The 101,234-nt window shown below is 56.1% G+C and overlaps 6 protein-coding genes across 14 annotated transcripts; 2 read left to right on the top strand and 4 right to left on the bottom strand.

The window, feature by feature from the left end:
- The first annotated feature begins 6,733 nt into the window (after positions 1-6,733).
- PGAP3 (post-GPI attachment to proteins phospholipase 3) lies at positions 6,734-20,966 on the top strand. 4 transcript variants are annotated; one of them, XM_045986298.1, is made up of 8 exons: positions 6,734-6,955; positions 8,200-8,297; positions 9,297-9,449; positions 17,316-17,378; positions 18,007-18,068; positions 18,429-18,565; positions 18,868-19,072; positions 19,240-20,966. In XM_045986298.1, exons 1-8 carry the CDS (start codon positions 6,775-6,777, stop codon positions 19,301-19,303), a joined length of 963 nt encoding a protein of 320 aa, XP_045842254.1. In that variant the 5' UTR covers positions 6,734-6,774; the 3' UTR covers positions 19,304-20,966. The 4 variants fall into 4 exon arrangements, with proteins under 4 accessions (XP_045842254.1, XP_045842253.1, XP_045842256.1 ...); XM_045986297.1 differs by having other exon boundaries at positions 18,411-18,565; XM_045986300.1 differs by lacking the exon at positions 9,297-9,449.
- Positions 20,967-21,501: 535 nt separating this feature from the next.
- Positions 21,502-23,404, bottom strand: PNMT (phenylethanolamine N-methyltransferase). The gene is made up of 3 exons (XM_045985889.1): positions 22,848-23,404; positions 22,080-22,287; positions 21,502-21,991 (listed from the first exon to the last, which is right to left on the bottom strand). Exons 1-3 carry the CDS (start codon positions 23,047-23,049, stop codon positions 21,550-21,552), a joined length of 852 nt encoding a protein of 283 aa, XP_045841845.1. The 5' UTR covers positions 23,050-23,404; the 3' UTR covers positions 21,502-21,549.
- Positions 23,405-24,894: 1,490 nt separating this feature from the next.
- On the bottom strand, positions 24,895-26,778 carry LOC123929590 (titin-cap). The gene is made up of 2 exons (XM_045985453.1): positions 25,987-26,778; positions 24,895-25,747 (listed from the first exon to the last, which is right to left on the bottom strand). Exons 1-2 carry the CDS (start codon positions 26,094-26,096, stop codon positions 25,354-25,356), a joined length of 504 nt encoding a protein of 167 aa, XP_045841409.1. The 5' UTR covers positions 26,097-26,778; the 3' UTR covers positions 24,895-25,353.
- Positions 26,779-27,995: 1,217 nt separating this feature from the next.
- STARD3 (StAR related lipid transfer domain containing 3) lies at positions 27,996-50,213 on the bottom strand. Of its 3 annotated transcripts, none has more exons than XM_045985451.1 (15): positions 40,152-40,310; positions 37,065-37,337; positions 34,033-34,110; positions 33,584-33,661; positions 33,409-33,462; positions 32,894-33,011; positions 32,589-32,687; positions 32,328-32,380; positions 31,889-31,981; positions 31,140-31,202; positions 30,875-30,970; positions 30,472-30,551; positions 30,276-30,380; positions 29,141-29,234; positions 27,996-28,723 (listed from the first exon to the last, which is right to left on the bottom strand). In XM_045985451.1, the coding sequence occupies exons 2-15, from the start codon at positions 37,284-37,286 to the stop codon at positions 28,619-28,621; spliced, it is 1,338 nt and encodes a 445-aa protein (XP_045841407.1). In that variant the 5' UTR covers positions 37,287-37,337; positions 40,152-40,310; the 3' UTR covers positions 27,996-28,618. The 3 variants fall into 3 exon arrangements, with proteins under 3 accessions (XP_045841407.1, XP_045841405.1, XP_045841406.1); XM_045985449.1 differs by lacking the exon at positions 40,152-40,310 and adding an exon at positions 37,612-37,724; XM_045985450.1 differs by lacking the exon at positions 40,152-40,310 and adding an exon at positions 50,074-50,213 and having other exon boundaries at positions 27,998-28,723.
- A 475-nt stretch (positions 50,214-50,688) lies between these two features.
- Positions 50,689-59,648, bottom strand: PPP1R1B (protein phosphatase 1 regulatory inhibitor subunit 1B). 4 transcript variants are annotated; one of them, XM_045986075.1, is made up of 8 exons: positions 59,513-59,648; positions 58,987-59,167; positions 57,279-57,339; positions 56,949-56,971; positions 56,485-56,563; positions 53,043-53,249; positions 51,597-51,716; positions 50,689-51,508 (listed from the first exon to the last, which is right to left on the bottom strand). In XM_045986075.1, the coding sequence occupies exons 2-8, from the start codon at positions 59,065-59,067 to the stop codon at positions 51,459-51,461; spliced, it is 621 nt and encodes a 206-aa protein (XP_045842031.1). In that variant the 5' UTR covers positions 59,068-59,167; positions 59,513-59,648; the 3' UTR covers positions 50,689-51,458. The 4 variants fall into 4 exon arrangements, with proteins under 4 accessions (XP_045842031.1, XP_045842032.1, XP_045842033.1 ...); XM_045986076.1 differs by having other exon boundaries at positions 56,485-56,560; XM_045986077.1 differs by lacking the exons at positions 58,987-59,167; positions 59,513-59,648 and adding an exon at positions 58,630-58,941.
- Positions 59,649-78,524: 18,876 nt separating this feature from the next.
- On the top strand, positions 78,525-82,844 carry NEUROD2 (neuronal differentiation 2). Its single transcript, XM_045985517.1, has 2 exons — positions 78,525-78,794; positions 79,946-82,844. The coding sequence occupies exon 2, from the start codon at positions 79,951-79,953 to the stop codon at positions 81,103-81,105; it is 1,155 nt and encodes a 384-aa protein (XP_045841473.1). The 5' UTR covers positions 78,525-78,794; positions 79,946-79,950; the 3' UTR covers positions 81,106-82,844.
- Positions 82,845-101,234: the final 18,390 nt, after the last annotated feature.

Here is a 101,234-nt window from a genome sequence, read left to right as displayed (position 1 = left end):
ATGAGGGAAAAGGGGAACAGATAGCTCACACCACTCTGTCACCCTCAGCTATCACAAACCCAAACCCAGGGTCCTGGTCAAGGTGTCTCTCAGCCCTGAGGGAGAGGAGACACTGGACCTAGCTCCATGAGTCACTTGCTGATCACGCTCCCACTCTTCATGGGGTGGTGTTAGGGTCAGTGTTAGAGATGTCCCATCTCCCCCAGGTCCTACACTCCCCTGCCCTGGTGTTAGGAGGGTCTGTCCAGCCAGGAATGCTGCTGTGGAACGTCATTTACTGGACCCATCCTCCAGGCCCCCAGCTGTCCTGGGAGCCACACTCCTCTCAGCACGCTGAGTCCTGGGATGTCAAATGAGGCGCATGGTATCTTTCCCCATTTTGCATGAAAGGAGCCTTGAAATGCCAAGGGAACTAAGGGAGACTGAACCAGAAGGCTTTAGCTTCATGCGTTCTGCTCCAGAGTCCCCAATCGTTCTGCTCCAGAGTCCCCAATCGAGGGTACCATGAACCCACCCTCCCCCAATACCCCTCCCATAGCGGAGCTTGAGAAGGGCTCTCCAAGGTATCCTGGTAACTACCAGTCCTTCCTCCACAAAGATCCTATGTCCTCCTGCCTAACCCCCAGCCAGACAACAAGCACATCCTCTCCGCATCCCAGATCCCAGGAACCGCGCCCCCCACCCCCACCACCCCGGACTGGAGACAATGCTCAGTCCCAGTGGGCTGCCCAGAGAAGGCGGAACCAGCAGGAGCCGCCGGAGTGGGGATGGGGGAGGAGCGGGGTCAGAACTCACGCCCGGGAGGAGGCTCGAGAGGGGCCAGTCTTCCAGAGAGAATGAGCCCATTCAGAGCCGGGAAGGAAGGGGAAAACCTTGTCTGGTGTTTGACAAGAGGAGAGGAAGGGGGGGCAGGGGTGGGCGCTGCTGATTCTTTTCTCCCCTCCACTGCCTCTCCAGCAGGGCCTGGCAGGAGAGCCAAGGAAAGAGGATGTCTAAGGGACAGTGGTTGAGGGGGCCTCACGGGGGGAGGGAGGAGGGGCCTGAGAGTTTGCCAGAAGGGTCCGGTGAGGGGCCTTTGGAGAGGGAGGCAGGAGGAGGGGGCAACTGCAGGGGAGAGGAGAGCCAAGGAGGGGTAGAGGGCAGATGCCTGAGATCCCCCTGAGGAGGTACTGGGCCTGTGGGTGGTGGAGGTGTAGGGCCAGACCAGGGGTAGGGAAGAGGCAGGATAGGGCTCTGGCTTAAGGAGGTGACCTCTGAGGGTCAACAGGCTGGAGTCTGAAACCAGCAGCCTATGAAATGCCAGTCAATCATTGACCAGCCTCTCCAACTGGGGAACACAGGAGACTGTGTGTGTGTGTGTGTGTGTGTGTGTGTGTGTGTGTGTGTGTGTGTCTCCTCCCTTCTGCCTACCTCATCAGCCAACCTGGGGTCAGAGGACTGAAAACAAACATAAAGGGAGGAGACGGTCCACAGTCCGATGTCCGGGCCACAGACTGGGGCCTACTCCACAGTGCCTTGAGTCTGGGGCAGGTGTTGCTGGGGAAGCATCTGTGTGAATTAGTTACATGGAAGGAGTCCCCCAAGAGTAGGCACAAGGACTCTCTGGAACCATAGGAGAGTGGAATTTGGAAGCTTCTGATCAGAAAATCCGCCTTTCTAGGAGCGCCTGGGTGGCTCAGTTGGTTAAGCGTCTGCCTTCTGCTCAGGTCATGATCTCGGGGTTCTGAGAATGAGGCCCGCATCAGGCTCTCTGCTTGGTGGAGAACCTGCTTCTCCCTCTCCCTCTGCCGCTCCCCCTGCTTGTGCATTCTTTCTTTCTGTCAAACAAATAAATAAAATTTGAAAAACAAAGAAAGAAAGAAAAAAGAAAAAGAAAATCTGCCCTTCTGAAGGTGGCCTTTTAAGGACACTGGCTACCTAGCCACCAGGAGGCTGCTCCCTGGGCTGGGGGTTAGCTTAGTCCCTGGGTAGCAAAGAGGAGAGCCCAAGCCAACATACCAGACATGCTGACCCCAGGCCTGCTGATCACCTCCCTCAGCCCTTCTCACTCCATCTCAGGAATGCAGGCCCAAGGCCTAAAGAGTTTTGTCTTTCTCTCTCCCTCTCTAGGCTGCTTTGCCAAGACAAAAAGCATTCCCAGACTTATCTGGCTTTAACGCATGAGGTACACTGGGCTTCCCTCCTGGCCCGTACATGCAGGACTGTCGTGGTCTGTATTCCTGTGTCCTGTGCTGAGTGTTTGGGCTAGCCATTTAACATGCACCCTCAGTTTATCTAGGGATCTCTCCTCAGACAGTAGCTGGGTTCTGTGACCTTGAACAAGGCTTCATTTTGCTGACTGAAATATGAGAGAACTGAATAGTTCCTGGTCGCTGTTTTAGACTTAAGTATGGGAGCAGCGACTCCTTCAAACCCAGGCTTATCCCTTGAAAGCCCCCCTGAGCCATCCCTCTGCCAGATTCCAGATTCTCTGTTTTACAAACACTGAGTTTTCCTGCTCTACTCAGCCCTCAGGACTCCAGACTCCCCTGGCTTGCTGCTGAAGATGCAGACTCCTGGGATGAGAAAGAGGACACTCTTGCCTCTGGCTTTTAATCTGGGGAAGAGAAGGCTGGGAGGTTTCCAGAAGCATAAAACTGTGGCAATCACAAAGTCCTGATTTGGGGAGACAATTCCAGTTTCAGATGATTTCATTCACGGGACCCATGTTAATGATTCTTCTTCTGGCCTTTTACATCCAGTCGTTCTCAGATCTACCAATTCCTCTTCTGATACGTCTGTGCTTTTCTTCCCTCTACCACCAGCCCATCAAAGCCTCTATCAGGTCTTCTCTGGGTGAAAGCATGACCCTCTGATCTCCTACGTGTCGCTCTTGCCTTCTTTCAGTCCTACACCCCTTCCTTTCCTAAAACAGCCAAAGTAAATGTTTTGTTGTTACTGTTTTTAAGGATTTTATTTATTTATTTGAGAGACAGACAGAGAAAGAACATGGAGGCAGAGAGAGGAGAAGCAGACTCCTCACTGAGCAGGGACCCCCCCCGCCCCGCCCCGCCATGTAGGGCTCGATCCCAGGACCCTGAGATCATGACCTGAGCCGAAGGCAGACACTTAAATGTTTGAAACATAAGTTTTATTTGTTTGAGTGCTAAAATATCTCACAATGACTTCCCATTGCCTAAACTCTTTTTTTTTCCCCAAGATTTTATTTATTTGACAGACAGGGATCACAAGTAGGCAGAGAGGCAGGCAGAGAGAGGTGAAGGAAGCAGGCCCCCTGCTGAGCAGAAAGTCCAATGTGGGCCTTGATCCCAGGACCCTGAGATCATGACCTGAGCTGAAGGCAGAGGCTTAACCCACTGAGCCACCCAGGCACCCTAAACTCTTAACTGTGACCCGAGACCTGACAGAATCTAGTCTCTGGCTGTCACTTCAAGCTCATAGCCTTCCAAACACACAAGTTTCTTTTCTGTTTTCCAAAGATGCCAGATTTGTTCCTGCCTTAGGGCCTTTGCAAAGACTGTTCCTTCAGCCTAGAACAATCTGTCCCCAGGTGTTCACAGGACTGGTTCCTTTTGGTCACATAGGTTTCAGCTCAAATGTCACATTCTCAAAAAGTCCTTCTCAGACCACCCAACCCAAAGTAGGCTTCTCCTCCCTCCCCATTTCCTTACCCCCTCTCCCTATTTACATTATCCAATTATATAACTCCACATGTGTGACTACCTGAAATTGTTCTTTTTACATTTCCCGTTCCTTTTTATTTTTTTAAGATTTTATTTATTTATTTGACAGAGAGAGAGAGACAGTGAGAGAGGGAACACAACCGAGGGGAGTGGGAGAGGGAGAAGCAGGCTCCCTGCTGAGCAAGGAGCTGGATTCCGGGCTTAATCCCAGGCCCCTGGGATCACGAGCTGGAGCTGAGTCTCTAGGGCAGACTAAGCTACCCAGGGGCCCCTTCCCTTCCTTTTTAATGTTTGATGTAATATGTAATATAGAATGAAGCCTCCGAAATCAGAAATTTAAAAGTTTTAGAAGAGCCCTATCTCTACTCCAGAGTTCTCTCAAAGGCAGAATCTGCTTTGTTAGGATTTTATCCTCTTCTATTCTAAATTTCTTCATTTTTTAGAAAGATTTTATTTTGGGGTTGCCTGTGTGGCTCAGTCAGCTAAGCCTCTGCCTTCTGCTCAGGTCATGATCCCACGGGCCTGGGATTGAGCCTCACTTGTGGCTCCCTGCTCAGCGGGGAGTCTGCTTCTCCCTCTGCCACTCCCCTTGCTTGCTTGCTCTCTCTCTGAAATAAACAAATAAAATCTTTTAAAAAATTATTTTTAAGTAATCGCTATATCCAAACTGGAGCTCAAACTTACAACCCAGAGATCAAGCCTGTAACTTCTGATCTCAGAGTTGTGAGTTCAAGACCAATGTTGGGTGTAGAGATTACTTAAAAATAAAATCTTAGAGGCACCTGGATGACTCAGTTGGTTAAGTGGCTGCCTTTGGTTCAGGTCATGACCCCAGGGTCCTGGGATCCAGCCCTGCATCTGGCTCCCTGCTCAGTGGGGAACCTGCTTCTCCCTCTCCAGCTCCCCTGTGCTTGTGTTCCCTCTCCCTATCTCTCTTTGTCAAATAGATAAATAATAAAATATTTTAAAAATAATAAAATGAGATCTTTAACAAAGAGAGAGAGAGAGTTGCGAACTCTACCGACTGAGCCAGCCAGGCACCCTTAAATTTCCTCATCTTTAAATGAAAATTCTCAGTGGGGTTTCTGGATGGCTCAGTCCATTGAACATCTGTCTTCAGCTCCCTTCATGAGCAAGGGCTCCCTGCTCAGTGGGGAGTCTGCTTCTCCCCCTGCCTCCCCCCACTCCCTGGCTTGTGCTCATGCTCTTTCTCTCTCTCTCTCTCAAATTAATCAATTAATTAATTAAATATTATTTTAAAATGAGGATACTCATTAAAAATTTGATCCCAGGGGCACCTTGGTGGCTCAGTGGGTTAAAGCCTCTCCCTTCAGCTCAGGTCATGATCCCAGAGTCCTGGGATGGAGCCCCACATTGGGCTCCCTGCTCAGCAGAGAGCCTGCTTCTCCCTCTTGCTCTCCCTTCTTGTGCTCTCTCTACCTCTCTGTCAAATAAATAAATAAATAAAAATCTTTTTAAAAAATGTGAACCCAGCATTATAGTAAGGACAAAATGAAATAATGTAGTAGAAAAGGACTGATATATCAGATGCAAATTAGTATTAGCACTAGATTGCTTCTGGTCAGCCCCTGGAGGGCTGAGTGGTTGTTTTGTTCCTTTCAGCTTCCCAGTCATTATCAACTGGGTGTTCAACTCCAGGGGATACTATTCAAGTTATACTTAACTTGAAAAGGAACCGTTCACAAAAAATACAGTGTGGATGGTGCACCCCTGAGCGCTATTCTCAGAAAATACAATATGAATGGTGCCTCCTGGAGTTGTGTCTTGCCTAGCATGGTGCTAGAGCTAAGTACTCGGGAAATGGTTGCTAAATGAGTAAGTAAATGGAATCCAATTTTACTTCTGGTTCATTCCACTTCTCAATATAAAAAGGAAAAGTTGACCCGGTTGGAGAGTGGGAGAGGAGGAAAGGCTGTCTGTCATTAATCTACACACACTAATTAGGCATCTAGCTACAAGGCTTCAATGCTTCAATGAGATGGGTATGTCTGTGTGTCCTGGTGGTGATGTCGGGAGGAAGGAATGGATATTAGAGCAAGTATCCTATCCCCAAAGTCCTCTTCTTGATTTTTTTTTTTTTTTTTTTGGAAATAATTACATCTCAGTGTGGTCTGTATCACGTTGGTGATTTGAGAGCCCTGGGTTTAGCACCCAAATTCTTATACTGAATTAACGTTGTTCATTCATTAAAAAAAAAAAAAAAAGAAGAAGAAGAAAAAGAAAGAAAGAAAAGAAATGAGTTCTCAGCGCCTACCAGAGCCAAATTCTGTCCTGGGGCTGGAAGTAGAGTGGTAAACAAGACAGCAGAGGTCCCCACCCCCCTTGGGGAAAACATCCCACTTGTATCTTATATCACCCTGCAGGTGTTACCACCCTCAGAAACGGTGTTTAAATTGAGACTAGAAGAATAAGTAGGCGTGAGAGTATGAATGATAGAGACGAAGCAAAACCGGGAAGGTTGACAAACATGGCCCCTTGGGTCTAGCGCAGGCGCCAGATCATGCAGGACTTGTGGAGTTATGATTTTTATCCTGAGGTAATTGGGAGCTAGAAAAGCATTTAAGAAGAAAAGTCACACGGTCAAATTTGAATTTGTAAACGGAACGCGGAGTCGATGGGGTCAAAAGGAGGGGGCAGGGAGACTCGTGAAGGGGCCACTGCGACTGTCTCGGCGACAGATGATGATGTCTTTAAACCAGGGTGGTGCCGATGGAGAACTGGACAGTTCCAGGTACATTAGGAAGCGAAATTCGACGGGGCTGGTGATGGAAAAATAACCGTACTTCATAAGAGAAAGCATAGAGAAGAAAAAGGACGCATGTTGATAAAAGACCAGTTTATTTTGCTCCTTAACCCACCTGGCGTCCCCCTTCCCTTAGCCCTGTCGCCTCGATAAATGGAGATGTCAGTAAGACGAGGGGCGGGGCAGGCGCCCACAGAAATCCGGGCACTTTTATTTAAAGCGGGTGGAAGTCACCCGAGAGCAGAATACAGAACACAAGGCACTTCCGGTTACTCCGGAAGTGAAGACTTCTAAGCTCCTCCGCCGGCGGAGGGCCAGGTTGAAGGGATGGCCGGGCGGACGGCGCGGCTGGTGCTGCTAGCTGGAGCAGCCGCACTGGCAAGCGGCTCCCAGGGCGACCGCGAGCCGGTGTACCGCGACTGCGTGCACCGGTGCGAAGAGCGGAACTGCTCGGGGGGCGCACTGAGGCACTTCCGCTCCCGCCAGCCAATCTACATGAGTTTAGCAGGTAAGCCCCACCCCGCGGAAAGCCCCGCCCCTCAGCCTTGGCTCCGCCCCCTTGCGCCCCTAAACCACCTCTGAACTTTCATTTACCCCTTCTCCGTTGTGAGTGTGAATGGAGCCCCAGGGTGATCAGAGCAGCATCAGCCAGTCTTAGTTACTTTTTTATTTATTCAGTTAGGTAGGTATTTATTTAATATTCCTGGGTACTGGCCCTAGAATGACACTGAAATTGGACCCAGGGTCCTGGCATTCGGGGTCATAGTCTTCACGGGAACATTAGCCTGCTCCAGCCCAAGGGAGAGGATGATTTGAGTCCTAAAAGACCCCTAAGTCAAGCAATAGCGGCATATGGAGGAGGAAGGAATCATTTCTGGCTTTGAGACTGTAGGGGCAGTGATCATCCTTGGAACTTTCTGCGAGGGAAGGGCTTCAGGATGGATACATTAAATTTGGGCCTGTGGCCATAGTGGTCAGCTGGTGTGTGACAGGAGTCACAGTAGGTCTGGTCATTTTCACAACACTTTAAGGTGGTTACCTTTCACCCAATTTTACAATGGGGAGACTTGGAGAGGTTAAGTGCCCTGCCCTAAATCACACAGGCAGAAAGTGGTAAAGCGGAGTTTCCAGTTCTGGCCCATCTGACTACAAGTTTGTGCTCTTTACTCTGCCTTTGCATTCCAGAGGGAACAGAGAGAATGCAGGCCCTGGGCAGATGTGAGCATCTCCGGTAGCTTGGTTTACTCAGGGAGCAGGGTGCAGGGTGCCTGAAAAGAAGTATGAGAAATAAAGTTGGATAAGCAGTTTGGGGCCTCAAAAGTCAGAGGGAAGAATTTGGGCTTCATTCTCATGTGAGCAGGGTAAGATGGCAAGCATTCCTCCCCAGTGAGTGAGAGCAAAGCCTAAGTTCAGCAAGAACAAACATAGCCCACCTATCCATTGATGAGTCTGTCCAATGCCAAAGTTCTCATCTTGGTGGAAGGAGAGAAGAAACATCTCTGCTCACAGCAGACCCCCATCCCCTAAAACACACACACACACACACACACACACACACACACACCCCTTTCCTTTATGTGTGTGGCCCACCATCTCTCATACAACCAAGTGGGAAGCTAGAATTTTGAGATTTCATCTGGTTCTCTCCAACCTGCAGGCCCTTTTAGCCTGGATTTGAATTTGGGTCCCACTTGACCTCTCTCTGTACCTCCCATGATGGGGAGATCACTGGGTCCCATTTCTGTGTTTCAGGCTGGACCTGTCAGGACGACTGTAAGTATGAGTGTATGTGGGTCACTGTTGGCCTCTACCTCAAGGAAGGTCACAAAGTGCCTCAGTTCCATGGCAAGGTGAGTTGGAGGGTCGGGGTAGGTATATGGTATATGGTGACAGTGCTATAGGAGAAAGATACCCCTGAGTCAGGCAGTCTGAGCTGTGGGGTGATATGGGTTGGTGTTTAGGGCCAGTGCTATTCTCAGAATCTCTGATTTTCATATTATCAGATGGAACCAGTGAGTCTTGGCTCTGGATTTGGACTTAGAAGGTCTGGGAAGCTGTGTGACCTCAGAGTGATGGTGGACATCTTAGGGTGAATGAATGTCCACCTTGCTACACGAATGAATTTCCTGACCCCCCTCCCCAGCATGTTTTCTTTTGCTTCTTCAGTAGTAGTCTGGGTTAAAATAGTAATACCCCCTCAGATTGCTAATGCTTTTTCTTTTCTTCTTCTTCTTCTTCTTTTTTTTTTTTTTTAATTTAAACTCAGCCAACATAGAATACATTTTTAGTTTCAGAGGTAGAAGTCAGTGATTCATCAGTCACATATAATACCCGTGCTCATCACATCACGGGCCCTACTTAACGCCCATCACCCCGTTGCCCCATCCCCTGAACCCTTCCCCTGCTAGTGCTTTGTCATCCAATATGACCTTGTTCTAGACTGTTGAGGTTGACAAGAATAATTCTCCCCAGTTTGTCAGAGTAAGCTAAGGCTCAAAGGCCTGTGGTCAGTGGTAGAAGAGGAACAGATTAGGACCTCCGGTTTCTGGATGGCAAGTCTATGCTCTTTCCACCAGGCCATACCGAGCCACCTACACTGGCCTGCCTGGTCTTCCCAGAGACCAGGCTGACCGTGCTGTGAATGCTGGCCAGCACAGAGGGAGGACCTTCAGCTGGGGACTGGAGGAGAGCACAATAACCCAAACAGGGACTGGACCTGAGGCTTTGGCCAAGGTCCAGAGCTAAGGAACCAGCTGAAGACCTGTTGATGTGGCATGTCAAGGAAAAGCAGGTCGGGCTGCCTGGGGGTTGCTTGCCCCTCAGGCCCCCTCCATGTGCTCCCTTTTCAGTGGCCCTTCTCCCGGTTCCTGTTCTTCCAAGAGCCAGCTTCTGCCATGGCCTCTTTCCTCAACGGTTTGGCCAGCCTGGTGATGCTGTGCCGCTACCACACCTCCGTGCCAGCCTCCTCCCCCATGTATCCCACCTGCGTGGCCTTCGCCTGGGTAGGTAACTTGCCGGGACTCCTGCCCTACACCCTCCCCTAGGAAGGAGGATCTCTTCAATCCCCGCTCTCACCCAACAGGGCTTGCCTTCCCCTGCCTTTCTCTGTCTTTTCCAGGTCAAAAACAGCAGCTGTGGGTCCTTAGGTCTAGGGAGAAAACAGGGAGGTGCTGGATCAGACCTTACCTTTCTAGCAGAGTCCTAGGCCAGGCTGTTCGTGGGGGAGGGAAGGAAGAAGGGAGGGAGGGAGGAGAGAATTTTGTCCTGAGGGCAGAAGCCACTAAGAAACCCAGTAGGGCAGTTTACAAACACAGAAGGGACATGCGTGGTAGGGAGCATGCTTCTAGGGACCCCTCTGGACGAGTCCAAGCAACCGTCAGTCCCAGCCCAGGCCTGGAGGTACGGCAGCCACAGGACTCCACGCAGAGCTCAGCCTGGTCTTAGACCCTTCTGGAGAAACTGAAATATGTCCCATGTGAGTTTCCAGAGCAGTCTTGGAACTTCACAGTGCAACTGGGCAGAGGAGCCAGCATCAAGGGCCTGGAATCATGTGAGAAGCACGGACTAGGGTACAGCTCTGCACCATGATGACCGTGGGGAGGGTGTGAGAGTACGAGGCTGCCCTCAGAACCCCCACTGTAAACTTCTGTGCTCACTCACCTGCCTGCCACCAAAGCAGCCATTCATTTGTGTATCGAGCACCTCCCATGCCGGCACTCGGCTGAGTGCTGGAGATCCAAAAGTATCTAAAAACAGGGGGCATCTGGCTGGCTCAGTTGGAGAGCGTGCAACTCTTGATCTCAGGGTCCTGAATTCAAGTCCCACGTTGGGTGTAGAGCTTACTTAGAAAGACAAAGCAAGAAAAGCAAAAACAGGTTCCTGCCCTCTAGTCATAACCACATAAGCACACAACTAAAGGTGAAAGTGTAGTCTGGAAAAGTGTGGTGGAGGAAATGTGTGCTGTAGGGGCGTGTGAGCGGTCACTGGACCAGACGAGTATGGGTCAGTCAGGGAGGGCTTCCCGGAGGACCGGGCCTTGGAAGTAAGATCAGGATGATGAATGACTGTGCTAGGTGAATTCAGGGAGAGTTGGAGGAGTCATCTACACAGAAGATGCAGGATGTGCACACATAGAAGAGAGTGAGAACCTCAAAGGCCGGGAGGCCTGCCATGCTGGAAGCCAGAGAGTGGGTGCGAGACAGGTGGCCGGTGGGCAGGGAAGGGGGCCAGCCCGTGGAGAGCCTGGGGCACATTAACACTTTCGATCTTGACTCTCTCGGAGCCTCAGGAAGCCCCGAGGGTTGAAGAGGAGAAGGTTTCAGGAGTAGATTTGCTTGGAAAGCTCATTTTCTGGCTATTGTGGTAGCAAATAGATTAGAGGGGTGGGAGTGGTTGCAGGGCCTAGGAAGTTTTAGTAGAGGGCACAGTAGCTAGATTGGGGTGGGGCATGGATCTTGGGAAGGGAGATTTTAAAGAAAACTGGTTTGAGCTATGTTTTGAGGTGGTTAACATTTTTTTTAAGATTTTATTTACTTGTGAGAGAGAGCGGCATACAGGACTTAGCGGGGAGGGGAGATGCAGAAGCAGCCTCTCCGCTGAGCATGACCCGGGCTGAAGGCAGACGCTTCATCAACTGAGCCACCCCACGTGCCCCAACATTTTTAAAAATTTCTTTCTGGGGCAACTGGGTGGCTTGGTTGTTAAGAATCTGCCTTCCGCTCAGGTCATGATCCCGGGCTCCTGGGATCGAGCCCACATTGCGTCTATCTCCCCCCTGCTCAGCGGTGAGCCTGCTTCTCCCCCTGCCTCTCCACCCCCCCACCCTTGTGTTTGTCTCTCACTGTCTCTCTGTCAAGTAAAGAAATAAAACCTTTTTTAAAAAATGACTTACCAAACACACACATAGCTCTTACTGTATGTCGGGGACCGTTCTAAGCAGTTTATAAATATTAATCTCCTTAACCCCGTAATAAGCTTGTGAATAGGTGGTACTATTACCCAGAGTTTACAGCTGGAAAACCAAGGACTGAAAAAGTAAAGTAACCTGCCCCAGGAGCTGGGCTTTGAACCCAGGCTGAGTTTGCACTCGTGTCATCTTGGCCAGGCTGACGCGCCTCAGCAGGAGGGAGGAGAAGGGGTCTAGGATAGAGCCCCGAGGGCCCCCAAGACATAAAGGTCAGACGAATCCGCGTGAGCCAGCAACAGAGACAGGAGTGGCTGGAGGGGTAGGTGGGGAAACTAGGATATTGTGTGGGAAGGCCTGGGATAGGAGCAGGTAGGAGCAGGTAAGCGGTTCTCTGGAATTCTGCTGGACAGTCAAGAGACCTGAAGGACACCCCTGCATCTGGCCACCCCAGGGTCTCTGAGGACCTTGGGAAAACTGGTAACACTGGGGTACTGAGAAGTCCAGGCTGAGCCTCAGACTTAGGAGACGGGGATTGGAAGGAGGGCGGGGGGAGGCTGTTAAGTTTCTGGGAAATGTCGACCCTCCCTAATATTTTCTATTTAACAAATATTCATAATAACTGTTATGAATTACATAATAGGCATTGTCCTAAGTACTTTACGTATATTTTCTCATTCAATTCTCACATGACCACTGTGCGCTCTGAGCAAGGTTCTGAGTAGGAAAACCTGGTCCAAAGTCAGCAGCTCACAAGTTAGTGACTGGGGGAGACAGGCTGGCATCCAGGACTGGCTCCAGGACCATAGAGGGCTTAGCTCCTCTTCTGGGCTCTTTCCATATACCAATAAATGTCTGCTGAGTATTTGCTATGGATAGAGACCAGGGTTAGCGCTGGTGGGAACTGAGGCCCCTGCCCCAAGAAGCTGAGCCCTGGGGAAGGTGTGGGTATGGCTGGGCCCGGAGGGCAGAATGTGGGCAGAGCCCTGGCAGCAGTAAGGTCAGGAGGGAGACCATGTCCTTTAAGTGGAGAAGTCTGTCAGAGAAGCCTAGAAAGGGGACAGGCTCCATCAGGGACTCAAAGGCCTGATCAGGCTTAGACACATACACATGAGGGGAGAGGAGGTTAGATTTCTGGATCTCAGGCTGGAGGCACGGCAGGAGCAGAGGGGCGGAAGGTGGGGGAGGTGGGACAGCCACAGGCAGCCTTGGAAAGGTCAGTGGGGCACAGTGTGGCTGGGTGGAGAGGAGTGGAGGGAGGTAAGGTGGCACAGAGAGGCCCCGAGTGCTGGGGGGCAGGGATGCTTGTGTAGGCCGGGGCCTGGCATCCGCTTACCCTGTCCTGGCCATGGGTGGCCTGGAACCACCACTTCCTGTTCAGGCCTCTCTCAGAGGAGGAAGTTTGGTCCTGGCCAAGAAAGCAGGAAGGGCAGAGAAATTGAGGAGGGTACACCTGTCTCCTTTCCCTGGGGGTTCTTCCAGGGTCACTGCTGTCTGGGCCCACAGCCTGCACCCCCCCGCCCCCACCCCTACTAAAGAGCGCTGGACAGCCCTGCCTGACCTGCCTGACCTCTCTGAACAAAACTGAGCGCTGCCTTGGATAGACCCATGGGTCTGGGGGGAACTCAGAGGATCCCAGCCTTTGCCAGAGGTCACGTCACGACTCTCATCTTGATCTCCCTGATTCTTGGGTCTTTGATCTCGCTGGTGTCTGCCACTCAGCTTCTTTCTCCGGGAGGGTCAGGCCTGCTGGTATCCCGCAGTCCAGTCTACTGAGGACCCTTAGGGACAGAGAAGGAGATGTCAGGTTGAGACAGGGCAGATTCCTAGGGATTGTGCCTGAGGACATCTTACAGGATATTGGGTTCTGGAACATGGAACCCCCACATGCTGGCACCCCTCAAGGGAACGAGTCTTGGTGCCCACACTCCCTTTGATTTTATGCTTGATCTTTACACTTGATCTTTAGCCCCCTGTGCCCATGTTTACGGGAGGGAGGGATCCTGACCTGAATGGAGGGTGTGCCGGTGGACTTTGTCTAGGGCTGGGTCTTCTGGAGTGAGTGAGGCTCCTGATTGCTGTTGGGGTAGGATTGGAAGGCCTTTTCCAGGTTAGGTCTTGGGAGAGTTGTCTCTGTCTTTTCCCCTGGGAAATAAGGACCTGCTCCCCCAGCAGGGCTGGCGAAGCTTTGGCACAAAGGAGTAATCTCTGCCTTGACATCTGGTCCTGGCTTGGGCTGGACATCAGCCAGGCTTTGGGAGAGCCTGCCAGAGCTCTTTGACTTCTGGAAACTGGGGGTGCCTGCTCTCTGCAAAGTCAGGAGGCCAAACCAGTTCCCCACCTTTCGTCTAGTAAGGAAAGATTCTCAGAAGTAGAGGGGAGGGAGAGAATGAGGGGCCCGGAGAGCCCAGACTGTCCCTGCAGGTTGATGGATGGAGGTGGGCACTGACTGCTCTGCCTCTGCTGCAGAAACCACGAGAAGAGACAGGTTGAGCCTACAGCAGGATGATGGTTAGACTTCAGGAAGGACTTCCCACTGGCCAAACAGGAGCCAGTGCAACAAAGGCAGGAAATCAAGGAATCCTTTTTGATGGTGGAAAAAGCTATCTTCCTCCCATCTCATCCACCTCTTCCCCTCTTCCCTCTAAAGAGGGAGGTGGGGCAGGGTTGCCCTGCCTGAGGCAGGGGTCGAGACCCTGTGGCCTGTTGGAGGGGGGGAGGCCAGGATGGCAGCAGGCATCATATTTAACATTCTGCCTCCTCCACTTCTGAGACACCAAGCTATTTAAAGAGCCACATGTCCCCACCGTCACGGTGTCAGTGACAAGCCCCGAGCACTGGGGCTTAGCACTGGGGTCAAATTCCTGACAGATCTGGCTCATTTGGCATCCAACCAGTTTCACGGCTGTGATATATTTGTCTCAATTTTCTTATTTTCCGACAGACTGAAACAGTCTCCTGCTCTCCCTCCTGGAGCCTTCCCTGTCCCCCTCCATTCCCACCCTTGTTGGCACCCTGCCCCTAGCCTCCCCCTTTCCTCAGTGTTTACACAAAGCTCCCAGTGCCTGCTGGGCAGCCCAGCGCCTTCCCGGCCTGGCTGGTTGGCCGATTACCATCGCCCCCCCCCCCCCCCAGCTTGGTGGAGGAGTCCGGGAGCAGCCACACACTTGTGTCTTTCCGAGCCTCTCCCTTCCTTCCATGTCTGTCTGTCCTTTTCACTTGAGTCTTGATTACAAACTCCACGTGGAAAGAACTAGTATCTCTTCCCATGAATCCTGGGGGAGACTGACATTTAGGGACCCACTGTGTGCCAGTGGCCACAGCAGCACCTGTCCAACGAGTGGCTTCTCTCTGCCAGGCATTCTGCAGACAGCATCTTCAGGACCCTCTCGTGCACTGGGTATCTTTATTAAGCCACTCTGGTAGATGAGACAGCTGAAACTCAAGAGATTTTATTGGTTCGAGACCACAGAGCTATTTTAGGGACTGAGGCAGAACTTGAACTCAGGGCCAATCTTATTATGGAGGCTGTGGACATTCTGCCCCCAGCATGAACAGTTTTGGGGGAGGGGTCACCACGGGGAGACCACCTCTTTTCTTTACCTGGACTTCTCTGGCCTTTGGGAAGAGCGGAAGGCAAATGGCCTCTTTGGCCTCAAGTCTGTGGAGAGATGTGAGGGTCCCATTCTGGTCAACAAATTGGGAAGAAACGCCCTGTCATGTTTGCCCTGTCCTGGGCTGTACACTGCACTTGTATCCCTCATTAAATCTTTGTGAACCTATGATCATTCCCATTTTACAGATGAGAAAACAGAGGCCCAGCAAGGCTAAATAACTTGCCCAAGGACACATGGGAAATGCAGGGCCAGGATTTGAACCCTGGCAGCCTAACCCTGGGGGATGCATTCTGTTGTTTTTTTTTTTGTTTGTTTTGTTTTTTTAAGATTTTATTTATTTATTTGACAGAGAGAGAGAAGGAAGCAGGCTCCCTGCTGAGCAGAGAGCCCTATTCAGGGGTCGATTCCAGGACCCTGAGATCATGACTTGAGTCGAAGACAGAGGCTTAACCCACTGAGCCACCCAGGCACCCCCGGGAGTTGCATTCTTAATGACACTTCTCTCCCAAGTCTGAGGAGAAGGTCAGAAGAGGAGTCCCTCATGATAGGACAGGGTCTAGGGGAGAGAGGACTTTTCAGGGGTGCAGAGTCCAGGCTTCAGGTGGGTGTCTGTAAGTGGAAGGCCCCCTGGAGAGGCAGTTGAACTGGGCACCAGGTGGCTCTCACTCTGTCAGTGGAGCTAAGCCCTGGTCCCATGCTGTCCCCCAGCCCAAGAGCCACCACTTAGCTCAGTCCTCTTGTCACCTCTCCCTTTCTGCTGTGGGTGACAGGGAGGCCTGGTTGGTTGCCAGTCCCTGCCACCTTCCCCTTCACCTCCCTCTCCTACTGGCTCCAAGGCCACTGCCCTCTCTGAGGGCGTCCCTATTTCTGGCCTGCCCTGGGGCCCTGCCTCCAGCCCCAAGTCTGCTCGTCACCCCACGCTGACCCTGAGCCTCACAGACCTTTTAGGAGCAGTATCTGAGAAGCCACTCCATGCTGTCCCTGCTTCCAGGCCATGCCTCTTATACCATCTCTGGGGAAGGGACAGCACCAGCAATGGGGACTGGATGGCCATCTCCAAAAGAGCACACAGCCTGGCATGGAATAGTCCCCCGATGTCGGGGCTGGAGAGGGAGGAAGGGTCACTTAGGTTAGGCCCTGATGAGTCACAGGAGGAAGCTCAGGCCGAGGGCAGGGCCTTTGTCCAGGTCATGGGGAGCATAAGCTGAGAGAGAGACTCAGCCTAGGACCCAGGCCAGACAGGCTCACATGGGGCTACCTGAGCCTCCAGAGACTTCTACTACTGCCTACCTTTGCAGAGAGCCTGGCCTGCCGCCACCCCTTTGCTTTTCCCGTGCTCTCATAAGCCCCTTTGGACCTGCAGTAAAGGACCCATCCTGCTGCCTGGCCTTCCTGCTGTGGGACTGGGCAGAGAGGCTTCCTCCTGCCAGTTTTCCTGCTGTCCTGGACCCAAATGAGCAGCTCCTGGCCTTCACCCATCTCAGGCAGGCTTGTTCCCCGCCTCAAGGGCACCCCTCCCTGTCTCCAGTGCATCCCAGGCCAGACCTCTCACTGCCTGTCTTTTCCCTTTGACGGGCCGTCCCTGGTTTCCCAGTGTAGGAGCCTCCCCGCCCACCCCCAAGCCCACCCTTCTCTCGGTGATCTGGGCGTCCACCATGGGTACCGCCCCAACTTCCACAAGACCCAGGACTTATTTGCAAGAGGTTTTGTGCTGCCTCCTTGCAGTTAATTTCCAGGGGAAAGGCCCCAGACGTGCTTCTGGGCCGTGCCCACCACAGCCCCTCCTGCCTTCTGCTCCTCCCAGAGCTTGGGAGCAGCAGACACTGGTCTGGCGGGTTGGGCCGGCCCACCCAGGAGGAAGCTGGGCTCCCCGGGCCAGCCTCCTCCGTAGAGACTTGGCCCCAGTGGGATCAGCTCGATCTCCCTGCCTTGCTTGCTTTGCTCCCGCCACGCCCCAAGCTGGCTCGAGCCCCTCCACCCCACCCACTTCATTCCCGCCCCCGGAGGCTGAGGTCACCAGCTCCCCTGGCCCGGGCGGGGCTGTCATCACCTGCCGGTCGGGGGAGGAGGCGAGGCCCCCCGGGGGCTGTTGTCTTAGTGATTGAGTAAGCAGGGAACTTGGCTCTGCCAGAACTGGTTCCTAGGCCAGGCCGGAACCTGTGGAGGCCCCAGCCCCCGTGGCCTGGGGGTCAGGGTGGCAGCCAGCTGAGGGCACTGTTTGGTTTTGGGGGGGGGGGGCTTTGGAGGCAGGGGGAAGCATGTTTCTGTGCTCCAGAGTGAGACCCATGTGGGTGCCCTAGGGCTTCTCCCCCGCTCAGGACACCGTGCTTACTAGCCCCTCCCTGCAGGTCTCCCTCAATGCTTGGTTCTGGTCCACAGTCTTCCACACCAAGGACACCGACCTCACAGAGGTGAGCGCCCCTCCTGCTCCCCCTCCTGTGTGGGGCAGTCCCAGAGGACCCCAGAAGGGGTTGAGGTCTCTTAGGTTTCCTAGGGACTCCATCACAGAGCCCTTGCTCCGCCCCAGGCCCTTTTAACCTCTTCGTGCACCTGAGCCTCCCTTGACCCTTGGGAGGCAGGTGTGAGCACTGGCTCTTAACAGATGAGGCAGCTGAACCTTGGAAAGGCCCAATCGCCTGCCCAAGGTCCCCCAGCCAATGAGGGAGCCACTGGGACCTGGGCCCACAGCTGTGGGACTCCCCTGCGCTCTGCTTTCTGTGGCATCCTGGAGCCCTGGTGGGCACCTCCCCAATGCCCCCAAAGCCTTGCTGCTGCGGACATTTTAACAAGTTCTATAATGTGACTACAGGGGTCTGACCATTAAATTCAGGAGTGAAACAACGACAGACAGAGGGAGCGCGAGACATTGACACCACCCCCCAGCACCCCCGCCCCATCACGTAGGCCTAGGACTTCCAGACAGTGCCTCCGCTGCCCCACCTGGCCCCCTGCACCCTATCCGTGCTGGGTCCTCTCGGGGCCCTGCCCACCTCCCCCTCCTTTCACGCTGGCGCCTCATCCAGCTCTCCCTGTCCTCAGAAAATGGATTACTTCTGTGCCTCCACCGTCATCCTACACTCCATCTATCTGTGCTGTGTCAGGTGAGCCCATCCTGGCCCCAGTAGGGGCAAAATCAGGCACTGGGGGCAGAACCGGGTGGCCTCACCCATCCCTAGGGGTGTTCCCCCCCACGCCCGGGGCCTTGCAGCGCAGCACACACAGGCATGCGCACACGCGCGTGCGCACACACACACCCTCCAGGCTGCTCTGGATGGGGACTCTGGGGTAGAGCGAGTGGCCCTGGCCCTTTCCAAGGAGCAGTTGCACTTGGTCCCAGGCCCCTGGGAGGAGGAGGAGGCCAGTGGCTTCCCCATACTGACGCCAGCGTGAAGGGCTGCTTAGGGAATGCTGCTCTGGGCACGGGCCACCCTCCACCTGAGCAGCTCTGGATGGCGGGGCAGGACCGTGGGGCTGCAGCGTCCAGCCGTGGTCAGCGCCTTCCGGGCCCTCCTGCTGCTGATGCTGACGGCGCATGTCTCCTACCTGAGCCTCGTCCGTTTCGACTATGGCTACAACCTGGCGGCCAATGTAGCTATTGGTGAGGCAGGAGGAGGGACTGAGGTCCCAAGGGGTTGTGGGGAAAGGGGGGCACCTGGACCACGTGTAAAACTGCCGGCCTGGGGTGCAGGTAGGGATTTGGTGGTGTTCCCAGAGAAGGTTCTAGAGAGGCTCTTAGGGTGGGGGAGGGGGAAGGAACTTGGGGTGGGAGAGGGGAGGCTGGGAGGAGAGTTGTAAGATGGCCCTGGGGTCAAAGAGCACGAGGATAGGGGAGGCTTTGTGGGGGGCGGGGCAGAAGGAGGTGCAGGCAGTGAGCCTCTCCCCACCCCCACCCGTGCGCAGGCCTGGTGAACGTGGTGTGGTGGCTGGCCTGGTGCCTGCGGAACCAGCATCGGCTGCCTCACGTCCGCAAGTGCATGGTGGTGGTCCTGCTGCTACAGGGCCTGTCCCTGCTCGAGCTGCTCGACTTCCCACCTTTCTTCTGGGTCCTGGATGCCCACGCCATCTGGCACATCAGCACCATCCCCGTCCATGTCCTCTTCTTCAGGTGGGTACTACTCGCCGCCCAATGGGCCCCTTCTTTGTGTCCATCCTCACTGGCTTCTTGGAGGAGACTGAAGCCTCTGTGCACGGTTCACCCCTGGCTTGCCCATGCTCTCCCCCATGGGGTGCTTTCAAAACCAGACCTCAGCGGGCTCCTCCCTCTGCCCACAGCTTTCTGAAAGATGACAGCCTGTATCTGCTGAAGGAATCGGAGGCCAAGTTCAAGCTGGACTGAAGGCCCTGGGAGTGGGTCTGCCCCGCTGGGGATCCTGCCCTCTCCCTGCTGGCTCCCCTTCTCCCCAGAATCCTTGAGACGATTTTTTTCCTTTTAGCATCTTGAACTTGGATGTGAAGGGTATGGGCCCAGAATCATGTAACTGCCCATCACATCGCTTGCCCCGACATGACCCTCACAGATCTCAGGGTCTGTTCAGGCTTGGCCTGTCAGCATCTGGGGTTGGAGCATGGGCAGCGCCTCTGGTTCCTGGAGAAATGGAGTGGAACTGTGTTCTTAGCTCCGCGGAGAGGGGAGCTGCCTCCCCATCAGCCTCTTCCTCACATCCCTCAACGCCTGGGTGCTTCCCACACCTGTCTGTCTAGCTGGGAGACAGGCCTTTGGGAACACAGTGGGGGGTCCTCCATCTCTTACCCCCGCCCTCCTTCAGGGCACCACTAGGTGGCAATAGACTCTTGCTCTTTGGCTGCCCAAGTTTCCTGGCAGGTCTCCTCCCCATGGGATCTCGAGGGACCAAGCTGCTGAGATTGGCAAATGGTCTCATCCCGACTGTTGCCTCAGCCAGACCCCCCAGAAGACCTCACTGCATTCCGCCTTCGGGGCCAGAACCCCAGAGAGCTCAGGACAGGAGTCCCTCTGGCTCCTTGGCTGGTCTCCTGGTCAGAAGCCTGCACATGAGTGTGTAAGGGAGTGTGAGCTAGACTGATGCATAGGTGACAGGGTGGGGGGCACGGGCCTGAGTGTGTGGGCTGCTGGGTGGGACAGCGGGTGTGAGCACGTGTGGAGGGTGGGGCGGGCTGTGAGTGGTTTGAAAGTGTGTGTTGCAGGACACATGGGTGAGTGTGGGGCAGGGCAGTTTGCAGAGACTGGGTGTGAGGTGAGTGTGAGTGCCGTGAGTGTGCCACGTGGCGGGGGACGGGGGAGGTTGGAGGAAAACAGGTGCTCCGGTCACCATCACCGTCTACTGCGTGCGGCTCCGCACGGGACAGCAGGCCAGACCGAGAGCCCGGACGTCCTCAGGGGCTGGCTCGGTGGGGTTTGGCTGTCCAGACTGCATGTGTGTCTTCCTGTCTGTTGCCCCCACTTTACAGCTGCCCTCCAGATCTCAGAGGACCCACACACAACTCAGATCACCCTCCAGAACCAGCCTCTCGGGAGGCCGAGGGAGGAAGGGCCTCTCCAGCCTTCCTGTCCGTCTCCTCTGCTAGGCTTGGTTGGCCTCCCCCTCTCCCCATGCCCTCCCCGCTAAGCCTCTCTGTCACAGCCTGGACCTTGGGGGGCAATCTGAGGGAGTAGCACAGGCGAAGGCCTGTGGCTGGGTCTGGTTTCTGGCCTTCCCAGAGGCAGGCAGGGGCCATGCTGTATCTGTACCCCAGTAAAGGTGACCCCTGCTAGCTGTCAGCAGCCTGAGTACATTCTTGCTCCGCAAGGATAGCATGTGGAGCTCCAGAAACTTTCCATCCAAAGGCAGTCTCTGTGATTGGAGCAGGGAATCTGGATTCTTGTTCTTTCCCTGCCCCCTTGTCCCTCCCTGGGGTGTAGAGGTGCTATGCTAGGACTCCAGCCGCAGACTTGGGTGGCTCGTGTTTCTTTTGATATTGAGAACTATTTTAAGATAGGAGGGTAGCAAGGGACATTCTTAATAAACCAATTCTCAGCCTCACCTATCCTTGTTTGTGTGAGCTCCTTTGTGTGAGTAGTGTGGGCCGGAGGGAAGGAGCAGACAGCTGGCTGGAGGCAGTAGGCAGGTGGGGTCTCTACCTAGGCACGTGGGGGTGGGGATGGCGTGGGGGTGGGGATGGCGGGGAGCAGATGCAGAGCTGGGGGGAGTGCTCTGGGGGAGGGAACTGGTGCCTGGATTGTCACTCCCTCCCCCTGTACTCTCTACTCAGTCTCCTGATTATCCCTCTCTCCTCCCCTTCTGGTCTAATAAACTAGGCTCTGCCGCTAACCTTTCTTAGCTTCACCTGCAAACAAGGCAACAGGACCTGCTGAGTGTGAGGACCGAGTGTGCCTCGTTCAGCAGATGCTGAACGAGCTCCCTCTGGCCTGGGCTTTCCTTAGTTTGGAAAGAATGAGTGGTAAAGAAACCTACTGTCATGGAAGCTTCTGGAAAAAAAGGCTAGGGTTGGTGGCTTCCACAGCCCCACAAGCCCAGAGACAGCCACAGACAAAGCTGACGCTCAGCAGGAGGAACTTCTTTATTTGCCACCTCACATCACAGGGGATCTGGGTGCACCGGGCCTTCACACCGCCACCTTCTTCTGGGCCCAGACGAAGAAGATGCCCTTGACATCGTCTACCCCTGTCTGAAGGCAGGCAGGCATGACGTAGGTGCGCAGGTCCCGCACCTCATAGCCGCTGCGGACCAAGGCCTCCGCGACCTCCTCCTTCCCCACGGGCACCACCGCCAGCCTGGCCTCCCCAGCCAGGTACCATGACTCCTCCAGGGCCCCAATGAGGAGGAGGTGCCCCCCAGGCCTCAGCAGGGTGGTGATGTGGTCCAGGGCCCTCTGGAAGCTGGCAAGGTCCGGGCTCACGGCCTCCAGGCAGAAGGTAGAGACCAGGGCATCGGCAGGCAGGGGCGCCGGGCTCCCAGCACCCAGCGGCTGGGGCTGGTGCACATCGATATGCAAGACCCGCTTCACCCTGGCTCGCAGCTGGAGCTCCTTCTCCTGCCAGGACTCCCTGTGCCAGGGCAGGACCAGGGCTCAGGGCCACCCCACGCTCAGTCCTCGGTTGCCCCCCACCCGCGCTGCACGGGCAGCCCCCTTACCCCTTGCCCTCGATGAGGCAGACGTGCTGACTATAGGTGCTCCAGTCGAAGGCGCCTGGCTCCTCCCGCAGCCAGAGCCCCAGCTCCTGGCGGTTCACCTCCAGAAAATCTGTCAGGGTGATGTCCTCAAAGTGGGCGCAGGCACTGAGCAGCTGGTATATGGTGGGGCCCGAACCAATGTCGATGAGGCTGTGTCCTGACACCTCACCTGGAGTGGGGGGCAGCGGAGGAGGGGTCCTGTGCCAGCCCTGTCCAGGCTCCCCCGCCTCAGACCCTCCCTCCCTCACTGGCCTCTCCCAGTTGTCCTCCCTTCCTCCAGAAGTGTGCCTCTCTCTGGAAAAAGCATTAGCTAACCTGGGTCTGGGTCCTGGCCCTGACACCGACTGGCCAACCTTGGGAAAGGGACTGGACCCCTCTGAGATTCGATTCCGCATCTGTACGACCGTCCCTACTGTGAGGCTTAGGTGGGGAAGTCCTGAGGTCCCTTGCAGTTCCTGCCAGGGGCTTCTCTTCCCTCGCCCATCTCCGCCTCCCTCTCTGTCTCGGGAGGTCTCTGGGGTCTCTTTCCTGCATCTGCTATCTCACTCCCAATGCCCTCTCCATGGGTCTCTCCTCTGCGCCCTAAGAGATACTGCTTCTCTTCCTCTTCTATTTTCGCCTCTTAAATACCTATCTCTGCTTCTTGGTTCCCATAGGGCTCGCTCACGTATCCCCGTTTAGCTCCCCGATGACTTCTTGTCCTCTGGGCCTCAGTTTCCCCGCGCTCACCCGTGGCGAAGGTCTGCGCTAAGCAGCGCAGCTTCCAAGGCCCGACGCCATCCGGGCGGCTCAGGTCCCCCCGAGGGGGCGCGTAGTTGTTGCGGAGGTAGGCGCGGGGCTCGAAGCGCTGGTAGGCCGAGGCGACGGCCGCCCGGCCCGGGTCGGAGTCCAGGGTCGTGCCCGCAGCGGGATTCGGGTCTGCCTTGCTCATGCCGCCGCCGTCGCCCGTGCTGTCCTCTCTCGCCTCGCCGCCCCTTTATCTGCTGCGCGACTCCCCGCCCGACCCTCCACTGCGGGGGCGGCGGCCGCGCCAGGAGCCGCCCGGGGCTCCGCGCTGCATCTCCCCCAACCCATCCATCTCCCTTAGTGTCCGAGCAGCAGACACTCGCGGCGCGTGGGGGGCGGTCTGGGCCTGCCTGCCACCGCCCCCACCCCCCACCCCCGGCCCCGGCTCCGCAGCTGCTCCCGCAGCACCCCTTTGCCTCATCGGACCTGGTCCAAGCCAGCTCCGTGCCCCCAGGACCCTTAGATCCCTGTCCCGCTGGTAGGCAGCTCCTCCCGTCGCTCTCCGCCGGCTCCCCAGCCATTCATTCACCCTCTTCCCCCACCACCCCATCCCTCCTCTCTGGCCAGGGTTCGAATCAGCCCCCTCCCCGCGCCCTCGTCCCCGACCCCGGGCCCAGACCCCGCCCCGGGCTCTCCTTCCTCAGGGACATCCCGTCCAAAATCCACACCTTTCCCTGGTTAGGTCACCTCAGCTGCCCCCCCCCCCCGCCCCTCCTCCAGCCCTTTTCCGTCCTTTCCTACCAACCCCTGTCCCCCAGGGCCCTCCACCCCCACCCCCACCCCGGAAAGGACAGTCCGTTCTGGCCTCTGCCGCGGTCGCCCGGGGGCCCCAGAGCGGAGCTCCAGCCCCGCCCGTCCGATGGCACCGGCGATAGGGGATGCGAGCGGAGCTAATGCACTTAACCAGCGGAACAACAGGGCCTCCCCGCGGCCCCTGCGGGCTCCGAGCCGCTTATCTGGGGGCTTCCCGTGAGCAGAAGTTTCGCGTGGTTCTGGCCACGGCCTTGTCCGGGTCGCGTGACCTGCGGGGAGGGCGGATAGTGCAGGCGTTCTCCCGGTGTCCCCGGGCCCCAGAGGGCATAGGCTGGGCTTTCTGCACCAAGGGATTTGGGGTTACATCAGTCTGGGGTCTCTGACCCCTCTCCTCCCCAGCCCACACTGCATTCCTCTCTTGGGGAGGGGGCCAGCCCAGGTCCTGCTTGGCACTCCAGGTCAAGATGCTGGGGCCTTCCCTCCTATTCTCCCAGATGGGAGGTGGATTCCATGGGGGCATCTCCGTGGTCTTCCTGGAGTTGGACCACTCCAGGCCAGTCCACTGTCGCTCTGCCCTAGGGAGGCTACCAGCGCCTGTCCAGATGGGCCCCTAGCCTCTTCTTTGCCCTCAGCTGTGTGCCTTCCCCGGCCCCCACCTTGTCCCAAGGGGAACGTGTCTCCTTGTTGAGCCTGCCAACCAGATTGGTACAGGAGTCACAGCAGCTGTGGGGGTCACAGACAATAACCTGAGCCTCCACTCCCCACAACCCGCCCTGGGCTCTCTGGGCAGGGAGGGTAGAGTGCCTGACCCCCGCCAAGGATTGATTCTATCTGGGTTCAGTTCTGAGACGTAGGTCAGCCTTGGGTCAGTGACCCCACTCATACCCTTAGGTACAGCCAAGGACAGTCCTGGTGCCAGCCCCCTCCATCTACTACTCCATGAAATCATTTAAGCAGGCCCTGGATGCCAGCTGGCCTGCTGGGCACTGTCCAGTGCCAGGGGACTGAACACAGAGGCCAGGCACTGACAGCAGACCCATGCTGGACAGACACCCTGTTTACAGCTCTGGCCCGTCTCCCCCACCCCCACCCAGCATGGAGTGTACCCACTGGCTCTGCCATATTTAGCTCAGATGCAAGGCTTATTCCCAGAAGTGAGCATTGGGGGGAGGGGGGGTGCGGACACCAATGGGCTGGCCCCCACAAGGAAAGAGACTGGAACAAAAAAAGTCTGGAACACAACTGAGCGTTTATTGCAGCGCTAACAGAGGATGCTGGGGGCTCCACTCTGCCTCTGCCTTCTTCACATCCCCCTCACTCCAGTCTCCTCCAAGCCTCCTTCCTAGAGCATTCCAGATCCCCTTTTCCTCATCCTTCTCTGAAGCTGGAGCCTGGACCAGGGTCACTCCCCTCGGGGACCTCTGTCCTCACCAGCATCTTTTGTCCTTTCTCCTGGGGCTGGGGATATTTGGCTGTGCCAGCCCCCAGCTCTCCAGCCTTTGTGCCCACTGTCTTTGCTCCCCTCCCTTTGGGAACTCAGGGGACCCAGGCATCCTGGCCTCTGGCTCCCTCCTCTCCTAGCCCCCAACTCTGGGCAAACTACAAAGCATCCATGGCCAGCAGCTCCCCTCCATGGTACTAGCCAGGAAGGGCCCAGCCCATGGCAGGCACGTTAGAGCCCGAGTCACCGTCCGTCTCAGCCTCTCTGTGCTTCCTGGGACATGGAGCGGGACAGGGAGCGACGCAGGGCGCCGGGCTTGCTGACAGGCACCACAGGGGGCAGCTGCTTGGTGATCTCGGCCATGTCCTGGCGCTCCACACACTGGCCACCCAGGGCTGTCTCCAGGGCCAGCAGCTCCTGCAGCTGGGTGGGGGTGTCCTCGCGCTCCTCCTTGGCGGCACCCATCTTGGCGGGGGTGAAGATGGGCAGTGGCAGCACGCGCTGGTAGGGCAGCAGATACTCCTGCAGCCCGTGGCCGAGGAGGCCCATCCGCATCACCAACCAGGGAGAGCGCTGCACCAGCGCCCGGCACTGGCCCTGCCGGTGGTAGGTCTCATGCCGCTCGGTGTCTTCCTCATGCAGAGAGCAACTGGGGAGGAGAGGGCAGGGTGGTACCGAGCTCCTGAGATGTGCTACCCTCCAGTCCTGAGTGGGGCAGGGGGCTCCCTGGGGCTTGCTGGGTCCTGGGGTGCAGAGTGACTCCACTCTCCCCACTGGAACCTCTCCTAGTCCCCACTCCCCGGAAACTTCTGTAGGGCTTTGTGCTCTGGTCTCCTGGGGCTCAGGGTGTTCTCAGGGAGACGGGACTCCCAGCTGCATGGCACTCACCCCTCCTCAGGCCGCGTGGACAGCGTCAGGTCCTTCCATTCAGCCCAGAAGGCTTCTCGCCGCTCACGGTCCTCCTCGGACACCTGGCAAATCAGCTCTGCAGTGGCCATGATCAGTGCTCACTGGCTCTCAGCTCTGCTCCTCCCAGGCCCTTTAAATAGCCCCCTCCTCCACCTCTAGGGGCTATTTTCAGCCCCTCTGGCGTCAGATGCTATAAGCAGAGCCAAGGCTCACCGATGGGGGACTCTGGGCCCAGGGTGGGGGTGGGGGTCCCTGGGCTCCAGCCACCGCCTGGGGTCAGCAGCTTCTAAAGAGATTAAGATGCTCCACTGGGGGCAGAGGTCCTCAGAGTGACACCTCCAGGTGTGTGACACTCCTTTGACACCATCTGAGACCAGGCACATGCCCAGCCTCGTGCCACCTTGGCATCTGCTCTCTGCCCCACCCCTTCCCTCTCGCCCAGGGAGGGCAGCGGCCTGTCTGTAAACAGAGTGGGCAGCGGCAGGAACTGAGGCCCTCTCTGGGCTCTGTACCAGGCCATCGGGTCCTGCTCCCACAGTTCTCCTCTGCCTGGGACCAAGGGCAGAGCCCCGGGATCTGCACCAAAACCTGGTCCTCAATGGCCACCACTGCACCGGCAGAAAATGACTTGGTTAGCTCCACACCTGGGACCCCGGGCATGAGCCTTTGCCGGATGCTTTCCTTTCCGGTGGCCAGCAGAAAAATGGCTTCCCAGTGGCCAGTCAGGGTGGAAAGAAATGTGGGAGGCGGCCTCCCGCTCTGTCCCCAGCGACACCCCAAGGCAGGTGCAATGCAAACCCAGGGGCTCTGATGAGTGGCAGAGTCGGATCTGGCTCTGCCCCCAAATCAGCCATGAATAAGCCTCCGTGGCCATGGGGCAACCTCTGCCCCCTCTGAGCCCCATTTTCTGGCCACAAAGTCCTGAGCAGCTCTACTGGGCCACCAGTACTGGGAGGGGCCTGGCTCTCCAGGGGAGCAGGACAGCTGCTGGGAAAGCCAGCACCCAAGGGGGACAGCTCATGGTGCAGGAAGCTGGCACACGGGGCGCTGGGCATGGGGGGAGGAGGGACGGGGCATCGCCGAGGAGACAGACACAGCAAAGGGTGCAGGAATAGGCCATACGGGAGCTGAGATGAGACCCTGCGGGAGGTGCAGAGCACCCAGCAGCTGGGAAGGCCTGCGGGTGCCCACCCGGGGCAGAACCACATCCTCTTGATTACTGAAGCACTAGCTCTGATTCTTGCTTTAATCTCAGGACAGCCCTCCGACATAACGAGTCTCATCTTGACAAAGTAGGAAACAGACCTAGAGAAGTCGATCTGCCCAGGATCACGCACCTGGCCAGACCAAGCTAGGATGCCCTGCCCACGTCCTGGCTCCAAGCTAGCTGAGCTGCCCCCTTGGAAGCCTGCAGGCAGGGAGGGAGGAGGGAGAGAGGGAGGAGGAAGGGAGGGCAGGGAGGGCTGGGATGGCCCTGCCCTGCTCTGGCCATTGCTGCGATCCCACTGTGCTGCCCCTGGCGAGTGTGCTGGGGCAGAGGCGGCAGGTGAGTAGAGCCAGAGAAACAGAGATCCCAGAGGTGCCTCAGCGACCCAGAAGCCCAGGCCCCACTCCCAGACTGGCTGTGGGACCCCAAGGACAGTCAAGCCCTGCCACGGATGCTGCCAGGCCTCTCCCACCTCCCCCAAGTTCCTGGGCAGGAGACCTTCCACTGACCTTACCTCCAGGAGGCCTGGCTGAAGGCTGGGGCATTTTCCTCTGAGCAGTCATCTGTTCAGTTGGACCAGTCAGGAAAGAAGGGGGCTCCCAGAACGGGGACCCCCCCCTTGCTCTGCCCTCCCACCGGCTCCGGAGGGGTGTGAGAGGGTGCGAGAGCGGTCTGGCTCTGTCACCCTCTCCACGGTGCTGCCCGCCTTCCCTCTAGAGGCCAGGAAGGAGGCTGCTTTTCTTTCCTTTTTTTTGAGTTCATTTTTAATAATTGGCTCAAATTACAAAGGTCCCCAAGGAACCCTGGGGGAAGGAGAGAAAGCGGGAGCGGCAGACATTCACTGCCGGCACCCGCCGACCCCACCTGCCACCCGTTCCCCGACAAGTGCATGGGGAAAAAAGGTCCCAGACCCTTTAAATAATCCTAAAAAAGCATGACGAAGAGAGCGGACAGATGAAGGGGCTCCTGCACCTGAACGTAGGTGACCAGGTCGCCCTGACCTTCGTCCTGCTCGGGGCCCTGGTGCTCTCCCAACAGGTCTGCCCCTCCCATTCCAGATCCTGCCCTGGGCCAGGCAGGGCATCTTGCATCTAGTCCTCCTGGAGGCAAGGCCAGTCACTGCGTAAACATCAGCACAGCAGAGCCCACTGGCCTCGGCAGCAGAGCCCTGGCACCCGGGTGCCCGACTGCACAACTTGCTCACGGCCATGACTCCCAGGCACAGCAAAGCATGGAGGACAGTGGCAGCCAGGGCCCGAGGGGCTGCACCAAGAGGAAATGTCTTCCTTCCTAGTGCTTGAGGCCAGGTCCTCTGTGGGTGCCGGGAAGCCCCGCTGGCCCCCTTTCTGGCTCTGAAGGCTGTGGTGACAGGACCCTGCCCTGCAGGGTGGTGAGGGGGCACAGTTACGCCCGGGCCCCCAGCTCTCCGACGCGCTGCCGCAGGTGAAAGGCAAATTCAAACATGGTGGCCGCGAGGCTCTGATGGATGAGGTACCGGGGCAGGCGGCCCTGCGGGAAGGTGGGAAGAAGTTACAGGAAGGCCTGCCTTCAGCCAGCAGGGGTCAGGGGAGGGGGTCCCCTGGGTCAGAGCTGCAGGTGCGGCTCTGGAAGGCAGCCTGACCACCGCCCCCCCGCCTCCCCCGGCAGGAAGAACACACTGTGCCGGCTCCTGGCTCCAGCCACACAAACAGACCCAGGAGGGGCCGGCCTGGCAGGGAGCCACCGCTCTGCGGGGCCCGGAGAAGCGAGGGCATGTACAGGCCCTCCAGCAACTTGGGAGAGCATCTTGACCCGGCTCCCAATTTGAGCATAAGAGAGGAGGCAGAGTAGGCGAGGTCCTGAGTGTGACAGGTGACCGCCCCCAAGATTCCCCAGCAGAGTCCCCTCTACCACACTGAGCCAGCCTTGCTGCCCCGGCACCCCCACCTTGAGATCTGTATTAAGGATCCAGATGAAGGTGCAGACTCGGGGGTTACTGGCTGACTTGAGCACGATGAAGCCCCCAGGACCGTTCTCTCCCCTACGAGAAAAGCACGATTAGGGGGGCACCTTGGAGCCAGGAAAGACCTCCGACCTGACCCCACACCCCATTCCTGGCCCATCCTGGCCTGGGGTGAAAAATGGAAGGGAGCTACTGGTCTAGCCACGGCCACTCTGCCTGAGTAGGGCCCAGAATAGGCATCCCGGAGGCCACAGGATACAGTCCTCCACCCGCACCTTGTGAGGCCCAGCTCCCCCTTCTAGAGCCTGCGGATGTCTATGCACCCCGGGTGGCAGCCGTCACCCTCTCTGTGCAGGGATTCTCTGTCCGCTAGGGCAGGGAGGGATGGGCCATGCATGCATTTCTCAAATTGGCTCGCAGTACAGCGCTGGGGAGATCCAGGAGGGGGCGCCTTCCCAAGAGGAGGGCAGGGCACGACCTGTCACCGGGCAGTTCCCCGACAGACCCACTGAGCACGCTCAGGCTCACTCCACAGAAAGAGGCCCTCCAGTCACCCATGGGTCTGGTGTGTCAAATCTCATATTCATCGCCCAGTGCTCTCTGTGGAACCCCAGGAAGGACGGGGAGAGCAGGGAATCGGGAAGGAGGTCGGCTGCAGCACTGGGGTCTAGGGTGACAGCCAGAGACCTGGAGGATGCCCCGAGACTGGGACAGGAAGACTGAAATGCTTCTTTCTCCGTGGGGACTTCTGAGCAGTCCGGTGGGGGGAAAGGCAAGGCAGCAGCAGGGAGGTAAAGCTCCAGGACACAGAACCTTCCACTCAGGTCGCCTGGATCAGCGCCACCTCGTGGCTCCCAGCCCCCTTTTCTGGACTGGTCCCTGGCCCTGGGCCTTGGGCTGTCCCTGGAGGCGCCCTGGAAAGCCGTGTGGTTCCTGCCCTTAATTCCCCAGTCTCCAGGAGGTAGAGCAGATTAGCGGGACTAGGGGCTGGGAGGGGCAGAGCCCAGCAGGACAGGGGGCTGGAAGGCGGCCTTGGTGGGACAAAGTGCCCAGAGGTCCACACTGTTCCCTACCCTGCCCTCACCGCCAACAGGGGACGGGCCAGCCGGAATGGCTCACCTGACGTATTTGTGTGTAGGGGGCCTGGTGCGGTGGCTGGTGGCGATGCCTGAGGACAGGTAGCAGTCTCTGCGCCGCTCAATGCGCCGCACGTTCACGAAGTCCCTGGGGGCGGGAGGGTTAGATGGGCGGGAAGCCAGGCCCAGGATGCAGGGGCAGGAGTCCTGCCTGAGAGGAGGGGCTTGGTGGGGCTCACCTGGGGGAGACCACCCCGCCCGCGGCCCCCGAAGAGACATCGTAGGAGATGAGAGTGTTGTCCTCTACTCGCTGCAGGATCTAAAGGCCATCAGGGGAGATGTGAGGTATAGCCCAGCCCAGGAACACCCCAAGCACAGGGTCCCAGCACCTCAGGGAACCCCCGGACCAGCCTCCTCTCTGCCCAGGTCCCTTTACTAACAGCCACTCCCAGGTCCTGGGCTGGGCTCTGTCTGCGTGCTCGCTCTCCAGGAGGCGCCATTACCATCATCCCATTTTACAGACAGGGAAGCTGAGGCACAGGACAGTTCGAGGACATGGTCATGCTGGGGGATGACTGTACCTGCCCTGCCGTGTCGCTCTGCCCTGAGGGGTGGCCAGGCTGGGCCCCTCGATTGGCTCACCTGGCAGGCGGTCACGGTCTTGTTCCACAGCACCATCCTCTCGGGCTGCAGGATCACCTCCTGGTACACCAGCTCAGCAGGGCAGGGCAGGAAGGTCTGGGACAGGGCGGGCAGACGGCTGCGTGGGGCCAGATGTGCTTGGGCACAGCAGCCCTTCCCTCTTGGTGGGGAGAAACCTGCCGGAAGGCCCCTCAGCCCCCTGCTGAAACCTCAGACAGACCAGGAGCCTCCAGGAGCCTCCAGGACCCCTGCTTCCCTCCCTCACCTTCAGGATGAAGGTCTTGCCGTGAAAGGGAATCTCGATGGTGTACACGGTGTCCCCGTATTCCTACGATAGAGACAGAAGGGGGACAGGGAGGTGGGCGGAGGGCAGGGGGAGGGCAGGCGGAGTGGGCTGGTGGTGAAGGGATGGGCGCCCCAACAGGGCAGCTTTGTAACAGCTCAGGGTGGAAAACTCCAGGAGTTCGGCGATATTCAGGCAGCCAGTAAAAAACAGTGGTTCTGACAAACATCCAGCAACAAGGAGAGAAAGGCTTTTGCTGTCACATTCAAGGACAGAAGCACAGCTGCAGTCACAACTGCGATGAGCCAGGTCTCCAGGCCGTCCTGGGCCGCCAGAGGGAATGGTCACACACAGGGACAGGGACGTGTCCCCTGTTCTCCAAGCTCACAGCCATCTCTTTTAGAGATTGTGGTTCTGCTCATGAAACAAGACACCAGACCACAGCCAAAGCCTGGCTTCCTCTTCGAAGCCAGAGCTGAGTGAGGAGAGCAGTAGGGGGCCACGGATGGGTGCGGGCAGTGTGGGCAGGACAGCAGTCGGGGGAGGGCGCAGTGGGAACATTCAGTCTGACCCCACCTCCTGCTAAGCAGCGACCCCGGGGGCCCAGCCCCCTCTCCTGGCACAGGAATAGGGTTCCAATCTGGGCGATCCCTGGGCTTCTCGGGCCTCAGAAAAGCAAGCAAAAACTCTCAACACACATGGGCAGGTCAGATGGGAGAGAGTTTCCTTACATTGTTCTTCTCAAACTTCCAGTTCTCCTCCTGAGCCAAAATCTGGTCCACCACCGCCATGGCCTCCTTCCCCTGATGGATGTACTCCCGTTCCTGGCCCAGGAGGAGAGGCAGGAAGGGATCACCCTGGGGCTCGCCCGCCAGTTCCTTCTCCACATACTCCATACCCACAGAGTCTGGGTTGGTCTCTCGGGCCCCATGGGGGCCCCAGGTGCTGTGGCTAAATCGCTCCCCTCTGGGCCCCCAGTGTGAGCCGGCCCAACGCGCCTGACTGACGGTGGGGTAGACACTCAGGGGCACGCTGATTGGCACTCGGGCTGCCTGAGGTCCACCCTCTTCGGGGAAGCCCCTTCCCACTTGGGCTTGAGCCCAGCACTGGCACCTTCGCCAGGGGGGGTTGCCCACTCCAAAGATTGGGTGGGGGCGGGGAGCCACATACCTGGGCAGAGAAGCTTCTCTTCCCAACGTCTTCATCGGATTCATTGTCAGACCCTTTGGAATACAAGCACAGGTGACAACGGGAAGGTGTGGGGACAGACTGTGAGGAGGTGGAGGGGTACAAGACTGCGGGGGGACAAACAGGGAGAGGGGTGCTCGCCTTCCCCAGGGACCTGAGAGAAGGAACAGAACGAACAGACCCAGCCAACCCGCTCCTGATGAAGACCCTCGCTGAAGGAGTTTCCCACCCACCGGCCCTCACCTGCAAAGGATTCTGGGGGTGAATAGAACTGGCCCTCAGACAGAGCGCCAGGGAAGAGCAGGGGTCCACGGGCGACAGCAGCCTGGGCAGCAAGGTACCCTGGGGGAGCAGACACGGGCAGCCATTGTCCCAGAACAAGGGCAGCCATGCCTTAGCAGCCTGGGGTTCCCCCACTCCAAGCTCACCCTCAGGCTCCGGGAGGCTGTTCAGAGTTGCCAAGATAGCTCCGAACTGGCTCTCATGCCCGAAACTCTCCTCTCTTAGGGCTGCGATGACCCTCCCTGCACCCCTTCCCCAGGACTCACATCGTTCCTCCTCGGCCTCCTGTGGCAGGACTTTGAAGTCAAGGAACCAGGTCTCCAGCCAGGCAAGGACAAAGGAGACGATAGGGAGCAGGTAGCCGAATGCCCCTTTGCTGAGCAGCTGTGGAGGGAGGGGGCTGAGCTCCACAGCAGGGGGTCACCCGAATGCAGAGTCCTCTCTTGGGGCTACCAACTGTGGCACACACCCCACTCCTGGGCCCAGCTACTTGGGGACCCCGCGTGGCACATGCCTCTGAGGTGGCTTAATGAATTCTGCAGCAGGATAAACTGAGGAGAGGCTGGCAGAGGAACTTTTTGTTCTTGGGGTTGCACAGGGACAGTTGGAGGGAGCCGGTGAAGATGCTCCCTTGGAAATAGCAAGGACAGGATTCCCCCTCACCCCAACCTGACAACGGGGACAGATGCCCCAAATCGGAGAACGGGTCCCCTCTTGGGAGAAGCCCATCCCTCCATCCGGTGAGAGGCCCACCAGACCAGCCTGACCGTGAGCCACTGACCTCGGAGAGGATGACCTTGACGATGAGGAACGCGCTGGACACCAGCGTCGTGACCTACCCAGGGGAGGGAAGGAAGGAGAGAGGGAAAACGGGCTGGGGAGTTAGTCCTCTGCCACGCTGCCCCTCACACCAGCCCCGCCAGGGCCCACACGCTGCCAGGAGAGGGCCATCTTACCGCAATCACCCACCAGTGCCGAAGCCGCAGCACCGCGTAGCCCAGGAGCAGTCCTGAGAAGCGGAAGAATGCCAAGACCTGGTGGGGAGGTGGGCAGGGAACACACAAGCCATCATGGGCTCGCCAATGCCCCCTGCTCCTACTGAAGGTTGACCTCCCTGTCCTGTCCCGCTCCCCCAGGTTCCCTCTATATGGGGTGTGATGCCTCAGGAGAGGAGGACAGAGTCAGTGTTTCTTGGGGGATGACTCGGATGTGACCTTCTTGGACAGGGGTCTACTCTTCTCCCTCACCCTTGGGGCTCTCTGAAGGGAGGGCCTTATTTAGGAAGAGCTCCCTGACGGTGGGAGCCAAGTGTCCCCGATCAGACTAGGATGTGTGCTGCAGGCAGCCAGAGGCACGTCCCTGCACCTCCGCTGCCCCCGATGGCCCCCTCCTGAAGTCTACTCACGAAGATGTCAAAGAAGGAGGTTTTAAAGTTGTAGTGGATGATCTCCTGCTCCAGGTTCTTCCGGATGCCTGTGTTGGTCTGGAAGAGGGAGATACGAGCAGCTCTGTAGGCAGAACCAAGTCCCCAGGGGTGCCTCACCTCTGGGAACGGCAAGCAGGCAGGGGGAGTGATAAGCCACAGCCCAAGGAGGGCCCTGAAGCACCAAGGGAGGACGTGAGACACCAGCACTAATCTCGTTCCTCCAAACACCCGGGCAACCCAGACGGGCAGGGCCTGGCTCCAGCATGGACACCTGTGGGCACACTGCCCAGGGAGGGGGAGGCGTGGAGGGCCTTGGGGCTGTGCAGGGGAGGCAACAGTCCCTGTGTGGGCAGGTAGGGCTGGCTGACTGGGTGCTGGGAGCCTGTCTTTCACATAATCTCATCTCCCCCTCTCCACTACGGTGTTCATCTTCCCAGCCAACTGTCCATCTGGGGTGGTGGGGACCGGGGGTGGGCAGTGGTGTCAGACGGAGCCCCAGGTGGCAAATCAATTGATTAGGTTTGTGCTTAATGGGCAAAATCCATCAGGCTGCTAGAAGGAACAGCTAGCAGCAGAGACAGAGCGAGCAGACTCGTCCCTGCCCCAGCCACCCATATATTTTCGATGGGACTCTGGACGCCTTGGCTGGGGAGGGAGAGGATCTAGACAGATACTGAGAGCCAGGCTGCGGCCTGATTTCTCAAGAGGGATGGGGTGGCAGGCCTCGGCTTCCGCCAGCCCCCTGCACAAGGGAGGAAACAAGAGGACTCTGGGGAATGGAGCCCAGGAGCCTGCAAAGTGAAGACCCTTCAAGACCACCTAGACGAGAGCTTCTAATCCCTAGCAGGTGACCCCAACGGAGGTGTGCAGGGGGTGCTTACTGACATCTAGATGTTCAGAACCCTGAGTCTGAATCCCAGAGCGAGCTGAGCATCTGGAATGTCTGTGAAGCTCACAGGTGACTGCAGTGCGTTGAGCAGAAGCCAGTAGCCCAGGCAGCCCCCTTGTTGACACATGAACACCGCTGAACATCCCCACTGTGCATCTTGACCTCAAGACCCCCCTGAGCCCCGTGGAGTCTCACATGCCACCGACATCCTCCCACCCCAGCTTGGCCCCCCTCTTGGGCTCCACAGCTCCTCGGATCCCAAAGAGCTGCGACCCCTCAGAGGTCTCCCCCTGCCTAGGCACATGCAGATGCTGATAGCGATGGTGTCCTGACACAGGGGAGCCAAGCCCTGGCCCCTGCCAGTCTCTGGCCGGAGGACCCTTCTGGGGGCCCTTGTAGCCATTGGGCAACGCCTGGCCTGTTCAAGAACTAAAAACATATATGCTCCAAAACATGAAAATAAAGCCACAAAACCAAAAATTAATCACATTTTAATTGAATGTCTATCAAGTGAAACATGATGGCTAACTCCACGAACGGCTAAGCCCAGCATTCTGAACTTTTCATTACATCTGAAAACAATCTGGAGATCAGACGTCTCGATTTGCAAGAATTCCCAAGTATGCACGAGGACTGCTGAGCAATTCTACCCAGTACATCCAGATAATTTCAGAAGTAAAACGATCAAAATTTTTTCAGCTGTCTGCTGGCAAGAAAATATATACTGAATGAGAGCTGTGGGTGACTTTCAGTGCTTGCTTTGATGCTGGCTGGGACCTTCAAAAGGAAGAATGCCTCCCAGGGCGCCGGGGAGGTGCAGTCGGTCGAGCATCTGACTCTTGGTTTCGGCTGGGGTCGTGCTCTCAGGGTTGTGGGATGGAGCCCCACACTGGGCTCTGCATGCAGGGCGGAGTCTGCTTGAGATTCTCTCTGCCCCTCCCCCAGGTCTCTGTGTGTCTCTCTCCAATCAATCAATCAATCAATCTTAAAAAAAATGTTAAAAAGGAAGAATGCCTAAGACATCAGAAGCTCTCCAAATGGCCCTGGACCTTATGGGGCCACAGCTTTCTCACTGGTAAAGAGAGTCCCCAGGGTCTCCCATGGCTCAATCTTGTTGAAGGTGCCAGTTCATCTATGTGCTCAAAGGACAGTCACCCCTAGAGCCTTCCACCTGAACACTTGTCACACCTCAAACTTGTCCTCTTCACCCTTAAACCAGCCCCTCCCCAAACTCCTCACTTCTGTCAACAAACTCATCGTTTTTCCTGTCATCAGAGCTTGAGACCTGGAGGAAGGGCACTCTGACCCACTCCGCAGAAGGAAAACAAGGGAAGGCTCAGAGAAGCTGAGTCCCTCACTGACATGCGGCAGTGAATACAGAGGAGATGCTGAGACCCACGGAGCCTGGAAGCTTTGTTCTCATGGCTCCTGCCTCTGTGGTCGGGTCCTGCTCGGGGCCGTCAGCGCCTGGAGGTCAGGTGCCATGGCCCGCTGGCCTGGCACCATGCGCTGGGGAGGAGGGTGCGGACCCAGCACTGAGAGGCGGCCCCACCTCCAGACTGCTGAGCCCAAACTGGGGGGCATGGAGTTGTGTCCAAAACGGGGAGGGGGAGCTAGGAACTGTGAGTTTTTACTGGCTGGCCCTGCACCGTGCCCTCTGCGTTTAGCACAGTGCCTTGGATGCAGCAGGGGTTTTGAAAACTGCTGAGTGAGTGGATGGATGAAGGAATGACTGATTGGAGCCAGAGAGCAACAGAGGCCAGAAAGAAGACAGAGGTTTCAACCATACAACCACCGTCCACTGGGCTCTCTCCGCCCTCCTCACGAGTGTCCACTAGAGGGCAGTTTGGTGCAGAGGTCAAGGGTGTGAACGCTGCAGCCTGAGGGTCTGGATTCAAACTCGGCCCTTCTTCACCTACTTGCTGAGGGACCTTCGACAATGACTCCAGCCCTCGGAGCTCCCTTTTCTTTGGAAGATGAGGACAGGTGTTCCTATCTTCCCACTCTTCATTTTACCGGGAAATCTAAGCCCCGCCAGAGACCATCTTCCCGTGCGGCAGCTACAGCTGCAGAAAGGCCCAGGTGACACCCCTGCCCCCGGCGCAGTCTGGGGTCCACTCACGTTCAGCTCGATGATCCAGAGCAGGGAGATGAAGAGCAGGTCGAAGGTGACAAAGAGACAGAAGGTTCGGCGGACATCAGAGATGGCGCGGCGCTTCTCCGGAGGGGGCGGGAGGAAGTGCGAGGAGAGGGCCTGGCTGTGGGACAGCGACGAGCCGAGGGAGGCCACGGCGGGCAGGCTGCGCTCCAAGTCTCGGGCCAGCTCCCCAGACAGTTTGTTCATCCTGATGGGCCCCCACCTCACGGCGGGGAAGGCGGGGTCTCAGCTGCAAGGCTGCAGGGAGGCGGGTGGCTGGGTTAGGCGGCCTGGTGAGGGCCTGGAGGTCCTGTTAGTTAACCTCCTTCCCTCCGAGCCCCCCCCCCATGCCGTTTGCTCCCAAACGGATCTGCCCCCTCTCACATCCCAACCCCAGGGTGGCCCAGGGCCCTCTAAGCCCAAATGCTCCCCAGCGGCCCTACTTCTGAGCTGGAGGAGGTTGAGCACCCCACTCTCTCTCATTCCTCCTCACCGACTCCTGCCCCGCAAAGCCCAGCAACCCACAGTTCACCCTTGGAGGGCTCTGGGGTCCTCCCCGCTGCTTGAGGGCACAGCCTGCTCCTGCCGGGCCGCTGGAGGTTCAGCCTCTGGTCCTGTCAACAGCCTCTCGGGCCTGCCCCCACCCCCCCAGGAGAAGAGGGCCCCAAGCTCTGTTCTTTGTTTGCCAAGCACAAAGCCACATTCCCTCCCAGCAGCCAGCCCTACCCTCCCACCCCCTAATCCATGGCAACTGGGAGGGACTTCCTAGAGCAGCGTCTCTGAGTGCTCAGTGCTGGGACAGCGGTATGAAGGAAGGACATCTTGGTCCCTTCTCTCCAGCTCCACCCCCACTGCCCCCACGTCAGGCCCAACTACCATCCTCTCCCCTGGTGTGACAACCAGCCCGGGGGGTGAGTCTGCCTCTCTCACCCTGCGACAAGTCTTCTCACAAGAGACAGAGGGAGGTCTGCCAAACACTGATCACAGTCCGCCTTCCAGAGCCCTCCAGCCCAGGCCCTTGCGGGGGCGGCCACACCCGCTCTTCCCTCAGCTCCTCACACGGCAGATTCAGCTCACGGACCACCCCACCGACCACCCCGCCGCCACCCTGGTCTTCTTTTCGGTCCCTCAGTGTGGCAGCCAGGTCCTGCCTCAAGGCCTTGTACCTAGCTCTCCCCTCCCCAGTCCTTCCAACAAGCAGCTCCAAAGTCCTCTCCTTTGGGCGCATGGGGGACTTGGTTGTTGGGCGTCTGCTTTTGGCTCGGGTCATGATCCAGGGGTCCTGGAATCGAGCCCCGCATTGGGCTCCTTGTTTGGCAGGAACCCTGCCTCTCCCTCTCCCACGCCCTGTTTGTGTTCCCTCTCTTCCTGTCTCTCTCTGTCAAATAAATAAATAAATAAAATTCTTAAAAAAAAAAAAAAAAGTCCTCTCCTTCTCCTCAGAACCGCCCCAAACCACCCCCCAGGGACAGCACTCTTGCTCTATGACAGGGACCCTGAGCCTGTCTCTATTTGCCAGAGTCTTAGTCCTTGTTCTGCCAACTCTCGGGGTGCAGTTCTTCCCCCGGCCGGGTCACTGCCATCTCCCAGCACCTAGCACAGGGCCCGGCAGCCAGGAAGGCTGCACAACTGCCTGCTGACGGCTACCGCAGCGGGTGTCCTGGTCCTCAGCTCCATGCCACGCTGCCGAGACATGGGTCGAACCTCAACAGAGAACCAGCTGTGGCCTGAGGTGAGGCCCGAGCCCCACTGCCCACAGAACCCTGTGCCCACAGTTGTGCTTCAGGCCCATGCAGGCCAGGATAGGGCCTTCTAGTTCACAGAGCAGGCAGCCCAGACTGAAGCCCAGACCCCTTGCCTGTGCAACCATGGGCCGAAACTCTTACAAACGCTAGGGCAGGAGCCTGGAGGACTCCCTGCCGGCCACACAGCCCCCAGACCCAAGATCTCTGCTCCACCCACGTGCTGGCAAAGAGCCCGCAGCGGCCCTGTCCCCTGGGCTCAGCCCAGAGCCAGAGGAAGCCGACTCAGTGTGGTGGTGCCCATGCTTCTGGGGCTCGGTCAGAGCCTCCCTGAATCTTCTCTCGTGCCAGAGAGCCAGGTTTGGGGGCTGGTGGGAGGAGAACCCTGGATGTCGGTCTCTGATCCTGGGAAGGCAAGACCTAACCAGTGCCCCCCCACCCCGATCTGCTACCCCCTCATACCTTTGTCATGTCTACTATCTTCTGGGGCCCCTCAATCTATCAGGTCCCAAGCAAGTTCCCCATCTGTGACTGGCAGGGGATTCTGAGCAAGCCAGTGTGTCCACCCCTCTGCCTCTGTGCAAGCCCCAGTGGATAGGAGCAGGCTGTTTTCAGCAGAGGCAGCCGCACAAGGCCACCCCCCAACAGCACACTCTTGGGGTTGCCATGCCTGGCTCATCTGGAGGGCACTGAAGGAAAGCCGGGCCCAGCTCTGGAAGGAGGCGGTCAGAGAGGGGATGCAACAGGCTGCCGGCAATGGGACGCCCCAGCATCCGTCAGCGGGACCTGGTGGCAGACAGAAGGCGCGGTGCATCGCTCACTGTGACAGGGCCGTGGCTCCGGGGCGGGTGACATTTCCGTGTCTTTAATGGCCCTCTTGTCTGCTGCCAGACCTGTTTCCATTTCTCTTCCTCCTTCCTGTCTCTCTCCCAAACCGCCTTTCTATCTTTGTGTCTCTGTATCCCGCTCCCGTGACCATCTTTATGGGTCTTCCTCCCCAAGTCTCTCCCATCTGTGAGTCTGTCTGCACCGCCATCAGCTCAGTCTCACGCTCCCTTCCTCTGTGTGTCTGAGTGTGCGTGTGCGCCTTCCTGTGTGTGTGTGTGTGTGTGTGCATGCGTGCGCACGTGTGCGTGTGTGTCATCTTCCCTATCCACTCCTCTCCCTCTTCTCGATCTCACTGCAGGGTGCTGTGGCTTCTCTCCTCCCAGGCTGCTCTCAAGTCTGTCTGGCGTTGTCCCCAGCTTCCTCCCTCCCTCCCCGGGGATAGGACTCGGTTGGCAGCAGACTGGTGTGAGACCCCCCCTCCTCTGGGAGCGCTGACACTCACACATGCAGACGTCCTCGGTGAAGCGAGAGACGCAGGTGAGGGCTGAGAGCAAAGGTGCTGCGGGAGCCTGGGAGAGCTGCAGACACAGGGCTGTGTGGAAGCCAGGCAGGGCTGGGGACGGCAGGCCAAGAGGCGGGGGGCGGGGGGGTGGTGGTTCTACATCACCCTCCACCATGAAAGCTGCTCAGAAACCAAAGAACACATACAGCAGAAGGAGTACTGGTCAGGGATGAAGACCTGAGCGCCAGTCAGCCCTGGGGAAGCCACTAACTCTGAGCAACCAGGCAAGTCCTCATCAAGGCCCTGCTTCTTTATCTGGGGGGAGAAGTGCTTTTTCAAACCCCTTTCTTCAAGCAAGAGAAACTTAGAGAAAGAGAGAGAGAGAGAAAGAAAGAAAGAAAGAGAAAAAGAAAAGAAGAAAAAGAGAAAGGAAAGGAAAAGAAAAAGGAAAAAGGAAAAGAAAACCTTACTTAGAATCTTAAATAGAAAAAAGATAAAAATGGGACTGCTCTGGGTCTTGCCACAGAAGATGGCCACAGACAGTCCCCATGGGCAAACATTCCTCAAACCCCAGGGTTACCCCAGGGGCACTTCCTTAGGCCCAGTTTGAAAACTGCCCACTCGGATGACTTCAAAAGCTCTCTGGGCTCCATCAGGCCACCTGCTAGTCTAAGAGGCAGAAATCATCTCGGCCTGGAACTCCCCTGAGTGGTCTCCAAAGTACTTGTGCTCTGGTCCCCTGGCCCCGGGGGTGGAAGGTGGCAGCTGGCCTCCGCCCCACCCCCCCACCCCCCCACCCCCCCCACCCCCACCCCCGTGCCCACCGTCCTGCTGAGAGGGAGGCAGGAATGAGTGCTGTGGGTGGGAGACAGCAGGGCTGCCACCAGGGACCCCCGGAAGCAGCTCCCCTGTCCCGCCCAAGCCCCTGACCAGTCGTCAGGAGCAGAACAGCATGCGTGGGGTGAAGGAGTCTGCCCTGGGGTTAGCTGCAGACTTGACACTCACTGGACTTGTGTTTTAGGAGAAGCTTAGCTGCATTGGCTTGGGGAAGGGGGTGAGGAAATTGGAGGTTTTATCATCCCAGGTTGCAAGGGAAAGAGGGGTGAGGAGGAGGGGGCAATCCACCCCAGATTACTCCAGTTCTTTCAGTTCCTGAGGCAAAGAGGAGGGGCAGGCACGGGCCCCCAGGGCCTGCCAGGCCTTCTCTTAACCCAGGAAATGCCACTGTTGGCCAGACTGCAAGAGGAGCTTTCGGGTAGGGCCCCAGACTCAGGGCGGACGACAGGAGGCAGCTGACACTGTTATGAGAGAGCTGGACCCCGAGATTAGGGTTCAAGTCTCAGTCTGCCCTTACGAGCTGGGCACTCTGGAGCAAACACAACCATTCTGAGACTTGGTTTCCTCAGACAGATTAAATAAAGGCAACACTAATATATTTAATGCCTTTGAACCATGTCCTTAAAAATGGTTAAGACGTGGGGAACTTGGGTGGCTCAGTGGGGTAAGTGTCTGCCTTCAGCTCCGGTCATGATCCCAGGATCCTGGGATCAAGTCGCACATCAGGGCCCCTGCTCAGTGAGGAGTCTGCTTCTCCCTCAGCCTGCTGCCCATCCCCCCCTTGCTTGTGCTCTTTCTCACTCACTCTCTCAAATAAATAAAATCTTTAAAAAAAGAAAGAAAAGAAAAAAGAATGGCCCAAGTCATTCCAGCTCCAGGCACAGGTGAGTTCCCAGGCTGGGGGTGGTGGCAGGAAGCAGGGGCTGTCCTGGCTCCCCACACAGGCTCTAAAGGGCAGTGCCAGGGCCGACCGCCAACACTACCGCTTCCCAGTGCTGCCCGGCGCCGCTGCAGGCACCCCCTGTTGCCCATTTCCACAGCTCTTAGGGGACAGGGGCACAGATGGGGTCCTTGCCAGCTCTCAGTCACAGCCCAGACCAGAAGCTCCAGCCATCTCTGCGGCTCAACAGCCGGAAGGCCTGCAGCTCCCAGCAGGGGTTTCCCAGCCGAGGCAAGTCTACAAGTTAACAGTGCCACGTCCTCACTGTACCAGCCTCAGAAGCTATACAGGACACTGGGGGCACCTGTCTTGACCCCGCTATCTGGGGCATCAAAGGACACAGCGATGCATGTGAAGTGCTTGGAACAGTGCTTGGAACCACAGAGTAAAGGCTCAGCAGACCTTAGCCCCTGATGCCACGGTCTCCTCTGAGGCCCCCTGCCCTTTAACACGCACTGACCTCCAACAGAGAACCAGCCAAACTGTCCCAGGTCCAGCTAGAGTTTCCTCTGCAAAGCTAAGCTACCCTGGTCTCTGGGTACGGGAACCAAGCCTCATTTGTAGCCAGAAATGACCCACACTTCTGAGACGTGTGGCTTCTCCAAACCTTCTCTTGAGGCCGACGGGACAGTGGACACAGGCTCTCAACACCTCGCTCACTCCGTACTCCTCAGCAAATGTGAGCACTAGCCTCACATTGGCCATGGAGGCCTCCCAGTGGGGTCCCTATCTCTGTACAAACCAGGAGGAATCAGTGAAGCTGAGAAAGAACTAGAGGCCAAGCCCGGAGAAGTTTCAAACTCTGGGTTCCTGCTTTACTACGGCTGAACCTCTCTGTGCCTCAGTCTCTCCTCTGTCAAGTGAGGATACCAGTGGCACCTGTTTCTTACAGGTGTTGTAAGGATGAAACGGCTTATTCTTACTAAATGCACTGCCCTAGAATTGTCCCTGACACAGAGTGATCACCGCCTAAGGATCAGCTAGGAGGACACCCCTGTCTCTTCTTTAGAGGAAGACAGTCTTGAGCTCTGACTGCCTCAGTCGGATGGCTTCAGGCCAGGACTGGGGCTGTTCTGGGTCAAGTCACCCTTATAAGGCCCAGGTGAGTGGAGACGCCACAGACGTGCAGGAGGCCAAGGCTCTGGAAGATGGTGGCCCCTGCCTGTGTCCTGCCACTGGTCAGCCTGGGAGGGAGCTGGTTCAGGGAGACAGGACAGCAGATCAAACAGGACTACAGGGCAGCTGGGTGGCTCAGTCCGTTGAGCGTCTGCCTTCTGCACAGGTGGTGATCCCAGGGTCCTAGGATCGAGTCCTGCCTCGGGCTCCCTGCTCAGCGTGGAGTCTGCTTCTCCCTCACCATCTGCCTGTCACCCCCACCCCCGCTTGTACTCTCTCTGTCAAATAAATAAAAATCTTTAAAAACAAAAACAAGGGCGCCTGGGTGGCTCAGTGGGTTAAGCCGCTGCCTTCGGCTCAGGTCATGATCTCGGGGTCCTGGGATCGAGTCCCGCATCGGGCTCTCTGCTCAGAGGGGAGCCTGCTTCCCTCTCTCTCTCTCTCTCTCTCTGCCTGCCTCTCTATCTATTTGTGATCTCTCTCTGTCAAATAAATAAATAAATAAATCTTTAAAAAAAAAAAAAAAAGGGGCGCCTGGGTGGCTCAGTGGATTAAGCCGCTGCCTTCGGCTCAGGTCATGATCTCAGGGTCCCGGGATCGAGCCCCACATCGGGCTCTCTGCTCCGCAGGGAGCCTGCTTCCTCCTCTCTCTCTGCCTGCCTCTCTGCCTACTTATGATCTCTCTCTCTCACTGTCAAATAAATAAAATAAAATCTTGAAAACAAACAAACAAACAAACACACACAGGACTACAGGCCATCCTGAAGAGCTAGCACAGAAGAAACAAATGCGGCCTAGCAGCAGCCTGCACTGGCCCCCTGCAGACATCTCTCCTTTACTCCTCACACCCCACCAGGAGCTGTGGAGGTGAGGGTGGGCTGGAGGAGACAGAAGGTTAGAGAGGCCTGCCCACAGTCCCCCGGGGCAGAGCTGACCCCGGGCCTCTGCTGGCCTCGGAGGCCCTACGGCCACCCGCCTAGAGCCTGTGGAGAGCCCAGCACCCTCCCCTCCACATCCAAACCATCAGCAAATCTTACTGGCTCTTCCTTCAAAATCCAGCCAGTGTATGTGCCCGCTGTCACCCCATCCAAACCATCACCTCTTACCTGCTACACACACCTTCCTGACTACCTCCTTGTCTACATCTCAAGTCTCGTCTCAACACAGCAGCCAGAGGGATCCTGGTAAAAGTCAGACCACACTTCCCCAATGCTCCAAACCTCCAATGGCTTCCAGCTCACCCCGAGTAAAGGCCAAAGTCTCTATCCTGGCCTACAAGCCCGCTCTTCCCCGGCCTCTTCCCCTGGAACCTTCTGATCCAGCTATACTGGTCCTTCTCTGTTCTCTGGACATAACTAGCATGGCCATGCTCCCACCCCAGGACCCTTGCACCTGCTGTCCTGTCTGTCTGAAGTTCTCCCCCAGGTCTCTGCAGCACTCCTTCCATTCTGGTCTCTGTACATGTCCCTTTGGAGAAGCCTTCCCTGAACTCCCTATTTAGCTCCCACCCTTCACCCCCTTCCCTGCTTTATTCTTCACAAAGCTTACCACCCCAGACGTATTATGTTTACAGGTCTGTGTTTACTACATGTCTTCTTCTGGAATGCAAACTTCACACAGCAGGAACCCCCCCTGCTCTGCTCCGTGCTGTGTGCTCAGCACCCAGAGAGGTACCAGACTCTGGAAGATACTCAAGCAAAGTGTCAAACAACTAGCCTGAGCACAGGTGCGCGTGTACACAGCCCTGCCCAGCCCTGAAGGAGGAGCCCTCCCAGGCTAGACTGTCTCTCCGCGAGCTGGACTCCATCCTCCGCTGGTGTCTCTCCTCAGGTAGAGTCGAGGCACCTGCAGGCCAGGGGAACTGGTTTCCTGGGCAACCTGAGGCATGGTGGATGCTCCCCTCACTTTTCCTAGGCACCAATTTGCAGGGAAAAGATGACATAAGCTAAGTTCCTTGGATAGTGAAGGTCCAGAAGAAAGAAGGACATGCTCCCTGGGAGAGATCCCAGCGCTCCTCTCCGGCTGTGGGGGCCGAGGCTCTTCCCCCTCCCAATACTCTCCTGACCACTGGCTGCTTCCAGAACACACCATGGCTGGCAGTCTCCCTTCTGAGCCTCCACTTCCCTCCACTTTCACATTCTAGAATGACCTCCTTCCCCTGGGAGAGAACTCCGATTCTTCAGAGACCAGTTCAAACCCCAGTTCCTGGGCAAAGCTCTCCCTCACCATCCAAGGCTCCTCCGACCCCAGCTCTCAGGACTCTGGCTCAGCATTACTCTAGACTTGAGGTTCGAAGTCAAAGTCATCTTCTCTTAACACTTTAGGCCTGAGTCATAGTGCCTGGCCATGGTACCTGTTCAGGAAGTTAACTGGTCTGTGGGTCTGTAATGTCCACCCTGGAATAGGGGAAAGGGCATGAGTATGGGGACTGGGCATCAGACCTGGAGTCAAAAGCTGAAGACCATTCATGACTAGGCTGTGAGCCCTTGACTAAATCACTGAGTCTCTCTGAACCTCATTCTCCTTATCTATAAAATGGGGATGGTATAGTGACCACTTCACAGAGCTACTGAAAGGATTAGGAGTAACACACACAGAATGTCTGTGCTTAATTAACAGCAGCCATGACTACTGTGAGGGGCTACGGATCCGGTGTTAGGGGCAGGGCCTGGGCCAGGCACATGCAGCATAGACTCTGCCCAAACAGGGCCCCATATGCACTGCTGGATGCAGGGATGGGCCCTGGCCTCAGAGAGCTGACCCCGGACAGCACACAGCAGGCTCTATTATACTTCCGGGCTCAGTGGCCCGTGCCATCAGCCCCGGCACAGCTGGCTTATTGGCCCCTACCCTGTCTCACTGACAGAGAATTTGGGAAGTTCCCTAGAGGAGGACTTTAAGGAGAGGACACAAACCAGGCTCCATTTCTCCTTTCCTTCTGGAGAAGCGGAAAGGGGAAGAGTCAAGCCAAAACAGAAAGTACATTCATCGCTGTGCACTGCCCCCTCCGGCCGGGACGTTCTGAAAATACAGAAAAACCCTAACAGCCCAAGGCTGACTCAGGCCCCCTGCCTCCTCCACACGCCAGGCCCCATTAAATGTCCAGGATGCCCCCGCTCTGTCCTGACAAGACCCCCGGCCTACTCAGGGGCTGGTGAGTCAGGCCCCACCCACCCTTAGTGCTACTGGATAAAAACTTGGGAGCTAGCGAGGTCAAGTTCTCAAGGTCAGTCTGGAAAGGGCCAGTCATCTTCCGGGAGAGAGCTCAGTCAGGTCAGCTCATTCAAGGGAGGGCTCCACAGGCAGAAGGGAGTTCAGTACGAACCCCTGCCAGCACCAGCTCTGGCCAGGCAGAAGCCAGGATCAGCCCCAGTCAGAAAAAGTTCGCAAGGATAGACAACTGGTCAGAGGGGATGCTCTGCTTGTCCCTTCTCTTACAGATGCGGCAGCCACCCCTGGGGGAGGGGTGCCAAGGCAGTTTCTCAGAGACAGTTGTGGACCTGGAGTCAAGAGACAGTTCTTGAAGGTCCTGCTGAGTGACGCTGACCTTACTTCCCTTGAGTCCCAGCCTCCTCATCCGTAAAATGGAGCCAACAATCTCTGCCACTCAAGGGAACAAGTATGAGCTGACAAATGTATGGGCTTTTTGGTCTCACCCACACCCCCCACCCCAACTCCAGGTGTGTGAGAGCTCAGGGTTTTTTTTGTTTGTTTGTTTTTAAGATTTTATTTATTGATTTGACAGACAGAGATCACAAGCAGGTAGAGAGGGAGAGAGAGCAAGGGAAGCAGACCCCTGCTGAGCAGAGAGCCGGATGCGGGGACAGGGGGGGGGTGGCTGTCGCTCCATCCCAGGACCCTGGGATCATGACCTGAGCCAAAGGCAGAGGCTTTAACCCACTGAGCCACCCAGGTGCCCCAAGAGCTCGGTTTAACGCTGAGCCTGTGCTAGTCCCTGGGGCTATTCGGGGGCTCGGGGTCTGGTGAGGGAGGCTAACACATACATAAAACAGTGTCTCACTGTAATCAGCACTTTCAGGGAGGAACAAACAATGGACCGTGGGCCCTCAGAGAAGGGACATCTGACCCAGGCTCCAGTGGGTGAGGTTGGGAAAGCCACAAAGAGGAGCCCTCTGACCCAAGCCTTGAAGAATCCATATATATCAACCACAGGCAAGGAAGACGAGCATTTCAGGCAGGCAAACTAGCATGACCAAAGGCCCAGACTCTAGTCTAAAGCACAGGCCCAGCACATAAGCTTGCAGGCTGAACACCCCAGGGGCTCTGCTCCCAAACACCAGGCGCCAGGCCTTCAGACCCCTCCGGGCATGGTCCCCACAGGCTCCTAAACCAAGGGGACACTTCCTCATGGCCAAGCAAGGAATCCCCAAACTCAGCAAAGGAGGCTGCCTCTGCCCTCCTGCCCACCTTAGCCCTCCCCCTGCAAGAGCTCTGTTCAGAGGACCCAGCTGCCCACTCTCTGAGTCCACCCTGGTCTCTACCTCTCTCTGGTAAGTTCATCCTCTTGCCCTAAGGTCCCTCACTAATTGTCAGCTGCTCTGGGAAGCCATTCTTGGCCCTTCTTTCCCATGGGTTCCCAGAGCTCTGTGTACATTCCCACAGAATGCTTGTCATGTAACATCATTCATTTCGAGAGTCATTTCTGAACAGACTAACATCAGGTCTTGCTCTTTTTCATTCTTGAATCCTCACTCAATAAATCCAGACCCCGAACCCCATGCCCTCCACCTCAGCATTTTATTTATTAACAAAAAACCAGGCTTTGGGGCTCTGGGACAGAATGAGAAGTCAGCCACATCAGCATTCCTCAAGCAACTTATGAAATTAAAAATTACAACCACTATTCTATAAGTTTTATATAAGCAGTAACATCTCACATGTATTTACTGAGCATTCATGCACTCACTGGTTTAAACCCTACACACACATTATTTCATTGAATCCTTACAGTAACTCTACAAGGTAGACGCAGTGCTACCTCCATTTTACAAATGAGGAAACTGAGGCACTTTCTTCATCAAGGGGATAAAACAGTATCAGAACCCATAAAGTCTGAATCAGGAGCCTGTATTCTCAACCACTGTTCTAGTATGGACAGGGCGTCACAGGGACATAAGGAGGTAGTATTGTCTTGGGGGGCGGTGGGAGGAAGTCAACCCAGAGGTCATATTGCCTGAGCTGAGCACTGAGAAAGACACGTAGAAGGTAGCCTGGCAGATAAGAGAAGGGGCTTCCCAGGCATACAGGCTGGTGCACAAAGACATGGAGATACAAAAGTACAAGGTGTGGGCAAGTTCATCCTGTTGCACCTTGTTACTGGACTTGAGGGTGCACTTAGGAGACTGGCAGGAAAGAGGCCAGAACCCAGACGGTGCTGCAAACTGTGCTGGGATCCAGCCTTTTTCCATAAGCAGTGGGAGGCCAACTTGTTTGCTTTTTCCACAAGCAAGAAAGTAATGCTATGAGACTTGTGTTTTAAAAAGGGGCGCCTGGGGGCGCCTGGGTGGCTCAGTGGGTTAAAGCCTCTGCCTTCGGCTCAGGTCATGATTCCGGGGTCCTGGGATCGAGCCCCACATCGGGCTCTCTGCTCGCTGGGGAGTCTGCTTCCTCCTCTCTCTCTGCCTGCCTCTCTGCCTACTTGTGATCTCTGTCTGTCAAATAAAATCTTAAAAAAAAAAAAAAAAAAGGGGGCGCCTGGGTGGCTCAGCGGGTTAAAGCCTCTGCCTTCGGCTCAGGTCATGATCCCAGGGTCCTGGTATCGAGCCCCACATCAGGCTCTCTGCTCAGCGGGGAGCCTGCTTCTCCCTCTCTCTGCCTGTCAAATAAATAAATAAAATCTTCTAAAAATAAAAAGGGGCACCTGGCTGGCTCAGTCAGAAGTTTAGTTTAGGGGGAAAAAAAAAAAAAGGATCTAAGGCTTAGTGTGGAGACTGGGTTGCAGGCAGCCATGATTGGAAGCTGCTGGGAAGCCACCACTAGTTATCCTAGTGAGAAACACATCAAGGTGGTACCAGAAGAGATGGAGGCCCAGGACCAGGTGTACAGCATGTTCAGGAAGTCAGCTGGATCGGGGCACCCCACAGATATGGGAACTCAGGGAGAAGAGGAAGCGTAATACAATTTCCTGGTCTCGCGCTGGGATGCCATGGCACAGGAAGAACGCATTTCCGGCGGGGGGGGGAGACCGGTCCAAGAGAGCTGCCGCTCAAGTGGAGCTGTCCACTGGTAGGTTGGACGCCCAAGTCTGGGGCTCCAGGGAGGGGCTGCGCTGAAGAAAGAGGTCGATGTGAGCGCCTTTCGGGTACCTAGGTGGTGTAGAGCTGAAGCCACAGGAGTGGATGAGACCATCAACACTCAGTGTATAGACGGGGGCTTGGGCAGGAGATTAGACTGGGAAACGGTACTTCCACTGTCAGGACAGGAGGAAGAAAATGAGGAGATGCAGACGCCGAGGACGCCAAGGGGGAGGGGCGTGTCAATTACATCAATTAGGAACGAGTGTCACTGGTGTAATGCACCTCTAAGAACTCGAGATTCTTTAAAGAGCCCTTTTGATGTCAGTTAGGGAAGTCATTCACTGCCGTTTTCAAAGGAAGTTGGGGGAGACCGGAAGACAGTGAGACGCGGACCTATAGGGACGTGTAGATGTTTTCCTCCTCTTTCAGAGACCCTGCCCCCTGCCCATATCCAACTCCTGACCCCCACTACCCAGATTTCGTGCCTCGCCTCTCCCCTCAGAGTGAAGAGCGTGTCTCCGGAGAGCGATCCCGGACGGCCTTCCCGGGCGCTCTCGGGTGGGCGGGGCCGCGGAGGGTCGGCGTCGGAGCCCCCCAGAACCCCGCGCGGGGCGGAGCAAGGCCGAGCAGGGAAAGGGGGCGGAACCAGAGACGCGGCGGGTGCGGGAAGGGTCGGACGGAACCAACAACGGACACTGGGCAGGGAGGCGGAATCCGCTGACAAGACACAGACCTCGTACCACTCGGCCCCAGTGACCTCCCCCGGACCCACCTGCTCCATATCAGCCACCGCCCAGGCTCTTCCTGCCTCAACCGCAGTCTGGCTCGACAGCCCCCAGAGCGCCTCCGAGCGGAACAGGATCTCCCGGCGGCCCCACTTCCGCCACTGAGCCCGCCCCCGAGAGCGACAGGGCCGTGCGCAGGGTGCAACCCCGCCCCTTCGCCTCAGTCTCCGCCCCCAAGCGTCGGGCCCCGCGTGGAGGGCCGGAAGTGGGGACTGCTTGGGAGGGTCTTACTAATGGTGGGGGAAATGGGAAAGAAGCCCAGGATCATCATCATTGTTGAGCCACAGAGGCCTGGCACTGTGAGGGAAAAAAGGGGAACTAACCGAGGGGAGGCTTTTGGGACTGGCGGACAGGTCCCTTTGGAGAAACCCAATTACTCTTGAAAGTTCTTTTCCCTCCCTGCCTCGTTCAGCCACCCCTAGCAGGATGCTAGGGTACTTCTGTGGTCCTTCCAAAGAGTGCTCTGAACTTGTCTGCAGGAAAGATCCAGACTAGAGGACCGGACACTAGGGTCGAAGTGGCTACCCACCAGGTCTTCCACATAGGGGAACCCGTTTCCCCCTCCTCCCTCTCCTTTTCCCTGAAAGAGAAGTCTCAGCACGGTTATTTACAAAGATTTATTTATTACGGCACAGGAGTGGTTCAGGCCTGGAGTCAGGGACGAGGGGAAGGGGACAGAGCACTGGAGGACAAGGAGAACCTGGCTTCCCCACCGTGCGCCCCCCTAAGGACATATACTAGGCGGCATTCCTGGCATCAAAGCACAAACAAAACGCAACAAAGCAGCCTCTGCTAGTCCATCTTCCAGGCACCCAGGCTGGGGATCAGGGGTGATAAAGGGAAGATTTCCAAAATGTTGAGGTTGAGGAGAAGGATGCCTGAATCCTGGGCCCTGGTAGAAGCCAGAGAGGGGTGGTAACTTGAAATCCCCCATAGGAGAGGGGATGGAGAAGGGTCTAAGGGCACCTACAGGTTCTCAGTACCCTCTTTCCCCAGATCTTAGGGTCCTGCCCTGTGGGTTTCCTGTGCCCAGGAGAAGGGTCTGGGGAGTAGAATTGTGAAGGATAAACCTTTGCCCCCCACCCTTACTGGATTATCCACTGCAAACTCTCTCACATCCCGCCTCCCTCTGGGTAAATGGGGGAATGACTGGCAGGGGTAGGCATCAGGCAGCAAGTGCCCAGGGACTCTGGGCATCAGCCAAAGGTGGGCAAACAAGCAAACACAGACCAGCCTTAAGTCTTCTAGAACTCAGAAGCCACAGCCCTAGCGAGTGAGGGTTAAGGATACAGAATAGGGTGGGGACAGAGCGGGTTTCTGGAGAACATCAATGCCCCCTCCACTTCCTTCTGAGCGACGCGAGGACGGTAGCTTATGTGCCAGGCTCAGGGTGGGCGGGGCGCTGTGGCTCCTCCCCAGGCTCTGCTAGGCAAGCGGAGGGAGTCAGGGCTTGGCCACGCCCACAAAAAATTCCAGCCCCGCCTCCCCATCCGCCACCACCAAGCCTCACCATTTAGTGCCAGGTCTTCCACTTGTTCCATGGAGCTTCCATCTTTCTGGGGCTCATCCAGAGGAGGTGGGCGCTCCCAGGGTCCTTCCAGACCCTGGCCACAAGCTGTCTTCTGCCCAGCTGGGAATGGGAATGAAGGGATAAAAACACAGACTCTTAAGTATCCGTTCAGCAGCCCTCCTGGAGCGTGAGCTGAGCCTGTCTGGTGGCTGAGGCTAAGCCTTCTGAGGGCATCATGGTATGATGGAGAGAACGCTGGACCAAGAATGCTGTCCCAGTGACTAGCTATGTGAGTTCGATAAGTCAGTTACTATCTCTCTGAAGGGGACGGTGAGAAGGAAATTGCATAGATTATCTTAAATAAGAGGATAGTTAATATGCTGACCAGAACAAACCGGCATTCCGGGAGTGGTGGTGATCAATATCTCTCCTTGGTAATCTTGTCATTTGACCCTCTGCCCTGCTGCTTTTCCAGAGGGAAGTGTCTCCTCTTGCTTCCTTCCTCTCGACCTGTCCTAAGGGTCTCACAGGGGAGTTCACTCAACTTCTACCTGAAGCTTTTGCTCCAGTGTGGATCCCCCACTGCCAGAGATGCAGAGGAGCTCCAAGCCATTTTGTTTGGGTGCAAGGGCTGGACACTGCAAGCAGGGGTGGTCGACTGTTTCTCATTCCCATAATTAATGGGACCAGAAAGTTTAACATGCACCAGGAGGGATAGATAGGGCACAGCTTTCCACAACTAAGCATGGAAAACACAGCTATGGGAGGGGCAGAGATCTTTCTGTCTAGGACTTCTCTGGGCCTTGGGACCCTCAGTGGAGATATCTGGGTCTGGGGCCTCTAGCTCTGAGGTCTTTTGTGTAGGTCTTAGGTCCCTTCTGGACCCCTCTCTTGCCCAGCAGTTGGGAGTTGAAACGCAGAAGTCTAGGTTGTTCTTGAATCCCAGATTCTTCATCTAGACACTAGAGGGCACCCTCTCACCACCCCCAGCCCCCTCACCCCAGCCCAGGAAATAAAAGGGGGAGAAACAGCCTCCTGGGGAGGACTTAGGAACCTGCTCTTTGCCTCCCAGCGGAAACCACATCCTACGTTTAAAAATGCAGGAAGTGGGGACATTGGATTCTCTTAGTTTTCTCTCCCTGCATCTCCGGTAGCCCCTCGCGGCCATGGATGGGAAGTCTTTTCTCGGGTCTAGCCTCAAACCTCATGTGGCCTTGCCGTAATCCTCATGGAAGAGAGGAATTACTGGGGACGACTTGATCAGGAGAGGGACTGGGTCAGGATGGGAGCAGCCCAGGTATCTGGTAGGGCACCTTGTGGGTGGGAGGATGGGGAGGCCCTCGCCGTGCGATGGCGGTTTACATGTGTGAAAAGCTGTGAACTGGGAGGGGTGCCCCAGGACACTCAGGGAGGACCCCACCAGGCTTCCCCACCCCCTCAGCTTACCAGGCGCCCTGCTACTCTTCAGGATTTCAGCCTGGCTGTCCTCCTCCTCCTCCTCCTCTTCATCGTCGTCGTCCTCCTCCTCCTCGTCTTCCTCTCTTGGGTAGCCCAGCTCCCGCAGCTCCCCCAGCTCATCTTCCTCCTCGGAGGCCTGGTTCTCGCCCAGGTTGCTGATGGACTGCAGGTGCGACTCAGCAATGCGCTGCACGGCTGGCACATGGGGCCCGGGGAAGGCAGGGGTGAGCCAGGCCGACCAGCGGCCCGTGGCGCTGGAGAGGCACGAGGCCTGGTGCATGGCTAACTCGCTCAGGGGTCTAGTTCAAAAGCTAAAGGTCACAGGTCAGTCTTGCTGGTGGCCAGACCAGGACAGAAGCAGCAGGGGGTAGACCCTTAATTGCGTTTGGCTCCTACGCTGTCCTGTGAGGCAGACCTCCTTGGAGGCTGGCACCAGGGGACCCCCCCAGAACCACAGGGTGCCAAGCCAGACAAGACCAGGCAGGTAGAGCAGCAGCTTAACATTCCGTGGCTGGGGTGCTTGCTTCTCCAAGGACCCGGTACTGGAGACAGTGTCCACTAGTTACAGCCCCGGTCGGAAGGCCCAGGACCCGTGGGCCCGGGACCTGTGGGCTTTGTCCCTCTCAGTTTCTAGTGGAGGGTCCAGACTGCCTAGGGCTCATTGCCTACCCTGATCCTGCTGGGCTTGGTCCCCACCTCCTGGCACTGCCCCTGTCAGAGGTGCCACTCCACACATCTCTGCCCCAGGTGCTGAGCTGGGAACAGTTCGGAGACTGAGGACAGAACAGTCTACAGCCAGTCAAGTTGGTGCCTGGGGATGTGGCGCGCTCAGACGCAGCCCCCACAATCTTGACCCACATCCCCAAGCTTCCAGCTCCCTCTGTGGTGACCTAGAAAGCAGCAAACACCACCCACCCCCCCAACACCACCAAGGCCTGCTGGGATAGGAAAGGAACAGTGTGGGCAGCTGAGGAGAAGTTTCCAAAAGATGTAAAGGCCCAGGGGCTTAGGAGAAAGGGGCCAGGGCTGGGGGATTCTGGGGGACTGGCAGGGGTTGAGGGGATGCTGTGAGGAGTGGCTGGGGCAGAGGCAGCAGGGGTACGGGGTGGGGGAGACTTCAGAGCCCTCGGGTAGCAGACCTCACAGCTCACAGGCAGGATGCTGACAAGCTAGGGGCTGGTGTTGCTACAGCTCCTTCTTGGGCGGCAGGCAGCCCCTCCCCTCAGAAAGCCCCAAGCGGGAGGGCCAGGCTGGAAACCTCCGGTGCAATGAACAGGGCCCCGCACTCCTGCCAACTTGGGACAGGCACAGAGGGCGCATTGTGTGGGCCAGCTGCCCCGCCCTGCCCCAGGCTCCCAGCCCAGTGCCTCCCGCGGGCTCTGGGCAAACTACCCAGGCAATAAAAATGCAATAGATCGCCCTGCCCTGGCCTTGGGGACTCGGCAGAGCATCACCTTGAGCCAAGTGAGAGCCTGGCCTTGGAGAGTCCCCCTCAAGCCAAGACGCGGTGTTGTCCACCCTCCCCTGGAAACCTTCGGCTTCTCCCCTTACAAACCCCCAACCCTGCCAGGAGCTTTCCCTTGCCTGGAAAGGGGCTAAAGCCTGCAAAATAGGGCCCTCCAGGTACAGAAGGGTCCTCTGAGGGTTGGGGGGAAGGGCGGAGAGGTGGTGGCTGCTCCAGCAACCACCCTCTCCCCCAGTCGGGGGAGGAGAGTTTAGTTCCTGAGCCACAGTGACAATAGGTATGCAGAGCCCGTGCTGGCGCCCCGTGAGCCTCCCTCGCACCTCGCCTCCCCTTGTGCCTCTCGGGGCTCTCTGAGGTCTCTCCCTCGCCCTCAGCTGTCGTCTTCTCTGTCTGTCCCCATTTCTGGGGCCCTGGACTTCAAGTCCGGGGCCCAAGCCAAGCTCCCCTTTCAAAGCTAGACGGTCTCCAGCACAGCCCCCAGAATGCCCTGCTTCTCCCAACGCAGACCCTGCTAAGGGGTGGCCCAAAGGAGCAATGAGGGGGAGCCCATTTCTAGCCCTTGCAGGGTACTCGGGAAGTCCATGGGCCCTATCCTCTTCACCCCAGCCTTCTGCCCCATGCTCATGGCCAAGAGTCCAAGGCACAGTTCTCACCCCTCACATCCACTCAGCCCTCCCCAGCCCAGAGTAGGGAGGAGAGAGAGACCTTCTTTTCTCTCCTGAGAAGATGCCACCACCTCCTTCATCCCTCCTTCAGGGGCTGGCCTTCCCCCCCATCGCTCAGGTGGGAAGTCCTTCCTGGTGCTGTACCCACTACCCACATGCTGTCCCTTCCTCTTTCTGTCCTAGGGGGAAGAGAGAATGCCCTTGCCCTTCTCCCTTCTCCCACCCTCTCTTCTCTGCTCCTAACCCTGGCAGGCAGGAAGACAGGTAGGCTGACAGGTGCACCTGTTGACCTTGGCTGGTGCTGGGAACTCATTAAACCCACCCCAGAGGGAGCTCCCAGCACACCCTTCCGGTCTCCTCCCTCTGTGGAAGGAGGGGGCTGGCCAGGCAGGAAGAGCCTCAGGCCAGAGCTGAGATGGGGGTGGGAAGGCGTTCTTTGGCTAAGTTAGGAAGAGACCTTTCCCAGGCCCCCAGCTCCAAGCCCTCTCCTCCAGGTGTAGGATTCCCCAGATTCCCCATGAGAAGCCAAGTCTCCAGACAGACTCTAAAGACTCCCTGCGATTTCACACCGCCTCCCCTGTGCACATTTCCTTTCCTCTTCCTAGAATGCCTTTCCACGCCTTGACTGCCTGTTGAATCCCAAGTCATCCTTCAAATCCAGGCTTAACCTTCCTCTCCTCTGTCACTCGCCCACCACCCTTTGAGGCAAAAGGCCCCAGGAGGGCGAGGGTCAAATCTGACTCCTTCCATTTTGCCCAGTGCCCACCTGTGAGGCCTGGCACACACTAGGTGTTTTCTAAGTGTGTGCTCTAGGAATGACTTGTGTTTTAATATAGAAAGGAGAAGCAGGACCAAGAAGGAACCAGTCTGCTGACCTTGCAAATGTTCTTCCAGTGAGAGAGGGGAGCAAGGGCTGCACCTGGAAAAGGTCATGGCTGGGGGTGGAGATCCAGGGTGGGGGGAACGAGGGGGGCCCTGACAGGTGGTCTGGCACACATTTGCAAAGAGGAGGTAGAGAGCTGTATCTCTTTACGTTGATGATATTTGTTATTTTAGGCCAGTCCCCTCTTTGCTTTCAACCCCACAACCTGATTTGGAGGCCCTCAGCCACCCCTTTCAGCCCCTGAGCCCCTTCTTTACAAGGCCGAGTTAAGAAAGATCTGGTCCCTAAGTAGTGGTTGGGGTACAAGACGATCTCTCCCCATGGACAAAAGCTCAACGTTTCACCTCCCTCCCCCGGTGTCAGCCTGGTTCCGGGGTGAAGGAGCCAACCTGACTGACGGATGGGGGGGGACAGTACCTTTCAGCGAGGGGGGGGTGTAGGCACATGGGTTGGGTCTCTTCGACTTGAGGTGGTGCCCCTCTCCTGAGGCTCTCTGCTGGGGTAAGTGCCAGGTTAAACAGGCTCACCAGAGGCCCCCTCCCTTCACTCTTCCTCCATTCTACCCCACCCTAGCAGCCCAGGCCACCCACAACTGCTCTGGTCCAGCCAGGCTGCCCTGTTGCTTTTGGGGGGGGGGGGTGTCTTCCATAAGTTGTGGCCTGGCTCAGGGCAGAATCCAGGGTTCTGGAGGCCCAGCCCGAGTCTGAGCAGAGGAGAGACAAGGGCTCGGAAGTCTGTACCAGTGGGACCCTGGCACCAGGCCCTCTTACCAAGGTGCCAGTGGATATGCTAATGTGTCCTCTGGGAGGCACCCTGTGTTAGTTGGGAGGAACCCTGTCCAGCCCACCACAAAGGGCCCCCAGGGGCCCCTGGAAACTCACCTGGTGAGGGGAGGCCTCCTCCTCTGAGGGAGGCCACGAATGAACCAAGGGAAGAAGAGAGAAGACGGGGAAGAAAGGGAAGAGAGAAAGAGAATCTGAATTACTTTCCCCAAAGGCTCAAGCTCTGGGGAAAGGGAAAGTGTGCCCTTTCCTTCTGGGAGTTGGAAGGTGCCTGGGCAATAAATGAACCCGGCAGAGTTGGGCTCCCAGACCTCACCCCCTCCCCCTCATCTTCTGCTCCGTCTCCTACTCTTGGGACTTTGGCAAGGGCCCTGAGAAGGTATCAGAGCTAGGGTGGGGCGAGGGCTGGGGCAGCCGGGAAGGGCCCACCTGGCGAGGAGTGCTCTGAGAGCCGGAACAGCATAGCAGGGGTTGGCCTCCTGCGCCGGATCTAAGGAGATGGAGAAAGAGGTGGGGCCAGGGGGAGGGGAGCAGGACAAACACCTGCACCCCCCCTCCACAGGCTGCAGAGAACAGTGCTTTGAAATCCCCAGGGTGCCTTTGAATCAAAGACTGTCAGAGCTGAGAGGAACTCTAGCGTTCACCCAACCCCCTCATTTTAGAGGTGAAAACCCAGGGCTCCAAGAGCTAAGAGCTCAAGGCCACCCAGCTTGCAGTGGCAGAGAAAGAAGAAAAGCCCATCGCTGACTCCTAGTCCATGCCTGTCCCACTCCATGGTTGCTCCTGAATGGGCATCTCCCTTTCCACCCTCACTTTCAAGGAGGCCTGTCCTCTTCTGCTTTTCCAGATGTCAGTCCTCAGGAACCAGAAGCTGGCTGTGGGAGATGCCCTGTGGGCCGTGGCACCTACCTGTCCCCACCCACCTAAGGTCAGCTCAAGGGCTCCAAAGAAACCAGATCCCGCCACAGAGGGAGGCTGAGTCTGGACAAGGCAGACACCTGCAACCCCACACTGAGGCTCAGGTGTGGGCCTGAGCCCCAGACCCACCGGGTCGGGGAGGCGTCCCTGGAAGGCTGCGTCTGGGTCTCTCTAGCAGTGTCTTTCACTCTTGGCCCAGTGCTCATAAAAGAACAAAAAGTTGTCCTCCTTGATACGTGAGGCAAGCTGAACAGTGAGAGGGTGCGGTGGGGGGGGGGCACTGAGCACTCCTAGTACCTGCCCCCCCCCAGCTTGGCAATCAGACCAACTGTCAGTTAATTAGGTCCTCTCCGAGCTCCAGGGAAATGCACAAAGAGAACCAGGTGAATGAAGCTGAAACTGCCACCACCCCCCCTGCCCAGCTCTCCAAACTGCCCTCCAGATCCAAAGCTGCTTAGACCCAGGACCCAGCCCTCCCCGTCCCCCTATGGCCTCCCCTCTCCCCCTAAAATGACTTGGCTCCACTCTCACTGCTCTGCTGGGTGTCAGTCGCAGCTCAGCAACAAGTGAACACACTACTTTTTCGGGGGGGGGGGGGAGGCCCTCTTCTCCTCTCCCTCTGTCCACTCCCACCACTGCTGCAGGCTCTCGACCCCCAGGAAGGCTCTCCAGAGAACTCAGTACTCTGTGAAGGGGTCTGGCTTCTGCATGACTGGTGCCCCCCAACACCATGTTGAGGCACTGGGTAGGGCCCGACAGCAGAAGGAGGTCAGAAGGCTCTGGCGGCCCGGCCCAGGCACACACGGTGGGACCAGAGAGGCGGCAGAGCCCAGGACCCGCAAGGCGGAGGCCCGTTCTGTACCGTGGGTCAGGGCATCACGCGTCTCACTTCCGATCGACTCCGGCTGGGGCCAAGGCGCCGCGGTCCCGGGGGCAGCCTCGGTCAGGAGGACACCGTGCAGGATCCAGAGCACAGTCTCCCCGCCCGGGGTTGGCCCGGAACGGCCAGGCCCCCCAACGCTCGCGGCCCGGGGAAAAAGTTGCCGGAGTCCTCAGCGAACTTCACGCGCTGCCCCGCGCCCCCGCGTGTCCGAGACGGCCCGAGCCGCTCCCGTCGCCCACCACCCCCAGGCCGGTCCGGCCCCGGCAGCGCCCCACCGCCAGAGGAGCTCGGGGTGTGTTGGGGGGCGCTGCCGGGGGTGGGGCCGGGTCCCCTTACCATCTCCACCTGGCGGGGGTCTAGCTGGCTGGGGGGCGCAGGCACCGAGAACTGGATCTTCTTGCGGTCCTTGGGGTCCATGGCGGGCGGAGTGGCCGGCGGGGCTGGGGGTCTCAGGGTCCCGGGCTGCGGTCCCGACTCGGCTTCCCCGCGCTGCTCCGGGCGCGGCGGCGAGCGCTGGCTGTGCGCGGCGAGGGGGAGGCGAGCGGCTCACGCTCAGATAAAAATACCGCGCGCTGAGAGGGGAGGGCGCGCGAGCGGGAGGGGGTCGCGCCGGCTCCGAGCGCCCCCGACTCTCGGCTCTCGGGCTCGCCCGCCGCGCCGGCCGCGCTGGTCCCCGGGCGCCTGCAGCCTGGGCTCCCGGCTCGCCCGCTCCGGGTCTCTGCCCCTCTCCCCGAGTCTCGCCTCTCCCTCCTTTCCTCGCTCTCCCCGAGGGTCTCCGTGGGTGTCTCCGCCTTCCTCTCTCTCCCTCCCTTCCTCTGCCTGCGCCTCTGTCTCAACCTTGCTCCGTCCCTCCAGGTCTTACCCTCTGGCCCCAGCGTTGGGGGTCCCCGGCCCGTCCCCTCCGCCTGGGACTGGCGCCCGGGGGCTGGGTGGGAGGGCCCAGCGGGAAGTGGCCAATGAGCGCCGAGAACCGTGTTCTCCGCGGGCCGGGAGGGGGGTGCAGAGTGTCAGCCAGGACCTGGGGAGCGGGCTGGGGGCCCCCTGCCGTCTCCCGAGAACTTGAAGCTGCATTATTGATGGAGTCCAGAGGGGAGGATAATGGGGGGGGATGCCGGGGCGGGGCGGGGCGGGGGGGGGCCCGTTGGGGGGGGAGAAGAGGGGCAGCGGGGAGACAGGACTCTGGCTTTAACCCCTTCGTGGCCTGGGTCCTCGGAGTTTCGCGAGGAGGCCTGGGAGGTCCTGGAGAAACTACCACCAGCATGTCACGCTGTGAATGGGGGTGTCCTAGAGAGCCAAAGAGTGTGAAAGAGCGGGTGTGTGTGGGAGGACACGTGTCAGTCATCATGCCAGGGAGTGTATAAGTGCTGGGGCCCTGTGGTGCCTGTAGCTAGGGAGCTTGTGTGTGTAGGGGTGGGGGGTCGTGAGGCATGAGTGTGTGTGAGTCTATGTGAGTAAGTGTGCCAGAGTGTCAAAGATGCGGGTGTGAGTGGCAGGGTGTGGGAAGGCTGTGTGCTGGGGGAGGGTGTGGGTGTGGGGGAGGATGTCAGAGGCTGTCAAGGTGATGGGCTGGCGTGTGGCAGCTTGCTGGTGGGGTAGGGGGGTGGAGGGGCTGTATCCACAGCTCTAGCCCATGCAGAAGAGGGGGATGAGGTTGTGGTCCTGGGGGGCGGGGGAGAGGGAATGTGTTCCTGCCCTGATGTACCCTGGGTCACGCGTCTCCAGCCTTTTCTCCCCAGACCTAAAGTGGGTGGGGGGAGCCGAGCCAGCCCAGGGGGACAGAGTTGGGGGCTGCCTGTATCAGTACACGTGCTGTCACGTGTGTGGGGTCGATGCATTCGGGAACAGAGCTGGGGGGAGAGGTGCGTGTGCTCATTTCTGAGGTGTGAGCTTCTCTCTTTGCAGAGGTGTCTGTGTGTGTCTCTGGAGGGGGAGAAGGAGGAGCTGGCCCTGTGGGTTAGTGTCCCTGTTTATGTGTACAGGCCCTCGGTATCTCTGCAGGCCTACGGGAGAGCACGGAAACGCTTCTCCGGTGCTCCCAGAGGGAGCATGTGTAGACGTGTCCAGAAGAGTGCGTCTTCCTGGGGCTCTATTTGTGTTGGCTGTCTTCTCTGCTGGTCACGCTCAGACCTGGAACAGCCAGGAGCACGCCCCCTGCCCCACCCCCTCCAGCCACTTTTCCACTCCTAGCCCCAGCTTGCTGGGTCCTTGGCAGTAGGAAGCAAGAGACCAGAGAAGTCTCCTGAAAATGGGGTCAAGGGCACGATGTTGTACCCTAGAGTCACCCAGAGGGAAGCAGGAGAGCACAACTTGGCTTATAGGAGCTGGCTTGGCTTATACGGAGTCCTGGCCACTTCTCCCAACCCCAGGCCTGGTTCAAATCCCACTGTGTTTGTTGACGTATATGCTTATCAGGGAAACAGCCAGAGGCCAGGTCATGACACAGGGTTGTGGGCATCTCTGGCAGCCCTGGCTTGGGCTGGACCCCTCTTCCCGGTGGGGTGTGCTGGGGAGTGGCAAAGAGCAGTTTGGCAGTGCCTTGAGAGGGTAAATAAGGAGGGCCTGAAAGTCAAAAGGGGCACAGGAAAGGCACTCCACAGGCAGTATACCTGAGTGGCCCCTGGGCCAAGGTGAGAGTGAGGGGCCTGTGGCTTCCAGGGCTGGAGAAGTGGGAAAGTCCTGGAGCAGGGTGAAGGGGGACAGAGGACAGCTGGGTGGGTGACAAGAGGACAGGGACAGGGAGGCCTCACCTCGAGTCACACCTGAATGAGAAGGTGTGCATCAGAATGGGAAGGCCTTGGGGACCTTGGCGGTTAGGCTCATTTGACTAGGGAGAGCTCTGCTATGGAGCTTCTGGCCAAAGGATTGGTGCTCTGGGAGGCTATATTGGAAAAATTCCCCTGACCCAAGCTGGGGCAGCCGGGAAGGTAAACTCCCCCTGTGAGCCTAGGCCTGGAAGATAGGGTCTTTGGGGTGGAGGGGAGGATCTTTCCCCCAGCCTTCGCCCAGGCCCCCACAGCTCTGGCCACAAAACCTGGGCCAAGGGGGGTGGGGAAGCCTGATAGAAGAACAGGCACAGGGACAGAGGAAGGGGGAAGAAGGGAAGAAGGAAGACGGGGACAAGAGGTGAGAGAGAGAAGGTGGGGAGGCAGGACAAAGTGAAAAGAGACGGAGAAAACACATGTGAGAGATGGAGAGACAAAGGGAGAAAGAAAGCTTCACCATGGAGAGAGGCAGAAGACAGAGATGGAAAGAGAGTAAAAATAGCTCAGCATTAAGATAATTGCTGCTCACAGCTCTGCCCTCCGCTAGGAATTAAATGAGGTTTTATTACTTTGATTTTTCTCTCCTGGATCCTACGCGACTTCTCAAGAACTTGGGGAAAAGTTTTTCAGGTGGGCGGCCAGGTGGCGGGGGCTGTGTGGGTGACAGAGGAGGAAGGGAACAGGACTTCTGGGACCTGGGGGGATGCAGTCAGGGGCAAGGGGTGGGGTGGGCCTAAGTGAGGGTGGGGGAGCCCAGTGGGAGCTGAGAGATATGGCCAGGATCAGGCACAGGGGGGAGGGGAACTAAGAAGCAAGGGGCCAGGGTGACCTCCATTCTCTTCCACTTAGAATTAATCATATGGAAATGAGATGTAAAAATAATGTGCCACTCCTCGGTTATTATTCTTGAGTTAGAAGCACAGGCGGCTGGGTCCAAGAAACAAAATCAAGACCTTGTTTGACTTAACTCTGATTGAACTATGGGTCTTTCTGTGTGGACAGACAAAAATAAGAACCGTAGCGTGTCCATTAATGTATGGTAGGTCTGAACCTACTGTTTGGAGACCTGTCCTTCTCACTCTGCCTGCTTGCTGCCCCACTGCCCAGCATACAAGAAGCACAACATTCACCTTCTCTGGAAGGTGAATTTGGAAGGGAGGTGGGGAGCCCAGCAATCCCTTCTGGGAGGTGGGGAGAGTGGAAGATCGAGAATATTCCCTCCCTTCCCCCAGGCAAGATACCGTCAGGTGGACAGAACATACACTGGGGAGTTGCACAGACCTGGGTAGGAAACCTGGAATCTATAATTTACTGTGATAAAATCTTACTATCTCTGTGCCTCAGTTTTCTCGTGTTTCAAAGCTCACCTCACATGGTAGCTGTGACGATTCAATAAGATAAAACGAGTCAAGCCCCCAGCCCAGTGCTGTACTCCTAGCAGGTCTGCAGTGGATTCCCCCTTCCCTGGAGTTCAGGGGTGCGGTTCCAAAAAGAGCCAGCAGGTGGCGGAGTCGGCCAGGGTTTGGGCGACTGAGCTGCTGGCACTGCGGGTCTGTAGTTGGGCATCACACCCGTGACCTTGGCACCACGGAGCTGAGCAGAGCTGGCCGGGTTGGCATGTGGCAGCTGGAAGGGAGGCCCTGGAAGCCCTGGGAAGTAACCTTAGAGAAGCCGGGGAACGCTAGCTGGGCACACTGGGGCATCTTTTCCTGTCGAAGCTGCTGGTGGAGAGATGAGAGGAGGGGCAAATTCCAAGGCCCGCCTCTGGGAAAAACCAAGGACAAGAAGAGAGGGCAAGGGCACTCTCGGCCAGGACAACAGTGATATCAGGACAGATGAGCAATCACCTGAAACATTCCTTCAACATATTAATTCATTCATTCATTTATTCATCCATACCCATCCCTTTGGCCACTGAAGCGGGTGCTTTTTAAAAAATCAACTTTAGGGGTGCCTGGGTGGCTCAGTGGGTTAAAGCCCCTGCCTTCGGTTCAGGTCCTGAACCCAAAGTCCTGGGATCAAGCCCCGCATCTGGCTCTCTGCTCAGCGGGGAACCTTCTTCCCTTCCTATCTCTCTGCCTGCCTCTCTGCCTACCTGTGATCTCTGTCTGTCAAATAAATAAATAACATCTTAAAAAAATCGACTTTAGGGGTGCCTGGGTGGCTCAGTGGGTTAAAGCCTCTGCCTTCGGCTCAGGTCATGATCCCAGGGTTCTGGGAATGAGCCCCGAATTGGGCTCTCTGCTCTGCGGGGAGTGAGCTTCTTCCTCTCTCTCTGCCTGCCTCTCTGCCTGCTTGTGATCTCTGTCTGTCAAATAAATAAATAAAATCTTTAAAAAAATAAAAATAAAAAATCAACTTTAGCAGCTCTTTCTGCCCATGGGTCCTGTCCCCATGTTTTAATAAAGCACCATTTTGCACCACAAACAAACAAACAAAAAGCCACTTTATTGAGGGGCACCGGGTAGCTCAGTTAGTTAAGCATCTGCCTTTGGATCAGGTCATGATCTCAGGGTCCTGGGATGGAGCCCCACATCAGGCTCCCTGCTCAGTGGGGAGCCTGCTTCTCCCTCTTCCCACCCCACCCCCCTGCTCTCTCTCTCTCTCTCAAATAAATAAATAAAATCTTTAAAAAAAAAAAAAACAACTTTAGGGGGCGCCTGGGTGGCTCAGTGGATTGAGCCGCTGCCTTCGGCTCAGGTCGTGATCTCGGGGTCCTGGGATCGAGCCCCGCATCGGGCTCTCTGCTCTGCAGGGAGCCTGCTTCCTCCTCTCTCTCTGCCTGCCTCTCTGCCTACTTGTGATCTCTCTCTCTCTGTCAAATAAATAAATAGAATCTTTTAAAAAAATAAAAATAAAAAATAAAAAAACAACTTTATTGAATCAGAGTTTATATACAATAAAATGCATCATTTCGAAATCTACATTTAGGGGAGCCTGGGTGGTATGTTCGGTTGGTTAAGCCTTGGACCTTTGGTTTCAGCTCAGGTGGTGATGTCAGTATCGTGGAATGAAGCCCTGCTTCCAGCCCCATGCTCACTGAGGAGTCCGACTGAATTTCTCTCTCCCTTTCTCTCTGCTCCTTCACCCCATCAAATATAAGTATAAATACATACATTTCTTCCCTCCTTCCTTCCTTTCTTTCTTCCTTTCTTTCCTTCTTTCTTAAGTAAGCTCCACTCCCAGGGCACAGCCCAATGCAGAGCTTGAACCAGAACCCTGAGGTCATAGTAAGAGTCAGGCACTTAACCAACTGAGCCACAGGTGCCCCTAAAATATACAATTCTATGAGTTTTTGAGAATTTTTAACAACATACAACTACTACCACAACACAGACATAGAACATGTCATCACCCCAAAACGTTCCCTTTTGCCCACCAAGTCAATCTTCCCTCCTTATTCAGTGTGTGTGTCACAACTCTTTTTTTTTTTTTTAAGGACTTTATTTACTTGACAGAGAGAGAGCACAAGTAGACAGAGCGGCAGACAGAGGGAGAGAGAGAAACAGGCTCTCTGCTGAGCAGGAAGCCCGATGCAGGGCTCGATCTCAGGACCCCAGGATCATGACCTGAGCCGAAGGCAGAGGCTTAACCCACTGAGCCCCACCCAGGCATCCCTGTATCACAACTCTTTTTTTTTTTTAACATTTTTTCTAAAGATTTTATTTATTTATTTGACAGAGAGAGAGCGATCACAAGCAGGCAGAGAGGCAGGCAGAGAGAGAGGAGGCAGGAGGCTCCCCGCAGAGCAGAGAGCCCGATGCGGGGCTGGATCCCAGAACCCTGGGATCATGACCTGAGTAGAAGGCAGAGGCTTAACCTACTGAGCCACCCAGGCGCCCCCCTGTATCACAACTCTTTTTTTTTTTTTTGTATCACGACTCTTAACACACTGTTTTGAGAAGTGTCCTTCCCACCGTTTGTCTTTGCACCATCACCTGCCTGCCAGAGTGCCCAGAATATAGGAGATGCTGCATGCAGGGGTTGGACTGAGGAATGGACGGATGGATGGATACACAAGTCATAGAAATAGAAATTGTCAGCGGGTGACATATATGGAGCATTTACTCTGTGTTGGGCACCGAACTAGGCCATTTATATGTATGATCTCATTTAAACCTCATTAGTATCATTCCATTTTTCAGATTAGGCAAATGAGGCTCAGAACTTTTGCCCAGAGGGTTCACCGGGTTCGTGAGAAGACAGTCTGACTCCAGAGCTCTCACTCTTTACTGCTGCCTTTAATACATTCAAGATGGGTGAATAGAAGATTGCTTGCTTGCACTGGACCAGCCCTCTCTGTTGCTCCGCATTGGACGCGGTTTCTCTCCAGCCCAGTTTGGACTCACACTGCGGGGCAGAGGGTTGGGGAGCAGAAATCCATGTGTGGAGGCTGCCCTCTGGTGGCAAACATGAGTACAGCGGTGTCTCTGCCCTCTGGCGCCCTCAGGTAGGATGGCTTTGAGAAGAGTGAGCAAGCAGGCAGCCCACGGTGGGGGCAGCCTCAGCCCCCGGCACCTGGAGACCCCCTGCTCTGGCCACTGCCTGGTGCCCCCCCAGGTGCCAGCTGAGGCTGCCCCCGAAGAATGCCAGCTGCTGAAGCCCGCCGTCTCCTACTCCCTCCACCAGCCCTCACACACACTCCGATCCCGGTCCAGTCGGCTGCTTCCATTCCCTGAAGAAGAGGCCCTAAAGTTAAAACAGCTGTTAATTTATAAACCAATTTTTCCGTGACTGCTTAATAAATCGCCAGCAGCTGCTCTGCCCCCTCCTCCTGCCCAGGCACCCGGCCCTGAGGGCTGCGTGGAGAAGCTCAGAGCCTCCTGCCTCTTTCCCTCAACTCCCCAACTTGCCCCCTATTCTCCTTGGAACTGAGCATGGGGGGGGGGGGGCCCTGATGAACCCAGCTTCTCTGGGCTTTGGTGGAGTAGAGGGGTGAGGATGGATTTTCTTTCCTAGAAGGCTGCAGCCCAAAGGCCATCCCTCCCAGGGCCCTACACCCCTCCTCCCCCAGGTCTCCCAGGCTCAGAAGGTAGGTGTCCAAGGTTTTTGGGGGGATGGGGAGTGAGGGTGTCCAGATTCCCTAAGGGAGTTCCTCTGAGACACTGGGAGGTAAAAGGACCTTAGGCTCGTCCCTGAGAGTGGGAATCTTGATTCCCTGAATCAGGGTAATCCGCCTGACAGCAGCCAACGGACTCCCTGATGCTGTTCTGTCCACGGTGGGCTGAGAGGGGAGTGCTGGGATAGCATCCCACTCTGGGGGGCTGTCCATCCCCAGGATAATGAGAGGAGGGATCTGGTCTTCCTGAACATTCACCTCATCCAACTTCTGCCAGCATGTATGAGATTCCATGAAAACTCCTGTAGGTTGGGGGCCATGGGAATGACGGGCATGAGGCACATTCTTTATCTTTGCATCTGCCAGTTTCAAAGGTACCCACCCAAAGCCCTGACCACTGGGCAAGGGGGTCAGCGTGGCCATGCCCCTGTAGCTGCAGGAGCTCAGCAGGGAAGGGGGAGCAGGGTGGTAAAGCACACCAGGTCAGAAGTTCAAATTCTACTCTCCTGCTGGCCAGCTGTGTGACCTTGAGCAAGTAACTTAACCTCTCTTTTCTTCCACCCTGCCTCCATTAATAAAATAGGAATACTGACTATAAAATTGTGAAAACTGAAGTTGGTGCACATCAGCTGCCTGGCACAGAGGAAGTGTGTACAGAGGTGGCAGGGCTAGCTTCTCCTTCCCCCAGCTGGGGAGAGTGGAGACTGGATTTCTTGAGTCCCCTCAAGGAGCAGATCTTAGAGTGGAGGAGTTCAGGAGATTTCCAGAGGAAGGGGCAGGGGCAAGTTGGAGTGCTGGAGCCAAAATTAAGAAACAACAACAACAATAACTGGGATTCTGGAGTAATAGGTTGTGACCCGACGATCTCCTTCTGTTCTGTTCTCCTTCCATCCTTCTACCCCCACCCCTAGCCCCACCACCCCCCCAACTCCCACCCGGGCCTCCAATAGCCAGGGGCCTTCCATGGCCTGCTTTTTGGGAAAGAAGGAAGAGTCTCCAGCCCACTCCACCCCCAGAGCCCCCACCTCTCTGGGAGAAAGTCCTTCCCCGAGTCTAACTGAAATCCCGTCCTTCTCTTGTTCTCTCCTCAGCAAGGGCTGCGGTGACCCCATCCTTCCTCACCCCCAGAGGGATGCAGGGTAGGGGGCATCAGAAAACCTGTTCAACTCTTGTCACACAGGCTGGAAGCAGACCTGGCCTTGCCCCATCCTCCTTGTGTGGCCAGAGCAACACAGTCAACCTCTCTGAGCCATGGGTTCCCCGACCCTGGAATGGGAAAGATCCCAGAAGCTACCTCCCGGCCGGTTGGGAAGGTTGGCTAAGACACTGCCTGTGAAGTTCTCAGCCGGGGCCTGGCTCTCAGCAGGTGCTGAGGACATGGTGGTAGAGAGAGAGCTGGCAGAGTACGGTGGAAAGAACCCAGATGCCAGGGCTGGACTGCCTGCATTCAGATCCCACTCTGCTACTTGTCACTGAGTGGCCGGGGGCAGGTAACTAAACGTTCCAGTGCCCCTGTTTATCCATCCATAAAATGGACACTGTAACAGAACCTATGTCACTGGACCATCGTGAGACACTTACAACTCTCAGAAAGCCTGATTTAATGGCATTGTTAGTTGCTGTTGTCATTATTATTGGCCCCCCTAGAGCACTGACCCACTTTGGGCTTTGCCCCAACTGGGGGGCTTGTTGATGGCAGAAGGTTGGAAGGTGAGCAGAACCAGACTGGAGACCCTGGTCCCGGGGGCCCCGGCTCAAGGCGGGCCTGCAGCCCCTACTTAGTGTTCCCTCTTCTGGCATTCTCTGGCTTGGGCACAATCGGGAGGCACAACCCCGCGTCAATGGTCTTGCAAAGCAGCCTGACCCCTCCCTGTGCCCAGGTCCTGACTACCTCCTGGAAATAAAGCAGGGTCCCGGGGGCCCACTCAGGCCCAGAACTGCTCTGCCAGGGTACCAGCTGGTGCCCACGGGGCGGGGCAGCAGTTTGATCATGTGGAAAGGGAAAGCTGAAGGCTTTCCTGGGTGGCCCCCACCAGAGACATGGAAGGACTAGGGCACCCTAGCGGTCCCAGGAGCTCTCTTCCCCTGGGGACCGGCAGGGGTGAGAGCTAACCTTGTCCTGTCCAGTACCTCAGTTTACACAGTCATCCTCAGGAGGGAGTCTTCATTTCTGTCTCCCTGGGGCCCAAAAGGCCTTGGCATTGGCCTCTCACAGCTCCTTGCCCTCTTTCCTTTCTTAAAGAAAACGAGCTCAGCCTCCTCCTTCCCGCCCGCCCAGATTCTCTCCTTAGAAGCCACCCGGGAGGACCCTGAGCCCCAGAGGGGAGGGGAAAAGCCAACCCTAGGCGGAGACCGCCTCTGCAAGGCGTGGGCTGCATCTCCAAGACCGCCCCCGGCACCAGCCCAGTCCGGGTCGCCCCCGCTCCCCGCCCCTGCCCCTTTCCCGCCGCCACTGGCCCTTTAAGAGCCTCTCCGCGCGCTGCCGTCCCGGATCAGCCAGAGAGACCATTAAAATTTTATGCAGAATGAAAATGGGCCAGGTCTCCAGCTTCCTCGCTCCCATCCAATGATTTATTACTCGCAAATACCACAGAACTAATTAGTATAGTAATTAATTAATACGCATTTGCATATTTGCATGTGCAATTAGTGCAGTGGAGTGATTACTGGGAGAATGAGGGGCCCCGGATTGTCAGATGTGAGGGGGAAGTGGCCTGGAAAAGAGTTAGTGGGAATGAACTTTGTAGGGAGCGCGAAGGCGGGGAGGGAGGGGGAGACGAGCGGGGGCGAGGCGGGGGGCGCCCGGGCGCAGGGGCGCCTCGCTGGGGCGCAGAGCCGCGGCGCAGGGGAGCGCCAGGCCTGGGCCTGCCCGCGGCCGCAGGACGCCGGTCGGGCGGGGGTCGCGACCCGGGCGCCCCCGCCCCGCCCGCGGCCCCGCCCCGCCCCCGCCGCGTGGCAAGGCTCCAAGCGCGCGCCTGATTGTTATGCATTGTGTTTCTTGTTGCGAGCGGAGCCGGGCGGAATGAGGCTGGCACAAGCTGTTTCCCTGCCACGCGGCGGTGGCACCTTAAAGGGGCAGCGTCCCCTTACAGCCGCCGCCGGCCCGCCTCTGCCCTCGCCGACCCCACCTGCGAGCCGCCCGCTGCACCCCCATCGGGAGGCCCAGCGGCGGCCAGAGCCGGGCAGAGGACCACAGGGCGTGCGCGGGGCCGCTCCGGAGGTGGCGCTTCCCGGGGGGCGGGGGTGGGGGGACGCGGGGCACGTGCCGAGGGAGCCTGGCGGGCAGGAAGTCAGGCTGCGAGCGGGGATTGGGCGGCTGGGGCGCGCCGGGCCCTGTGCCAGGCGCCGGGCGGGGGCGGTGAGGAGAGAACGGGGAGAAAGCCTGGGGGAGAAGCACAAGGAGAAGGAGCGAGCGGCAGGGTCCCTCTGGGTGCCAGGGGCTTCCTCATAAGATGCCGCTTCGCTTCTCATCTCGCAAAGATTCTGTGAGGTAGGGCTCCTTATTCCCATTTTGCAGACGGGAACAGAATGGTGTGACAGGCGGCTGGTGATCAGGAGTAAAGCTGATCCAGCTGGTCGGTCCATCCCCACGTGCGCAACGTGGTGCCAAGGGCCAGAAGAGGGAGTGGCATGACATCAGGGAGGGCTTCCTGGTGGAAGAAGCGCCTCACCGAAATTGCAAGGGCAAGGAGGGCAGCTTCTGAAAGAGGCGAGGGAAGAGGGAAGCATGTGTAATGTGACAGCCTCTCCCTGTGCATGGAAGGAGCCCCCACGCACCCATGAGTAGAACTGTGGAGACACCCGCCAGGACACTGGCTCCTGTGGGTGAATGGACGAAGGGCAAACCCTGGGCACCAGTCCTTCCCAGGGCACCCTCCTTTCCCCTCTCTGTCACAGGGGCTGCTGGTCCCACAGTGTGGCGATAGTGGGACTTTGAGAGAAAGCAGTCGTTTGTAATAGTGAAAGAGGGCACGGACAGAGTCAGAACTGGGTTCAAATCCCACACCTGCAACATACTAGCTGTGTGACATTGGCACGGCGACCTCCATGCCAACCTCTCTGTGCTTCAGCATTCTCGTCTTTAAGTGGGGTTAAAACAACAGTAGTCCTGGGGCGCCTGGGTGGCTCAGTGGGTTAAAGCCTCTGCCTTCGGCTCAGGTCATGATCTCAGGGTCCTGGGATCCAGCCCCACATCAGGCTCTCGGCTCAGCAGGGAGCCTGCTTCTTCCTCTGTCTCTCTGCCTGCCTCTCTGCCTACTTGTGATCTCTGTCAAATGAATAAATAAAATCTTAAAAAACAAACAAACAAACAAACAAACAAACAAACAAACAGTAGTCCTGCCTCAGAGTTCTGAGTGAGAATGGAGTAAGATAACACATGGAAAGCCCAGTGCCTGGTACAGAGAACATTCAGTGCTGTGCTTACATTATTCTGGCTCCCATGTTACATTATTATAGGGGGCTCTGAGGCCCCAGGGACAGGAGGACCCCAAAGCAGGAATTGGGGTCCTAGTTTCTAGCTACAGTTCTGCCACTCATTTATTGTGTGACATTAGGCAAGTTACTCTTCCTGTCTGTGCTGTGGTTTCCTTATCTGTTAAATGGGGTATCGGTCCATGAGGCTCCTACCCCTAGACCCTTCCCTCCCTGTGCCCACCCTACGGGGTAGTGAAGTAGGGAAGCAATGGCTAAGTCCTGGGCTCCAGTCTTCCAGGGGCTGAGCCAGAAGTATCTGGTTAAATAGAAACCTCCTGGCCATTTCCTCAATGTACACCCCACCCCCACGATGGCCCCTTGGGGCTGCCCTCCTGTGAACACCGGCAGGTGGGAGTCCCCTGTGCCCAAGGCCAGCCTCTGGTGCCCCATCCACCCATGCTGTGCTCTAGAGGCATCAGAGAACTGTCCAGTATCAGGTTTCCTGAAAATCCCGGGCCCAGATGTCTGGCTCTGATTTCCAGGGGAGGAAAACCAGGATGTGCTCAGGTCGCAAGGAAGTTCTCTGCAGAGCCCACCTGGGGGAAAGAGAGGCCAAAACACACACTGTCCTCAGTTCTTAGCAATGCCCTTCACTACCCCATGGGGGCTACCGTCTCCTGTCACTCGGGACCTAGCCACCCCCAAGTACATTTCATAACTGGCTGTCTCTTCTGTCCTCCCAGGTCCTGAGGGAGGTAAGCAAGTGGGAAGGTGGCAGTAGTCCCATTTTACAGATGATGAAGCAGACAGTTGTGGGATCTGACCAAGATCGAGACCCTGCTAAGACGGGTGCTCTTTTGACCACCTTGAGCTCCCTCTCCCATCTGACTGCCTTCCTCTGCGGACCCCTGGAGGAGCAGGAGCAGGACGTCCTGACCGCTCATTTGGAACACTGAGGACCAGAGCTACAGGAACAAAGATTTTTTTTTTTTTAAGATTTTATTTATTTGTTTGACAGAGAGAGATCACAAGTAGACAGAGAAGCAGGCAGAGAGAGAGAGAGGGAAGCAGGCTCCCTGCTGAGCAGAGAGCCCGATGCGGGGCTCGATCCCAGGACCCTGGGACCATGACCTGAGCCGAAGGCAGCGGCTTAACCCACTGAGCCATCCAGGCGCCCAGGAACAAAGATTTTGAAAAGGAGAGCTGACCCAGGGCTTGGGGGGGCAGAATCAGCCATATCTGGACAGGGCCGGACACTGAGGCAGCGTTTTCACACCTGTTAGCCTGTTGGACACACAGTCCTGGCAGGCTGATTTTATTGCCATTATCATGCCCATTGTACAGAGAGGAAGGCTGACATGCCATGTCAGTTCCAGGGTTGGTGGGGGAGGCTGAGGGCAAAGAAGGGAGGGTTTCAAGGAGGTGCTTCCTGTGGGTGGGTGTTCTGCCCCCCTGCAGGCTTCAGTTTCGGGGCTCCAACTGGAACCTGCTCCAACAGTGGCTTGGCAGGCCTTTGGGACCACAATGGATCAAGGACATCGTGTGTGCCAGACTCTGGGCCCACTTCCTGCCTTCAAGGAACAAACGCGCCATCAGATGGGAGAGACCCTTAAGGTAAAGGTCAATTCCTCTGCCTAGGGAGAAGTGTCCAGAAAGCATTAGAGAAGACTGGGTAGGGGCATCTAACCCAGAGAGACTTCCTGAAGGAAGTGATGCTTAGGCTTAAAAGGCTAGGAGAGGGCTGAGGGCACTCCAGACCAGACCTAGGCAACAACCGGGACAAAGGCTCACAGGCATGATGCTTGTGAAAGCAGAAGCAGCTTTGAGCCGCTGAGGGGCAGAGTTGAAGGCAAGGACAAGTGTTGGTGGGAATTGGGCAGCAGCCTGGTCAGGGGTGTCCCTAAGGAGTGTGGCCTGCTCCTGGGGAGCATGGGAAGCCAGTGAAGATGCCTGCATACCACATTTCAGAGAGGATGGGCAGGGATGGGCAGCCTCGGTCCTGTGCCAGAAGCCTGAGGACCAAGACCCCATGGGCAGTAGGGGCTTCATGGGGGAGGAGAGCCTGGACAGGGCCCAAGAGACAGAAGGGGTCTGAGATTGCTGGGTGGTTGTGGAGTGGCTTTGGCGAGTAGCATCAGCAAAGAGGAAAAGGCAGTGGGAGTGGGCCTCAGCCTTGCCCCTGGACCTCATCTCCCTGCCCCACACCCTCCGCCCTCATCTCTGGGCAGTTGCACTTGCCCCCATGCAGGGTCAGGGTAGGACAGGGTGGACAGGGGAGGGAGGGGCTCTGAGCCTGCTGAGAGGTGTAGGGTATAAGGCTGGAGTCGGGGATCTACACTGGGCAGGGACCACTTGGGGGTGGGGGCGGGCTCTGTGAGCCTCTGTGACCTCAGAACCAGAGCTTGGTGCCCAGTGAACTGAAGCCAAACACTCCTAAGCTCAGCCTCACCCCCCCCCCCATGCCCTGTCTCTGAGGGCCACTTCGGGAGAAATCTGTGACCCCCCCCATCTCAAGTCCAGCTCCCCACACTGAAATTTGTGCAAAAGGCTGGAGGAAGGGCCAGGGAGTTCTGAGCTTCACTAGGGACCCTGGCCCTTACTGCTTGAGAAGATTCTCTGCAGAAAGGCTCCAGCACCCTCCCGCTCTCTCAGCCAGGCCCTGATGCAACAAGCACATACCAACCGCCGACTCCGTACAGCCCGTGCAAAGCGCGAGACTGCTGGGATATAAAACAAGTAGCTACCACAGTCAAGTCAGGGAGACCTGAGTAAATGGATCCTCCCAGCAGAGGGTGGGAAGTATTGAAGTGGCCCTGCCCAGGAAGTGTCTGGGAAGGCTCCCAGGAGGAGGTGTCCATCCAAGAACCAACCTTGTGAGGAATGGGGGAAAGTTTGATGAAAGGGAGAATCAGAGACCAGCGTCCATCAAGGAAACAGCTCTTACGAGAACAGGGCTCAGAAGGCAGGAGTCAAAGGTTATGGGGCAAAGGCTGCTCTACTCTTGGAGCAAAGGAACAATCCTGAGGGGGCTGGCTTTTCAGGAGGATGAGAAGGTCTCCCACCCCATCACCCTTTGTTGAGGGCAGGGTGGGGAGGGAAGAGGATGCAGCAGGTTTCTGCCCCAAGACTCTCAGCATCATGCCTTGCCCCTTGCTTACGTGCCCACCCAGCTCCGGGTGCGGCCTAGGCCCCGAATGGGAGCCCAGGGCGCTGGCGAAGGAGAATCTGCTGGTGAGCTAGAGGTCAGGACAGGAGGTCAGCGCGGAGGAGGGGGGCTACACCTCACTGGTCCTCCCCTTCCCCCTCCCCCGTGGCACCACAAGGCACGCAGCCGCATATCACCCGTGCCAGCCCTCACCTCCCGGCAACGTCGCCGCATTCTCAGCCACGCCATCTGGCGTGCCCGCCGCTCCCCAGAACACTGCGGCGGGCGGGGGAGGGGGCAGCGGGGCAGGTGCCCACCCCAGAGCCAGGAAGAAGCGGCAGGTCCCCCTCCCCCAAAGCCCTTTTGGACTTGAGGTGGGGCAGGGAGCTGGGGAAGAGGGTGGCAGGTGCTCTTATGCTTCAGGAGGAAGCTTCGAGCATCCTAAGCTGATGGAACAGGCGCCGTCTGGGCAGTGCCAGCCTGCCCCCTCCCCTTCCTCCTCCCCCCACAGCACAGCTCATGCCAGCAGCACGGGTCCTCAGAGGATCTCCAAATCCCTGCCCGTCCCCTCAAACTGGAGGTGGGGGTGAGGGGAACAGGCTGCCTCCTCCTCACCATGCTCCCACCCTGGTTCTCCACCTGCCTGCCCACCTCAGTGGCGGGCCGCCCTAGGACATGGCTTTAGATGGCTTCGGCCAGAAAAGGGACCCCTGGGTTCTAATCCACCTGCTCCCTATGGCTTGGCACTCTGGTGGGAAATCAAGTCTCCTACTCCAGCACACTTGCCCCCATAAGCAAGTCTTATTTGGGGCATGGTGGTGGTGGTGGCGGCGGGGCAGCCGTGGCTGGCTAGGTGTCCTTCTGGGTGTCAGAATGGAGTGGAGCCTTTACAGGTCTGTGTGTATATCTTTACCTTGGTGGAGCAGGGGGTGTAATGAGAGCCGTTTTACAGAACATTCATCCTGTCCCCTGAGCCAGATTCCCCTAGACTGTTCAGGAATGACCTGTCCCCTCCCTCTCCCTCTCTCTGCCTGCCTCTCCCCTGCCCCCCATCAGGACCTAAGCCTGCACAAAATGGCCGCCACCCCTCTGAGGCAGCCATTTTAGGTGCCCAGACTGTGGCCTCCCTTGGGATGGGGCTATGTCTCCATGGGAACCTCAGACCCTCAGCTCCCAGCTCCCTCCATGGGGGTGGGCAGCAGAAAGGGAGTCTTATAGGTCTGGCTGAGGTACCCACCATTCCCCTTTCCCTCTCAGAGACCCAGAGGGGACTAGGCCCCTCACCAACTCCCTTCCCCCAATGCCAGGGGGAGGAACAGATGGCATCTCTGGGTGTCCTTCTCCTTCCGTCTCCTTCCTTCCATTTCTGGCTCTTTCTGTCTCTCCGTTACTGCATCTCCGCATCTCTGGGTGAACAGAGAGAAGCATGTATGTCCCTGTATGTTCATGTTTGCTCGTGTGGATGTGGACACGTGTGTGTTGTACCTCTTCCAAGCCTATGTCTGGGGCTGGCCCATCCCACACCTCCCTCTGTTCCAATTTTCTCCTGTTTTTTATTGTATCTTCTAAAAAAAAAGTTGAAACGTGTCGAGTGAGAAAAACTTGTTCCATTTTTCTGAAGGAAGAAAAGACAGGGGCAGGAAACAGACCTAGAGGGATGAAGTTGTCCCTACCCTCCAATGTGCCCACCCCCCACCCCCAGACCTCCTCCTGTGGGGGGTGGGGACGGGCTGAGAGGGCCTTCTCTGACCGAGAGAGCTGAGGTCATTCTTGAGAGGAGACCGGGAGAAATGGAGAGACTTCCCAAAGGCCCCCTTATCCTGAGCAAGGTATGGCTTCCAGCCCCGAGCAGAAAGCAAAGGTGGTAGGGGTCTACGAGACCCCTGGTGGCTTAACCCCTCCCTCAGTGTCCAGAGGAGAAGGCAGAGGGGGTCTCTCTCCCCCAAGGAAGTATTCATTCACTTACTCATCCGTTCATTCCCCCATTAATTCAACAAAAACTCAATTCCTGTATAGACAAAGCATTCTGAATGTGTGTGGGTATGTGTAAGAAATTAATACGGTTGAGCACGTTACAGTTTACAAAGGGCTTTAATAATAATACGAGATGTTGTTAATTGTTTATTGAATGCGCTCGATAGCGCTGGCCCTGTGCTACCTCATTGTAGGTATTATCCCATTTAGTACCGACAGCAGCTCTACGAGGTGCAGTATTATTATCCCCATTTTACAGATGGAGAAATCAAGACTGAGAGACAGTGTGAAACCTGCTCATGGTAGTTTAACACTCTTGGATGCTAGTAAGTGGGGCTGGGCAGAAATCAGAGCCTAAAGTGTGTGAATGTAACCAAAATATCGTATGGCTCGGGGGCCTTGAGGAGAAGGACTCCATGTCAGGATTGAAGACCTCACCCTTGGTAAAGCGACAGCAAAGATTCTGAGGCTGTGCTCAAATTTGGAGAGGGGCTGGGTGGTGTTCCTGAGTCTCTGCCCCACCTGAGGCCTATCCTTTGGCCTTTCCCTCTGGCCATGCCCAGAGCACCCTAGGCCATCAGCCAGAGGTAGGATACTACCTTCCCAGACCTAAGATCCACACATGAATGGTGGAGAACTTAGCATTGGCTTCTCAGCCTTGGTCGACCACTGAGACAGATTGTGAGGTCGTGGAAGGAGCACTTAGCTGGGAGTTAAGCCCCTACATTCTAGGTCTGGTTCTGCTCTCCATTGGTGTGTTCCTGGGCAAGACGGTCCCCCTCTGGGCCTCAGGAAAAAAACAAGTCGGGGCTACTCATTCTGAGGCTCTTTTCAGTTCCTGCCCAACTATCCCTGAGAGCCTCAGACCGCACCAGCCCCCCTTCTCCAAGGCGTCTTTAGCCATCTTATGCGCCTCTATCCAAAACCTAATTCATTCTACCAAGGACCAAATCCTTGTCTTACCAGCCCAAGGTCCCCTTTGAAGGCTCCCTGTGGGAGAAAAACGGTCCCTGCCCAGACTGAGAGCAAAGCCCTGCCTTGCTCCTCATTGTGCCACCACAGCGATTGGCACGCAGTTGACATCAAAGTGTGTGTGCTGAAGATAGAACTGAAGTTGTCTGTGTAAGCTAGAGGCTGGGGAGGGACAGGAAATGTGGGTCTGAAACACACAAATGCTGAATCAGGGTGTGGGCAAGGGTCTTTCTCACCTGGTTGTGATTACCTGCTCACATTCATGAATCTGTCTGAGTCAGGATCTCTCTCCACTTTCTGCACTGCGGGGTGAAGAACAGGGGTGTGTGTGTGTGTATGTGTGTGTGTGCGCACGTGCACGTGTATCAAGCTACCTCCCTCAACTTGTGCCATTTGCATCTGTGTCTGGCCCAGTGAGAGAGCCGAAAGGTGAGCTGTAAGAGAAAACAGCAATTTTCTACCTTCTCTATCAAGACACCTGTCTGACCCACCTCCCCTTTGTCCCTCTCAAGCCTGCTGGAGTTGGCTTCAGTATTTTCAGTATTTTTTGAGGGGGAAGAGAATGCTGAGTCTTCTCCAAGAACTTCAGGCAATTTCCAGCCCAGCCCCCTCCTCCTCCCTTCAATAAGTCAGAAGACCAGGAGAGGAAGCCACTGGTGGGATGGTTGCTTGTCTAGCAGGGGGAGGAGGTGGGGGGGGGGTGGCGATGAGTGAGAAATTTCTGGTTAGGAATCTGGATGGAGACCCTCTCCCTCACTCCCAGTGGGGGGTGCACAGGCTTAGGGTTATTCCAGAGGCTCTTCTCCACCCCCACCTCAACATACATATGCCCCCAAAGACCCAAGGAAATCTCTCCCATAGGCTGACTCCACAGATATACACACATGTCCCCACAGACACACACGCCCATGCAGAGGCACAGACATCCAGGCAAGTCTTTCCTTTTCTCTGTCTTTCCCTTGGTTTGAATTTCGTTCAGCCACATATGTTGTGTGTGCATGAGGGTGGGTGGGGGAGGGGCAGACAGGGATGAGGGATGGCATGGTGCCAACATCTACCTATGGGGTTGGGCCAGGGACGCCCCCCACGCCCACCCTGGGAGGGGGCCTCAGCTGTCCCTTTGTGGCTGAGGGGATCCTCCAGGGGAGTGGGGTCAAGCATAGAGGTCCCTTCTCCAGACCTGAGGATTTGGTCCCTGACCCACCTTTGGGGGCCTGCAAGGGAGGAAATGGACAGAACAGGACCCTGGAAGGAGCATAGAATTGGGGTCCACCACACATCCCCAATTTCCAACCTTGCCACCCCATTGTTCCCATGTGGGGGGCTCTACATCCGAGGGGGGCAACTCCTCCCACCTCCCTCTCAATCCCTGCTTTCCCTGCGTTGGGCGGGGAGGGGAGGGCGGCAGAGATATTTATTTATTTCCTTTATTTATTTAATTTTTTTTTTTTTTTTTTTTTTTTTTTTTTGGAGTAGAGAGTGACAGATGGCGGCGGGTCCCGGGGGAGCCGGCTCTCCCCCAATGCAGACGCATGCCAATCACCGTCTCTCATGTGATAGCTGCTGCCCGTGACGTGCCAAGCCCATATGGCCTGGCATAGAGGCTGGTACCCCGCCTGGTAGAGATGCCACACTCGCTCCGCGGTTCGCATGGCGCTCTGAAGACGCCGGCGCCCGCCGCCTTGAGGAGCCGCTGCCCCCGCTCCCTGAAGATGGGGGAACAATGAAATAAGCGAGAAGATTCCTCTTCTCCCCCCTCTCTCTCTTGCCCCCCTCCCCCCCCTCCCCTCCCCTCTCCCCTTGACTCCTCTCCGAGGTAAGTTGTCCGAAAGGGAGCTGGATCTGACCCGCCGGGTGGGGGGGTGGGGGAGGACGGCTGCTTCGGCCGACAAGCGGGTCCCCAAATCCTCCCTTCCTGGGAGGATGCCCCCTCATAGGGTGGGCATCCGAGGTGTCCTGGGTTCCCTCTCCCCTAGGGGCTGCAGCTCAGGGGGCTGCGGAGGGAGGCGTCTCTGCCTGCGATGGGTTTGGGGAGAAAAGCAGGATCATGGGGGGGCAATGAAGAGACTGAGATGGGGACCCCCCCATGGTTGTCCCAGAGGAACCTGCGACCTTTCCTTACCACCAAAAAAAAAAAAAAAAAAAAAAAGGAAGAGAAAAAAAAAAAAGCAAACAAATTTGATTCTCCTCCCTGATCAACCCCGAAATACAACGAGATCTGAAGAGTCGTGCAGGAGGGAGGCAGTTTGAAGGGGGGAAAGGGGTCCCTGACCGCAGGAGAGACGGACGGGTCTCTCTTCTCTCCGTCTCCTCCCCACGCCCGGGTTCCTCGATCCTCGCCGCCCGGAGCCGGCTCGGGGAGCTGGGGACGCCACGGCTAGAAGAGACGATCCTCCCGCCTCTGGAATTGGGGCTGCGGGGGTGGGGGCCGAGCGGAGGGCGGCGCGCGGCCAAGTTGCAAATTGGATTAGGGAGCGTGGGGGTGAGAGCCGCGGGAGGGGTGGGGGAGCCGGGCCGAGGGGCCCGGGCCGCCAGAGTCGCCGAGCGGGGCAGCTGTCCCCACCCGCGGCCGCCCAGGCTTCCTCTACCGCCAGAGGAGAACCGGCGTTCAGAGCGAGCGTGCCGCCTCCCCCGGCGAAGATGTCGCTTTCCTAAAGCCCCGACTCGGTCCCTGCCCTGACCCCGAGAAGCCCCGAGCGCGGGCAGCGGCCCCTCATTCAGGCAAGGGGCGGAGCCGGGGCCCAGCGCTGGGGACGGAGCCTGGGCCGAGATCCCGGGCGGGCCGCCGGGGAAGGGCTGGGCCGGCTCTGGGCGGGGCAGGCGGAGGTGGTGGGCGTCCCGGGCCCCCTGGGCAGGAACCTACACTGGACTCGGGGGTGGAGGCAGGTTGGGGGAGGGGGGCGGCGTGACCCCAGCGCGCCCCTCACTCAGTGCTGTCTCCCCTTCCCGCCCGCGGGGCGCCCTCAGGCACCATGCTGACCCGCCTGTTCAGCGAGCCCGGTCTCCTCTCGGACGTGCCCAAGTTCGCCAGCTGGGGCGACGGCGACGACGACGAGCCGAGGAGCGACAAGGGCGACGCGCCGCCGCCGCCGCCGCCGCCGCCTCCGCCGGGGCCCGGGGCTCCGGGGCCCGCCCGGGCTGCCAAGCCAGTCCCTCTCCGTGCAGACGAGGTGCCGGAGGCCGCGCTGGCCGAGGTCAAGGAGGAAGGCGAGCTGGGGGGCGAGGAGGAGGAGGAAGAGGAGGAGGAGGAAGGACTGGACGAGGCAGAGGGCGAGCGGCCCAAGAAGCGCGGGCCCAAGAAGCGCAAGATGACCAAGGCGCGCCTGGAGCGCTCCAAGCTGCGGCGGCAGAAGGCGAACGCGCGGGAGCGCAACCGCATGCACGACCTGAACGCGGCGCTGGACAACCTGCGGAAGGTGGTGCCCTGCTACTCCAAGACGCAGAAGCTGTCCAAGATCGAGACCTTGCGCCTGGCCAAGAACTACATCTGGGCGCTCTCGGAGATCCTGCGCTCCGGCAAGCGGCCCGACCTGGTGTCCTACGTGCAGACGCTGTGCAAGGGTCTGTCGCAGCCCACCACCAACCTGGTGGCCGGCTGCCTGCAGCTCAACTCGCGCAACTTCCTCACGGAGCAGGGCGCCGACGGCACGGGCCGTTTCCACGGCTCCGGTGGCCCGTTCGCCATGCACCCCTACCCGTACCCGTGCTCGCGCCTGGCGGGCGCACAGTGCCAGGCGGCGGGCGGCCTGGGCGGCGGAGCGGCGCACGCCCTGCGGACCCACGGCTACTGCGCCGCCTACGAGACGCTGTATGCGGCGGCGGGCGGCGGCGGCGCGAGCCCGGACTACAACAGCTCCGAGTACGAGGGCCCGCTCAGCCCCCCGCTCTGTCTCAATGGCAACTTCTCACTCAAGCAGGACTCGTCGCCCGACCACGAGAAGAGCTACCATTATTCTATGCACTACTCGGCGCTGCCCGGCTCGCGGCCCACGGGCCACGGGCTGGTCTTCGGCTCGTCTGCTGTGCGCGGGGGCGTCCACTCGGAGAATCTCTTGTCTTACGATATGCACCTTCACCACGACCGGGGCCCCATGTACGAGGAGCTCAATGCGTTTTTCCATAACTGAGACCTCGCGCCTGCCCCTTTCTTTTTCTTTTGCCTTGCCCGCACCCCTGCCCCCAGTCCCCCCTCCCAGCGCAAGGGAACCCCCACCTATCCTGGCGCCGGGCGCGGGGAGCGGGCCGCCGGTACTGACCCTCTCCTGGGCAGTGCAGTCCTCTTACCTGTGGGTGGCCCGTCCCAGGGGCCTCGCTTCCCCCAGGGGACTCGCCTTCTCTCTCCCCAAGGGGTTTCCTCCTCTTTCCCTGGGGTGGTTCTCCAGGGACCCATCTTAGGGCACTCCCTGGAGACCACCCCACATTTCCTAATCCCTACACTTAGGTTTCCTCCTCCCCTTCCCCCCTGCAGGCCCAAAGGCATTGGCAAGGGGGCAGCTGAGCTGTGGGGATACTGTTTTCCCCCTATTGTTGTTGTCGTCGTTGTTGTTATTATTATTATCATCATCGTTATTATTATTATTATTATTATTATTATTATTATTATTACACACACCGAGCTGCCGAGGCAGAAAGGAGCCGGGCGCCCCCTCTTTCTTGAAGAGGGCATAAGTCAGGGCGCCCGAGTCTGGACCTGGAACGCCCTCTCCCCAACCCCTAGTCTCAGCGTTTTGTGAGTTTAATTTTGGCGGGAGGAAGTGTGGATTGAAAGGAAAGAGAGAGGCCAAGACAATTTGTAACTAGAATCCGTTTTTCCCTTTTCCTTTTTTTAAACAAACAAACGTACAAAAAAAAAAAAAAAAAAAAGCTGAGAGGCGACGGAGGCCGAACGCAGAGTCCGGATCGGAGAGAAAACGCAGTAAGAACTTTTAGAAGCAATAAAAGGCAAAAAATACTACTACCAATAATAAAAAGACACAAATATCTATGCAAGGAGGTTCTGACAGAGCCTAGCGGCCCGGCCCGGCCCCGGGATGCCCCTCCCGGCCCGCGGGCCGCGCCGCCCAAGCGCGGATCTGTGCACTTTGGTGAAATGGGGGCCGGCGCCGCCCCCTCCCCTCCCCAGGTTCTTACAATCAGTGACTCGGAGATTTGGGGCCCCAGTGCCACTGCCCTCCCCCGCCCCGTCCCCATTGTGCGTCATGCTGTTTTTTAAAAAACCTGTTTCCAAATTTGTATGGAATGGCAAACTGTTGGGGGGGTCGGTTTGGGGAGGGAGGGTTTGCATGAGAGACACACACACGCACACCACACCGCACGCACACGCAAGGCCCCGCGCGGGCGTCTGGGGGCAGAGGGAAGAGAGTTCGCCGAACCCTCGCTCCCCGCAGGCAATCCTCATCCCGGGTTGAGGGTGGAGACCAAGACCTAGGGCCAGCCCCGCCCCTGCCCAAATGTGCCTCGGTGGGCGCCAGGCGCCCGGCGATTTCCGGTGGCTGGAGAGGTTTTTTTGTTGTTTTTTGTTTTTGTTTTGTTTTTGTTTTTGTTTGTCTGAGGCGTCCTCTTGGCTCTGGCTAGCAGGTGGGCAGGGAGAGGGCTGAGGGCTCTTTCTGGAAGTTTCCCAGAGAACGGGGCAAAAGGAGAACCTCTCCCCACCGGAGGCAGGAGATCAGGCATCCAAACACACGATGCAAAAAATGCAAACCCACAGGCGACACACCCACACACTTACCCACACACTCACACGCAATTTTACCTTCCTCTTGTAGAGAAGATGAAACTCCCGTCGGACACCCGAAGTGCATTGCGTGTTTCTGTTCAGTTTAATGACGATTAATAAATATTTATGTAAATGAGATGCAAAGCCGGACCCGGTTTCTCACGGTGGCCTCATTTCATTTGGGGGACTGAGCTGGGGCTCTGGGGGTCGGAGACACAGAGTCGAGTGACTGTACAGAGGCCAGGTACTTACCCTGGACATTGCCGGGTGGGATTTCCACCTTATAACCTCGCTCACACCCGTCCACTGGGCACCAAAACAGCTACACTCACTGCTCCTCCCAGACCTTATACAGACTCACACACGCTCCTAGCACAAAGCGTTGCACTAATCTCCTTACACTCCTCCAGTTCCCAAACATGCACATGCACCTCCTTTGAGAACAAAATATCTTTTCATCACTTAAAAAACGACCCAGTTGGGAGCAACCAGTCTTTTTACAACCCTCTGTCCGCTATTGCAAAAAATAAGTGCATGGAGATAAAGAGACAACCATTTGAGCCAGACAGGGATATTTTCAAATAAAAAAAATTATAAGGTTATGAGGATGACCTATTAAAGCAGGAAGTCTTTTTGGTTTTAAATTTATGTTTCAGTGGACTCAGGGGAATCAGCCCTTTTTAGTCTCAGGAATGCTGAAACCTGTAGTAGTGTTGGCGAGGTTGCAGGTGTTCCCAGAGCTACAGGAGGGGTCAGAATCGAGGTGCCCACCTGGAAGAATGGAGCTTGATGTCGCCATGAGTTTCCTCTGACAGGACAGCAGGAAACCCCTGGTCCACACCTGGATAGCTTCCTTTCTGCCTGGTGCAGCTCCAGACAGAGGGACGCCTTCAGTCTAGGGAGGTAGAAGAAGGACACTGCAGAAAAGCTTGGTCTGCCCAGAATTCTCGTTCTCTGAGCCTCAGGGACACAGGCATCTCTGAACTGACTTCCCTGAAAAGACCTTCCCTTAGACACCGGTGCCCACTGGACCCCTGGAATACTTGGAATGGGGGGGGGTCTAAATCCCAAAGACCACCATCCAAAGCCTGAACATGGTTAGGAATACCGAAACTGAGCTGTTACTGACACAGCTTATTTAAATTATTTTAAACATACACAAATACTGTTGCTTGTTTTAGGGCTGAAATGGGGGGGTGTGTGCTGTTGGGGCTGGAGCTTGTGGTCAGGCATGCTAAGGCTTTTAAAGATTGGATTCCAGGCCCCCAAATGAGAGCACCCTGACAAAATCTGGAAAGGAGAAGGTAGTTGAAGAAGGAAGCCTTAAATGTGAAAGGGTAGATCAGATTATACTGTCTGACCTTCAGCTCGGCATCCCCCTTACGTGGCCACTTAAGTGGAGACGATGCCCTCTCTCCTCCACCGCAGGACTCTTGCAGGTGGACCCAGGCTGGGGCCTTGGAGCTGTCCGCTCCCAGGTGCTGACTCTCGTCCAGTCTCGAGCGTTCTGGCTGCAGAGGGACGCTGCTTAAGTCGCACAGAGAGAGGCCCTTTCCGACACGCCCGACCGGAATTCTGAGTGGAATTCTTCCCTAGTTTTCGGAGAATTTCACTAGAATCGTCTAAAAAATTCATTCTAGAATTCTTATAGGATCATATCTCTAAAGTGAGATTAAGAACTGCCTCCTTCCACCTAGGATTCACTTCTCTTGGTGGTCTAAAAGAATTTAATAAACTTCTGAATCATCCCTATTCTTGGGAGAAAGGATTTGACCCACCTTTCTCCCCCACTTCTTGAATGGTGTATGAAGCTAGGCGCAAATCCCAGACTCAAATCTGGAGTCTGGTCTGCTCATGGCATGGGACAGGCCTGGCAGGGACAACTAGAGAGAAAAGGAACTCGGCACCCATCCCAAGGCCTGAGTCTTATCCTGCCCTGGAAATAAGGTTAATTGGGCTCCTCTCCCACTCAGCCTGTTTCCTAGAACGCGTTCTGAAGTCCCGGGCTGGGTAGCATCCAGGTGGCTTGGGGCCGGAAGCAAAAGACCCCTCCACGTGGCTTCCCTGGCCAGATCACAGACTCCTACGTTTCCCTCTTCCGGCTACTCCACGTGGCACAATTCGGCTTTTGAAGCTGGATTCCAGATCCTTTGGAAAGATGTTGATGACTCTCCGACCACCGCGTCTGTGGTCACTTTGGGCTGGCGGGGAGCTGGGGATGCCCGGTTTGGGGCAGGGATCCGGAGCACCTCTGCTTCCTGTGAATTCCAGCAGGGACCTGAGCTACCCCTTTCCCAATTCCAGATCCTTCCCCCACACTCCCTGCACTCTGGCTGTCCTCTATCCTCCCATCACCCTCCTTGCCAACACTCAACTTCCCCGGTGAGATGGCAAGATGAGCAGGAGAAGATGATGCGCGAGGACACCCGGCCCCAAGCTCCCCCTCACAGGTCGTTTCTTCTCACTGGCTCTCCTGCTTGCACGCACACACAGAGAGAAGCTCCAGCAACAGAAGGAGGTGTGTGGTGGTGGGGGGGGTGTGTGTGGAGAAAGCTAAAAGGGGCCAGAGCAGTGGGAGGGAGGGGGCAAGGGGAGAAGTTGAAGAGAGGATGCCCTCCTTGCTCTCCGTTGAGCAGCAGGATATCCAAGCATTCACTAGCAGGCATAGCTCAACCCCTGGACTGCGGAACCTGAAGGCTGCCCCCAGGATCAGTCTGGAGGGTGTCTTCCCCTTGATTTTCCCACCCTTATCCGAAGTCAAGCATTTGGAAATGGCAGGGCAACAGAGAAGTTTCTGAGTGCAGGCCTTTTGTCCATCGAGGGAAAGCGAGGAAAAGCCTCATTGTTTTTCTCTTCTCTGTTTAACCAGACATAATCTGGACTATGAGCCCCTGATGCCCAGTGAACCCCTGGCTCTCATTTTGTCACCTGGTGGGACAGTCCAATAAACCACTGAGTACAGTCCAGGGAAACTAAACCCCATGGGAGTTAACAGCAGGGAACCCCTGACACCCCCTAGACTCCATCAGGTCATGTTTGTTTCTCTCTGTTTTATGTGGAAGTCCATGGATGCAAGGGTCTCCCACAGAGGTCAGAGATTTCATTCCCTCCTGGATGACCTTTGCTTTCTCCTCTTCCCCAGAATCTTAAATTTGAAGTTGCCTGCTCCTTGGAGAAATCTGTTGATCTGAGGGGACATTGAGACTGAGGGATAATTCTAGATTCTACAGTTTAGTTCTTAAGGGAGGTGGGAAGAAAGGGACAGCGTGGGCCGGGCCTGACCAGTGTTGGTCTCCACCTCCACTCCCAGGCTCCTCATGTTACAGCAGCGGTCAAACCAGGACTCCACACTTGACCTCCTCCTATGTGTTCAAAGGAGAAAGCTGCTTTTTGTGAGATGTGGAAAGGGGCAGATGGGTCTCAGCTGTCACAACAGGCTTCCCAGCTCACAGCCAAAGACATTGTCACTTTTCTTTCTTTAGGGCTGGGGCATGAAGGCACTGGCCACAGACCAGAAAGGAGGTGAAGATCTGGACCTTAAGAAACCTGGAAATCCTGCTCCCTTCCCAAATCCTGAATCAGCCTCTTTCCTCTCTGTCCTGCATCTTTAAAAATTCTGGACAAAGTTGTGCTGGGTGGGAAGTGGTAAGAAAGGCACAGACCTGGGAAGGGCTGGGCTGCCCTCTGAAACTTTCTCCATCTTAAAGCACTGAAACAGGAGCAGCCTGCCCAGCGAGGGCCAACAGGAGAACGCTGAGAGGAAGTCTGGGCTGGCAGGCAGGAAGGCAACCAGTTTCTCAGGGGGACATGCCAGGGACTGGGGAGGGGGGGCTTAGACCCCCCACTCCGTGTGAGGAGAACCTGGGGTGCTCACAGAGGAAAGAACAAGGGAACCCCTAGACACTGGCTGTGCCAAGAAAGCTGGGGTACTGCGCTGGGTGGAGCTGCTGCCCAGATGTGCACCAGGGTGTGGCTCTGGCGCTGGAAACTCTGACCGCCTGTTCCCGCACAGGAGCAGGGTTCCCTACGCAGAGTGTTTTCCCGGTGTGCTGTTATTCAAACCTTTCTCTCCGCTTCTCTCCGCCTCGGTATCCGTCTCATTCCTTTTTTTTGGAATTAATTGAATTAGAAACCGGTCTTTTCGGGGCGCATCCGCCTCTCGCCCGAGGCTGCGCTGGCCAGGAGGCCAAGGCTGCCAGGTCAGGTCCCGCCGGGACGAAGGAGCCCCCAAGCCCCTTTGGGGACCCGCGTGCCAGTTCCTACCCTCAGCCAAGTCTTCGCCAAGGGCACAGCTGGGCGGGGTCTGGGCAGTCCGCCCGGCTTGGGACATCTGTTCTCGCCAGAGTCGCATTAAAGGCAAGGGGTGGGGGTGGGGGTGGGGGGCTCAGAACCAACCTCTCAGTTGAGCCGATGCCTGCTTTCTGGACCGCAGGCGGAGGCAGTGGGGAACACCGGACTCGCGTAGTTTTCTCTTTCCCCTCGGGAAAAGCGAGAGAATTGGTATGGGGGGAAGTGGGAGCTTTCTCCCTTGCCTCGGTCTCTCCTGCTTAACAATCAGATGCCACATCGGACCTCACTCCTGGAGGGCAACAGGGTCCTCCGGTCCCGCGGGAGCTGCCCGGGAGCCTGCGGAGGCGCCGGGGCCCAGGATACCTCGGAGGCTTCGGGCCGGCGGGAAGCGGTACGGATCCCGCATGCAGCGAACTCGCGCTGGCTCGGAGGCCGAGGTGGGGGCGCCGCGCAGGGGAAGAGTTAAACACAACTGAATTAAAACTTCGAAAACATTTGGATTTATATTGGGGGGAGGGCGGTGCTTTTTAAAAAACCTGAGAAGGACCACAAAGCCCTTAAGCAAAAACAAACCAAAATCCTTAACTACCGATCATTTTGTAGAAAAAGAAACATCCCTCAGACACTCTTCTCCTCTGGTGCCACCACGGAAAAGCTCCCGCCTGGCCAAGCCCAGCGCCTGGACACCCCTTCACCACCCCAGTGCCCTGGCGCTGAGCCCAGGTCGCCCCCTGCCCACCCTTTGCTCCCGTGTTGGTGCCAGTCTGTGCCACTCAGCCGGTGCCCGGTGCCCGGTGCCAGGCGCGGGGGGAAGGCGGGGCGGAGCCGAGGCTCCAGCTTAAATTCCATGGCATCTGTTCATTATTATACAGTGAGGATTTTTATATGGACAGCTAAATTAAAGACAGATTTTTGCCAGAATTGCAGATCCCATAAAAATGATGACACAGGATGGGGGCTTTTTCTTTTTTAAAAAAAAGAAAGAAAGATTTAAAAAACACAACCCAACAAACCACAACCCGAATCCCTCTGTGCCCCTCTCCTCTGATGTCAGTGAGTTACTCTGGCCCCTTTGCCTTCCCCTTCTTCCACCAGCACGGGCTGCCCAGGGAGAACCAAACCCCAGCGGCTCTTCAAGCCCAGCCTGCTCACAGATGCCCAGTGACCAACCAGCTCTCTCCCACAGCTGCTGGGGCGGGCAGAGGCAGAATAGCCGGGTCAGGTGTGGAGGTCAGGATAGAAACTGGAGCTGGGAGGGAGTGCCAGAAAGGGGTAGGAGTCAGGGGGCTCGACCTTTCTGCATTCCTAATTCAAAGGGCAGGCTGTGTTTTTGGCTGGTTGCCAAGGCTGGGGACAGCTGGTGAGGACCAGGCGATGTGGGGGCCTCCCACTCCTGTACACGGGACAGCACCCACTTCCCCCTCTCTGATGGAGAGGGTGATACAGTAATTGGTCCCTGGGCACAATTTGCCCAGGAGCAGGAGTTCTGGAATTTCTACTTTCAGAGATTCTAGAATGCTGAAATCTGCACCAGGTTGGTGGTATTCTAGAACTTGCAGGGATTCAGGAATTCTGGGTCCTACACGAGGAAGGAGACCTCCCAGACTTCCGTGGTTCTGATTGCAAAGACTTGAATTTGAAGTTCAGGGATGATTTCTGGAGCCCTGGGGGAGACTGGAAAAGTGTGGGCATGCAACTGGGGGGAGAACTGAGAAAGTGAGGGCCACTCTCAGGAGCTCAGATGCGTCCCCCCCCCCAAATGAGTGATTGTCTTTCTTAATTTTCTTTAATTTTTTTCAGAGAAGAAAAAAAAATAAATATCTGTGCAGTTCTGAGTCCTCCAGACAATTGCTCTGTCTGTCTGTAACTCTGTCTGTGGGGCTGTCTGCTCATCTCCCTCAGATTCAGAGCTGACAGAATTCATATCAGAAGAGCGAACGCAGGGACATCTGTGTGCGGAATGACTGTGCCTACTCGAACCTGCCAATCGCTCCTGGCACGAGCTGGGTAACAAATGCCTGTTACCTCGGAATGCTGGCGGGTGGGGGAGAGGGTGGGGGAGGGTGCCTGGCACCACCCCGGGCTGCCAAGCCCTGCCAAGGCCCCCTCCTGCCCTCAGCGGGTCCCGCCCCCTTCCCCGAATTGGGGGTCCACGGAATTGGATTGTTCCTTAATTAGCAGTGATTAGAAAATTTGGGTGTCTCCAAACCCCGGCCAAGCCGGGTATCCTTGGCCTCCCTAATCTCGATCCCTACTCCCCTCCTGCCCTCCCTCCTGTTTTCCGGATTAACTCTGGGTTTCCACCGAGGGCAGGCAGGCGGCCAGTTGGGGGTGGGGTGGCTCACGGAATGCAGGGAAAGGGGTCTCTGGAGGGAAGAATTCCGCCGAAGTTGCCAGGAGGAGTTTCTGTCGCGAAGTGTGAGGCTGTGTGTGGAGGGTTTGCGTAGACGCGGTTGACGGGATGATGTGAGGGTTTGAGGTGGGGCAGAGAGCGAGAGGGACAGAGAGACGGGGATCGCAGAAGGAGAGATAGGGCTGAGGAAATGCGGAAGATGGCAAGGAAGGAGAGAAGAAGGCAAGAGGCGGGGGCAGCGCCGACCCTGTTCTCTCCGCACCAGGAGTCTCCGGAATTCGGCCCAGCCCGTTGCCCCGACCCGGTCGGCTTCTCCCGCCTCTTGGCCTGAGCCTGCGGCCGTGCTCCCTGATCCATCAGCCGGTTCTGCTATCGGAGGTGGGGGAGGGGAGGGCGCTACGCCACAGCCAGTGCCAGCTGGGGGTGGGGGTAGTTATTGCGAGGAGGGGCGGAGAGCACATCTAAAATTCCGAGACATCTGTTCACCCAGGGAGGAGACACAGGGCGCAAGAAGGCTGGGCGCCCCCACCCCGCCCGCTCTGCCCGCCGTTCCAGGGCCGGGACTCCCGCGCTCCCCATGCCCCTACCCCCAACCACCAACGGTGGCCTGCAGAAGGGGGTGTTTAGCAAGGGGTCGAGCTGGGGGGAGTGAGATTCAGGAGCTGCTGTCTTACTGGGTCCTCAGAAGGGGAGAATCAGGGCTCAGGGGAGGGCTGAAAGGGAGGGTGTGGAGGGCTGTCTGTCAGAACAGATCTCCCCCGAGCACCCACAGACACCCCCCATATATACGCACATAGACTTGGCCATCATACATGCTCGGATATAAATCCTCACGTTCCTGTGAACGCACATAACTGGCCCCCTTCGAACATGATCACTTATTCATTCAAGCCATCTTACTAGATGCTTGGTCTTTGCTGGGCTTGGGCTAGATATTGGGTATCGGGGAGATAGCTTCCTACTCATCAGGAGCAGTGAGCACATTGGATATCAGTGTCCTGGGATATAAGCATCCCAAGTGCACATGCCCACACACTGCCCTCACCCTCACAGAGACTCTATTCTAAATGGGAGGGGGATCTGGAGGGAGAGAGCTCCAGTAACAACACCATCCTCCAAGTCTGTGGACAGTTTCCCCAGGGGAAACCAGGACAGGATCTAGGAGCCCAACAGGGGGTTCTGGACCCACTGCCAGCCACTTGTCACCTTCTTACATACTCCCTTTTGGCAGGAGACCCTGCCCTCAGACGTTGCCTGAACAAGCTCCTACCCCACTTCTCACCAAGCCTTGATGACCACCTCTCTCTTTCCCATGCCCTGGCCTGGCACCTGCCCCTCCACCAGGGCTGCCCTAGCTGGGCCGACGGAGGCCAGGCCTCTCAGCTGGGAAATGTCCATGTGGTTGCTACTTAAAAACTGATTTATGAGGCCGTGGCGGCTGCGGAGGCTTGGCCTGCGGTCCTGGTAGTAATCAAGGGCATATGCCCATCTCGCCTGGCACTGCCCAGCTTGTGAGCCCAGCCTTGGCCTCTGCTCTCCTGCTGGGAAGAGAGAGGCATAAAAGGTACCAAGTCCCTTTCTCTTCAAGCTATCTCTCTCCTCCTCCACTCTCCTCCTTTTCCTCCTCCTTCTCTTCTTTCCTTTCTCCTCTCCCTCCTCCTTTCATTCCTCCTCCTCCCCTCCCTCCCTTTCTCTTCCTTCTCTCCCAAGTGGCACGGACCAGCCTGTGTGCCGGGCTGGCGCTCACAGCTGCAGCCCATCTGCTATGATTGAATGGTGACAGTGATGAGACAGGAGCTGGGGGGAATGGGAGGACATGGGGGCTGCCCTGCCACCCCTCACCCCTCCTTGTGCCAGTCCCCACATGCTTCCTTGACCTCCAGAATGAGACCATCTATTTTGCCTGTGCAGGGTGGGGAAATCCCACCCCTCTAAGTAGTAACGGAATTTCTTTCCTCCTACCTAGATTCCTTAGAAGAAAAGAGCAGAAGGGTAGGTAAAAAAGGGAGAAAGGATTGGGGTTGGAAGAGCAATCTGGAAGAAATGACCCATATGTTCACACCTGTACAGGCTCGTTGGGGGGGGGGCACTAGCTCTAAATAGGGTGGAGTGTTGAGACTCCGGTCTGGGCGGGGAGACACTGATGTAAGCCCAGGATCCAACTTTTTCAGGAATCCAGGAAAACATCCTTGACGGTCCTTGGTGTGTACCTTGTTCCCTAGACCCTGTCATTTTCTTACCATGGGGGTCTTCCTCTGTACCCCCAGAAAATCTGCTGGCTCTGTTTGTCTTCAGGAGTAGAAGTTGAAGAGCTGGGAAGTAGGAGTTGAAGAGCTGGGAAATCACAGTTCTCCGTGGTGCTCAAAAGGAGACACACAGATTGGACCCGAATTTGTAGCCGGAAGGTCTAGTTAAACATGAAGAAAAATTTCCCTGATTCCAGTGCAAAACCAAGATCTAACAACAATAACAATAGCAACTAACATATATGTGGATCTTATTATGTATCCATTACTGACTTAAATTAAGTATTATACACAAGCTAATCATTATCTCAACCGCTCTTTGAGGTTGGGATAGTTGTTATATCCATACTACAGAAAAGGACACTGGGGTGCATACATCCAACTAGTATCCTATTCCTGGCTTCTCTCTTGGTAGGATTAAGAGAATAATTAGGAGGTCCACAAATTTTGGGGAACATTATCCTTTCTTTTTCACTCACTTCTCTCCTTCTGCCTCTCTTCTTCCTCTGCCTGCTCCTTACCTTCCGTCAACACAATACGTTCTCTCCTGTGAACTCCCATACATGTGGCTCTCTTTCTGCCACTGCTCACATGCAAATAGGTGGAAACACCCCCAAGAAGGCACTCACTGTCCCCATCCCACACATGAGGAATCCTAAATACAGACCTGACTCCATTTGATCCCACTTTCTGTGTTAGGGCAGTTTCTCCTCACATGGGCCAGTACTCCTGGCCCATGGGGTCTCTCTGCCTGAAGCTCAGGGTGGAGAATGCCTTTGTGCACAGCTGCAGGACCAGCCTGGACTTCCAGTCTAATCTGGGCCCCTGGGGAGCAATTTGCTCCACCTGGCATATTTCCCCTGTCCTTTCCCTGGACACTGGAGTCTGTCTGAGTGACTCATGCCCTCTCTCATTTTTGCCATCTGCACCTCTATCCTCTCCCTTTCCTTTTCCTCTAATCTCTTTCTTCTTCCCTTTCTCCTTTCATCCATCTTTACACATCCTTTCTCCCCCCTTTCCCCTTTCATCTTTCCTCATCTTCTTCTTCATCCCCTCTTGCCTAGTTATTAAATAATAAAGCCCTTTCATTCTTGAAAATCCTCCTCCTCCACCAGGAAAGTGGGCATTCTTTATATTCCATATATTTCACAATGAGGGGACTGCTGGTGGGGGAGAATCCCTACTAGGCAATCCCACCAGAGAGAAGTTTTTATCTCAAGAGAGGGAGATAGGAACCCATAATCCAATCTTATGGATAAGCATTAAGCAGTCACTAAATCCCTACAATCCGCAGAACAAATCCAGATCAACATTGCTGTCCACTTGCCCAACACAAATTGAGATAAGAAATCAGGTGGGAAGCTTTTTGTGGGGTTATGATAGAACTTTCTTGGTATCTGTCTCCTTCCCCTACTATTTTAAGGTCTTCCAAGGCAAGGAGGTACCTGGAAAAGGACACCTGGAGGCCACAGAAACCACACATTCAGGATCCCTCACCTGTCACAGTACCCTTACAAAACTCTTCTTGTAATTGGCCCTGAAGGGCAAAGATGCTAAATCCTTGAACCCAAGTCTGCACTTAAGCAGGGATGGGGTCTGAGATCAACTTCCTCATCACCCGCCTCTCCCAGGCCCAGTGTTTGAACACTGCTTGGTTCCCCTGGTATCCTTTCATATCTCTCTCTCTCGTTCCTTTATCTGTGAGTTTCTCCCTCTTGTCTCTTTTCTCTCCTCCATTTCTGTGTCTTCTACCACCCATTCCAGGTCTCCTCTCATCTCTTCCCTGTCTTGTCCTTCTGTAAGGAGGAGAAGTCTGTTTTCAGCACCATGGACAGAGACACAGCGAGCTTTGTCATGGATAGCAGAGTTTACTTCAGGTCGAGATCTGTGCAAGTGGTGAGTGCCTACGAGTTTCTTTGAGTGTCTGTGAATGCGCATGTGTGAGTGTGCCAAGGCTGTGTGAACGCCTGTGCCTCTCTGGGGCACACGCCTGTGGGCGTCTCTGGGTGCATCTGTGTGTTCGTATCTGTCTGTGCCGTGTCCCCGCCTGCTCCCCGAGTCCCTGGCTGAGAAAGGGGACGGGATGGGGACGCTCCGTTCTGAAGATGGGGGAGGCAGCGGGTGGCTTAGTATCCCAGCCGGGCCTGGGGGCGTCATCCTTGCCCAGACGCGCGCCAGGCACCATGTGGCATGTGTGCCAGCCGGCACAGGCTAAGGGCATTCTGCCCAGCATGAGGGGAGGTGGGGAAGAAGCAGGGAGCTAGGGACAGGCAAGAAGAGGTGGGGAGCTGAGCTCCGAACTCAAGTCTAGGGCAGGCCTTTTCTCTACTGCGTGAACTCCAATCACAGGCCTATACATGAAAAAATATACGAGTTACTAACCTTCGTGAGGGCCAGACAACCAGAAAACCATCGTGCCACACACATATTCAGAGGGAAATGCATAGGAGCCAGGCCTGTTCTGGCTTGCACACACGTGTGCACACCAGTTTCTGCACAAATGCACACACATCTGTACAACAAAAGCCTTCCTCAGAGGATGGGGGATAAAAGAATCACATCTCTGGGTCACAGGGCAGGACCCCTCATTACATGGTTAGGCACTCACCCCTGTGACACCAGGCAACACCTCTTAGGACATGGGAGCTCCTACCACAACTGTTCCCTCCCCAACAAATGTGCAGATTTGCCCAACACAGTGCATGCCTGGGAGTTGTCATCAGGGGTGCCTGCCCTCTGCACCCAGGGAAGGAAGTCTGAGAGAATAATGTCACCTCTGTGCTTCATCTGGGAAAGAATGAGCGAGCAGGAGATGAAAGGCAGCCAAATGGTTCCTTCCTTTCATCACCCATGCAGTTCTTATGTCCCCCAGAGAGTCTGGTGTATACTGGAGACAATCCTAGATTTCTCATCTCATTTTCAATACTAACTGGCTGTGTGACCCTGGGCAGGTTATTTCTCAGTGAGATTTATTTTTTTTTTTAAAGATTTTATTTATTTATTTGACAGAGAGAGAGATCACAAGTAGGCAGAGAGGCAGGCAGAGAGAGAGAGGAGGAAGCAGGCTCTCTGCGGAGCAGAGAGCCCGATGCGGGGCTCGATCCCAGGACCCTGAGATCATGACCTGAGCCGAAGGCAGCGGCTTAATCCACTGAGCCACCCAGGCGCCCCTCTCAGTGAGATTTAAATATGATTCATGTAGGGGCACCTGGCTGGCTCAGAGGAGTGTGCACCTCTTGGTCCTGAGGTCGTGAGTTTGAGCCCCACATGGGGTGTGGAGATTACTTAAGTAAATAAAATTTTGTTTTAAATTTTATTTTTTTTTTAAGATTTTATTTATTTATTTGACAGACAGAGATCACAAGTAGGCAGAGAGGCAGACAGAGAGAGACGAGGAAGCAGGCTCCCTGCTGAGCAGAGAGCCCGATGTGGGGCTCGATCCCAGGACCCTGGGACCATGACCTGAGCCGAAGGCAGAGGCTTTAACCCACTGAGCCACCCAGGCGCCCCTTGTTTTAAATTTTAAATATAATTCATGTAAAGGGCTTAGCTCGAGAGAGTTGCCATTAAATGGTCACTATTATCATTGTTATATATTTTTAAAAGATTTTTATTTATTAATTTGAGAGAGAGAGGAGAGAGAGAGTGAGAGAGAGAGAGAGAACACAGAGGCAGAGGGAGACAGAGAAGCAGACCCCCGCTGAGCATAGAGCCTGATGTGAGGCTCGATCCCAGCACCCTGAGACCATGACCTGAGTCCAAGGCAGATGCCTAAACAACCCAGTCACCCAGGCGCCCCTTGTTATTGTTATATTAATACCATGGAAGGAGTGGTTAGCATGATTGGATGGAAATACTGTAGCTAATGCTTACAGCATGTTGTCTGACCCATAGTGGGTTCTCAGTGAATAGGAGTATAGTACGAACTTAGTGGTAGCATTTCAGGAATTTAGGCAGTTAAAGGGAGCTGAGAATGACAGAATTCGCTCTCCAAAGAGAGAAGCATGCACTCGCAAGTGCAAAAGGAGGAATGGAAGTTAGACATACAAAAAAGCTGAAGGACAATGCAGGGAGAAATAGAATAAGGTGATAAGAGTGGACCCCCTTGGGGTGAAGGATCCAGACATCCAGCATTCAGGCCAGAGAAGTCCCTAGAGGGTCTCCATTCCAAATCTGAACTCTCTCTTTTTTATTTTAATAAAGATTTCAGGGCGTCTGTATGGCTCAGTCAGTTAAGCTTCTCCTTCAGGTCAAGTCATGATACTAGGGTCCTGGGATCGAGCCCCATATCAGGCTTCCTGCTTAGCAGGAAACCTGCTTCTCCCTCTCCCTCTGCTGCTCCCCCTGCTTGTGCTCTCTCTCTCACTCTCTCTCTGTCAAATAAAAATCTAAAAAAAAAAAAGATTTTGTTCATTCATTTGACAGAGAAAGAGAGAGCATAAGCAGGGGGAGCAGCAGGCAGAGGGAGAGGGAGAAGCAGACTACCCACTGAGCAGGGCTTGATCCCAAGACCCTGGGATTATGACCTGAAGAGAAGGTAGATGCTTAACGGACTGAACCATCATGGCACCCCCAAATCTGAACTCTTTATCCACATTCTTCCCACCTATTTCTTCTCTGGGCTTCCTCATTTCAGTAAAGGGCAGCATCCAGTTGGTTGTTCAAGCCAAAAACCTGGACTCTTCCTTGAGTTCCCCCTTCCTCTCATTCTCCACACAGGCTCTTACCAAGAGCCATTGATCCTTGCTCCAATAGCCTCCCGAGTCCCTCTCTTCTCTCCTTCCTCACTGCTTCCCTCTACACAAGGTCACATCACCTCTCCTCTGGGTGTCTGCTCTGGCTTCCCACCTTGCCCCAATCTGATCCATTCTCCCCGAGCAGCTAGGGTAATCTTTAAAAAATATAAGCTTTTCACTCTCTGGCTTAAAATTTCCCCATGGCTTCCTCAGCCCGTAGAATAAAATCCTAACTCCTTATCAGCCGGATCTGGTCCCTCCCTCCTTCCCCAGAGTCCCACACTGGCCCCTGCCTCTCCCTCTCCATGTCCCAGCCTCACTGGCCTTTCTTTCCACTCTACACACACTAAGATCACCTTCTTTTTTTTTTTTAAGGTTTTATTTGTTTATTTGACAGAGATCACAAGCAGGCAGCGAGACAGGCAGAGAGAGAGAGAGAAGGGGAAGCAGGCTCCCTGTGTGGGGCTCGATGTGGGGCTCAATCCCAGGATCCTGAGATCATGACCTGAGCCGAAGGTAGAGGCTTTAACCCACTGAGCCACCCAGGCGCTCCCTAAGATCACCTTCTCACCCTAGGAACTGGACAGCTTTCTTGGTCCAATCAGTCCTCTCACCTCTCTCCCACTCTTCATGGCTGGATCTGTTTCATGCTTCGAGTCTCACTATGTCCACCCCCACGTCCACCCGAGAAACCTTTTCTGATGCCTTTTCTACTATTTCCTTTGCAGTATTTAACTGTTGCCTTGCCTTGCCTTTTTTTTTTTTTTTTTTTTTTTTTTTTTTTGTCCGCCCATCCTGCTGGTCTGTAAGCTCTCCGAAGACAGGGACCATAGTGTTTGTTCTGTCCCCCGGTAAACTCGGAGCCCAGCATGGCATGGACACTGACTCAGTGTGTTTGAATGGCAGAATTGATTAATGTTTTGACGTCTTGCAGGGTGGGGGTGGGATGAGCGGGTCCTATAGCTGGCTCCAACCTGCCCCGTTAAGGGTCTCTCTCATCTCTCTTCCTCCCAGGAAGTCTGTCTGCTGGCAGCTTCCTAATTATATTTTACTTCACTATAAATCTTTTCGTTAAATATAATTGAAAAATACACCTTTCGAATCATCACATTAACCTAGCATCCACTCTGAGGCGGTAATTAAAAGCTTCCTAGAATCTCTCACCAGCTTAGGGAGAACTGACTCAGAGGATGATTTCTGAGCCCAGATGTGCAGGGCCCAGCCTCCCTGCCCCTAGAGAGGTTGGAGTCACAGGACCCAGACCTGGGGGGGGGGGGGTGGTGGTGGTGGTGAGCATGTTCTCCCTGTTCTCTCTCCATTACAGGATTCAAACAGCTGGGAGCAATGTCCAGACTCCGATCAGCTCTCTCTCAGGGGCCTAAGGTCTGCAATATACCCCTCTTGGTTCTCTCCTGAGCTCCTGGCTCAGAGCTGTCTCAGGTCCATGGAAGGAAGGGGAAAGAGAAGGAACAAATGCTCTCCCAGCACCTTAAATGAGTCGGATCTGTCCTCATCAGTCTTAGCAGATCCTAGCCTGCGGCCCCGAGGCTGGCAGAGGTTCTGTAATGTGGTAGTGTTAGAATTCAAAGTCAAAGGCTGGGGCCTGCCAATCTAAGCAATTATATTGCCTCCTTTCAGAGTCCTTTTCAGGTGCCCTTGGTGACTGGTACCCTCAGGCCAGCCCCTCTCCCTTTCCAGGCCTCTACTTCCTTAGCTCTTGTGGTTTCCTAGGCACGAAATTCTGGAATCATCTTTGACAATGCTCTTTTACACCTCATACCTGATCCAAAAGCAAATCTGTCTGTTGTGTCTTCAAAATCAACCCAGACTCTGAGCACTTCCCATCACCCCACTGCTACCACCCCGGTTCACTCTGCTGTCCCCTCTCTCCTGGATGACCACAGTCTCCGCCCTGGGTCCCTTCAGTCTGTTTGTGGTGCAGCAGGCAGAGTGATTTTTTTTTCTTTTGATAACAGCTTTGCTAAGTTATAATTCACTCATTTAAAGTGTACAATTTGGAGTGCCTGAGTGGCTTAGTCGGTTAAGTGTCTGACTCTTGATTTTGACTCAGGTGGTGGTCTCTGCATTGGGCTCAATGCTCAGTAGGGCGTCTGCCTGAGATTCTCTCTCCCTCTTTTTTCCCTCTGTGCCCCTCATGTACTCTCCCTCTCAAATAAATAAATAGATTTTTTAAAAACATTTTATTTATTTATTTGACAGTAAGAGAGCAAGAGCACAAGGAGGGGGAATGGCAGACTGAGGGAGAGGGAGAACCAGGTTCCCCACAGAGCAGAGAGCCCAATGTGGAGTGTGATCCCAGGACCCTGGGATTGTGACCTGAGACAAAGGCAGATGCTTAACCAGCTGAGCCACCCAGGTACCCGAGATAAATTCTTTTTTAAAAAAGTGTACAATTCGGGACACCTGGGTGGCTCAGTTGTTAGGCATCTGCCTTTGGCTCAGGTCATGATCACGGGGTCCTGGGATGGAGCCCTACATCAGGCTCTCTGCTCGGTGGGAAGCCTGCTTCTCCCACTCCCACTCCCCCTGCTTGTGTTCCCTCTCTTGCTGTCCCTCTCTGTCAAATAAATAAATAAAATCTTTTTTTGTTGTTGTTAAAGATTTTTATTTATTTATTTGAGAGAGAGACAGAGTGAGACAGCATGAGAGGGGAGGTCAGAGGGAGAAGCAGACTCCCCATGGAGCTAGGAGCCCGATGTGGGACTCGATCCCAGGACTCCAGGATCACGACCCGAGCCAAAGGCAGTTGCCTAACCCATGCGCCCCTAAATAAAATCTTAAAAAAGAAAAAAATGTACAATTCAATGGTTTCTTAGTATATTCATGGGGTTGTGTGACCTTTATCACAATTTGGAGCATTTCATCACCCCTTTGTCAGTCCTTCCCCATTCCTCTTAATCCCCACAGCTCTAGGCAACCAAAATAAACCACCATCTTCTCTAAGAAACTTTCCTGACTACCCCCATCAAAAACTGCACCTCCTTTCCCTCTCCTTCTTTGCTTCGTTTTTCTCTTTAGCACATATCACCATCTAACATGCTATGTGTGTTACACATGGCTTATGTTCCTCCTCTAGTTTTCCCACCCCATATCCACACACAAGCTCCCTGTGTGGGGCCTTTTTTTAATAGTAGCACTCCCAGCATGTAGGACAGGACCAGGTACATAATAGGTGCTCAGTGAACACATGCAGTATGAATGAACTCAAAAATACAGATACTGAGATCAAGGATCTCAAAATTTGCATATTCCTGGGGACTAGCTCTTGGATGCCTGAATTTCTCTTTCTCTCTTCTTTTTTCTCTTTCGGCCTTCTTTTCTTCCCTGCACCCGACACAATGTTCCACTCACTTCCACCCCTCGGGCAATCCTTAGTGCCAACTCTTTCGGTGTTGTCCAAGGGACTTGTTCTTCCTCCTTCTCTCCTTCTGCCCTGACCAGTCCCTGACTCTTCCCTAATCTTCCTCTTTAGACTCAACCCTGGAGAACATCAAATGGATGGCCTCTGGCAAACTACTGGAAGAATCAGTCTCACTGCCTGAGTCCTCCAAGAATGGTAGCATTCCTGTGCTTACGACTTGGATAAGTTGAGTGCTTCAGACCAGCACTGTCAGAACTTTCTGCAAGGGCAGAAATGTCCTATTTCTGTTCTGTTCAGTATGGTAGTCACTAGCCAATATGAGTTTATTAAGCATTTGAAATATGGCTAACTGTGACTAAGGAAATGAATTTTAAATTCTATTTAATTTAAATTTAAATAGCTACATGTGGCTAGTGGCTTCCAATTGGGCAATGCAGATTGGCACACGTTATTTTATTTAATCTTTACAATTATCCTGGGAAATAGATAATATTATCCCCATTTTACAGATGAAGAAGAGTGGTTAATCAGGATGAGAATCCACGTTTGTTGGTTTCTAGAACCTTCCAAGGAGCTGTTTCTGGACTTAGGATAGGAGTTATGTAAGTGAGGAGGGCATGGAAAGATAATCATTCATTCTTTCACTCAGTGAGAATTTGTTGAACCACATCTGCTAAAGGCTGGGGATATACGCACAAATCTTTTATGGCATATCTTCTGGAACACTTTTTTATTCCCATTGACAAATGAGAACACTGAGACTCAGCCAGATTAAGCAACTACCGGATTTCCCTGCTCCTGCTTCTTCCCTCACCTCTCCCCTACTTCCCTCCCCCAGCCCCAGTCTATACTCTCTATAGGAGCAACAGCGATCCTTTGAAACATTTGTCTGATCATGTTCTCCCTCACTGGAAATTTGGCCAGATTCCCCATTTTATTCCCAGGGAAAACCAAAGCCTATACAAAGAAAACCAAAGCCTATACAAATGCCCGCCCCCCACCCCCACCCCACCTCCCGTGCAGTCTGTGCCTTTCTCCATTCCAGCTCAGGCCTCACCTGCTTCTGCTCTCCCTGGATCCCTCCAGTCCACTGGCCCCCTTGGGCCCTTCAGGCCCTGGCTTACCTGTTTGCCGGCTGCTCTCTGATACCCACACTGTGGATTTCTTCATCCCCCGCAGGTCTTAGTTCAAATGCTGCTCCTCCAGATGAGGTCTACCCTGATCCTCCTCCCCAATCTAGATCACCTTTTTGTGAACTTCCCCCCCATAACTCTTACTACCTTCTAACATATAGTCTACTGATGTATGATGCCTGTCTCGCAGCTAGGATATAAGTTCCTCAAAGGTAAGGATCTTCAGTGCCTGGCACAGGGTGGGATATCAATGAACATGTGTTGAATAAGTGAACAAGTCTGCCCAGGTAGCTTACCTTTTACAGTGGGTGGGCTCAGATTCTAACTTGTGGTCTTTTGCTTCTGAAACCTGAATTCTAGTGCTCGCTTCGGCAGCACATATACTGAAACCTGAATTCTG

Source organism: Meles meles, chromosome 18 (genome assembly GCF_922984935.1).
Source record: "Meles meles chromosome 18, mMelMel3.1 paternal haplotype, whole genome shotgun sequence".
NCBI lineage: Eukaryota > Metazoa > Chordata > Mammalia > Carnivora > Mustelidae > Meles > Meles meles.
Note: the sequence above shows the minus strand (reverse complement) of the source record. Positions and strands in the feature narration are given on the sequence as shown.

Excerpts from the sequence above, each read along its gene's own strand:
- STARD3 (XM_045985450.1), bottom strand. The coding sequence starts at position 37,286 with ATGAACAAACTGTCTGGGGAGCTGGCCCGAGACTTGGAGCGCAGCCTG. Across the intron at positions 34,111-37,064 it reads TCTGGATCATCGAGCTGAAC|ACCAACACAGGCATCCGGAA; the intron begins GTGAGTGGACCC and ends TCCCTCTTCCAG. Across the intron at positions 33,463-33,583 it reads GGCACTGGTGGGTGATTGCG|GTCACGACGCTGGTGTCCAG; the intron begins GTAAGATGGCCC and ends TCCCCTGGGTAG.
- PGAP3 (XM_045986297.1), top strand. The coding sequence starts at position 6,775 with ATGGCCGGGCGGACGGCGCGGCTGGTGCTGCTAGCTGGAGCAGCCGCA. Across the intron at positions 6,956-8,199 it reads AATCTACATGAGTTTAGCAG|GCTGGACCTGTCAGGACGAC; the intron begins GTAAGCCCCACC and ends TCTGTGTTTCAG. Across the intron at positions 9,450-17,315 it reads CCTGCGTGGCCTTCGCCTGG|GTCTCCCTCAATGCTTGGTT; the intron begins GTAGGTAACTTG and ends CCCTCCCTGCAG.
- LOC123929590 (XM_045985453.1), bottom strand. The coding sequence starts at position 26,096 with ATGGCCACTGCAGAGCTGATTTGCCAGGTGTCCGAGGAGGACCGTGAG. Across the intron at positions 25,748-25,986 it reads TCCACGCGGCCTGAGGAGGG|TTGCTCTCTGCATGAGGAAG; the intron begins GTGAGTGCCATG and ends TCTCCTCCCCAG.
- PPP1R1B (XM_045986075.1), bottom strand. The coding sequence starts at position 59,067 with ATGGACCCCAAGGACCGCAAGAAGATCCAGTTCTCGGTGCCTGCGCCC. Across the intron at positions 57,340-58,986 it reads ACCCCCGCCAGGTGGAGATG|ATCCGGCGCAGGAGGCCAAC; the intron begins GTAAGGGGACCC and ends CCATCTCCTTAG. Across the intron at positions 56,972-57,278 it reads CTCAGAGCACTCCTCGCCAG|AGGAGGAGGCCTCCCCTCAC; the intron begins GTGGGCCCTTCC and ends GGCCTCCCTCAG.
- NEUROD2 (XM_045985517.1), top strand. The coding sequence starts at position 79,951 with ATGCTGACCCGCCTGTTCAGCGAGCCCGGTCTCCTCTCGGACGTGCCC.
- PNMT (XM_045985889.1), bottom strand. The coding sequence starts at position 23,049 with ATGAGCAAGGCAGACCCGAATCCCGCTGCGGGCACGACCCTGGACTCC. Across the intron at positions 22,288-22,847 it reads AGCGCAGACCTTCGCCACGG|GTGAGGTGTCAGGACACAGC; the intron begins GTGAGCGCGGGG and ends CCCCCACTCCAG. Across the intron at positions 21,992-22,079 it reads TGCCTCATCGAGGGCAAGGG|GGAGTCCTGGCAGGAGAAGG; the intron begins GTAAGGGGGCTG and ends GCCCTGGCACAG.